At 46.0% G+C, this 128,959-nt stretch overlaps 2 protein-coding genes across 4 annotated transcripts in view; both read left to right on the top strand.

Moving 5' to 3' along the window:
- Nucleotides 1-53,337: 53,337 nt before the first annotated feature.
- On the top strand, nucleotides 53,338-122,777 carry syt1a (synaptotagmin Ia). Of its 3 annotated transcripts, none has more exons than XM_030113965.1 (9): nucleotides 53,338-53,356; nucleotides 90,565-90,702; nucleotides 99,299-99,471; nucleotides 102,205-102,330; nucleotides 107,060-107,227; nucleotides 107,824-107,991; nucleotides 109,975-110,092; nucleotides 117,840-117,973; nucleotides 121,395-122,777. In XM_030113965.1, exons 2-9 carry the CDS (start codon nucleotides 90,594-90,596, stop codon nucleotides 121,599-121,601), a joined length of 1,203 nt encoding a protein of 400 aa, XP_029969825.1. In that variant the 5' UTR covers nucleotides 53,338-53,356; nucleotides 90,565-90,593; the 3' UTR covers nucleotides 121,602-122,777. The 3 variants fall into 3 exon arrangements, with proteins under 3 accessions (XP_029969825.1, XP_029969824.1, XP_029969823.1); XM_030113964.1 differs by having other exon boundaries at nucleotides 53,339-53,356; nucleotides 90,565-90,768; nucleotides 102,214-102,330; XM_030113963.1 differs by having other exon boundaries at nucleotides 53,339-53,356; nucleotides 90,565-90,768.
- Nucleotides 122,778-128,918: 6,141 nt separating this feature from the next.
- The window catches only part of cyb5r3 (cytochrome b5 reductase 3), a 5,276-nt gene continuing 5,235 nt past the window's right edge, over nucleotides 128,919-128,959 (top strand). The window contains exon 1 of the mRNA XM_030113966.1: nucleotides 128,919-128,959. This exon is cut by the window's right edge and continues 100 nt beyond it. The gene's annotated coding sequence lies outside the window, so the exon portion shown is untranslated.

The following is a 128,959-nucleotide window of genomic DNA, read 5'->3' as shown; positions in this document are numbered from 1 at the left end:
ATCAAAATACCTTGGCAAGGTTTTATTCCTGAAATCAATTTCTGCTCAAATCTGTGACATAGGCTAAATCGACTGGTGTCTTCTTCTTCTTTTCTTCTTCTTTCTTCTACCAGCGTGGGGCAGTCGACAGTATTTACAGCGCGAGACGGCAGCTGTGTTTGGGTAGCTGAACATTTGTTCTGCCGAATCTTCTGCAGAGACAAACAGTCTCTCAACAACTCAACAAAAGCCTTCCTGAAACTCCCTTTCATAACGTTGCTTTTTGCCGCCCGGCATTTATATGCAAATGAGGTTTTAGATAAGTGTCACTCCTAAATGAGTTTTAAATAATCCTGCGCTCTCTAATCTTCTCTTCATCACATCTGTGACTACATTATATTGTGTATTGGGTTTTGATTCCCAACCTCGACATGAAAAGATGTTCTTAATCAAGAAAGAAATGAAAAGATTCCTTTTTCCCAACGTTCAAGCACAATTGCATATTTCAGTCTTCACCACTTTGCTAATTTCTCCAAATATATACTAAAATCTACAGGGGAAAACCTTGCTCGAGATAACCGTGCGGTGTCTTATCTAGGTCTTTTTTATCAGAAAAGATGAAAACACACTTCTTCTAGTTTTCGAGTCTGTTTGATGAGTGTTCTGCCAACATTAATGAACATCAAAGAGAGCCAAGCTTTCCTCTTTTCAACCCACTTTCTCTTTCTGGTGGTATTTTATTACACACACAGAAAAAAAACAGAAATTATGTAAATTCTGACGTTCAGATAGATGTGTGCATGAAATACGAGCGCCCCCTCATAGTCCTATTGATGTCGAACACAATTGATTTTCAAATCTAATTGACAAAAGCTGCCGGCGTTGGTTTGCCTGCTGCACTACGACTGGACCTCTTGACACATATTATAACAACATGATATAATATTCAGTAGGCGGCATGCTGTTGACAAACCCTTGGATAACCACACCATTAATATTTCAAAAGGGCACATGTTTGAATGCAAGCATAAGGCCAAGCTGGGGAGCACTGAGGTAATGGGCCAACATATGGTGTTTTCTCCACAGCTGACGGAGAAGCTGCAGAAAGAAAATGCGAACGGGTGATACCAATAACGCCAAAACTGTAGGTGTGATGGCAAGCACAGGTTAGGAAAAAAGTGAAAAATGAAGCGATGAGGTAGAAGTGAAGTGCATTTTCCAGTCATTATGGAGGCATTGGTAAAGTTAGGTCAGATCCAGTTGTAAACGTACCTACTTGTTCACTCAAATGAAGCGCTGTGCTGAATACATTCAGAATATTTCACTCGGGAACCTGTAGGGAGGGGGTGGAAATGACACAGATCTGCAGCCATTCCAGTTCACCACAGGCGAGAGCTTCCTCCACCCAACCCCCTGCCCTTCTGCTGGCTCCAGCAACCAGCAGTGAAAGGTCAAAGCTTCCTCCGTCGCCTACCATATTATTTGCCCTTTCTGCTCGCCGAGATGCCACGTTGACCTCGTGCCGGAGTCCCTCCCTCTTCGCCAAACCTGGTGCAGAAGAACTGAGCCGTACGTGCACGGTTCCCTATCCTCTGGAGCCACCGTGGTGATTTTTCTTCTGCTTGAAAAAGCCATTAAGCCCCTCTGGCTGCCATTGAGATTATAGACTGTGTTGGTGGACCAGAGAAAATAGATGAATTACCTCTGATGGAGCTCTCCCACTGTGTCCTGTTTTCATTAGCTGTGTCTCCTTGCTCTATTTACCCTCTTTCCCATTGCTCATGTTGTGTATTTTCAGGTAAAGGGTCTTGAATTGGTAGACTGAGCCCTGTCACACATAATCAAGTGTGTTTATAGAAGAAGGGACATCTATTCTTTGTTGTATTTACTATATCACAATCTAGACTTCACCAGTTAATGGGATTTTCAAGTAGCCAAAGCTTTACCCCTTCATGGATGTGGCCATCCTCTTCATGTGAGATAGAACTGATTGATTATACTGCCTTCATTTTCCACAGCTGCTCGGTTCAGTATCTGAAAATCAACAGAGGGATTTCATCTACATAAACACGCTTTCTTCAGCTCTTTGTAGATTCAAAAAAGGAAAAAAAAAAATCCTTATCTGCCAGTATCAACGTGCTGAAATCAGCTGATATGATCCAGTTTCCTCATCTGTCATGTCTCAGTGTGTGTGTTGGAATACTGTAGCCCCACCTGCTGTACAGGAGCGCACAGCGTCCAGGTCATGTGTCGGCTCCACGGGCGGGGGGGGGGGGGGCTTATTATTTTTATGCTGCACGCTTCTGCATGGCCGCTTTGTAATTATTCATGCAACTGGCACACGGCAAGTTATTTATACTGTGGAGTGTGTTGCCCAACTGCCACGCATCTCCTGATTGGTGCAACTGCTTTTCTAGGTCAGACAGTGGATCTCACACAGACCAAATTTCCCTCGCTCCCTCTTTCTCTCTCTCTCTCTCTCTCTCTCCTTCTCTCTCCCACGCAGCCAAATGCTTCCACCGGGGGAAGGTGATGTGTATTATTCGGCTGGTTGCTCCTCTTCCTTCCCAATCTAAATATAAACATGACTCACAGCAAGCGACGGCTCTTAAACCGACTCAAGATGGCGGCATACCTTCAGTGGTTCTCCGCCAAGTGTGACGGGTCGCCGTTACCTACCCTGGGCTTTGTGCTTGTCTGCTTTTCAATCCTCCTGTCTTGTCGTTCGTTTGCTGTCCCCCCTGACACACACACACACACACACTGAGCCTTGCTGTATTTCACCGCCTGTCGATGAGGGGTTGATAACTGCCGTTGTTTGGGAACAACCTATAGGCAATAAACGTGGCTCCGCCGGCTGCCGTGCGCTGCTCGCCGTCCCCCGGGGGTGGAGATCAGGTGGGTGCTCATCTGGCGGCTGGAAGGGCAGCAGGAGTCCCGGCTCTGCCCCGTTGCCTCCGTCTCTCTCTCTCTCTCTCTTCCATCGTTCGATCTCTTCCTCTCTGTGGATGTGATCTCTCGCTGCCCTCTGACAGAAGTTCGAGTAAAAGTAGCACAGAAAGAGTTTTTACTTCTCTCAACAAGTATTGGAGACTCGAATAAATCACTGCAGGAGGTTATGAATCAATCCTCTACCTCGGGTTTGGTAATTGATTCAGATCTACTTTAATATGTCTTTAAATTAAACACAGTCAGTTACACGGTCGGCTTCACACCCGGAATCCATCATGAAATCATGCCGTTGGAATCAATGGGCGACAGTTAGATGCCTTTCAGTGGAACTGTGGCAGCCGGAGGAAAGTTTCTTAGGTGGGGGTTCCTCATCATTCTTCATTTTTTCTGCCAATATCCTGAGTGTTAACTTAAATACAGTGAGTTTATTAAGCCATACGGCCATCAAGCCGTGCTGATTGGTTTAATTTTATGTCCTTCATTTAATATCTCTAATCAGTAATTGATGGAGTCGCTAATAAAATCCGCCTCTGCTCTTTTATTGCAGATTGTTTTTATTGCAGATATAATTCTCCGTCTAGAAATTAAACTAAAATTCAGTGGAAACAGGCACCACTGCTGAGCTCACAACAGAATATTTTAAAAGATCTCAGTTCAGTTTACAATAAATTCATTTCTTCATTCCAGTTTAATGTTTCTTTGCCCGTCCTTGCATCTGCTGTTTCTAATCATGCTGTTAAATTGATAAAATCTGAGATTCAGATTAGAAGCAGGAGCTGGAGGAATGCCACTCTTCCACCATGTCACCTCAAATCCTCTGGCATTTCGAAGGTGTCTCCAGCTTTCTTGCGTTTGTACTCATTTTTGATTTTCACCTGATTGGCGCGATTTGAAGCTCCTCTTGTTCAAAGCCCAGCCTGCCAGCTGCATCATGGTATCGAGCATCTCGGCTCCGCCAGCCAACGCCTTCAGCCTTCATCATTTTCTCACTCTCCATCTCCTCCGTCGCTCTTACACTCCAGTGCAACTCATCTCTGCTCAGGAAGTCAGCTGCTTCCTGGGAGTTTCCCTTCAGTTCGTCTGCTTTCAGGATGAACTGATTGTTCCTGATGATGATGACGGTACCTTTGTTGGGACTTTGAAGCTTGCTCGCTGGCTTTATCAAAGCAGCTCTTGGTTTCTTTGTGTTTTTCTCCGTGAGTGAAGCCTGATTGTTTAAAGTGCAGGCGGCCAGGACTCGGAGAGCCGGCCGCCCGAAGGAACAAAAACCTCTAAAGTGCTCTCTGTCACTTTATATTTCCAGCCTTGTATTAACGTCGCAGGCTCCAGAGCCAGGGACACAAGAGAACATTAGCCGCTGCTTGAAGAACACGGCCCTCGGGCTACAGCTCACTTCAAAATGTTGACCACTGACTTCACAACATGAAAAAGTTTGGCTAAACGGGGAGACTCGCCTGCACAGCGGTGTCACAAAAAAGGAGAAAAGGTGCATTCTGAGTGGAGTCTGCATGTTCTTCCTCTCCCATGGCTTCGCTCAGAACCGACAGCACTCATCCTGAATGTTTTCCTCGCTATACTACCACTTTCATGGATTTTACATTCAGTTAAACCCAGTGCTGCAGTTTCTGACCTGTGGTCTACATGTGGTACCAGATATCCAACCTTCTTCTACAATCTAGAGCAATCCAGCTTGGTCGTCGTTTTCATCGTTTGTGCCGTTTCCATGGAAACAGACATTGTTTTCAAAACATTGCTGTTATAAAGGAGAAACTTTTATGTTGGAGAAACGTTGAGGTGTTCAGTGTAATGACTTCTGCAAAGAGAACGGCCAAATAGATGAGCGGTTGGATGGATGGAAGTAAAATGTTTAAAGAGAATCAACTGGATTCCTTGTGCTTGGATCAGGCCTCTGCTTCATTTATTATTCCTTCACCTTATTTGCATGCTTCTGTATTGGTGGTTGATCCATAAATCCTTCAATTATCTGTAGATTTATCTGGATCAGCTCGGCCTGATTCAGACATGAGAAGAACCGGACGTCCTCTGGTCTGGGACGTGACGCGTCTTCCTGTCAAAGGCCAATTCTGTGCTTTTATTTCATTTTAATTGAAGTTTCTGGTCAAACTGTGAAAGCAGGACGATGCAAAAGAGTGAAGCCTTAAGATGGAAATGCTGCTGGATGTGACTCAGGCGACACCTCGACCACATTATAACAGGGCTGGTGCGTGTAGCTCTTTAAATCTTGCACATGCCACCACACCACATGTACATGACGTGCGCAGCACCAGCACTCTGTGGTTTGTGGCGTCCCACAATATGACTTAGTTTCCCGAAACATGGCGGTCCCTCACAGCTTCACCCAAACCCCCTCCGGCCCCGCGAAGCAATCTTCACATGCTAATGTCCTGGGAGGTGAGTGGGCAGCCGGCGTGGGGGGAATGAATCGCACTGACATGAGGAGGGGAAAAGGGGCTGAGCTGGAGCTGGAGACGGAGGAATAACAGATCAGAAGAGCAGCTTGATTGCTCTCCTCTCATGAATCTTCAACGCGCTCGCTGTTTTGTCCCCAGAGGAGTTTGTCTTTTGATGAGATCGTCCACTTGTTTGGGCTTGAATGGACTCTCATGAACCGTGGAAACAAATGTTAATGTTCGCTTAAAAAAAGAAAAAAGGTTTTGACTTAATTTGACGACCCTTTCTGAGACACTAAAGATCAAAAGGCAAATGTGGTTTAATGTATTGTTCCAAGGAGTGCAGCGATTAAAAAGGCATGTCAGCATATATTTAATAGTCCCACAGTGAGAAACTCGTTTCATTACAGGAGCAACATGCAGCCCAGTTTAAAGTCAAGTGGGACAGATCGATAAACTGAGAGCACATCTGACATTTAAATACCAACAACTGATTTTTTTTTTTCCTCTTTTAGTGTGAAGAAGGATTGAATTAGGAATCTTTTTCACAAAACCCAAACAAGCCTGAATGTTTTAAGTGAAATTTGGGAAAATACATCAAGGGGCTGAAACTGAGTCAAGATCAGGACTTTAGGGTCCAAGACAGAGACAAGACCAAAACCAGAGCACCTCCAGACCAAGACAAGACCAGCATTTGTGGTCTCGATGCTGGACTTCAGTACGACAACACTGATATGTGTTTATTGTTGTGTAACTCTTACATACTTACTTATTTCTTTGAAAATGCGTGTTGAATATAGATTATGTTATTGAATTTCTGCAGACGGTGAAACTTTAAGATGTGGAAAACGTGACTAATAGTTTCTGATTTTATTTAACAACAGAACTTTCCCGTGTAATCGAATACAATTAAAGAAGTCTCTGTGATGCTGAGAGTCACACTTTCAGCATTATTTTCACCTCTGGTGATTCCTAAACATTATCAAAGAGTATAGTTGAGTTGTAGTCTCAAATATAATGAAACTCTGGAGAGACTTTCTTGTTTGAGGCTTTTTTTTTAATGTTATAATTCAGACAGCTGACATGTGGATAGTGTGTGTGTGTGTGTGTTTGTCAAATCAGGAAAAGCTCACTGATATTTCCCGTATACACACAGTTCAGCTAATCAGCGTCCATTTAACTACGGCTTCCTGCAATTTCCATGATGCCGCGACGCGTCCTGGCGAGGAGCGGCGGTCCTGTCCGGCACGGACCGGATCACATGACGCTACAGGCCACCTTACGTAACACACCACAAACACACATCTCCGCTGGAAGTGGAGCAGAAAACCCGGCAGAGCCAATCACAGCGGCGTCCCCTCCAATTCCCTCCGAGTGCATCACCTCTTCAAAATACAGTTCTCTGCATGCATATGCAGGAAGCACAATCAGAGGAGTCGTCTGACTTCGCCAGCACTGCCTGGTTGCATTTTCATTAAGGACTAATTAGTAACCAATACATGATTTTCCTGGAGTGGGGCCTGTTATAGTGCTGGTAATTGCTTCTTATAATATGCTGAAATGCAAATGGAAACGGATCAGTCCTCAAGTTGTGGGCCGAGACTGAGCGCGGCAACAATGGCCGCCTTTGTTTACCGAGCGCCGATAATGAATGTAGTGTGGCGCTGGGAAATTACAGTCCTCATTCTGGTGTTTCCCGCGGACATTAAATTCCAATTAAAAGGGGAAATTGGGAATCCTGAGATGAAAGGATTGACTGACGTTGATTATATGCACGATATAATGCCAGCTTCAATATCCCACTTCCAAATTAGCCCCCGGCTATACGAGCGGCAACATTGAAAATTCAACAGTTGTTTCACGAAAGCTTCACTTAACTCACAGCAAAGTTGTGAAAAAAAACCCATCAGTATTAGTGATTAATTATTGTTAAATATTGGATATTGTAATCATGTCTACTGTGTTAATGCTGAGTCATGACAGGCTCAGTTTATGCAAACTGTTTTGGTTGTCAGGAGATTTTTTGCTCAAAATTCTGACATAAATATGCTTTCTCTCCATCTTACACTTAACTTTTATCTGTCAGACATCAAAGAGTATCTTAAAACTAACTGAAAACCTGCAATTGTGAGAAATCCCAACTTTCCCTTGATGAATTTTAATTCTAATTCTACTTTTCTTTTTCTGTTTAATTATTATTTTTGTTAAAAAAAAATTGTCAAATCAAATTTGTAGTTAAATTCTTAAGGTTTCAGTAAAGAAAGCATTCCTTATTCTTTAATGTCCCTTTGAATATAAAAAAAAATCCTTTAGAAAACGATTATAAAAACACTGTTCTTTAGGAATTCATGAAGAAGTAAAAGATCTTGCTGAAAAAGCAAAAACATTTTTCTAAGCATTATTACAACGGTGTTGTCTCATGACACTTCTGTCAAATTTGCATAAAAATGCCACAAAGTCTGACTCAACTTAAATATTTTGGAAATGTCATCTTTGGTTTCAACCAAGAAACTTCTTAAGTGTTGGTGCAGTGAGCCAAACCCCGGGTAATTTCACAAACAGCCTCTAAAGAATAAAGAGCGAATGAGTTTTTGGAGACAGTCACACTCCGTTCATCTGAACTGGACTCGGTCCAGAAGGATACCTCTGTGCTCGCCGGCCGTCCAGCAGGAGCCTCAAGCGCCAGCAAATTAAAAGATGCAGCAAATCGTGACTCAACAGCAAGAAAAGAAGACAAAAAGGAAGAATTTTATTATCTCCAAAGATGTGAAGACAAGAATCTGTGCAGGATTTCCCTGCCAACGTTCAGGCGAGCCAAGTTCATCCATGTTGCACCATTTGGAGGGTTCAAGGTGCCTTACGAGACAAAATATCAGAGGAACTTAAAAACAAAAACTTCAACCCAACGAGAAGTGTCTGTTAGATATTCCGGAAAACTGAAGGCTGCGTCGTTTCACTTAGTTTTCGTCTGATTTGTTTTTAACAGAATGAGTCTTGTTTTTTTTTGTCTTTTCAGACCGAAATCATTCACTTCTCGCTTTGTTTTCAAGATGGCTCATTTAATATTCTGAGTCCAGAACTCAACCAATATCTCTGACTTGTAGGTTTTATTGACATGGACTAAACGTATTTTCTGATTTTTTGTATTTGGTGTTGAAAGCCATATTTAGAAAAAAAAAATTCTAATTATTTGCAGTTGCTGGTCACCTGCATGGAGAATGTCAGCGATGTTATATTTTTTTAAAACTGATTGTGAGGCATCATATAGGTTTGGAACAATAGGGACCTAAGAACAGATCCCTGAGGAACTCCATTTGAGGGAATTCTGATTTTTGAGGGTTTGTGGTTTAAGAACAGCAAGCAAAAGATTTTATTGTTTTAAGTTTTCAGTGGTTGGTGTTTGTTCTTGGAGAGAATGAACTGTTCTAACACTCTCTCGCTTCCAGTCCGCAGTAAAATAATGGCACACTCCATCTGTGAATAGGCAGCTGATTGCAAAGCCACAGACTGTACTTAGCTAAGCTGGAGACTCTTTCTCATTTTAACCAGGTCCAATTAGCCGTAATAAAGTCTCGCTATGTTCCAAACCGAATTGGATTTGTGAGGTACTGTGATGATAATCTCCATAGGTCAGATTAGCATTTCAACTTTGCTAAACTGAAAAATAAACGCAGCACGGGGCTCATTAGTCACGGCTCTCCGTGCGAGTTTTGACGGCCGTCGTCTGTTTCCTGGACCGCCCGTGTAAATCCTTCTCTCCAGATCATGCAGGAGAAGCCGGGCTAATGCGACCCACACTTGTGTGTCGTCGCCGAGCCTCTCTGCCTCATCTGCAGCCCTCTGATCTGTTAATTATGGATAATGGACACGAGCTGGGGAGGTAGAGTCCCCTCTGCCAGAACAAAAACAACTGATTAGGCACAGCAATCTGCGTCACAAAGAGACAATGATGGTTCGGTCATCAATCAGTCTGACTGCACTTTTTTTTTCCCTCTTTCTGCTTTGCATCATTACTCCGGTGGATCGGATATCAGCGCTGAACCTTCCTCCGAGCCCGTCTCATCAGCCGCAGCCCCGAACTAACCTGTATGCATTATACAATATGCCGTTTCAATCAGTGCGAGTCGGCCCGGCGGCCCGCGGCTCCACTCCATTGGACTTCTCACACTTCAAAACACATTCACAGAGACTCCGCTAACTTTGATTGTGTCCCATTAACCTCTAACTGCCGCTTTATTATTTCTGCGCTCTATTCTTCTCTGACACAAGTTTCAAAAGCGGCGGGGCGGCCGGGCGCCTCGGCCATTTTTGTTCAGTTTGATGTGCCTGATGCCGTCTTCTGACTTTTTAATGAAACATTAAAGGCCATAAAAGGTCCAAATAGCTTGACTCGATGAATACTGAATATGCCGCAGTCGGATTTCACGAGCATCCTTCTTGGCGCGAGCCGCGCCCGCAAGTGTGTGTAGAGACAGGCGTTTAAAAAAAAATACTGTTGAATCTCTATTCTGATCAAGCAAATGGTGCAAAGAATTGCGACTGTAATTACACTATGACCATTTCTCTGCAAGTCCTTGAAAGCCGATTCATTTTCTGTCACTAATTAAAGTATCTATCATGTCAATACACTTCACATTTATAGAGATTAAAGAATACTGCTTGAAAATCAAAAAATTACGAAAATTGAGCTTGTGCACTCTCACGCTCTCCCCCAGCTTCATTATTGAAGTGTTACATGTTAAGTTATATCAGCTAGTTCAAGTGAAATGCTCTCTTTTGCTCTCTGATTCCAGTGGGAAGAAGCGGCAGCAGAAACAGCTGAGGCGTTTTGACGACGATGTTCGGAGAGACTGAAAACAGAACTTTTTGAAGAGTGACACGACTCCCCGTCCAGATTGTCCGTGTTCTCCCGTGTTTCAGTTCATACAGTTCTGAAGCTGGACAGCTCCCATCAAGCTCAGATTTATTCAGACAGCTGTTATGACTCAACCACAGTGGATACAGGTTAATGCTGGTGTTACTCCCAAAAAAGCCTCTTCTATTGTGAAATTTTAAAATTGCTATTGGAAACTCACTTTTTTTGCGCAGTATAATATTCATGAAGTATTTAAAGATGGATGAAAACTCATTTTCAGGCCCAAATGATCTGGAATGACTTCGATCAAGCCAGACCTCATGCATGTGAAGTCCATCTTCTCTTACAGGCTTTTTCCAGTGGTGAACCTGTTCCTTTTTCGTAAATCCTCATCTCATCCCGGTTGTGTTTTTCTGAATGCGAATCCTCGGCAATCGGCCGCTGCTCACCGCGAGGAACAAATCTCCGCAGAGCTCCTACTGTATTGTCTCCAGCAGGACTAATTCGATTCCTCCGTCCTCTGCTGCCAGCCGCATGTCCCAGTCGAACCGCGCTCTCGTCAAACAAACCTGATTAAAAGGGGGCTAATCTCTGCGGCCGCCGGACGACGCGCCCTGCGCGTGCACGTGGGTGTGTTTGTGTTCCGAACGTCCTGACGTAGAAGAGGACCTTTGTTTATCCATTTAAAAATACTGACAGCGGGCAGAGACGATGCATGTTGGACACAAACGGCTCTGTGATCTCTCAGCTGATTGGTCGGTTTAAGATTTAAGTTTAAGATTTAGAGATGTTTTCACTGTTGAATACTTAAGTTGGAAATAAATACCAAAGTTGGAGCCGTCCAGAGGAGTGAACCCTCCCAATGACGCACATCGTCTGGTGTGGAAACTAAATTTCACGGTCGGGCATTACAGACGTTTCCACCTCTGAGATTCTCAAACAGGACGAGCGCGAAATCGGACCCTCTCCTCGCCGCCCAAATCCGAGGCTAATGAAGTGCCGGTGGATCCGGAGCGTGTGTCTGGGATCGGGAACAAGGGCAAAACATATCTGTTAAGGAGTGATGGAAGGAGATGTCGGCCATTTGCAGTTATAAAGCCGCCTATTTCCATTTTGATATTCGGCCTTCCGCTGCCCCATAACGGCGTCTGACAGCAGAAAATGTTACGGCGGTCTCGCATGTCACTCCAGGTTTCCGGTGTCAAGTGAACAAAGGCTGAATTTTTTTTAATTTTTTTCTCCTCCAGAAAGCACATCGGCGCCTGTGGGAGCTTTACAGTGCAGTATGGATGTGACCAAACGGTTTATTTCTCTCGGAGGAAGTTTCCCTGAAGGGCATCATGAAAAATGTCAGTGTGATCGATGCATTAAAGATGTTTATATTTTCCTCAAAGCTTTCTGTCAGGTGACGGTTTATTCCAAAATTGCCTGTAAAGAGACGTAATTGCCGAACTTCAGGTCCGCTCTCTCTTCCCCGTCGCTGCACTAATGAGTGTTACCTAGCAACCGTTTGGAAAAAAAAAAAAAAAGAAAAGAAAAGAAAAACGGGCTGGTAAAGTCGGCGTTGGCAAAAAGATCGTCCTCTTTTCTCCTCAACTTGCTATTCATGTGCCATCTGCACGCTGCAACAATGCCCGTTTTCACATTAACATCAGAAAGGTTGTCCTCCTCTGCCAAGATTTAATTACGCCGCGTTCTTAATTAGCCCGCCATCTTGAAGCCCCCGACGCCGCGTCTTTAATGCAGTAACATGGATAATGGGGAGAAATCATGCTAGACATGAGGCTTATTATTTACATGTAATCTGCGGGTGGATTGATGAAAGCGTGGATCCGTCCTGCCTCGCCTCTCCGCTGTGGGGGGATTCTGAGCTCTGTGGCATCGGCACAGCGTCCCGAGACTTCATCGCTGACCTTGACCTTCGCCCTTTATGACCACCTGGTCCATTTTCTCAGGATCTCCTGACCAGTGTTGGGCAAGTTACCTTTAAAAAGTAATTATAGTGACTCGTTAGTTCTTAAAAAAAAAAAGTATTAGTAACTGAGTTACAATATTTTAAAAGTAACTAATTACTAGGCAAAGTAACTATTGTGTTACTTTAAAAAAAGTGTTAAAGTATGCGAAAGAATTTGGATCCCCTCTTCACTGAACTTTAGTATTCATGTTCAGTTATTTATTCTAAAGCGGAAAATGTGATAATTAAAATAAACGGACACTTGACAGAATAAGTTACAATCAGGAAATGCTACATTCATCTAAGTTATTCATATTTTGCTGTGTGATAATATGACACGACACCAATCGAATTTCATTTGTAACTGTAGATAGCATTTCAACATTTGTAAATGAATAATGAAACAATATATCTGTACTTCCATTTACAAGCTGCCTTTGAATGATCAGGGTTCTACGACTGTATCTCTGTCATGTGACTTAATCACTTTGCTCCAGTAAGTTCCTTCTTTCTGCATGACTCCTGAGGAGTTGCAACAATGTATCAGTGATTTGACCTAGATATGCAAATGAGCCGCTATGCAAACTAGATGCTGACATCATTCAGAACTCTCCTGGGTAAGGAATTGCAACAAATGTATCAGTTTTAAAGCAAGATTGTTTTTGTTTTCACAAAACACAAAGTGCATCATATTTGATTACCAAGCATTTAATGTAAATGTTATTTTACATTATGCACTTTCTTTAACATTGTTATATTGTCCTATGTAAAGCAAAAATCACTATTCAATTCAGTTCAGCTTTATTTATGTAGTGCCAAGTACAAGTTTGGGGGTGGGGGGGGCATGTGCATGCCGAGCGATGCCGAGAAGTGCGGTGCTCACACGGAGCGTCGGGGTGGCCCTTGTACGGCTACGGCCCCCCCCCCCCCCAGTACGTGGCGCCCCAGGCAGGAAACTGCTTCGCCTGTAGGACGGACCGGCCCTGGTTGGATGAACTGATAACTGTCCAGGTTGTCTTTCTGCTGGTTTTATGTTGTTCAAGCTCCAGCTATTTTTGACCAAATTGTGAAAAGAAAATGGTTTTAAAGGCCGTGAAATGGGTAGAAAATGTGTTTATATGGTATTTGGTCGAGTTTGATTTTGTGTAGTCAGTCTCCAACAACAAAAGAAATCCAGAAAGTTTTTCATGTTTTTTAAATTCTCTCATAGATTGAAATGAGTAATCCAAATCGGACAGTAGTGAAAAAAGAGTTGACTGTCAACGCCTGGATGCTGCAACACTGAAGTCTTTCATAGAGTTTATTATCAGCAAAATTACAACTAGTGACAGCAAAACTCCAGATCTGAAGGAAAACCTTTCCCTCATCGAATAATGACTTCCACTGAGGCCTGTCTGTGGCAATGAGCGAAATGCGACTCAAAGGGGGCAACGGTGTCAAATGATCTGCATCCGCTTTGCACCTGTGGAAGCCAAATAAGGCAATTTGAGTTATTATTACAAGAGCAGACTGAGAGTCGTGTCATTCTGCACGAGTGTTCCCCACTAGAGGATTGAGCCGATCAGCCGTAAGCAGAGAGCAGCAAAAGCTCAAATAGCATCTGATTCACTCTCCAGATTGGCTCATCTCCTGTTAACCTTTAAAACAGCTCCTCACTCTAGCTCGCTGTCTTCAAGCCCAGAAGGTTCCCTCTGTAAGTTGGCTGTAGCCCTGTGAAGACTCGGGGTTTCCATCAGAAGGGCTTCTGATCTGCGTTAGCCTGGAAGTGGGTCGCCACAGTGTGAACCGGGAACGCAGGTTAAACGCTTTTCTGTCAGGGACGGCGGCACGGCGATGCAGTGGTTCAGTCTTTCTTCAGATTCTGATGTCGGACTCCAGTTCCGTTCTGTTTCCAGTTTTAGGAACACTTTTTGAAACCGGAGTAACCTTCCCAATATTTTGCTGGACACTTTTTTCCTCAGCTCTCATATATATTTAGTTCTGTTTACAGTCGTAGCTTTTTTCAGAGAGTTTCAGACGCCAGCTCTCGAGCAAGGCAGTTCTTTTCCTGCCTAATTCTTCGGATGCCAAACAGAAAAGCCTGCGATGGAACCTGGACCAACTGCTTTATCATTCAAGGGCAAACACAGGAGAGGCCCGGCCTGTAAATGCTGCGTCACCATCATGCAGGGAGACCATCTGAATGCTATTAGCCCGTCTGATTTGAGTGCCAGCTTCAAGGGCGTTCCACTCTACCCGGACGGCTATTCAAGTCCTCTGAGGCTCCTAAGCAACCCCAAGCAGCATTTCCGTTATGCAGGAGAACAATATTTCCCTCGATTTATTCAGTTCTTAATGGTTTTGTGTTGTTTAGTCGATACTGAGCGCTCACAGTTGCTCCGTTTATCCGGGTTTGTACTGAAGCTCGTGATCGGATCAGACGCGGCGCCAAGGTAACGGCTATTCACCGGCTCCATCACAGGGGAGCGTTTAGCGTTGAGCGGTTGGTTTTTGCTAAAGCAAATCTTGACTGTTTTCGACCAATTCAAAGAAGATCAGATGTAAATGGAGGCGGCCTGCTTCCAGCTTTCTGAGTTTCCTTTAATGACTGTCCCCCCCCGCACCCACACTACACACACCACAGCCGAGGACTGGCGAAGCCTTGAAAGGTTGGCGGATGGTTTACTTATCTCCAGAATCAAAGAGACGCTGCTTATGTTCTCATTTTAAGTCGTCAGACTGAAGCCGACGAGCCGCCCAGGATACGCCTGTTTCCTCTATTCCTGTCACATATTTATTTTACATTTGCATACACTCGGCTTCTGATTGTTACTCGTGTACACTCGGCTAAGTAAATGGGCAAAAATGTAATTTATTGTTAAATGTCATGCAATTTAGTGTGGTGACAAAGAGACATCTCAGGCAGTGTAATTAGTAGGCACCAGGCTCTCTCTCTCCCTCTCTCTCTCTCTCACTTCCTCTCTCTCTCCAGCATCTGTAGCTGCATGATTATCAAATGTTTTGATGTCAAGAGAGAGAAATGTTGACTGACAGGCTGGTCCAGACCGGAGCAGCAGATCATACAGCAGCTGACAGCAGAGACCCATCTCTTCTCCTTTTGCATAAAAAAGAAAGCCAACAAAACATTTAATTATTCTCCTGGCCTCGACTGACGGCGAAGAGCAGAATTGACGTGTGAGAATGAGTTTGGCTCACACAGGCTCATTGTTAATGCTCAAAGGACGTGAAACTCCAACACTAATACATCACAGTATAAAGGACATTCATAATAATGGCCAGATTCACCATCGGTCTGCTAATTTAATGAGCGCGTACTGCAACAAATGGTTATTTAACCAATAAGAATGTCAGCTTTAAACACACAATCAGCAGCAGCAGGATCAGAGGCTGTGTTAACAGTTGTGATGCAGCAATAAAACAAAAGATTGCAGTTTACTCAGATTTCTTCTGCTCTATACTAAGGATGAACCGATATCGATGCCGATGCAACAGGATGAGGGTTAAGTGACGTCGTCCAGCACCAATATCACCTGTAGGTACGTAAACGAGGACACGTGACGATGGCGGTTTGGAGATTCTTTGATATGAATGAGAATAATTCAAGTAAAGAGCAGTGTAGTGTAGATGCAGTTGGAATGTTTGTTCTCTTGCTTCTCAGCACTCGAAATTCACTAACGATCCACCTTACCCAAATCAGAATCTTTGGACTAGTAACCAGGAAATGTTACCAGTCTAAAGTGAACTCCGCTAATTAAAATGTGTGTTTTTATTTTTCCTGCACTCGTCCAGATATATTACTTTGGGCACTTTTAGCTCATCCAGGTGACATTTTACTGTGATGACTGTGAGCTTTTACCCGTCTCCACCCCTAAAACTCCATCAATACACACAAAACATCCCATCCTGGTCTGCGTGATCATTCAGAGAGGAGAGGTGTAAACTAGATGTGACTTGCAGTGCAAAACAAGTCGTCTGTATGTAAACGGCGAGGAACATGGGTGTCGCTGACAGCCTCATTACATCCCGCAAAAATAAAAGTGCCCTTGTGCAAAGGTTTGGCAGGCTGGAGGTGCATTCATCTTCTGGCTGTTTTCTAACAGCCTCATTGCCGTCGCTCTGCCAAATTCTTCCAGCCAGATTCAAGTGGGGCTCAGATCTGGCCGCCGTCGAGGCCGCCCGTCTGGTGGGAAGGAAGCAAGCCGCTTGGGGGAGAAGTGTAACGACGGCGCTCCATCCAGCCTTCAGACCGCATGAAAGCTGGACGGAGCTGGACGAGGAGGATGATGAAAGCTCTCGCTCCTCCGGAGTAATATCGCCATACAGGATATTGGCTTTGTGTCCCCGCCGCCACACAAAGAAGGAGCCATTGTTCCCTAAACGCCGCTCTGTCCCCGGCTCCCTATGAGATGGGCGCCGCGATCTGAAGGCAAATACGAGGCGAAGCTCAATATTACATGTTTGTGCTTTTCATGAGGCTGCCCTTCGTATTGCCTCACTCTCCTCCGCTGCCCTTAATATTATCTAATGTGTTGTGGACGGAGGGCTGTGAAGAATGGACAGCTGGGCGGTCACTTGTTCTTTTCATCTGCAGTTACATGAATCTGAGGCTTTGATCCACCGTCTGAAACAAATCAGATAAATACTCCAAAATATCCATTTCAGTTAAATCTTAACTAAATAAGTAGACAAATAAACTGCATCCTGTTGATATGATTTTTAATATCTTAATGAATAAATACCTGGGAAGTTTAATTTTCTTTGTATAGCACAAAAAACACTTCATGTGAAGAAGACTTTTACAGAGAAAACCAGACAGTTCTACATGAGATGGTGAATAAGACAAACCACCATTTAGATGAAAGAAACCTGCAGACCCAGACTCGGAACAGCTTTCAATTCAATTCACCTTTATTCATATTGCGCCAATCACAACATAGTCATTTCTAGACACTTTGAGTAGAAAACCCAAGAGATCCACGTGAGCAATCAGAAGCGACTTTTAAAAGGAAGAAACCTGCAGAATCGGACTCGGAGGTGGCGGCTTTCTGCCAGTCTGCTTGGTGTGAGGGGTTAGAAAGAGAGAGAGGATAGTACAGACGGATACATTTCCTGTGTCAGACTTTCTGCAGCACCAGAATCACAGGCGTAAAGATTTTGTGCATTGGGGCCTGAATAATTCAGATTTTTAATGTAATTACAGCCGAGTGTGTCCGTCCAAGTGATTCCAGATCAAAATACAAACTAAACTTGTGTCTTCACTTAGCAAATGTTTGATATTGAAGTTACTGTGAACTACACTCCAGTGTTTTACTGGTAAAGTCGATCTACTCCACCATTGTTGGCTTCCCACCCACACCAAGGATTGAGAAAGAACAGTATTTTGTTCTCTTGCCAGGTGAAATAAACTGAAAACTTTGGCAGCTGAAATCATTTCAGAAGGACTCCGAGTGTCTAAATTTACTGCGTGAGGGACAGAGAACATTGTCGGAACATTGGCGGTGAGACGTTTCTTCGTCTGCGTCGGATTCCTCGGCCTCAAAATGCCAGTGGCGGTCAGCAGCTCGTGCTCCCGCTCGCTGCATGTGACAGCCACATAAACAATCATCAAACATACATGCTTCGTCTCCAGGCTCGTGCGTTCTACTTATTGCGGCATGCAACCACAACCCGAGCCGGCTAACTCCCCGGCTCGTCTGCGGACCGCAGGCATCAAGAAAAAGCAATGAAACGGCCGAGATAATGACGCCTGAGCTCACCTCCAGCGCGGCTCCAGGATGAATGTTTGCCGTGGATATTAAGCGTGTGGAGGCAGCCGGGCAGAACGTGGCTCCTTTGAAAGGGGGAGTGCAGGATGAGAGACGGGCTTTAGGTTGAGATGCTGCAAAACCTGGGAGAACGTTGAAATGCGGTGAATACACAGACGAGAAGATGGGCGAGTCCATCATGGGAGATTAGCTTCACTCACTGATCACTCACCGAAATTTGTGTGTCTTTGAGATTAGTGGATTAGATTCTAACACGATCGTCAGTAGGAGTCAGTGTGACCACCACTGCAAAGCAGGGCTGTCAAACATAAGGCCTGAGGGACAAAACCAGCCTGCAAGAGGCTCCAACACAGACACCAAACTGTGGAAACTGGTGAAAACTCCAAAGAAAACACTGTTTTGTTTAGTTTTTTTTTTTTTTTTTTTTTCAAACCACAACACCGAGACCCTCGCTGACGTATTGGTGATGCTGCCATGAAGACGAGCCGATGTCAAGCTAGCCTCAAAGCCATGCTGCCAGGAGCAGTTTGGGAAAACCTGCAGAACGAAACGGCCAGAAGAGAAGATTATTTGGACATTTCACTGTATTTTGCACCAAAAGTTTTCATTGAAATTGGCTTCGTGTTGCGACTGAAGTCAATTTCTGCGGTAGTTGTTTGATTTTCTGAAAATATCGACATCTTCATCTTGTGTGCTGCACCACAACAAAGAGAGGTTTAAATTTAAAGGTTATTGTCACACGATTTCGCTGCTCCTATCACGTTGCACACCCCTGCTGTGAGGCTTCCATAAACTGCTACACACGTTTTTATTATATTTCCCTGCAGTCTAGTCATTTCTGTGGTCGTCGTTTCCACAGCAAAAACTACGTGCGTTTACGTGAAAACGGCAGAAACGCTGAAAACAATGTGTTTATTTTATTTGTTTTTTTTTTTTTTTTTTTTTTACATTGAGCCTCTGGAGAGTGTTGGTTTTAGTAATGTAACCACATCGTTAGGGTTCTAGATCCTTCAATAATCTTTCAAAATGTTTCAGCGTCTTCATCTTCAATCAGGCTTTTTGTTTCACTCATGTTGAAACATCAGAAGAACCAGATTGTCAGAGTCCACATTTGGTTGATTGGACGGTGTTTTCCTGCATGGCGGTTGTGTGTTCTAACATGTGAGCATGTGTGTGTGTGTGTGTGTGTTAACATTTACCTGCAGGACCCTCGCTCAGCGTCCCTCAGTGTGAAGGCTTTATTCCCGACCCCGCCGCTCTAAGAATAGCCGTGTCCTTTGGTCCTGCTCTCTCAGGTTATTGGGTACTAATGGCCGCCGATGAGTCCCGGTGTCCCTGGGCATTCAGGCCTGTTTTAGCTCGCCGTCTCCCAGCGGGCCCACATGACTGTTACACACTCAGAAAACACCTTTTCCCAACCCTTCTGCTGCCTCCTGGTAAATATCAGCTGTTAATTCGTGGCTCTTTTTATCTTTATAAAACAGAATTGCGTGTTGGAAGAGATTCGTCCAATCTGCTTTCAGCTTTTACACTTCAGTCTCCATCCTCTCCTCCACTTTTCTCCATCTGTGTGTTTATTTTGAGAAAAGAAGAATTGATCATTTGGAAAGTCCTTGAAAATTAAATAAACTACCTTCTCTGAAGTTGAATGCGACTGACATTCTTCTCTCGGAGTAAAATAAAAATGATTTAAAATGAAAAAAAGGTTAGAATCAGATATGAAATGACGGTGAAAGTGTAGTAGCACCGAGCATCTCCGCTGAAGTAAACAGTTCTGTTCTCATCATTGTGCAGTAGACGGACAATAAGAACAGTGTTTTCCTCCAGAGTGTCATGACTCCCCGTCCAGAAACACTGAAGCTGAAGCTGCGTCCTCTCAGCTGAAACGTCGCGTAAACAGGATCTTAATTGCACGAAGGACTGAGTGGAGCCAACGTGAGCTCTGTCCGCGGATGAAACCTCCTCCTCGGCGTTGTGTCTGGGTTAAACGCAGGCAGCTGCTGTGCAGATGCGCTCCTGCCAGCTAATTTCATGGCGGCCTGAAACGTCCGCGGCTCCGGCGGGGAGCGGGCGGCGTGCTCGGCCTCTCGCTCGTCAGGCCCTCAGGGAGAGGTGCAGTACGTCGCCGTCTCCTCCTCCTGATTCATATTGCTGGTTTGTCCTTTGAACTCATTAAACGGTCCCGGCGTATGTTGTTTGTGCACTTCGTGGTGCGCCATCTGCTTCCTGCAAATGAGACCACCGACGTCTGTTTCCAATTATTGTGAGACGTATGAGATTCTCAATTGGAAGTTTTAGGTTGGATTTGAAAAAATACAAGTGCATGAAATCGAATAGTGCAAGTTTAATTATGAACTATTAGAGTTATTGATGGCTTTAAAATGTGCATTTATGATCGATGTGGGAGAAGCAGTTCATGCATGCAGGATGAGTCTGGAAGGTTGTAGTTTGAATGCAGTGAATCGCCTCCTATAATCCCAGATTAAATCATCTCCTGATTTATTTAGTTCCATTGTATGTATTAATCAGCGGATCTTTCCCATTAAAGCTTCTGCCTCCAGGCACTGAGATTTTAGTTAATATCATGTCGCAACTGCTGGACATCTTAGTTAAAGGTGATCCATTAAATGAAGTGTCTTTTCGTTTGAATCGTTTCATTATGAAACATGACAGAAAATACAGTTTTAATCACTTTTACATTTCATTGTATTTCATCTGATTATCTGTGCTTTCTTTATATTTCTTATTTTGCTTTACTGTTGAGTTTTATCTAATCCGTCAAAGGCTCTGAAGGTTCTTGGCTGTGATCGGGGAGGCGGCCTTGATATGGAATAATGCTTTGTTTTCTGCTTTGTTAATGCGTGTTGCAGGTGTAACTCCTCATGTTCACGTTTAATAACAGGGTTCTTTCTTCCTTCTCTTCTCCAGTGGACTCCCATTTGGAAGAAAAAGACCCGGAAAAGCTCAACCGACCAGCAGATACTGTAAGTGTCTCATATCCGTGCCATGTGTTTCCCACATGAAACGCAACCTAAATCTCCAATTTTACACCAATTGTGTAGATCTTAAATCCAGCCTAATCATATTTGGAGAGAACAGCAGGTCCCGCCAGTCGACGCATTACACACAGTATCAATCGGATCAGTGGATCCAGCGGGGGAGTCAGGATGCGCCGTGGCCTCTGGTCTCATTTCACATGCAGACGTTGTCCTGTTGCTTCCTTTAATGAGATCTGGAGGCGTGCAATCTAATATTCACCAGTGAGGCTCCAACATGGCCCCCGAGCCTGCAGCATGAGAGAGCCGTGTGTTAATTCAATGGAGTCGAGTCGGCTGCGATCAGAGGGGCTGGAGTGGCCCTTCGCCCCGAGAGGCGCTGCGTTTCCACGGCGGCCTGGTTTGGCTTCATTCTCACTTTTAATTCAGCGCCGACGCACCGGGACACACCTTTACAGAGTCTTGTGGCCGGAGTTGCTTTTCCCTCTCAGTGTTTGTTTCCCGCTCAGGTAAAAGGCTCACGTTCTGGTTTACCAACATCTTTGGGGACTTCGCCGGGGTCGGGGGTCAGACGGGACCGCCTGTGTAAACGTGCAGCTCAGCTGAGCTCAAAGCATTAACCTCAGTGTTTGCAGAGAATTCCCTCTTCAGTGTGTGTGTGAGAGAGCTGCAGGGGAAGACGGTTTGGATTATCTGTTCTTTCGGTGGCGTCCCGCAGGAGCTGCTGATGACCAGAACGGTCTCAATCTGAAGTCTGTCTTGTCTGCTACTTTTAAGAATTTCTTTTAAGAAAAACAACATAGTTTTCTTAGAAAATCTCCCTAGATTGAAGCCTCTTGTAGTTTTCAGCCATCGTGCCTTATCTTTGAAAGCCCCACTTTAAATTGGATTTAAAAAAAAAAAAAAGACCTCGTATTTGCATCATGATTTCTCAGGAAGTTGAAGACATTATTCCATATCAGATATTATAAAAACTATATATTCTCCGATCTGCTTGCTCTTTATGACTGCTCATGCATTCCTGCTGCTAGTAACAGATCCCCCGTGACTTTTTTCTAGGGGTGTCCTCAGATAGTCGACGATTTGTTCGAAGGGGCCTGATTCGACTGCCAATCACGCAGTCGAAGCATCGAAAAAATGTGGTTATTAAACGAGGACCATTCCATTACAGCTGTATGGGGGTGCTGAATGACTGATTTTACATAGAATTGCTTGTTTTGTTGTTTTTTTACAAATAAACATGATATAAAGCCTATTTGATATACATGTTAGCCTATCAAATACACTGTGGATAAATTTACTTAACTTGTAGTTTTATTCAATATTCTATCTATTTAGTGTTTGTGAATGAACCATGGTGAGTGGCACAGTCCGAGCTCCGTCACAGAGCAGCATCTCGGTGGTGATTTGGCTTCACTTTAAAAGGCTCACAATGTCGAAAAAAAACAGAACTTCAGACCAAGTCAAAGATGATCCAAAAAAAGTCAAATGCAAGTTGTGTCCTTTCATATCACTTCACAACAACATGGCTTTCCACATTAAACGGGTAAGTAGCCAGATAATTGGGCTATTAAAAGACAGTTCTGTTACTCATTTCTCGTTTTTAATGCTGAATTTTATTTCGTTTAATTGTAATATTTTAGGTTATTATATTATATTTATTATTATTATTTCTATTTATCTAAAAGGCTTATTCTATTTAATTTAGTGTTTGTATGGATGTTGCGCTGCGAAACGGACCGACACAGTGCAATTAAGCCTATTTCATTTAATTTGAGCAGATAATGTGAGAAATTGTTTAGCGAAAAAATGTGAGCTTATCTGCAGAGATTATAGATATAAATAAATGACATGCTTTAGCCCGTCTGTTAGAAGAGGGTTTGGTTCTGGTCATTTGAACTATACTTCATTTGTTTGATGTTTAGAGTTACCAACACTTTGTTCCAGTCTGTGTTTCAGTGTGTAGGAAAAAAATAAGTGTTGTTTTACCTGCCTGCGCTGTTTTTTTTAATTTTAATTTTTATTTTTTATTGTTGTTAGTGCAATCAGGGCCGGCTGTAGGCATAGGCCCCCGACGCTCCGTGTGCTGTGTGAGCACCGCTCTGCACTGTGCTGCGCTGCTCCGACGCCCCCCCCCCCCCCCCCACCAAACAAGATGATAGATCGACTATCAGTCGACTATTGGCAGGATCGGACGAATCAGATTCGACTATGGAAATTCTTAGTCGGGGACACCTCTACTTTTTTCACTCAATTTCAGTGCCATTCTGAAGAAAAGGGGGGAATTTCTATAATATTAAAACCTTTTGTGATCTAGAAGTCGAGCCTGGAGGAATCGGTAACGTTTAACTCTGCAGGTCATTTTCCACTGAAACCATATTAACAGTTCTTTGGTATCATAAAGGCAGAGCTGCATATAAGCCTTGTTTCCTGGTAAGAGACATAAATTAGCACCTTTTCCTAATCAGCCCTGTGATTTAATGTAGCGCGGCGCCCACTCCTCAGCCCAGGAAGAGGAGGATGATAATGGCGGCGGCGGCCCCGGCGTCTGTCCGACCTGTCACCACTGATTGATGGACTGAGTTCTTCCCACCTCCACTGGAAAGTGTTGACTGCTGGTTTTTTTTTTTTTTTTTTTTATGTCGTACTTCATCTCCCCCTCCATCAGTAAGCCGATTAATCACCCGTCATGCTCCGTGACTGGGTTAAAATCCAAATAGCTGCTCGTTATTTGTGGAGCGAAGTAAATAAAAACGTTCCCCTTGCTTCCATTTCCCTGTGAAACTGGATCGTTAGCTTAGCCTGGTCGTAGCATCAGGAAGGGGTCTGCAGACCTGAAAGGATGTTTCCTGGTGTCACGACTCAGATGGGTGATGAAAAAAAGACAAAAAAAAAAAAAAAAACCTTCTTTACAAACTAAAGCTCAGTAAATGAGGTAACAGGTTAGCGCAGCGTCTGGATCCAGTGGCCTCGTTCAGGGTTTGCTGGTTTCTTTGTTCCAGTTTAAAGAGAATCCGAGGACAGACTCCGGACTCGCTGGTCTACGGTGTTTTTCCCCTCATTTCAGATCACATAAGGTGAAAGCTGTTTGCTTCTTGGAACATTTTTACCTTGTTTTTTTTTCTTTATGTAGTTTACAATAGAAACAGAAAGCTTTGACCAATTTATCCACGGGTGAGAAAAAAAATAAGCCATTTAGTTTCTTTGCAGAGGTTATTCAGTTCTTTTACATGTAGTAAACATCATTATGAGATTTTTTTTTGAAAACCTGTTTTCCATTTAGTTCATTTGAAAGTGCCACAAGCTTTTTTTTTTTTCTTTGCCTGCTAATTTGCGAGAGTTTCAACGAGTTTGACCCGTACGGCTCCGTCACCTCGTGGCATTTCCAGCGGAGAAGAGGCAGCTCAATCATTTTTGAAACCCGCATTAACTTGAAAGAACCTGAGCGAGGCTGCCGGAGCGCTCACCTGTCCTCGTTTCACTGCCGACAGCGGCGGGAGCTCATGCCGGAGGAGCCGGAGTCCTGTGCAGCGTCGCGCTGCTCGTTTTAACGGCTGCCGCGGCATTTTCAGGAAGGTGCGTTTTCTTTGCAGCGTTGTCGTGTAAACAAACACCTAAAAGTCTAAAACAGGTTTACATTTTCACTTGAAAATATCATGTAAATGTGTCCCTATATAGGAAAACAAAGGAGAATAGCAGAATAATCCCAATAAGTTGATTAGATTAGATGAAATTAGACTTTTACTGTTATTGTGCCTTGTCCAATGAAAATCTGTACAGCAGTTTTTGATATAAAACATGAAAAATTTCACGGCAAGTCAAAGGAAGTTGCAAATAAGTGAGGAAAATAAGGATATAATGAGATTCAAAAGGAAATGCAGGAGAAGTGAGGTTTTCAAACGTCTCACCTCCATCAGTCACTTTCTCATTCGCCGTGGGAGCACGGCTCAAAATGAAACCGCTCCCGCCGCCGCCGCCGCTCGCTGTCAGGCTTCGCTTTCAGCCATGTTTCCTTTTCAGGAGGGACAGACAGCGGCGCTTGTTCCCCGCTTCAATCTCTCCGTCCTGTCGTTTCATTTCCTGCCTCGTTCAGTGGATCAAACCCGAGCCTGCGTCCTCGTGACGCCGAGCGGGAACCCGATCGTTCGCACTCCCCGACGCGACACACACTGGGGCTCTTTCATCGACGCTATCTGTGGTGAAATCCACAATCACCAACGCATGTCGGAAGTGATTTGTGAATCCGCCGCTGAACCATGTTTCAGGTCTTCATGCTCCAGAAACATAATCTCTTCAATTCAGACGTTTGAGTTTTAATCACAACAAAGAGTTTAAACCCTTCTCCAGCAGATTTCAACCAATATTAATGTAATTATCATAGTTTTTTTTATGACTATGCGCCTCATGTGTGGCTGCGTTTGGAAGTTTTAGTGCTAATTCCTGCTCTCTGCAGCCAGAAGTTAATCTCCCCTGCTTTTCCAGTGAATTAAAATCTCAGCACATCGCAAATGAAACGAGCAAAGTTTTGTAATGTGATCGAAACTTCACAAACCGAGTGGTGCGTTGCTAATGTCTCCCGGAGTTTTCACTGCAGCTTCCTTCATTAGATGTATAAACACTGCTACTTTGACGTTAATTAACCCGGCTGATTTGGACTGTTTGTTCAACATTTCACTGGATTTTACACTGCAGATGTCATTAAAATTGGCTTTCTGTCGAGATAGTAGTCACTGTCGTTCGTAAATTAGTAGTAAATTATCCCCCACCCAACATTAGCCCCAGTCCAAGTGTGTAAAGATGAACTAACATCCAGAATATATGGTCGCCCTGTGAAACGCGGCTCTGCTCTGTCCTCCTATTTGCTCGTCTTCACTCCGCTGTTCCTCCTGCTGCAGTGTATAGCGGCCACACAAAGGCTCTGTGTTTAAAATAGGTCACCAACAGAACGTACATCTCCTGCAGCTGTGCGGTCTTTATGTTCTTTAGTGGCTCCGACGTTGGCTTCAGGCTGCGGCAGGATGTGTAGGAACTGTCAGATGGGGTGGCTCGTCTCTGGTCAGCCTCCCTCACACACACACACGCGCGCACACACACACACACCCTGGAGAGAAGACGACACATCAGGGAAGATGGTCTGGTTTGTTCAAAATGGCCACAGGGAAGCCATTTCCCCGCAGTGCCGCGATGCGGCCGTCTCCGGGCCGCCCGGCCGTCCTTTGTGAGCCGGAGCGCCGGAGACGCGCGGCGGTCACCACGGGCTGCAGGAGATATGACCGGCACAAAAGGAGCGGCCCCGTTCTGCCGAGCTCCCCCAGGACCAGACCTGACGTGCGGCTCCTTGATACCGGAGGAGCGCCGCGGTGGACGACGCTTCCTGTCAGCTTCATGACTTAATCCTTCACAAACACAAAGCGGCGCCGCGCTCTAATAAGAGTCTTCTCCGTCCCCGCAGTGCAGCTATTAGTGAAACTCCACAAGGTGTGATGAATCAGTAACAAGTAGACTAATGTTCTCAAGTGAAAACGTGAATCCTTGTGGTTATTCTGACTTGGAGACGCGGACTGGCGTCTCCTGGATTAGTTAATTTTCTGCTGGTGTGAGAGCGTCAGTGTGGAAGGACGCCACCTGCTCCAAGTGCTTCAGAGACACAGACTCTTGTTTCTGCACTCTGGATTTATTCACAGCTGTTAAATCACCGACAGGCAGTAAAAAAACCAAAAGGGTTTAATAAAACATATCAAGACGTTAATGTCGCATGAGTCAGACAGGAAGTATGAATCCAAACAGCCTCATTATCTGTCAAGTGTTTGGATTTTTGGGTTCCATCATAAAGAGACTTATGTAAGAGGGTTTTTTTTTCTCATTGTTTTGTTTCCTTTGAAGCTCGTCGGAGAGTCAGGCAGTCTGCCAAACAGCCAGTGATTAGATGCTGGTATGGATCCAGATTTTTGGAGATAAAAACGCTTTTTTTCCCCGGTTTTCTGATAAATGAATGTCTCAAACGTTCCTGAAATGTTCACATATGGTTTTTATTTTCGACATTCAGATGAAGTTTCTCTCTGTTTTTAAGCAGGACCCTACAGGTTTGAACTTTGGCCTTTTTCCTTTCCCAGTAAGGGCCATTTTACACCAAACTTGTTACGAATATGAACTCAAAGGGACATGAAAAGCTCAGCCATACTCAGCAGTGAGCCTCTCTCTGTTGTAAGTGGTCTCCGTAACAGGAAGTTAGTGCCAGCATGTCGACTTCTGGGAATCCATTAAACTGTTGCCTTTGGAGCCGAGGGTACAGTTGCTTAGTTGATCGCTACATAAAGCCTCACTTTGATCCCAGTTTTCTTAAATACAGTATCAACCTCATGTGTTCAGTGAAGAATTTAATGATGAAAAATATCAAATGATTAAGAAAAACTGCCGGGATGGCGGGATCGCTTCAGATTACAGTAATATTAAAAGCGTGAAGGGAAGACACTTCCTGGTGGGTCTTTTCTTTTCAAAGCACAAAAACTGTCCAAAAATGCAATAAGTTTTGCAAATCAAAGCAGATTTTCATCCCAGACTCGACTCTCGTAGCTCATACTGTATCGAGGAATGCATTCAGAAGTGAAGTGAGCCCGTCCTCGTGGTCGTCCACGATACTGTCTGTTCTTTCAACCGGGCTGCCAGAGTAACAACCACCGCAGCAGTGAGACGACAGGAGAAAACCACCCAGCGCTCCCTCCAGTGTGACGTTATCACTGAGAGGCAGAACTCCAGGGAGCAGGTCTGGAGGAGCCGGAAGGATCCACATCCCGGCCCCGCCCACTCCGGCAGGGAGACGGAAACCGGCTCATGTACCAAAAGACGGACGCCGTCGTATTAACGTGATCAAAGCTGCTGCGTGTTAATCTCTGTGTGTGTGTGTGTGTGTGTGTGTGTGTGTGTGGCAGGCCGGCTCCTCCAGCTGCTCTCAGATCACTTTGCGTCGCCGCTGTCTGACTTCTCACCGCGGGGAGTCCAAACGTCTCCGTTCGGTCGAATCTGAAGCAGGTTTGAGGGACGAGTGGAGGCGTGCGTTTAATCCCTCCTTCCAAACCCTCCCGGGGGATTGTGGGTGGTGAGTTGAGTTTTCTTTTTCATTGAAGGGATTATCTTTCTTCTTGGTAAATATTCAGAGCGGTGGAAGGCTACTCTGACCGCCTGAAGAGCAAACTGACCCCGCTCCTTTAGAGTGGATCAGCGCTTCACTGCTATCCAGTCGCCACAGTCCTGTTTTGTTTTAAAGAAAAAAAAAAAAAAAAAAAAAAACCACCCAGAGGAAGCTTCAGCATTTTCGAGGGCTGAAATACCAAATTCCACAGAAATGTCGGAAGCGTTCTCCAGGAGTTCATTCAGACTAGGAAAAACAATCTCAGCCTCTGTTCACACGGCAGTGTTTTCAATTGAAAACAGGAATATTTTGCTGCGTTTTAGGCGTCGGTTTACACGATAGCAGCACTCACGGTCACTGAAAACGCAGCTTTTTGAAAACACTCCCAAGTTATTGTAAAATTTGAGAAGATGCAGAAACAATAAAACAAGAATGAATGGAATCAAACACATTTTCAGAGCAGAGAGAAGAGGCGTTTTCAAGGATTCATACTGATTTTTAGACCCACAGAATGTTGTGTTCTGAGTATTTAAACTGCAGGGGGAAAAAAAAAATTGTTTCTGCCTTTCTCCGTTCTTTAGTTTCAACAGGTTGGTTTCACCAAAACTCCTGTCTGACCACAAAAACAAAGAAAACAAGCCTTTTTTTTGTTTTGTTTTTTTTTGTTGCTATTTTTTCATTTTTTTTATTTTTGGAACCTCAAACATTGTTTTGTTTTTTTGTTTTTTTTGTTTACAGTTGTGTATGCCGTCGAAGCATGTGTGTGTAAGACATGATGTCGACAGACAGCAGTTGAGTTTAGGACTCGCATCCAGTTCATACCTGCTGCAGGTGAATGAAACGATGAAAACTCTTCCTGTTCCGGCGTGGGGCGACTCTCCCCGCTCCTCCTCCGGGTTTTGGCGTCCGGCAGGTATTTCTGCCCTCAGGCTGCTTCCAGTCGGCGTCTCTTCTCACCGTTCCCGCCGCTCGCCGTAATGACACACCTCCACGCTCGCCTAATTGCGCTGAATTGTGTATTTAGCAAACTTAATCTGGCGGGGAAATATTTAGCCAGAGCAGGGAGGTGAAGTCAATCAGGGTGGTGATGGCTGCTCAGCTCCTCGCTTTACCTTTCAGTCTGATTTTGAACCACAGCTTTACGTAATTCCAGCAGTATTTCCTATTTTTTGATGTTGCACAGTTCTTAAAAACCAATCGAACAACCAGTCTTGGTGTGAACAGCTCCTGATGTTTTCTTCTGCTCTACGCTGAACGACGTGTCCTCAGACGTGAGGATGAGCCTCGCCAGGTTTCCTCCACCGTGGCCGCCGGAGCCAAAACGCCCAGATGCTTGTTTAATGCCGCTCTGGCTCGCCGTCGCTGCTCAAATGAACACGGGAGCGTAATTCGGCGTGTCTGCTGGCGGTGTTGGAACAGCGGCGAACCGTCTGCCGGCGTGGCTTCATCGGAGCCTCCACGCCGCTCAGAGGAGAGCCGAGTCCTCGCCGCCGTGCTGGAAAGGCTGTGTTCAGCTAACGGCACGTTAAAGATGGAGCGAGGGTTCTTTGATTCGCGGCTCCCTGAAGGAGCTCATGACACCACCGTACGTTTCATTGAGAAGTTCTTCCTCTTCTTCCTGGATCCTGTCATAAGCGAGGATGCCAGTTTCAAAACTGCTGCACGTCTTTTGAAGCTAGTTTCAGAAACACAGCAGAGATCGATTTCTCGCCAACACTTTGTCTCAGCCATGTTTTTTCTGTTTTTGAACCTTTCATGTAAAAATACCGGTAAAACCTGGATCCTGTGAAGCAGAATTATGTGAAAAAACACAGTTTTTCTCAGAACAGGTTGGGCTTTCTGAATAAATCTGCTGCAGAAGTGTCACTTTAATGTTTAAACCGTAATGCCACCTTGAAGAGAAAGAGACTTTATTCCATAAACATCCAGCAGAGTTTGGAATAAGACGTTTCATATTTCACATGGTCTGTCTATAAAAAGGCATCTGCTCAATGTCCTCAGCTGAACTAACTGAAGTAGAACTGGACAGTGTTTGTGTGAACATGTGACGTTTAATGGAAATGTAATTTGTTTTTCTTTGAACATTTGAAGAGATTATGAACAGGCAGCACAGATTTCGCCTGTTTTTCACCTCGTCTTTGAGTGAAGAAGGCTGAGTTCATACCAGCAGTCAGAACCGTCATATGAGTCATTATACATCTGGATCATTTTCTAGTGTTTAGTCTGGAGCCGTGCTTTAAACATGCACCAATGGAATGCAGTGTCAAACCCCTTCCTCACAGCTGCCTTTTCACAATCCCAGAGTTTCAGAAAAAAACTTCACCCGCTTTGGACCAAATAAACACTTCGTATTTTTCACGTGTAAATTCATCATCAGCATCAAAAGTCAGGTTTGCAGTCGGGTTGCCTGGCAACAGAAACGCCGGCTGTTATTTCTGAAAACCACGTCAGGTTTCTCACACCTCCCGGAATAAAACACCGTGTGAATAAAGCGCACAAGCTGCTTCGCGAGACTAATAAGACCAGGAATGTTGACAGAACGCTTCAGATCAGCATTTGTTATGACTTTAGAGGAATCAAAGATCCTCGTCTGCATGCCGACAGCAAGAATCACACGATGGAAAAATGAAGTTCTACTTAGAAAAATCAAGGAAATCAATTAAAATTTGTCTTTTTCCTTGATGGCAGGTCTGAAATCTGCATTTCCAGCATGTCTTCTTGCACGTGACCAATGCAGTATAGTTAAATGCTGTTTTAAAAAGCTGTGCACTGTAAATCGACCAATCGGGGGGGGGGGTGTTCAACCTGTGGCTCTGGAGCTACACATCAGAGTCATTTTCAAAAGGGACAGTAATAAAAATGGGAAAAAAAGGAGTTTAAAAAATGGGAAAGAATGTTGAGAAAACAAGCTAAAAACTTGTGAAGTCCGGGAGAAAAAATACTGAAACAGCATTAAAAAAGCAATTAAAAAAAACTAAAGAAAAGCTGCTTGAAAAAAGAGCCGAAAATGGTTAAAAAGCGAAAATACAGATAAAGATGGAAAGAGAGAAAGATGTGGAGCTGTTCTTTTCTTTGGACGACAGACAGATTACATAACAGCCTGACGGACGTTCACACTGCGTTCTCACGTAACGCGGAGCGCAGGTTGAAGTGAACGTCTTTTATGTCCACAGGCGCCGTTTCCACCGCGGGGGTCAACTTGACATGTCGGCGTTTCCCTTTCAGCCGCCGCACACTCCTCCATTCCCGCTCTTCTTTTCAGATATTTGTTTGTTTTTTTTTGTTTTTTTTTTTCGGCCGTGATTTCAGAGCTCGCCTTGGCTTTCTCCGCTCTGGCGTTTTCCCACCGAGGGCGTCGGCTCCCGGTAATGGTGGCGAGGCGGCGGCGGCGGCAGGGGGGAGTAAATGAAAGCGCGGCCGGGCCCTCAAAGGAACGGTAGAAGAGCGAGGTGCGCGCGACGCCTCGGCCGCCGGAGTCAAGCTTTTTGCAGGCTCCGGCGAGCTTTGATCATCCGCTGCAGAGATGCATTAGAGCCGCCGCCGCCGCCGCAATCTTCCCCCGATGCTAATGCATCCCGCCATGATTACATGAGTACCATTCCATCTGCCGAACGCCGACATCTCCTCCAAATTGGCCGGCTGCAGACAAGATGAAATATGAACTTTGAGATATTGAGGAGATGAAACGCGGCGTGACCTTTTGGCTTTTTTTCTAAAATAGTGTGGACGTTGCTCCCGAGACTGAAGGAGGTCATTCCAGCTGCTGGCCAGAGGTTAGATTGCAATAATAAAGCACCTCAGACGGAGAGAGGCTGTCTGCAGCCGTTCTGTTTGGAAGGTTTGGAAGATTTTTACACCCGAGTAGAAAATAGTGTGAAACCGCAGAGACGCTCCGTTTGCAGGTTTTCAAGTGAAAACACCAAAGTTTTATATTAGTTTGGGGTTCGTTTACATGAAAACAGTGTTCAAAGCCACTAAACTGCACTGTTTTCAGCTTTTCTGCTGTTTCCATGGAAACTGACATCGTCGTTAAACTGTTGTCGTGTAAAAGTGGAACTTTCCTGAAACGGTGCGTTTTGACTTGACATATCGCCGAGTTGTCTCCGCTTTGCACTTCCCTCCGACTGCTCTCATCATGAACACACCCTTCCTCCACCCTGCAGAGAGCAGACACACACACACACACACACACACACACACACTCACACACACCTGCGCGCACACCGGGGGATTTACAGTGAGCTGAGACAAACGAGGGGAGGAGGGAAAATGTTGTCGTGGCGACATCGGAGCCGCCGTGACACAGGAAACATTAATCTCCGAACAAGGTCATTGAGATTTTATGGAGGGTGAAGATCCGGCAGTTTATGGCACATTAAATACAATCCCACCCTATGATACATGCATTAAGGCAGTAAACACAGCATCCAGATACTTTACTGTCATGGAAATGTGGACAGGTTGTAAATCATGTGTTCGAGAATGCAGCAATCCCTAATGCTAGATTTTCTTTGATTTGGGCAAGAGTGACATACAGTTATGATTGTTTGCAGCTTTTTATTAGCTTCAGTTGGAAAACTAAGGCTCAGTTTTTTTCTCTTTGTGCCATAAAAAAAAACTGATGATTCGGGATGAACTGAGGCCAAAACCAGCCTGAAACTGCAGGTTCCTGATCAGGTTCCTGAAGCTTTGTAGCTTTTAATAAATCAGCAGTCAACTGAAGGTTAGTGCTTGTGTTTGAATCACTGATTAAAATCAAAAATCCATGCATTCACATTGTCACTCTTTGTAGGTTTCAGGGAAATGAGTGAAGAATAAAACGGCAAATGGTTTTTATGCTCCATGTATCCCAAAAACCTCAGAAGGTCCAGTATTTAATGTGGGTATTGCAGCAGTGTGGAGGGTTCTTTATGCTGTATGGTCTGAATCGGAGAGTTCCTGATAGGAATCTGTGTGTAGAATGTTCCTGCAGTGGACGGTTTCCTGCTCTCTGCTTCTCCTCATCGATCAGTCCGGGTCTCTTCTCGTTTCTTCACGTTTCCTGTGAATCCGGCGAATATCTCCGTGTCGCCTCCCCGCCGTCCAGTCGGTGTGATCTATCTTCCCGTGCTCTCCGTGCGGACCCCCCGCCCCCCGGCAGCGCGTGGCACCTCGGGCACGTGTTCAGACGAGCGGCGGTCATCTTGGCCGAGCCGGCTGTAAGAGCAGCGCCTCCAGTCGACGGATAAGCCATTGTGGGAAATGACAGAGGGCCAGATAGGAATCAGTCATCCTTAGTCAAGATGGAGCCCACTCTCAAATGGCGGTCTGCCAACCAAGTCCCTCGCTCTCCCTCCCTCCCTCTCTCTCTCTCTCTCTCACAGCACACCAGACACATGTCGACATCTATCACCATCATACGTGACCTAAACTGATCCATGAACTGTTTGTATGGAGTGAGCAGAGCAGCTGTGGCGAGGCGGTCAGCGCCGCTCCATCGGCCGTGTGCAGCGGCGCGGCGAGGGAATATTCACCGTTCTGAGAGGGAATCCAGGAGGAGACGCACGCCAAACACTTGTTCGGTCTTTTTAACCCGTCGGCGCGATTTTAACGCGCAGCGTCGTCAAACGCCGCGTTTTTGCGTTTCTGCTTCCGGGAAGTCAGCGCGCCAGGTCACGAGTCGGCCCCAGCCCTCTACTGAGCATGTGCAGAACAACTGTTGACCGCGGCCGTGGTGTGTAGAACCAGCAGCAGCGTTTTCCCCCGTTTCCATGGAGACGGATTCACAGCCATTTTCGAAAAGTTCCACCTGTCTGAGTCCACAGCACACACTTCTTATTTTTACTTTTTAGGCATTTGTTGAACAAGAATTCCAGGAGGAGTTTATTTTGTCGTCATTTTCAAAAGATTTATCAGAACAAACAAACCGCAGAGGAGCGGCGATTTCATCAGCTATTATCACATTCGGCTCGTCTCCCGATGCGCCGGTCCTCTGAAGACCCGTCCCCACTGAGCTGAGGCTGCTTTGATTGACACCACTGATGAAGAAACATCAGGAAACTTTAGTCGCCAGTCTCCTTATTCATATTAAACACCAGTCCACTTTGACAACTGCTGTAATTACAACAGGAAGTAGGGTTTCTCACCCATTTATACAACAAAACAAAAGCTTTACAGCCTAATTACAAAGGTTTTCTTATCCCCACTGCTCGACCTTTACCTCCTCCTTCAAATTATTCCTCCATAAATAGTTTATTTTCTCAAAAAAAAAGGTCATAATTCTGAAGTTTTTATACAAACATTGCAAAATTAAGCTATTTGTGTTTGAAATGTGTAGCCCAGCTTGATTTGGATGTTATTGCTGAAAGTCGTTTAAGGTCAGAGCTGTCGGGGTAATAATAAACACGGATCCGATAGCAGAAGTGAAACACCCAGCAGAATGTGAGAAGAGGGACTCGTTTTACACGATCGTCTTTATTTTAGTCTGAATTGGAAAAAGACAGCTGGGAGCAAAGTTTGCGCCGCGGGCTGACAGTGAGTCACCCCCAAACTACCTTGGCAGAAGAAGTAAACAAGCCTGCCTGTGTTCATCAAGCTAATCTTGTTTGCTCAGAGGACGGAATCGGAGCAGGACAGCGCCGAGCCACGGGGATAAAGGCCACGCTGGAGATGCGGTGATCCCTGTTTCCTCGCCTCTCAGCTGGGGCGCCGTACAGACGTGTCTGCAGAGGCCAAAGATAAAGAACAGTTTATCACACTTATTCCATTTTTCTTTATTTTTGCAAGAACTTTAATTTTTTGTAATGTTCTTCCAATGTAAATATTTTGTGTTTTTAAATGAATCTAATGTGATAGTATTACAGATTTCCACCACTGCTAAATTGCATGGATTAGTTACTTCGTCGAAAAGTTGTGTCATCTTTGCCGATCGGTAAAAATCAAGAGTAACTCATTACATTGAAATCTAGCCTTTGGTTTCCTTTGTGATTCACAAATATGCAGCTGAGGTTACGAGGAAGATGCTCTATAATCTAGCATGCTAAAGGTGCAATATGCTATAAGCTAACAGAAAATAGAGCTAATGCTAAGCTAACAGTAGACAGCAGCTCTCCAGCCGTTCACCACAGTAGATTATCTGCAGGATTATCTCGGTTTTCTTCCCCTGAATCGTTTCCCTCTCTACGTTCTGTCACATCTGAGGTTCCCTGTGATTTGATGTTTCCAGCAAAACCGAGCAGTGTGGGCTGAAATGTTACGACAACAGTCAGAAAACAAACAGCGGGACGCTTTCCAGAGCCGAAACAGTGTCAGCAGATCAAAATCCTGCCGTTCGCTTTGTTTCTGTTTCTGTAAAAACAAAAGAAGCAAAGAACATCTTAACTCTGACACTGCTCTGACTCACGCTGTGCATCGACTGCGACATTTCGGCTTTAAATATCTTCGCCGCTTGACCAGTGGGAGCAGATGGCGAGCCTGGTGGAGACCTGTGCACGGAGAGCGCCGCCGTATGTACAGGAGCTGCGCTTTTGGACCGGCGTTGTTGGGAAGGCATGCTGGGAAAAAAAAAAAGAAAAAAGTTGCCAAGCATTTCAGAGGAAGAGCAGAGACAGATGGAGGAGTCGCTAAAGCACCGACGAACGAGCGTCACCTCAACCCGTTCAGACAGAGAGAGAGAGAGAGAGAGAACGCAACCAGGAAACAGAGTGAGGGATGGAAACAAAGACTTGATGGATTCTGGGAAATTCAAAACGCTGCAATGCCCCATTTTCCACAAAACTGCCAACTAACAAACTAGCAGCTACCTCAGATAAAGGCAGTTCACCTGTAGATATTTAACTGTACAGAAGATTAGATAAAATACACAGAGTCACAATAGATGACAGATTAATATATGAATGGATAATATAGCGAAGATAACACAAACATGAAAATCGCTTGATAATATGTCTCATTTAAACGTTCGTAATGGTTCACTGTTTATATTATTGATGAGATCCCGTTTAGTCCCTGTCTACATGGCGACGTTTCAAGTGAAAATTCCTCAGTTTTGTGTTTTCTTTTCAGATAGTTTCACGTTGTCACGGCGACGGTTTGAATCCGAAACACTGAAAACAACGCAGTTTTCATTTTGGTTGTTGTTTGGTCACAGTATGTCCCCACACTGGCTCGGGTAGAACATGCAGACTGCCTCAGGTCTGTGCTGGTTCTTTTCTTTTTTCTTTTTTTCTTTTTTTTTAAACTAAAAACCAATCATCCGAGTTTCTTTCAGGAGACCGGCTGACACTGTGTGTTTTTTCCGTCTGGGTGGCCGTGTGTTTTTTCGTGTGTGTTTGCTGTCGGGGCTCTCTGACGCGGCGCTGGCGCCGTCCACCGGGACCGTGTCCCCCTCCTCTCCGTCCTCCCCCGGGAGTCCCGAGTCCTCACGATGCAGCCGGCGGACCGCCGTGTGGGGCGCAGATGTGTCGTGTTCGGAGTGGGGGTGGGGGAGTTAGAGCGTCTGTCGGAGGACGGCTGCTCTGCTCGCCCCACTGCTCTCGTTTTAGTTTTCTGCTCCTTTTGATAAAAATCGTCCCTGTTCTGATGGATGCCCTGCTCACATATCAACAGATATTTCTGCGTGTTGTTGATAAAGCTTCGCTTCTCTTTAGAGGAAGTCTGATTCTGTCGCACCTTTTACAGTCAATTCTTATTTTATCGATAGATTTTCTGCAAATGTAATAAATCTGACAAATACGAGCAGTTTTTACGGGCCAGGGAAGATAAATGTTTAGTGTTTTTGTGCTACTTTAGCTACGGTGTAGCAATAAATTTGAGCTGCAAAATGGAGATTTTAATGAAATAATTCCTTTTCATGATCAGTCTCCATGGAAACGGAGTGAACACAACCCTCTGGAAGGCTGCTGTTGCACGCGCACGCCGCGGCTGTGGCGAATCGCGTTTTAAGTGGTTTTGACATCTCTGTATGTAAAACATATCAAATTGTCGCCGGCTCGCGCACGTGAAAAGGTGCACGTGTTCGCCACATCTGGGCCCAGCTGACAGATCTGGGGCTTTGCTTTCTGCCTCGCTGCCCGTCGGCCCGGAGAAACACTCCTTTGATTGGCAGGTTAAACTCTTCAAGGTCAGCCTGCTCTCCAGCTCACCCTCTCAGATTACTGCGGTAATATCTCTCCTGTCGAGAGCCCCCACCCTCCACCCTCCACCCCCACCCCGTGTCCTCGCCTCCTCATCGCCGTGGCGTCACATGAGCGGCTGCACCGGTTGTTGAGCATGGAGATTGGACTGTATGTTAGCGTTGTCACATATAGATATACGCCGGGAAACGAAATGAAAGTCATTTCTGCGAGTCGTGCTGTGAAATGTGCGAGACGGCGCCCGGCTGCTCGACTGCAGCCGTAAGAACCAGTCAGCAGCTGGCTGCCCGTGTTTTTATCAGGTACTTTAGTTAACCCTTCATCTGGCAGTAGACCACTCATTACAGCTTTATTAATTTAATGCACTGACCGTTGCAGATATGTTTTCATTTATTCAAGGTATTTTCTACTTGAGTTTAATTCCTCATGGAACACAAATAGAGCTCTCATTGATCATATTTCCAATTGTAAGCCATAATCTGTTATCTGGTAATCACTAGCTTCTACATTTTGTCCCAAAATTGTAATGGTAATCATAAATAGAAACTGTAAAATTAACTTTTCACCTTTCATTTCATGATTTTTTTCCAGGATTTTGGTTTTGTCTTACAGCCTTAACATAATAACAGCATTGCATAAAGTGTTAATTATTCACGAGGCTCTTTTTACAAGAATTAAACTACTTTGATTCCTTCAGAAAAGCTGAATCAACTGTTTTGTTTTTTTTTCCTAATCTCTCAGTTTTAATTCCGTTATTTGGCCAATAACCATGTTAGATATCTTCCACTTTTTAATCTGCTGATTCAAAATGATTGATTTTTATTGTTGAATCACAAAATCTGTGATTAAATAGTTTCGGTAAACCTTGAAATAGATTTTTAAAATCATTTGAAGCTCAGAACTCCTGTTATAACCAAGAAATAATGTTCCAAACTCCATTTTTTTGGATTAATGTCACATTAAAGAGACCTTCTTTGTGGATTTCTAGTTGATTGATGTATGGATGTGATATGTGGATGATGGAGAACTATTCAGAAGAAATGTTGATCTTTGCAGTATAAAGTCTAAAAAGTGAGGAGCAGAAGGATCGGAGGAGAAAAATGTGAAAACGCAGCGGGGACCGGGAGCCGTGCTCCACCAAGCCTCACAAAAGGACTTGTGCTGCAGATGGCCGCCGAGACCACAAAGAGCCAGCGTCGCTCCCATATCCTGTTCTCATCCCGCGACTTGTTCTCCTGCATATTTAGCAGCGCATTTCAAATGATGACGCACCACCGAGGATTGTGAAGGTTAGTGTTTGTCACCACAGCCTGCAAATTTCAATGTGAGGACAGCTGGAAAGTCTGCGCAGCCCCAACAGCCAGGACGCAAAAAATTACAAAACTGCATGCAATTTAAAAGTAATTCATATTAATACTACGGTGACCATCTCAGATCATCAGAATGGAAGTATTTAGTGCTCTTTCTACTTTAAGACACATGTAAACGTTCAAATGTTGCTGTGGTTTATTATTGACGGTTGACCGTCATTCATAGCATTGACGATCAGAACTTAATGCATTCTGATGACAGTTTAATTTAAAAGCTCTGCACGTCATTGCGTGCTGGAAATGTCGGCCACACTTAAAATAAAGTGCAATTTATTTACCTTTTCACCCTCCGTCATTGTGTCATATTCTAATCGGGTGCACTGAAATGTGAATGACATTTTAAAGTTTTTATTTATTCCGATTATTTCAGTGTTTGCCGGAGAGAGGTAATGGATTTTAATCAGCGTCACAGTTACCAGTAAATACACATTCCACAGTACGAAAAGGCACTCGTCTGTAGTCTGCTGCGGTACAAACCGACGCTGAAATGCATCACATTTCACACCCATGTGGTGTTAGTCTGGAAGTCCATTTGGAGGTGGAAACTGTTTAAAAAGAGATTTTTGAATTTAAAATTTCTCAGTTGAATGAGATTTCTCATGTGAGCGCAAATCTGTTGATTCTGAGTAAAATCCGTGGTTTTCCGTTGAAACTGTTGCAGTCAGGCTGAATATTTCCTTTCTGCGTGATGAAGAAGGTCGCATGACAGCTGAATGTGCTCCAGATTCAACCTCCTCTGAAAGATGAGGTAAAATCAATAAGACATCCAACCTGAATGTACTTCACCTTTGAATAATCCGTGGTCACGGTGTGAGGACGTTCGGATGGCTACGCTTACCGGGAACAATGTGCATAAGTGACGGATCAATGATCTTTTTTTTTTTCCATACGCTGCATCTAAACGGTGGCTTCATACATAAATTGGTCTTTGAAGCAGCAGAATGTTCTCAAAGGTCACAGCAGAGCTGCTCATTTCTATTCATATATTCACGTCGTGTCCGTTTGAGTGCACAGCAGACAAGACACCAGCCTAACATGAAACCCAGCACATCCAGGAAGTCCTTCAAAATGAAAACGTGAAAACATGCCGTTGCTTCTTAATCCAAGTGGACTGTCTATGAAAAGTCAGAATCTGTCATTACACCCTCCGTTTCTCTTGTCGTTGTCTTGAGAAAATCGTTTTAGGATCTTGGTCTTGACTTGGTCTCAGATCCTGAAAGTCTTGTTTTTGGTTTTGCTATGTCCTTGGTCTTGTCTTGGTCTAGTGATGCTCTGGTCTTGGTCTTGAGTTGCTTTCAGATGAGTTGGTCTTTGCTGCAGAATAATGTACAAGTGAAGAGACAGAAAATCACATCATGCAAACAGTTTAGAGTCTTTGGACCGTTGGAGGAAGCCAGAAAACCTGCGCATGCTCAGGGAGACCATGCAAACTCTGAAGTCAAACCTGGACTCTCGCTGTGTGTGCCAACCTGGACAGCCCTGAGCATCTGTCATACCACCTCCAACAGCTACATAAGTTAATAATGTAAAATGAGCAGAGATAATGAATCTGATGGATTATTTCTATTATTATCATGACATTATTTTTGGTTGCACGATCTTCTAGGTTTACTTGTCTTTACTGTGTTCACTAACTGAGCAAACAGTCATTAACCTGCAATGTGGCCAATTCAGTAAAATGAATGCCCACCTCTGATGCAGGCGCTGACAGAACGGGGCTACAGTGAGAGTAGACGATGGGGAGGAGGTTGTGAAAGCTGCCATGAAGAAAACAATGGTTTTCTGTTGAGGCTAAGACACAAAATGGTTCATTAAGTCCATTTAATTATATGCAGCTCATGAACGACACGATCTTCTCTTACCCAGAGCAACAACACAACAGCAAAATAGTTTTAAATGAATCGTAAATGATCTCCGTAGGGGGAGCGCTGGGGGTTCGAGCTGAGAAAACGAACAAAACATGAAAAGAAAATGATAAAAATGAATCCCAACATCACAGAACAGGCTCGCAAAAACAAAATTGAACCATTAACTGTATAGATAGCAGTCCTGACATGTTGAAGATAGAAGAAAATAAAGCGTGAAGTGACAAAGCAACCCACTTTTCTATCATAATCCTGCAATTTATGAGAAAAATGGAAAGGTCTGTATTGTGATGAGTAAAAAGAAGAAGCTGCTGTTGTTGCGTCTCCATAAATATTTCCTCCCGTACTCAGATCATGATTGGAAAACGATAATCCACGCTGTTAATGAAACACTTCCAACACGCGTCTGACAGTATTTCACATCCAAGTGCACACGTCAGAAAGCAGGACTGTGTGAAAGCTCCGATCGATGGCCGTCTGTATTGATTCCCGCGTCTCATGGTGGCTGCACACCCCCCGATGACGAGCCGTTAAGATGTGTTTGATCACGACTTCAAATCTGTGTTCTTGTGTAGCACAGTGGTCCAAGTCATGTTGGCGCCGCCTCTCAGAAATTCCAAGATGGCCGACTCTCGGCACCGCGCATTTAGCAAATGACATCCGACCAGAGGCCGTTGTGTTACCCGGCGACTCCTGCTTGAACGCTGAAGCCTGTGTTTGAGCGCCGGCGCTGGTTCAGGCAGGGTTCAGCGGCTGTTTACCGAGGCATCCTGAGTGATTGTGGCCTTGTTAAATCCCATTTTGCGTGGAGCCCGGCCTCCTCCGGGCCCGTGAAGGGCGGAGGACGGTGCCGGCTCGCCGGCTGCCGGCCCGCGCAGCAGTCCAATTTTTCATCCTTATTGGCTTTGACGTATCCAAAGTGGCAGAGTGCCGTCCGCGGTGAGACAATGGGACGGATCCAGAGGGAGGAGGGATGCCGAGATCGACTGGGAGCTCGGCACTTCCCCAATTTCCTTTCCCTTAAACAATGCAATTCACCGGCATCCACTGGGAGACGAGGTTAAAGTCAAAGTCTCAGGGTCGCTGCCTCTCCAGGCTTTCAGTTTCAGCGTCGAGTGGAAGCTCAGCAGAGAGTAAAGAGGAAATTCACTCTTTATTTTCTCTGTCGCGTCTTGTAATTTGTCATATTTATTGGACCCATCCGTCAATTAAATCACATGTGAATCACTTGTCTGCCCAGTTTATGTAATTGAATATATTTTATTACAATTCATCTCACTGTGTTTATGAAAGCCAATCTGCGTCTCAGCCTCAGCAGATCATCTTCCCCTGATTATTTCTCTTTCTCTTGTGATTAATGTTTGAATTCAGTTAACAGACTTCTTCATTTGTAACAATGTTTGTTTTTAACCACAAACCCGATTATGGGCTCCTCAGAGAGGAGGTTTTATTTCAGACTTCTTTAATTTGACCCTTTAAAGACATTTGTCTGTGATTTTGCTTCCTTTTTCTTTAAAAATGTACAGAACTGGTTTCAAGTGAAAACTTCTGTTGCATTTTGTGGATCTGTTTACATGCCAGCAGTGCTATATTTTTTCTTTTACATCTGCTAATGTGCTCTTTGCTGCCTCAGACGGAGCCTGAAGGCCCTCTGATTGCCCACAGTCCTCTGCGGGGTCCTGGACTGCAGTCCAGGCTCAGATCCTCTGCTCTGATAAGTTAGGCGACAGCCGCAGCTGGCAGTGACTGAACCGAACAAAGCCCTGTCAGATCCACGCGGCGTGGAGAAGCCAGTAAAGGTCAGTGTGAAGGTGACTTGAGGGGCGGGGGGGATCGGAGGTGGGCGGTGTGTGACTTCACACGCTCCCGCCCCCCCCCCTCCACCGCCGCCACCAGCGCCTGATCACACACTTTTCTTTGGCTTTCAAGATTAAGATCTGCTGTTGTAATTATTGCTTTGTGCGGCGGCCTAATTCTGCCGTGTCGATAGCATCGCGCCCATCAGGTGCTGCAGAGGGTTTCTGCCGCCAGCTGTTCGCGTCCTTTGCATGTTCCGGCGGGCTGCGGTGGAGGGTAATGGCACGGTTATGTGAGACATGTCTGTCCATCGACTGGCTTCTGGACGGCTGCCAAAGCCGCCGCGCCTCCCCGGAACTGCAGGAAGTATGAAACCAGGGAAATAAATAAATAAGAGCTATCAGGAAAGCCCCTGGGTGTCTGGGAGTTTCAACACCTGATGTACAACGAGAGCATCAATCATCTCGCAGTCCCGAGGAGCACATGGCTGACTGCCTCCCCCCAAACACACACAGTCGGTTCTGCTTAATGAGCGATTGCTATGCCATGCACTGCACGATCTGCTGTGCACAGCAAGGCGTGGACCCGTCCCGTCCGCCCTCATCAGCCAGCAGACGACTCCTGCCGGTGCAGCATTAGATAGCGCCCAGCCGGACGAGGAGGGCGGAGCGATTACGGCAAACCGCGCCAGCCCGTTCGAACCTTTCCAATACTTTAGACCTCTGAATGCAGTCAGGGGTGTTTTCCGACCAATTACAAACATTGTTTCTTCAGAGTTTCTTCAGAGTCAGAACTTCCTGCCTGCTTACATTATTTCCATCTCTAAACATCGTCTTCACATTAATAACCTGCCGCAGTGTGTTAAAGGGCCTCTGCTGTTAGTAAGAGGATGATTATCACAAGGGGAACTGACTTTTTCTGGAGAATGTTGTTAAGATGTTAAGTGTGTTTGGTTATTGATGGAACTTTGGACTTTTTTTTTATGATGTTTTATAGTTGACACCCAATCATCCATTTGTACACACACAAACACACACGGGCAGACTGTGGAAGGTTTTGAGTCAACAATTCAAAATGATTAGCTCTCAAAGTGACACGATTCTCGGTCTTTCCGTAGGTTTTCTGTAAGTTTTCTTCAGGTACTCCAAATAATTTATGATACCTAATGTCATGTAATATAATATATCTGTTCTGATATCTCCTCAATAATGATAACAAACTAGAAATAAATTGAATTTCTACCAAAGAAAGGGGAAAAATGAATTTAACATGATTGCAAGTGTGTACATATTGATTTAAAAGCATTCTCTGTATTACTTTTGCCATAAAATGGCTTCGAAGGGCCTCGATTATGATTGTTTTCAGTCTGAACTTTTAAAGAATCCCACCTGAGACTCTCGGACCACATCAACACTTCAGATAGCAGCAGGTCCACAGAGCAGGCTGGAATCAGACTTCAGAAAGCTTCCAAGGTGTTCCATCAAATCAAAAAGCCAATCCACAGGCTCTAGTGGAAAGAAGCTAAAATTAGTGTGATTTCATGTTTTCTATTAGTACCAGTACAAAACTTAATTATGTATTAATTAGAAGTGTAGTTACTTTTTGGTAACCCTACTCCTTCTGGAGTGACCTTCATCAGGCTCCGATTAACTCTGTTTTCTCACCGTATGTGGTGTATTATTTCTCCCTGATCAAAAACTGGGACCATAACTTAAATAAAATGTTTAAAGATTTACTAATGTGACGGTGTGTGGGCAGCAAAAGATAAGCTTTGCTTCATGATACGGCTGGAAGTGGCACGAGGGAGCTGTTACCGTGTGTGATGTGAATTTAAAGCAATGAAAATGAACTGTTCCTGTAACTGGAGGGAAAAACGGGTTGTGATGCCTTCCTTGTAGTGTTTGTTTCGTACCTTCCTTTGAGTCTTTGTACATGTCTGAGTGTGATTTGGATGAGTGTAGATATGTTAACTACATGTGCCAGTTTGGTGCATGCATGTTTGTACAGTGTGGAGGTTCGGGGTTTTATCGCACCGCTGCAGCTTTTACTGCTGCAGAAATCATAAAGGAACTGCTTAAGACTGGATGACCCACTGAGCAAACGGAGAAATAATCCACCAATTTAGAATAACAGTGTGAATACGAGCCAGACACTCCACTGGCACCGCGATGAACTGACTGCCCGGCCATTGATTACTCTTCATATAGTTAATGTTACAGACGTGAAAGCCTCCGTATGCACAGTGGAAGGCAGGCTGCTCGCCTCAGATGGAGCTGAAGAGCGGCTCAGTGGTGGATCGTGACTCCGCTGCCCGTGTGGGAGATGCAGCTACTCCCACGCATCCTTCTCCGTCTCTTTTGTCTCTCTCCAAATCCACTCGTCTTTAACCTCAGCTCATTTCTCACTTAACCACACCATCAACCCGATGTCACAGCTCATCCGCTAAAGTTACCCGTACGGTTGTTTCCTGATGTTTCCGTATCGGAAAAGCTCATTTCCCCGGTGCGATGGAGCGTACATCACACGGCTCGACAGCTGCAGAGCAGTCAGTGGGTTCTGTGTGAGATAGTTACCGTATTCATCGTATTCATGCAAGCAACACGCTGCGACATAATGTATGCACTTACATTTGTCACACATTTCAAAATGCATCATGTTTCATGCTCATTCAGTATAAACATACAGTGCAACAGACTAGTGGAGGGCTCAGATTCCCTCTGAGAAAGGATGTGAAAACCTGCTGTGATCTCTGATTTACCCAGACATTACAGCTAAACGCAGGAAAACAGGAACTTTCAAAACAAATTGTTGCAAAAAATCAACACTATGTTGCATCTGTACATATCAGCATGCATGGACTTATTGGAAATTGATCCAGTGGTTGATTGGTTTCTGGTTGGTGAGTTTCTTTATTGGTTGGTAGTTGATTGTTTGGCATGTTTGTTGGACGGCGAATATGTTGATTGGTGAGTTTGTCGGTTGGTTGGTTGGTGAGTTTCTTGATTAATTGGTTGGTTGGCAAGTTTGTTGTTTTATGACTTGATAGGTTAGCGAGTTGATTGGTCAGTTTGTTGGGTGGCAAATTTGTTGATTGGTGTCATTGGTTGGTGACTTGGTTGGTTGATTGATTGAATTGTTTTCCTGTTGATCCATTGGTTGGTTGCATGGTCAGTCCGTTAAATGATGCCGTGATTGATTCTTTGGTGTGCTCATGAGTTGTTTGCGTGTTTGATAGTAAGTCTGTAAGAGCGTAGCGGCAATAAACAATAACAAGTGACGACAACTGTTGCACATGCCTCGATCAAAGGTTGGTAACCACTAATGCTATCGATTCCATTTCCGTTTTCAAACATTTCAAATAGCTCAGTCGACGGTGTTTTTCTGATGACGCTGCAGAAAAAATTTATCATATCCTGAAATTTCCCTCCCACTGACCTTGGACGCTCTCCGTAGCTGGGCAGTAACGGGGTTGCTAAGGTAATTTAATTACCAAACCCTCCATGGGCAAGGGTAATTACTGCTGTCTAAATCCCCACTAATCCCCCTTCTGAGTCCCCTTTCAGCGCCTCGGCCCGGGGCGCTCGAACAGGCAGCGCTGACTCCTCAGTCCTGCCCCAGACAAGGAATTCAGCCGGCTCCAAATCTCCCCGCCTGCACTCAGATGCTTCTGGATAAAAACCTCATTCATGCAACCTGCGCACTGTCCTCACCGTCTTCATGCCATCCAAACTTCTGCCGTCGAATTCCTCACACGTTGCTCTCTCGTCCTCCTCATGAGGGCGAGTCGAGGGGACTCTCGGGTCAAAGCAGCCACTCATCTCTCCATAAGAATGTAGTAATTATCACTGCTGGAATGAAGCGGATGTGACCTCGGTGGGCGACGGCGTCCGGCTGACCGGAGCTAGAAAGACAGGGAGAGGAGACGACGGCTGCTGAATGTGGCCAATGAAAGTATGAAGGGAAAGAGCAGATAATTAAGGTCGTCTGGGAGGAAGTCCAGGAATCCCACTGTTGTACAGTTTTGGCATAATCATACAGATACATGTCTGTGCAGATTTCCTCAGCTCATCGGTTCAGATTGGTGTCTGTGGCCTTTATGTCTGGAGCATGCATGGGTTTTCTCTGGCTTCCCAAAGACTTGCTGAAATATTTTTTTCTAAATACGCGTGGCATGTGTTAATATGTTTGTCCTGTAATGAGCTGGCAACAGTGGTATCATTATGTTGTAGCCAACGAAAGCTGGATTATTTTCCCATCTAGGATGTTAAATGAGTTTAAAGAAGACGGGTTGACAAATGGATGGACTGTAACAAAACAACCTGCAACCACATCTCTTGACTCAGTATTGCAATAACAATGAACCAATCAACACATCAACTAAAACACCAAATAATCAATTTATCATTTAACTGGCTGACCAGCCAGCCAACCAACTAACCAACCAACTCAACCAACTAATCAACCGACCAACCAAAAAATAACAACCAACTAATAAACCCAACCCAACAATTAATCACCTATCAACCAACCAAACAAAAAAACAATCTAATAAACTAATCAACTAACCAAACAACAACCAAGCCCCTCCAGAAAACAACCAACTAATCAACTAACCCACCAAAAAAAATCTAACCAGCTAATCAACCAACCAACCAACCAGCCAGCCAACCTTCATCCAGAAAGCTGCAGCGCAAAGTGCCTTCCATGTTCCAAACAGAGGATACCGCTGGTGCCCAATAGGTGGCGCTGTTGATCCCTCCAGGTAAATAAGTTCAACACGGTGCTTGTATGAAAGGCCGATGAAGACTGAGTGAAAAAACTCCTCACATCATCAGAACTTGAGTTAGAAACTCTTTTAGCCGTGGGGTTAAACTGCAGCAACTTTGAACTTTTCTGCAGATGTTATTTACCTCTTCTTTAAAGAAATGTCTGCATTTAAATTGTCTTTTTTTTTTTAATCTGTTTTGGCTCGTTTGTGCCGAGTCGAGATGGATTTTGTGATAGCACGATGCAGTGATTTGCGACAGCCAGGATAATTTAACTTGACAACATAATGATAATAAATCGTTCGAACATTGGAAAATCAAACAAAAGCGCTCACATTTTGCCGCTGAGACACTCAGAGCCCCCGTTAGTGGCACACGGCGATGTAATCTGCAGCTGATTGGTTAAAACACTGGTGATTTGTCTGCTCTAATTAACAGCAGTGAAGTTGTAAGCGGTTTTAAATTGGTAAATGTGGGGAAAACAACCGGCTCCTCGGCCTTTCTGCGCGCCCCTCCTGTAACCTCAGATGCCAGCTGAACATCTGTGTGACACCGGCAGGCGTTGGCAGGCGCCGCTGACCCGAGCAGGTGTTGGCGGTGTGGCCGTGCGCACGCTGGTGTGTGCGTGTCGGCGAGCGGCGGGGTCCGGGCGGCGGCGGCGCTGAAAAGGAGCACCTGTCTGCACTGAAAAGAGTTCTCTGAATAGCTCCGTATTTGAGCAGCCACTTATCCGCCGATAAAGCTGTAAGTGATTCGTGTCAGCTTCCTGCCTGCGGTGGAGAGACGGAGGAGACGGGAGGGAGGGAATCAGGGAACACATCGTGAGATTAAAGGAGAGCAGGAGTGAAAATTAGGGACATTTTCCACTATTTGGTAACTGGAACATGTTACTCATCCAGTTACATCCATCAGCTTTATCTGATCAGAACCTTTCCCACTTTAAAAAAACAGAAAATTCCATCTGGAACCACTAGGTGTCACTGTATGACAACAGAAAGACGCTACCACAGAAAAACCGTCATTACTACTGTATTTCACTGACAGCACAAAAATAAAGAAAGAAAACGAGCTGCATTGCTAAATTACAACAATAAAATGGAGTTCAGGGTGTGTGACAGTCTCTACTATGCCTTTAAAATAAAAGAATACAAAAAAGAAACAAGATATAATTGATATGTTTCCACTAGCATTTTCTATGTCATTTATATTTATATTATCTCTTTTAAGGAACATGCATTAGTGGAATGAGCAACTGAGCTGAGTGACTACAAAGATTGATGAATTTTCTGTGGCAGTGCCAAGCAGCTTTAATATTGGCCTAAAGGAGTAAAACAGAAAACAAATGGAGCAGAGCTAAGACAGAAGTGAGACCTATATAGAATAGGGTTGGATAATGTCATAAAAAATAGGGTTTTAAAAGTCAGTTTTAGGTGTTAAAATATCAATATCATCAGCTGGTCTCAGGTCTATTCGTGGACTTTGGAGCATAGTGAATGAAAACAATATCTTAAGATGTTTTCCTTCTCTTAGGAAAACCTAAAAGTGAGGAATCAGAGGATCTGGTGGTCCATCCATATCTTAGGCTTACAAAACATTCAGTCAGGTTGTCTTGTACCAAAAATATTTAAGACTCTGGACTGTTGTGTTGCCAGGTCTGAGAGACAAAATCAGCCAAATAGCCACTAAAATTCACCTTAAAGCCTCAACTGCAGCCCGGCTGCTGCTGCTGCTGCTGGTGTGGATTTCAGTGTTTGTTTTCCCAGGTGAGGATTCTCGGTGGAGATTGGTGGTCAGCGAGTATTTCTCTGACTGATGAAGCCTGACACACCTTTCCACCCGGCAGGGAAACAGGATCAGATCCGAGGGACTCTTTTATCAGCCCGTATCAGGAGATGCTCCTATCTTCTGGCCACAAATCTTTTTGGGCTGCACCTCGACAGCACACGCCAGCACCCACTTATCCCCGGCCCGTATTTAAGGCGAGAAAAAGCACTTTGTGTCGCCTTTTGGATGTTTGGCTCTCGGCTGTTAGAATCCCTGAAAACATCTTGCGCTTCTTTCTGACACGCTCAATTTCAACCATTTCAGCTCACAGGAAGCTGCCGCCATTTGATGTGTGTGATATACTCTCCATGATACCTGTGTAATGTATATAATGATCACAAATTACACGTATTACAGAGCAGGGCAGGTTGTCTCCACGTCACTCTCCACGCTTTTATCGCTTCTCGTTTGGATCATTCACTGATAATCCGCCAGGCTTCATTTTGTTTTTACCTTTGGGAGCAGGTACACACACAGCAAGTCGATGCTCGAGGAAAATTTGGGAATAGTGCGCTTAGACTTGGGATTTTGATGAAAAACACCCAGAAAATCGTCCTTCTTTAAACCCAATGAGGCTTCATCATCCTTTCACCTGAGACGTCATTTGTTACTGGTACTTTACTGGTATTCTATTGATACTTTTTAACTATTACTGATATTGTATTGATACTTTGAATTATTACTATTATTGATATTTTTCCACTTTAATTGGTATTTTATTGATACGTTTTAACCATTACTTATATTTTTTCATACTTTTTAAACTAATCCTATTATTCTATTGATACTTTTTTCATACTTTCCAAACTAATACTGTTGTTTTATTGATACTTTTTTTTTTAAACTTTTACTGCTGTATTTTGAGAATTTTAAATCGTTATTCTGTTGACACTTTTCCACTATATTTGGTACTTTATTGATGTGTTTTAACTTTTACTGATGTTTTATATTTTGCAGTTTGTTGATGTTTTTTTTCATGTTAGCTGTTACTTTATTGATATTTGAACTATTAGCAACCAACACTGGTATGGGCCGCCAACATGTGGAAGGAAGCTGCGTATTTAAGGCTGCTAATGCGTCACAGCTACGTACCCTGCATACTGTCATAACGCTAATACTATCTTTGGACACACCTAAATGTTCACGCCCTGTGCTATCAGTGGCACTGAGGTTGGCATAAAGATGAGATTAATTCAATATAAATCTCAGGAGAGGCCTTTTAAAGCCACCTCGCAGTCCTGTGAGTTCATTATTGCCCCTTTTAAAGCAATGGCCGGTTAAGATGAGTTATAACAGAACGCCGGTGTGTGTGTTGCTGGGCCGATGAAATTAAAATGGAACGCAGAGGAGAGATTACAAGGTGCAGATGAAAACTGGTGGGGGAAACGCATCGTGTAATGCCCTGGATTCGAAGCCCGTGATGGAAGACGGCAGATAGAGAGACGTAAGATTCGTTTCCAAGGGCAGATGATGATGAAGACGACGTCGCCTTCAAATTAAATTCATGCTTGCAGGCATATTTTAAGGCTGGCGGTCACCTTGTGTTTTTATTCACAGAGTTCTTATCAGAGAAGCGTCCTTCTGCCTCCTGCCTGCAGGAAGATGCACTGATGAGCCAGAACATTATGACCCCCAGTTTAGAACCGTGAGGGACTGATGGAGACTGGTGGGGGTCTTGAAGCATCTTTCGCCATCTTTCACTGTCCAACGCGACGCTTTTCCTTTATGACCATCCGGAGACGAGCGAGTGGCGAAAGGCTTTCACAGACGAGTCACAAAGCGACTCCTGCCTCTAACTCTCCGTCTTCCTCTGTGGCTGAATGAGACCAGTAATTTGCAGTGTCCAAAGGTGGCCATTCAAATGCTCCTGACATTTAGGAAATTGTCCTTTCTGTTCTCCCATCTCCTTTTATTCCGCCGCCTTTTTTCTTCTAAAGGCCATTTCGGCCATTTCTCTCCTCTTTCACTCTGCAGGTCTCCCTCCTTCTGTTTTCCTTTCCCGTCTGATCCTGGTTGGACGGTGACGGACTGTTGCTTTCTCCTGACTCCGTGTCCATGCCATGAACCCACTCTGACTTCAAACCTCTCCTTTACTTTTGAATCAGGGCATTTTAATTTGTTCCTGCAGGAAACATAAACCATATAAAACACGTCCTTTTCTCAGCATGCAGAGAAATGAGGAACGTCGCGTCTGTAATCTGCACCCCGAGACTCGGTTCAGCCGCTAATCTCAGAATAACTCCTACAATATCTGGACTTTCCACAGTGTTTACTCACTTCCTCAGAGGAATCGCTGAGCTGAAACTATTATCGTCCAGCCAGTTTATGTTTGCAGTGGGAGATAAGCTCAGAGGTGTCGGGGAGGTGGGGGGGTGTTCTCCTTAGAGGAAGACCATGGATGTGCTCCTTCCTCTGCTCATTAGGGCCAAACCGAACCGCGTCACTCTGTCCAGCGATCGATTTCCAAACAGCCTCACGGCGCCGGACACACACCGACCCGGCGGAGCGGAGCTGATGTCCGAGGAGGAGCGAGCTGTGGACGGCCCAGGCGGGCTGCTAATCATTAACACACTCCTGTGTTTACTCGGCCTTCGTCCTGGCTGCACGTCCGTTCGCCATGTGTCTCATTGTGCTCTTTATTTACACACTCCACGTACAGATGTGTGTGTGTGTGTGTGTGCGTGCGCCACGCTTTTAACATCTGCTCTCGACAGCAGTTGCAAGCCGGAGTTACGGTTCGCCGCCGACTGGCAGACGTGCCGCCGAGGAGAAAATAGACGGCGTTCACGTGGATCCTAATTAATCCGCAGACAAAACAAACAGACGTCGACGGGAAGTTCAAGGATTGCATGGGGGGGGGGGGGGGGGGCTGATTTGATGAGATGACCCATCAAGAAGAGGGGCGGCAGACAGGGAGGGCAGATGTACAAGAAAGAGGCTGATTTTATTACCGTTTCATCATTCATCACGCTCCAGGCAGAGCAGTGTTTTTCTTTTACGCTTTCTTGAGTTCAGAGTTTCACTTCAGCCTTGACGTGGCTCATTTCTCTATTTTATTGAGGTTTTTAATCTCTTACACAGCGTAGACTCGGGGCGAGCAGGTAAAATAGAGGCATGATAACCTTTAAATTTAAACTTTAACGTTCTTCTCTGAGTCGAGTGTATGTGATGAAAATTTCCATATTTTCACAAAAACAAACATTTTCTACTGAAAAGGACTCTAATCTCAACATAAAGCCAATTTTAATGAAACCTTCTGCACTAAATCCAGTGAAATGTCCTTGAATCTTCTGCTGCAGCTGTTTCATTCTGCACGTTTTAACAACCCCCTCCCCCCGACCGCGTGGCTTTGAGGCCAGTCTGACAGCAGCCAGGTAGCTTTCATAGCATCATGATATCTCAGCTCGACTCTCAGGCTCCTGTTGTGTCAGGACTCTGAAGAAATTCGTTTTCAAATCAATCAAATGCATTCTTTGAAATTTGCACCCTGTTCTTGGTGCATTGGAGCCTCTCGTGTTCCGGTTTTGGTGGTTTTGAAACGGACCCTTAAACCCAAATCAAGGTTTTTACTCATTTTTTACTTCAAACTTTGAAATTTCGCCTCAATCTGATGAGATTTAAACATAAACCTTCTGCCTCCATGTTGACCTCGCTGTGTCCACTGGAGTGGTAGATTGTTTTGTTTTTTGTTTTGTTTTTTTCTTTTGCATCTGCTGCCCCCTCCCTGGGAGAGCCCGGAGCCACATCTGCCCCGGGCTGAGTGTCGACGGTGGGGGGGTTGTTGTGGGGGGGGTCGTGAGGCAGCTCCTCCAGGCGCAGCATTAGCATACACTTACTCTGGGAATGCCCTTGACTAGCAGGACGTGAGCAGCATGGGTCCCGAGGACAGTCAGGAAAAAGACCGAGTGAGACGAGAGGAAGACTAATCAAATACAGCCCGAATGCCTCATTAGCATTATTCATTCATCACGCAGTCCGACGGCACGGGGCTTTCAACAAAAGGCTCGGTGGACACATTTTGTCACGTGTGTGTGTGTGAGGAATAAGACAAAGTGGGAAGAAGTTTGGAGCCGCGCTGTGGAAATGCACATCTGACAGAGCCACCGAGCGATATTTGTTTTCATGGAGCAGAAGGTGCGAGTGGGTGGGGGACATGTCAGGAAATAGAGAGCCGGGAGATGGAGGGGATGTGTGCGTTTGGTCTGACAGGAGACGAGCGAGCTGGAGACGGATGGAGAGAGAGGGAGAGGGGGAGGGGGCCGGAGTAGGTGGGCGGGAAGAGAGAGAGAGAGAGAGAACAGAGAGGGAACAGAAAGCGCCTGGCTTACCGGAGCTGCTCGCCGCGTTCGAGTGTGTGATCGTGAGGGCTTCTTGAGCCGTCGTGTGAGAAGAAGAGAAAACGCGGAGGGTAAATATTTGCAGCCACTGATTTTTTTTTTTTTTTAATTTTTCCTTTTTTTCTTTTTTTTTTTTTGTGCTCCAAAAGTGCCACATCGGGCTGTGTGTGTGAAGGAGAAGAAGTTGTCTGCGCCCCTTCCTGGGATCGTGAAGAGGACTCGGGGACGACAGTGTGCTGCCAGGTAGGAGACCCCCCCCCCCTCCACACACTAAAAATGAAATATAAAAAAAAAAAAAAAAAAAAAAAAGAGGATGCAACGAGGAGATGGAAGCCTTCATCTGTGCTGCTGCTTTGAAACCAAACGCCTGCGTTTGATGTGTGTTTGTGTGTGTGTGTGTGTGTGTGTGTGTGTGTGTGTGTGTGTGTGTGTGTGTGTGTGTGTGTGTGTGTGTGAGAGCATCTTCCAGGACACTGTACTGTAATTGTGATGGGAAGAGTCAGGTCGTGTATCGGAGGAGAAGGGAGACGAGCGGGAGGAGGAGGAGGTGCAGCTTCCTCCTCACAGCAGCTGATCCTGGCTGACACATGTCAGAGGATGTTAGATTTACAGTGACAGCCATTCGTTTAACGTGAAGTCCCCCCCCCTCTTAAAAAATCCCCCCCAAAAAAACAGAGAAGACGTGGAAGAATTGGGGAGAGGAAACCCTCCTCAGGTGCTTTTTCTCGTCTCCTTTGGTTCTTTTTCTCCAGTTTCTGGAGCCAGAGAACCGAGGCGTGTTAAATACTCCCACCAGAGTTGACATTTCTTCTCATTTTCCTCGTGCGGCTCTGAAAATATTGGCTGGCAGACAGTGGGATTTCTGCGAGCCGGCGCTGGCTGCATGTGGCTCTGCAGCTGTTGCGGTGATCCGTGGCATCGGTGGCGGGCGGACTCCCGCCGAGGGTTCGGCGCCGGGCTCCTGAGGTACAGTCGGGGGAGGAGGAAGGAGAGCGGAGCTTGTATCTGGTGTTTCCAGCCCTGGGCGCGCTCTCTTTGTCATTTAATGAGAAGTTACACTGTAATCAAATGAGTGCGCTGCCTGTGCTGCTGTTTGTCATGTCCCTTTGTCGTCCCTTATCTCTTCCTCTGTCTCCCTCTCCGGCCTCATTATCCGGGATTCAGCTGAAATGAACTAGTCCATCTCTCTTCCCTCCCGTCCCTCCATCCATGCCTGCGCCGAGGTACAGTACACCATTAAACCTCACTGGAAGGCCGGAGGCTGAACAAAGCTTCCCACGGCTTTGCAACACGTGCGCTTTCATTTCTTTTCTCATTTGGAGACATGAGAAGAAAAGGTTGGTAGATTGTTGGACTTCAAATCGCCTCGCAGAGGAACAAGCCAACTTAGCACGTCCGCTCTTTTCAGACGCACAAAACCAATTCAGCTCCTTCCGTTTGACTCCATTTTCCCACCACCTTCCCTCCAAGCCTTTCTTCTCCTGCAGGCTCCAGTAAATCCCATTCACAGCCAGCGTGCCTTTGTGGGCTCATTGGAAAATGGATTTGAGCCAGAAAAATCTGCAACCCTCTTATATTCATCCCATTGTTGGTGTTAGGTTAACGTGTAAATCACCAGTAATTTATGGAAGCTGTTTAAAATGATTAATTCTCTTTGAGGACAATTTAATCTCCTTTTTTTCTTTCGGTTGGTGGGGGGTTAGTGAGATTCTACTGCTGTGTGTGTATGTGTGTGTGTGTGTGTGAGAGAGAGAGATGCATCTCCAGCTGGGAGATCTCCCTTCGCATCAATAGTTAATGAACGTCTCATTCAAAGAAGCCATTCACACCGTGTGGTTTTTGTTCAGTCTTAAGTGACGTGTTCTGTACTGTAACACTATGAAGCCTGACGACTGGGTGGTGGGGTGGGGTGGGGGGGGGCCACGCTGACCTTCACACAACCTTGCAGCGCCACAGTGGGTGTTCCATGAGTTATGGAGGGGTGGCAACGCTTGAGAGTAACGGCTTGTCTCATAAATCACGCGAAAGAGAGCGCAGAGGGCGTAAAAGTCAGGAAAAGGTGAGGAGATCCGTGCTGTTTCGGTGGTGAGGATGGTTGAACGTGTCATGAAATGGACTATCTGTGTGTGTGTGTGTGTGTGTGTGTGTGCGTGTGTAGTGTAGTGTGTGTCACTCCATGGATGCTGCTCCAGCTTTGCTGCCCAGAGCGGCGTGCAGTCCAGTGGTCACAGCCCGCCTCGTCCTCTCTGAATGGCCTTTGTCTCCGGGGTGGGATGGCGAGGATCCGGCCCTCCTTTTCACAAAGCGAATGTAGAAATGAGCGGAAGTGCTTGTGATTGTCATCTCTCACACTCGCTCGGACGAGCAAACGAAGACTTGTTCCAGTCTCACTATCGAGCTGAGCCCCCACCGCCCCCGTCTCTTTGCAGACGACGCTGTCGCATGTGACAGCTCTGAAGCTAACAGGGCGTGGAGCTTCCTGTCCCGCTGAGACTTTTCAGACAGTCCCGGCTGAGACGAGGTCCGAGCCGCTCCGCCCAGACGGCCAGCTCAACAAATCCTATTTCCCTCCCTGTGGGAAGAGCCTGGACGCTGAGGCCATGCGGCGGTACATCAGCACCACGGACAGCGACCTGTGTGGAGGGAGCCTGTGAAAATTCAGCACCGCCCTCTGTGAACAGCGCCCTCGGTCCACACAGCCGGAGTGAAAAGAATAATGAGGCAGTCTGCGAGCCGGCAGCGAGACTCTGCTGTTTGTACAGATTCTTCGTGTGGTGATCAGACGCTGTACCGTGGGGAATTTTACATTCGGGTTTCGGAACGAGCAGCCTGCGAGGCGGCGACATGGCGGCGTCTGAATATTTACCAGCTTTAATCTATTTGTGTTTACGAACCAACACTGGCTGTCAGCAGAGTCCACGGGCGGCGGCACGCAGAGCTTAACCAGGTGGCCTGGCTAAATAATTACAACACTCATCACACAGGCAACGCTAACAAACATGGTTTGTGCTTCTTCGCCACAGCGCACACAGCCACGAAGAAACCACGAATACTGTATTGTTTTGTTTGTTCTGTAGCTTTACGGCCTCTCAGTATGCTGGAAACTGACATGAACAAAGGCAGGAGCGGGAATTCATTTGACCAAACATAAAATGTTACACAGAGAACCACACTCGGCTACAGAGAGGTGGTTTAGCTGAGCAGCTCAGGATTCTCAGCTTAGCTGGGTTTGGTTTAGTTCGACTTGCGCTGTCTTGTCTTAGTTTGATATGTTCTGACTTGAGTTAGTTTTGCTTAACTTGGTTTAATTTAGTTTGGTTTGGTTTGAGTTACTTGATATGGGTTGATTTAGCTCAGCTTGATTCAGTTTGGTTTACCGTTGCAGCTTTTCTGAGATTGGTTTGATTTGACTTGATTGACAGCTCGCAGACATGGGAATTTATCTCAGCTTGGCTGGATTTGCTTTGGTTTTGCTTGGACTCATTTTGCTGAGCTTTTCTTCAGTTGGTTTGGCTCATTTAGACTTTGAATGGCTCAGTTTAGCTTGATTTAATTTGGTTTGGTTTGTCTTTGTTTTGGTTTAAAAATGACTCCAGGAACATGAAATATGTTTGATTTGCATTTCTGGAGTTGAGGTTGGTTTAGTTTGACTTGGTTTGGTTGTGTCTGGATTAACTTAGCCTGAACTGACCCAGTTTGGCTGGAATTAGTCTAGTTTAGTTCTGTTTATTTTGGATTAGACTGGTTTTATCTGGTTTGGTTCTGTTTGATATTTTTTTGTTAATTTGAAATTGTGCGTTGTAATGACTTCAACGGTAAAATATCGACAGATGTTATCTGTATTTGAGGTTTATCTCCTGGTCTCTCCAGTCCTAACTCTTCAATCAGTTCCTCAATCATTTTGCACATTGATTTATTGGTAATTCCTCCCGTCTTATTGCTGCAGCTCCCCGTCCAGACACCTTTTCATTCTGATCTTTGCTTATTTCTCTGTTGGTGCGTCATTCCCACTCCAAGATGCTTCATTTCACTCTGCAAACCATTTGTGATTAATCAGTGTTGGCTGTAATAAATGTAATGGTCTTTATTGATTTTCATGCACAGCTCTTCTCTGCACATCGTCGCTCTTCCAGTTAGATTTATGGAGAAATCTGAGGTTGATTACATTCTTCATACAGAAACAGTTTTAAATGCAACCAGGCTTTCGTCTTCTGTGGCGCCTTGCAAATCATCCCGTTTCATGAATTAATTAGATGTATATTTACATCTTGTGTGTGATAACAGCGAGCACATTGAGCGGGTGTGAAATCACACATGAAAAGGAGTGATTTTTCTGAGGGGCCCTGCTGGATGAAGACCCGCCGTCGTCTTCGGTCTAATCTCTGGCGGAGGAGTCCGGCCAATCCGCCCAAAGCCCGGCGGCCACGCCGGGGACGCCGGGGAAGGCAAATGGATGAGAGCCACTTCTGTTCCTGCACGCGTGAGCCCGGCGTGGCATTGATTACACAGCCCGGCAACACGTGCTCCAAGAACAGAGGATCGGCGGCGGCCCCCTTCCCACGCCCGCGGGCCGGCGTTATCACCAGCGGACAGCTGAAAGCTGCCCGTCTCCCTTCCCTCATACACATGTCTCCTAATTGAGGGAGCTAATAACTAGCCGGGGTCGTTTGTATATGTGCTCATTAGCATAATTGAATAGGCATGAGTTAAGCGTCTTCCTCTGGCGTGTTAATGACGGTCCGGAAACGTGTCGGGCGCGCGGACGGGTCGTCTGTGATTTTCTGTTTAGTCTTTTCCAATTTGCTTTTTTTTCCTTTGCTGGTTTCCCCCCTCCTCCTCTCAGACGTCCTTGTCTCGGTGGGCCGTGCCTTTGACAGATCTAATAAACTGGGAGAGTGAAAACAGGCAGGAGGGCTTATTACCGCGCCGGTTGCTCGTCGGACTGTACTCGGACTGGCGGCCGCCGCCAGTTAATTTTCATGTGTCACACAGATTGGACTTGTCAGGGTTCACACGTGCGGCTTTAGCTCCTGACCTCGCCGCGGAGACGGGCCCATGCCTCCCGAGCTTCACGTCCGCCGATAAAACCCGTCTGAAGTGGAGGAAAAGAAGCCCCGAGGGCAGGAGGGCCAATCGAGCCCAGAGCCGAGCTCCACTGGACGGAAAGTGAAAACGCTTCACTTAATTATACATTTATAACAGTTTCTAATCGCTTTACTCTCCAGACGATTCTTATTTATGTTTACAGAAAAATTTAAAGGATATACAAGTAAGGTTCCAATATGTATTGATTTATATGTAGAAAAAGTTCAGAAATGCAGATTTAACCTTAATCATCTAAAGTATAACATCGATAAGGTACATATAGGAAATTGATTATTGTAAAAGATTGTCATTTTAAATATTTATGAATAGATGTATATTGAGTTTGTGTGTGTGTGTGTGTATGTGTTTATGCAGATGATTTCTTCTGAGTAGTGTAGTTTCCGTCTCTGTCATGATGCTGGAAAAGAGAAGCTACTTTTCAGTCACTCCATCTCCTACTCCTCTGAACTCTGCGTCTATTTAAGTGGAGGAGGCTGCCAGCAGCGCTAAGAAAATGTTTTTTTCCCAGGTTAGTGAAAGGTAAAAGGAAACCGGAGAGCGGCACACCTCCAACATATTTAATTGTTGCATAGCAACAACCCACTGGTTTCCAGTAGTTGAAGCGCGGCGCGATGGCTTGTTTTGTGTTTGACAGAATGTGGATAAAAGGGTAAAAAGGAAAGCTGAAGATGAGACGGTGAAGATCTCTTTTTAACATCATCACTCTTTTTTTTTTTTTTGATTCTCAGATAAAAACAACATACTGTTGATGCACTTTCTCTTCCGCACTTCGAGATTTACTTATTTGATGTCATGATGCTTTTTGGAAGTAGATTTTAAAATCCTGTTTCTACCTTTTTTAAACATTGCTGCAAGAAACTGTGGGATTCAATACCTCTGCTGCTGATACCATAAGTGCATGGCCCTTTTAATTGTGGCATTTAATGTCACAATATGTATCTCACTTTTCTTTGCATTTTTTTTTTTTTTTTTTTTAGCATTTTTTATTGGTTTGACCGGATTGGAACCTCCTGCAGGCTCATTTTGGCCCATGAGCCTCATGTTTGACACCCGTAGTCCCAGATGTTGCAGAATCTTTTGTTTGTGTTTTGTTAATTGTTTTGCATGTCAAGAAAGTCAAACCCCCAAAACCTGAAGCATCTTTTGATCTAACATTATCGCGCTATGACAGTAAAATACACAGTCATCCACATAGAATCACTTCAAAACTCACATGCAGGTCTTCACCCAGGAAGAACATGCACCCCTTTAATCCAGTCCTCACAGGAAACCCCAAACTCGGACTCAAACCTTCTTTATGTGAAGTACTTACCACTCCACCACTGCATTGTCCATTTAGTTTCTGCACTGATTTTCAAAGTGTGATATTTCCTATCAAAGCTGACTTCCAAGCCTGGACTTGAACTGGAGAGGAGTTGCTATGAGGCGCTGGTGCTAACCACTACGCCACAGCGCCATCCTCAAATATGTGTACAGCAGCCTTCTTACCAGCTGTTCAATCATTTCCCTCTGTAGTACAAGGCACCATCGTCACAGAAGGTAAAAAAATCAAGATATTTGCTGCCGATGGTTTAAATTTGCATTAATAATGTCAACGTCTGACTCGTTCACTCTCACATCACATCCAGAGACACAGATCCTGTAAAACATCTGATTTTGTTGAATCCAACACTGATTTTTTTGGATAAATAGCACAATAATTGTGTTTGTTTGTTATTTCTGCGATTGTAAAAGTCTCAAGTGAAAAATAGCTTTAGCATTACCTCTCAATGTATTTCAGTCCATGTCTCACAAGAGGGTAAAGGGAATTATTTCTACGTTACAATCCAGTTGGCAAATGATTCTAATTATTTCAGCTGTAAATCGGCCTTTTCTGTCCGTGTTGCGGTTCGTGGCATCGCCATCCATCTGTAGCCTCTCTGTTTCCTGCCGTTAGAGGATCAATCATGCTAAAAGGCCGTCAGAGAAAGGAAGAAAGCAGCAGGTTATCTCCAGATCAGGCACCTCCCCACCACCCCCCCAAACGCCGTCCTGTAAGACACCGGCGGGAGCGGCCGCAGACTGGAAGAGTGATATCGGCGTCGCCATCGAGGAGGAACTGATCCTTTCAGAGGTGCAGGCCTCGCTTACAGTAGACTGTAATCACCTGTTAAACTGTTCCGTGTGTGGATTTGATTGCGAGTCGGAGGGAAAGCAGCATGCAGGTGGATTTCAAAGCTGTTTTTTGGTGAAAAGCAGTACGTAGAGAGAGAAGTGTGAGAGAAGCGAAAACTCTCTTTTCTTTTGGTGAAGACTGACTCACAAAGCAGGTGAAATGTAATCAGAGGCCATTTTTCCTCAGAGCACCATCCTTTAAAACACACACACGTCTCTCACGGTGCTAAATATCCTGAAAGGAATGAATTTTGACAAGAGTTAGTGGAACTACAGCCCCATTGACAGCCTTTCCGGAAACTGCTTTTTCCCAGTTTACACAGCAGAGTCAGACTTTCTAAAAAGTTTCACTTTGGGGGGCGTTTTCTTCAAGTTTTATGAGTCTAAATTTGGGATTGGCCTGGCCAATAATCGGCACCAGTATTCAGCATTATGATGCATATTGGCATAAGAGGTCAATATAGAACAGAACTATTTTTACACTCAGAACGGGGGCCGCTAACAGCCAATCAGCACAGTGCCTGCAGAGCCTTAGATTTATGTGCAAAGAAGAGAGGATAGAAGAAGCTTCATCAGTAAAACAAAGCTCTGGAAAGAAGAAATTTGTCTCCTGACTGGCAGATTAATCATGTAAATGTCCTGAATTGTGCTTTCCACACGTACGTGATGTCGTAAAACACGGTAAGTCACAACATGCATTATGAAAAAAAGTCCTGCTAGCTTAATGCTAACTTGAATGGGAAAACCTATTGACATGCTAACAGTTAGCACAATAGTCGCGGAACGAAACACAAACGGAGTAGCTACGGAAGCCTGAGAGGCTTTGCACAATTCAAAATTTTGACAGCAATATTTTTCATTTTACTGCAAATGATTATCAGCTGTAAATATCGGTTATCGGCCTCCTCGACTAACGATAATCTGTATCGGTATCGGCTCACAATAAAACCTTATCAGTCTAATTCTAGTCTAAATGCTGAAGGAAGTTTGGCGACGTTTCAGTCCCTCTCCAGGAGATCACGTGACGTTCACCAATGAGCCGAATCTTTTAAATGGCTCCGTCAAAGAGCCATGAGTCCCGTCTGTAGTCTGCATGTTCTACAGTCTGTTGCTGTGAGAACAGTGACTGTTTGGCTCTTCCTGTTGGGTTTGAGATGCGCTGGCGCTTCAGAGAAGAGCCGTGACAACGTGTGGGATTACCTGCAGCACACTGAGCTCATGCATCATTCATCCCGCGTCACTTTCACCCGCTGCCAGAAGTCGTGACTGACTCCAGCGTCGTGTCGCTCCTGCAGATTCTTTACCCACACCAACAAAAATGTGGGTCGCTACCAGAATCCACCTGTGTGTGAACGATAAACAGGCTCCTCGTCGCCCGTCTGCCAACGCCATTTCTTTTCTCGAGGACTTGTGGAAGGAAAACTTTAGTTTGGAGGAGATTCTCCTGCAGACAGTGGAAATGGTGTCGTTGTCGTGCCGTCGGAGTCGGCCCTCGCTTCCCGCGTCTCCTCGTGCCACAACTGTCAGAATGCATCAGCTCTCAGGCTGCTGATATGATGAAACCCCCAGAGGAGCAAATTACCCAGAATGCACAGTGAGAGCGTGGTTCACGCTGGATCGCGGCAGCTCCAGTTTGACATTCGCTGAGTTCCCGGCGCTGATTTCCCGTTTCCACCGATCGTGGCTGCGTGGTCGGAGTTCAGCCGCAGGACTGAGGATAACCTGATTTAACGCTCTCAGAGAGGAAATCTCTGATGAGTCGGTTATTGGAGATTAAAATGTTGCATCTCCAGGATGTTTGAGACAGAAAGATAAACAAGATATGCAAGATAGACGGTTATTAGATGTCTGGAATCTTTATCAAGGAGGTTCTATTGCATTTTTCTGAGACTTTAAGGAAGTTTCATTAAATCGTGCTCGCTGTCATTTTTAATTAAATCACTTTGTTTGGTTGTAATTTTTAATCATTTGTTCACTGGAGAGTTTTGAGCTTCCGTTAAAGGAGAAAAGGCCACGGTGGTCTGGCTCTCCAGCCTCACAGCAGATCCTGTGGAGTTTGCATGTTCTACCTGTGCTTCTTTGGGAGTTTTGAGAATGAAGACGAATGAAAGACGAGCTTGTGAATGTTTGTTAACATGAGGAGAAATACTGCTTCCTGTTTTCTTGGTCTGAATGAAACGAGAGAGAGAGAAAGAGAGAGAGAGGATAGGAATGCGAAAAGGCAGAAGAGGAGAGAAATAGGAAAAATGAGAAACTATAGAAGTGATTAGACAGAACAAAGGCGAGGCTGACGGAGACATAGGGATAGAAAGAGAGAGACAGAAAGGAGATTAAAAGAAATGCAGGAGAGATGGAAAGCGAGGAAGACAATGACTGGAGGATTGGAGAAATAAGACGGGGAGAGAAAGATTCAAGACAGAGAGACAGAACAAGAGTGAGGCTGAAGGAAACAAAGGAATAAAAGAGAGAAAGTCATAGAAAGACGAAGAGAAAAGCAAAAAGAGGAAATCAGAGAGAGAGGAAACAGAAAAAGGCAAAGACAGGAATGAGCTTCATGCTCAACTGAACGTTGAAACCTTTAAAGGTTGAATCGACATGAGAAAACTGTCCACAGCCAAACTTTGAATCGTACCGTCCTGGGCAGTTCTTGAGGCTGATGTTCACGTCTCTGTGGATTCCTCTGGAAGGTAAACAGTTAAAATGTTGCTTGTCTTTTGTCGCCACGCGACAAATTGATTTTGTGTCCAACGTGCAAAAGGTGCCAGTCCCGCAAATGAAAATTGTTGGAAGGTCCTTCATATTGATTACATGTAATTACTTCCCTCAAATTTGTTTTGCAAACAATCGGCGAACATGTGACGCTGCCAGAAACGAATCCAACGGCGACGAGAGAAGAGATGGAGGTCAGCGCGGGCGGAGCCCCTGTGATTGGAAACAAAGCGCCGCGCCAGCCGACCGGATGGGCGCCGGAAAAGTGGCGGAGCTGAAGGTTTAAGAGCTTTTAGAGAGCTGAATTACAGCCTGCGGGTTCCTGAACGCACCAGTCAGACGGCTGACAGCGTCTAACCTCGGATAGCGGGCTGCACGCGGCGTTTACCCCCCCCCCCCCTCCTCCGTCCATCAATCACTCCGGAGCGCGTCACGCTCTCGTAAGCTTGACTGGCACCGAGGAGGAGGGGGAGCGCTGCCTCCCCGGCGCAGTGTGTGGCGCTTCACAGATCATACGCATATATTCACACATTTTCTGTTTGGCTTTCATGTGTCACCGGCAGAAAGGCTGCTGCTCAAAATGGAAGCGAGCCGACGCTCTCCAGATGATCGTCCTCACTCTGCCGGTCAGGGATCGCTCTTTTTCTCAGTGCTTCCTCTGCCTGGGCTGGGGGGAGAGCAGAGGGTCAGGGGTCAACCCCGGGTCACCTTCCCTCAACATATGGCAACGTATCTGAAGAAAACGTACTCAGTGATGTGTTTCTAATCTTTCTTGGCCGTTGGACCTCTGAGGACGCAGCGTGGAACTCTACACCAGGTGATTTCCTAACTCGATTTGAATTCTCGGACCTGGAATGTCTTCAACAAGATGGTCATCCACATTTATAAACCGCTGAAAATGATCACTGTGACAGCCTCTAATTAAGTCTCAAGCCACACCGGATTAATATCACAGCGTTTTGTCATGGAAATGGAGAAAATCAAAGCCCGAAATAAAGACTGAAAAGATGCACGGCGGAGAGGTGGGAAACAAAGCTTTCACATTTCATCGGAGGTGGTAATAAGATGAGCCTCTTCTCCTTTTTTTTCTCATCTCTCACGAGCTCGCAGATGGCAGTCCTCTTCTCGTGTGTCCAAAACACTTCATTTATCTTTTCCTCCCAGCGTTTTTTTCCCCCCGTCTTTGTGGAGGACTCTCCATCCACCTGCGCTCGCCCTCCTCCCACGTCCTCACCTGGCTCGTCGAGGATAATGACAAAATCCCAGCGACTTCCCGGTTATCTGCCTAAACTGCTGATTGAGTGATGGCAGAACGCCTGTTGAAAAGTCCTGAAGGTTGAAAGTTTGTAGCCCCCCCCCCCCCCCCCCCCCCCCCCCTTTAAGGGGAAATGACCCGTCTTCCCCTGCCCTTCGTTCCATTCGGAACCACCAGTTTCTCCACTTCTGGGAGAAATTTAACCGTGGCCGTGCACAACTGTGTTATTTTACGTCCATGCTGTGTTTGCAGCTGTCCGTATTTCCTCCAATTTAGCCCAAATCTGTTCATTAGCAGCATATTTTCTCCTTCCGTTTGGGTGTATTCAGTCGCACGCGGCTCGAATTAAAGACGAGCTCGGAAAAGGTGCTCCAACGTCAATCTGTTTGGAAATCTGTCCAGCAGGACGTCCACATCTGCTTATTTCCCAAATGTTGCAGAGAGAAAGTAATAGATTAGGCAGAAAGGAGCTCTTAATTTTTCTTTTTACCAGCCTGAAAGAAAGAAGTATCTAACTGTGATTACAATCAGGAGGTTCAGGACCAATTTGCAGTAAAACTCTCTGCCTTCAGAATTGATGGTAATCAGGATGTTTCAGAAAGTAGCTTCTTGATTTTGGGATATTTGATTTTTTTAAATTTATTTATTTATTTTTTTAATTTGTTTGCATAATTGATGACAAAATATGTGCTGAAAACATGAGGAAAATAAAGCGCAGTTTGTGTTTCTTACCACACACGCAGCCTCCAACAGCAAAATCTGGAGCTTGTTGCTGGAGAGCGCACTCAATAAGCGAGCAGGAATTTGTCACGTCTTTATTTTAAGGTGGGGGGGGGGGGTGGGGGGGGGGGCTGAATTTTCACACCGTTTCTCAACATTCCCCGGATGTGTGCAAGGGACCGGCTTAACACCATGCACCATGCTCGGTTTCCATGGCGACCGTGATCCCTGTATGATAATCGGATTCCCACTATAGCTGTGAAAACACTCGTTCCTGCCCGAGCAAATTATAACATCAAAAAGAAGAAGAAGAAGCGAAAAAAAAAAAAAAAAAAAACAAGCTTGTTGAGGAATCTGACAGTGTGACTGAATAAAAGACAGACGGAAAAAAACAAGGAACGATCTGAGGCGGCCTGCAGGGTCAGGCCTCCGCGTCGCGGCGGAACACAGCAGTGATGGAGGAGGTTTTAGCAGCACTCCGGGGAAACGCTTCCCGACCCGGAGTGCTGCCGGACACCAGAGATCACAGCGGCTTCCTGACACTCTCAGGTTGTGAAAAATAGATTTTTGCATGACAAAGGAAAGCAATACTCCACAGCATTTTAGAGAAAGTGGCTTTTTTTGTGTGTGTAGACAAAGGTGACAGATGTTTCACAGAGTAATACCACTGATGACCTGTGGGGGCAGCAGAGCTCATGTTTAACAAGAGAAATAAATGATTTCCTTTAGAAAGGCTGTGTGTGTGTGGATACGTGGAAATCTACGACATGTCCCAGGCGTCAGAGATGCTTCAGACGGTTTGTGTGAAAAATGTTTAAAATATTTCACAAACCAAAAACAAAAGCCAGAGCAAATTTAAATTCAGTTTAGGACACAGATACAAATAATAGCAGTTTTGATCCTGTTTCATGGATGTTTCGATTACGCTGTCTTAAATGAAACCAGAACTGCTCTCTGGTGGATGTATTGATTAACAACCACGCCGCGGGACGGGAAGCATGATGTTTGAAACGAGCGTATCAATTTCCATGAATTAATGAAGCACATATGGACCTTCAGAGCGCCCGGGTACCGGACGCACATTAATCTGTTTTTCCCTAACCGCTTCAGTAAAAGCTAACTTCTAACTTGGAACCACATTCCGAGTGTCTTTGCCCAAAGACAGCGTGAAAATGGGGCATCGAACCACCGACTTGAAGACGACTGAGCCACGGCCTGACTGCATAAATCCTCCTCTCCGGCTCAGTCTCAGCCCTTCACATTTATCTCCAGCTCGGCGTATGACAGCTATGGATCCTCTCTGCTTTGCACAAGACAAATGACCTTATTACCGCAGAGGACCATTCAAAACAGGATCATGTCAGGCATGGCAACAGCGCTCCGGAGGAAATACAGGCCCGCTGCCGCCGCCGCCGCCGCCGCCAGCGCTTCTTCACACAGCAAACGAGGTTCGGGGCGCTTCGGGGAACTTTAAAGCACATCAGGAGCCTCGTTGGAAAGGAAGCCGCCTGTTTCTGTCCCGTCACGTCCGAGGACACATTTCTCCGAGTGAGGTTTGACGGAGATGCAGCTGGAAGGTAGCGCCCCTCTTCTGTCGCTGGGCGTGTGTTTGTGTGCACAGCGAGGTCAGGAGAGCGAGGCCCGGCACACGATGTTCCCCCTCCTGGGAAATCAGCGTCGGCGTGCATTATCACCGGACGGGGTCGGACGCTCGGGATTCATTTCCCCGGCCGCTGTACATAAAGGCCCGAAGCTCTCCACATTATCTGCAGATCGCTATCGCTCGTCTTATTCAATAATTCATGCTTGCAGCTGCGTGTTTGAAGCCAGAGGATCCGAACTGTTTGATAACAGGTGAAGCCACCTTGTTCTATTAACAACGGATTTCCAGTGATTGAAGGACGTTGACCTCTTTTCCCCGAAGGTCACGGTTCTTCCAGTCTTTTTTTTTTTTTTTTTGAGGAGGCGATGGATCTGGACAGATCTGCCGAGGACAGTGATGAATAATGAACCCAGCATGCATAAACGTCCAATCGTGACCCATCCAGGCTGATTGATAATGGCAGACCTTAATGGCGTGACTGATAGACCAATCGCGTTCGTGTCAGTCACAGTGAAATGGGCTTTCTCTTTACAGTGGGTTCAATTGATCGGCCGAATATTGAAAACCAGAATCCTTCTCTTCAGACTTAATCACATCGACGTCTTCTGTTGGGTAAATGATGAAATGCCTCAAGCACTGGAAACCTTTCCACACTGAATCCCCTTCAGATGGAGGAAACGCTTTAGAACATTAGAACTAGCAGCATTTGTGGCTCAGATTTATGGAGAACCTCATTCAAACACTGAGAAATACATTTCCCAGACAGCGTTCCCCACCGCAGCTTTAGCCCGACTGAACTTGCTCTCATGTGACTGACTCGTCCGATCATCCGTCCTGACTTTCAGCCCCCCAGGTGAGCCGCACGGCCTCTCTCGATGTTCATGCAGGTTGTCAACGTCTGACAGCAGACGGAATAGGGCCGGCAGTCGGCTTCCCTCCTGGCCTGATGGGTCTGGACCGTTGGCCCACAGCTGAAGGTCGGGATAAGGGCAGACACGTACGCTCGCGCCGCCCTCACACCCACATGAATAATCAGGCCAATTTAGAGGGAGATTTATAGAGGAAGCTGCTGGATAGACATCTGCTGGAGCTGGAGGATGCAGAGAAGCTCAGTTCCACAGACAGGAGAAAGTGTAGCTGCAGAAAGGAACGTTGCTGACAGAAATTCTGATTTGTGCTATTAAAATTGTTATTTTCAAAGAATTTTTTAGCATAAAATATTAAAAATCCGGCAGTTTTGATATTGACTCAGGAGTCTGGAGCCTGTCACAGCTCATTCAGTTCAATTTTAATTTATTTCTATTGTGCCAAAAACAAAGCAGTCACCTGGAAGTACTTTTATGAGCAAGTCGAAGAGATGGTGGAAAGGAAAAAAAAACTTCTTTTGAACAGAAAGAAATCTGTAGAAATCTGTATTCTTAATGAATCCTGTCCAAACCGCTCAGTGCTGCTGCAGAGTCGGATACTCTGTTCACAGGTTGACACGAAAAACTCACATAATAATCCCATTTATGGGCAGTTTTCCAACTTTAAGCACGTTTTGGATTTCTGATACAAAGTCAGCACTGACAGGCCTGGAATCGAACCGGGGATCTTCTCTCTTTATTAGACACGTCTCCTGAGATTTTCACTGTTCGGCGACACAGTTTGAGTTCCTCCGCTACATGTCATCATCAGTGAACCCTCGCCGTCTGCGGTATTATCTCCTGTTCCGGCGTCACTCCGCTGAACCCGGAGTCGCCGTGTTCTGTTTCCAACAAGCTCACAAATTTCCGCCCTGACAAGAGGCGCACTCGAGTGCCACCCGACAAGATTTCCCTTTGTGCTTCCAGAGCTGCGGCGAATTGTCCTCGGCGTCTCGGCTAAGCTGTTTAACAGAGACAAAGCGGTTGTCATTTTTCCCTAACACCACCTAATTCCCTTAAATGTCACAGGGATACATTCAGCTGCTGAATGGGAGCAAGCAGCTTTCCTCCTCTTCTCCGTGCGATGCCATCGGAGGGAGTCTAACTTTAGACTCGTTTTGCTTTGGGTCGCAGCGCCGTCGCCTTTCCGGCCGCTTCCAGAAACCGGGACGCCGCCGTTTGGTCGCCTCCGCACAGGAAAAGTCATTTCTAAACGCGTGCGGACATTTCTCCGCCGTCCCTCGTGGGAGAGCTAACAGCTTGTTCAGTCAAGGGTTATCGGCCGCAGATGGCTGGAGACAATAAACACGATCAAACATGGCGGCGGGTGTTTTTAAGGCAGGCTCGCCCTGAGCCGGGTCGCCTCTTCTTCTCCCGACCTTCCCCATCGAGCCTCCCTGTGATTGAACGCGCCGCTCGGTTACAGTGAAGGCGCGGCTTCGTTAGCGGCCGCAAACAATCTAAGTTGTGTAATGAGATGTGTGGGCCGCTCCTCGCTATTAATGGCTCCTATAAATCATGCATTTATCTGCGAGGAGCCGAGCGGCTGAATAGTGCTGAGCCACCTTCAAGCTAACCAGTCCAGTAATCTTGATTAATTCTGTTTACCTCCGAGCGGCCGCTGAACGGCCTCCACAATTTTAGCAGGCGACTTCTCGGAGTCTCAGACTTGCCCTCGATCTTGCTCGTTTTTTTTTTTTTTTTTAAATCTCAAGGTTATATATAGCCTTTGAGTAAGAGACGGTTTTAGCCATCCTCGGTGGTGTGTTTCATCAAGCTGGAAAAGTCACTTGTTTTTGTGTATTTTCTTCTTTACACGATCACGTTTACTCCTGTGCAACAGTTAATCATACAAATTCTTTGTATGATGCTAATTACAACATTTTCTCATGAAGCTTTCACAGAGAAAAGAAACAATGTGAGCAGGAAGTGAAAAGGAAACGCTCCCTTCGACTGGAGCTGGTGCTTTTCTGCTGATCAAGTTGACTTTTGTTGAACGAAGACGGGAAGCTAACCAGCTGAAGGTTGATCCCATCGCTTTACGCAACGCTTTCAAGTGAGAACGGGAAACCTATTGGGTGGTTTTGTTGTCGGTTTACACGACTACAGTGTTATAAGAGTTGACAAATAACAATCCGGCCTGGTGTCCTGTCCATACGAATGTCTGCGTTCTGGCATTCTTAATGAATAACTTGTTTTTTTTATTTTTTCCCCCTGATAACCTGGAGAACTTTCTCTTCTGATTCTGATGCACGCTGTGGCTGGAGGTGGAGCTTTGCACAGAGCAGCACGTAGTAGCAACAGCGGAGGAGCGTGATGCTTTTCCTGTGAAATGAAGCAAAATTATTAGCGATAATGCAGCCGGCTCTCCAAGCCCCCGTCTCTATCTGACTAATGATCACGCAGGAGAGGATCCCACTCCAAGCACAATGCCGCCTGATTGTGCGGTCCTCGGCATCGCCGCGGATCTCTGCTGCCGGGCCCTGCGCGCTCCTCGTCAGCCGGGAATCTTTTGTTCACAGATAATGCCGTTAAAATATGCATTTGTTTGTGTGCCGCCGCTCGGTCGCATAAAAATAAACCAGCCCGCTTATGGGCCATTTTCCTCAATTACGCCAAAGTTGTTTTATGAGTCTGATGGGTCATTTACGACCGTTTTCCCGTCGCGGCTCGGCGACAGAATGGAAGTAAAGAAAATACTGGAGTGTCGTTGTCCTTTTATGGTGCAGCTGCGGAGCTCGCTGTGCGATAATAAATGCATTTCAGTTCAGTATAGGAGGCGATCAATCACTATAATCACCGTGAGCCGGAGCTGAACGTCACATCAGCAGCAGTTTCATACATCCAGTCTGAGATAATCACACCCACTGCATCTGTATTCACACTTAATCCGTCCAGTTGAATTGAGAATAAACTAATGAGTGATATTGACCTACTTAGTAGGACATGAAACCCTGTGTTCGCCTTTAAGGAGGTCTCTACAGCAGGTCTGATACTGTTTTTTTTTTTTTTTTTTTTTGTTTAAGTTTTTGCTTCAGTGGATTGCGTTTTTATTCCAATCCTGATTCCATGAAGTCGCAACTTGTTGCAGAAACTAAGTTGATCAACGTGTCTGGCTGGATTTTATGATGCAGGTTTGTCATTTATGTCAACTTTACCGCCACACATAGTTAAAGACAGTTGGTTAAAACAGATGCAACTCAAAGGAAACTCCTTTTTAAATGCAGGTGATGGTGAATGAAAGTGAAAAACTGCAAAACCGAAGTGCCTCCAGACCCCCAAACCGACCGAGACGGAGCGTAAAGGAACTCACCTTTACAGAGTCTAACAAAGTGAGTTTCAGTGATGGTGCAAACTGCTGCAGAAAACCAGGAGGAGGACAATCAGAGATAAAGAGTGACGATATAAAAGTCTCCGGACGTCAATACTGTGTCAAATCCACCGCCTCCAACTTGAAACTCCAACAGGCCGACACAATAGAGAGCCTGAGCCCCGGCGCCGGGCCCGGCCACTCCCTCCCTCACTGATCTCAAATGGAGCGCCCTAATAGACCAATTTCAGCTCTGCCCGGAGCGAGCCAGTCCCTTTATTCATGTGCTCTGCTCTCTTCCTCTTTGGCTGGATTGCTGGAGAGAGATCCTCCCCTCCCCTCCCCTCCCCTCCCCTCCCCTCCGCCTTCGCTTCCCTCTCAGGATAAAAATGACAGCAGATAGCGGAGCTGTCGGAGAAGACCACCTTACGGACAGTAATGGACTGTTTGCAGGCTCGACTCCCTCACGGCCGCGCACTGATCATTCTTCAAAACCAGCAGGAAGTCTTGAATTAATGTATCATGCTTTTATTTTGGCATTTTACTGGCTCTGCCAAGGTTAGTTCCACCTTGACCCCTGAGAGGGTTGAACCTGAAGGAACTGATCAAATAAACCCCGTAGCTGCGTTTGTCTATAAATAGTCTAATATCGACGTTAAACCTTCACTTTTCCTCAGGTGTCACTTAGCAACCAGCTACACTGTCATTATCTTCTACCAGCCATATCCCTCCGCTGCATAATTGTACTTTTTACTTCAATAATTGTTATGATTTCCTCATTATATAATCCCGTGGTGAAGCCGTAGCGTCGTTAGCGGAGTCAGGCTGTTAAAGCTCGGTAGAGTCCGGTAACGTTTCTGCTCCCGCATGCCTCCGTCTGTGACGCCTCGTCGCCGTTATTTATGTGGCACTGTGCGTCGCACGTCACGGGGTCAGGTTTTATGGAGCAGAAAGTCGCTCCTCATCGATTTCAGCCAAACACGGGCGCTTCAGCGTGGAGGACAATAAACTCCCTGAAGGGGTGTCGATATCAGAAAGCAGCAGAGAGCCGATCTGCTGTCAGAGATATGACGTACAGCGAGTACACAAAGGCGGGCGATGCCATCAACACGTGTAACCGAGACACTCAGGCAGGTGAGGCCGGGAAAATCAATTAGCGCAGACAGCGCAGGAGTGTTTGTGTGCAGGAAGCAGAAACCGTGCATGAGCATCTGCACTGAGCGGCAGTTTATTTGATTTAGCAGTTATACCGCCAGAAAAAGACAACGGAAGATGAATAACAGCCTTCACATTCTGGAAAGCCCTTTTACTTTAAACGTCCATTAGGGAGACGATGCCTGGTCCATCAGAGAACATAAATAGCGTTTCCCTAAAAATATAGCTTTAACCCAAATAATGGCATTAAACCATTTCTCTCCACTTAGAAAGTCCTTTTTAAAGAATTATCTGAATGCTTACACAGAAGAGGTGCATCTAAATGTAGACTGTGTGAGTAACAGTGTAAAAACTTAGTGGCGGAGACGTTTTCCAGTCCTTCAGTTGGTGGTTCCATCCTCCAGCTTTCTGTATTTATGTGTCGAATTGTCCCTGGACGGCATTTACAGTAATACGGTGTCAGTAAAGACTTCACTTGCATTATTTAGCACTTTGACCTTCAAGACGACCTCACTCTGACTCTGTGCCCTCTTTCGGTGTGGAGCTTGTATGTTTTGTATTCCGCCATCTTGTACCAGCGTTTGGCTCGTTACTGTCTCCTGTCCATAGTGCTCATGCGTTTCGTCCAGAGTTGGCTGGATTGTCTCCTGCAGCCCGGAGCTGGACGGTCCCTCCCCAGCAGCAGCTGTGTTCTCCAGCTGTCAGCTGGGAGGCGGCGTTGGGGATTTGGACAGCGCGCGTTTGTGTGCTTTGACCAGATCCGGGCTGCGGAGTTTGGCCGTGTGCGGCGGCGGTCCGCCGGCCTGCCCTCCGCTGTCTGATCCGATTGGGCCTCGTCTGAATGACACTACCGCCCGCCGATGCCCAGTGGAGGCCGCCTGGCATTCTGCTGGCGCCAAACTGGCTCTCCGCTGAGATGTCTCACTGGGAACGAGGCCCTCCAATCCAGCGCCACCTCCCAAATCTCCTGCTGCTTCACCTAAAATAAGAATCGGCGCAGCAGCCTGTCCTGCCTCATGTTGTTACTTCTCATTATTTAAATTACAGAATGACTGGTACTTAATTAAAAGGATAATTTAAATCTCTGGCTTCATTAGACAGATATTTTGTAAGATTTGAGTCAAAACAGGCAGATTTCTGTCGCTCTTAATGATATTTAGATGTATGTATGTTTAGAATTATGTTAAATTTAATAACGTGGTATTGTCACGGCTGAGCTCAAGACTTCAAGCTTTTAGAAGTGTTAAAATAATCAAACTGTAATAATTTTCTTTGTAATCACCAGCATCTGTTGAGTCGTTTGGGCCTGAAAGCAGCAGGATGGTGCTGCTGCCCGGGGGGGGGGGGGGGGGGGGGGGGGGGGGGGGGGGGGGGGGGGGGGGGTCAGAAGGCTCCAGACTGGAGCTGGCCGGTCCTGACATGCGAGCCGCGCAGGAGATGGGAGTAATTGGTCTCCTAATTGCTGTCAGTGGCGCGCTCCCTCCGACCGGGCCGCTTCCTCGGTACAAGTCCGGTGTCAGGCCGGGGTGATCCGACCTGAAGACCAGACAGACAGGAGATAAAGGGCAGCGCTTTCCTTCCTCCTTCCTGTTTTCATTACCGTGTCGGGCTCCACCCACAGCGCCGTTCGTCTCCCTCGGGGGGCGCTCTCTCCTCCACGACATCACGCTGCGTTTCCACAGCGTCGTCACTGGAGACACATTTCTGCTGCTTTTTGGAGCTTTCCTGTCCCTTTAAACCTCCTTTGACTCATAATTAGTAAGATTAATCGGACTTAGCTTTTCATTCCGTCTTCTAATTAGAGCTGAAATTCACTGAGACACGAATCAGTGCATCACTTCATCATTATATGATTATAATCTCTTTTTTTTGGCATAAAAATGCTTGAGTCATGTCTTTTTTTTTCAGTACTGAGATGCAAATACTTTAGATAACCAAGAAAAGGAACAGAAAATACAGATTGTAAGCCTGCACTGAAGAGCCGTAACATTATGACTACCTGGGTAAGACTGTGCAACTTTCCTTTTGGCTGCATGGATTCCACAAGGCCTCTGGAGGTGTACTTTAGTATCTCAATTCTGGTCGTGCTGTAAAAGCCTTGTGTGTGTGTGTGTGTGTGTGTGTGTGTGTCATCTTAAATCAACAGCAGGTTGACTTTTTTAATTTTTTTTTTTTTTCATCATGCGGCTGACAGTTTCCCCCGTAAACATGAAAAGGTAGACAAAAGGTTCGAGCGCTCGCAGCATCTGCCGGTTGCCTCACCGTCTTAGTCACAGTCATCTGCTGGAGCGTCTCCTCCGCACGTGAACCGGCGAACGTCACGTTTGAATCCACAAGGAATGGAGGGGAGGAGAAGGAGCGAGGTGCCGGCGGAGCGGCGTGAACGGGGATTGGGTGCAGTCGGTGAGTCGCGAGCGGCCGTGACAGAGGTTTATGGAGTGGAGGGGGAGATATCGGCGACCCACTCGGCATTAAGACGCGCGATGGAATTGGATGTGTACCGCGGGCGGCGGCGGCGGCGGCCCGGCGGCTGATCCGCTCCGACAGAGTGGCGTGTCAGTCCGCCGAAGGAGTCCACGGATTGGACTTTTTACTCACGCAGCCGCTCCGGAGGCCAAAGCTATCTGGAGTGTCGAGGAACTGAGCTGAAAGAGGCGAAGAAAATCGCAACTTGGAAGAGTTGCGGGATGGGGAAGAGGAAACTTGTTTGTTTGTAAAAGGCCAGTGTGGATGAGAGAAGGAATGTGGAAAGTTGTCTGTTTATGAGCCAATGGAGGTCAGTCTACAGGAAAATACAGTCTGAAGAAAGACCGTGTGTTTCTAGCTCAACGTGCAAAACACAATTCAGATCCAAACTTCTGTGTGTTCGTGGCTCAATCTTTCACTTTACTTTCCAAGTGTCATTTCTATGGAGCCTCTCTGGTCAGATGTTCAAGGCCCGCTCAGCTCTGACGATCAGGAATGCTGATCATCTGGCCATGTACGACCAATTAGGAGGAGGAGTCTACAAAAGCCTGCTGATTATTTGTAACCAAGGCGATGGAGCCCATAAAGAGGTTGTCTCCAACATTTGGTATGTTGATTAATGTTTGTCTGCATTACCATGTCTAAATGTTAGGAGGGATTTTTCTGTGTTGTAATTTGCTCTTGACATAAAATCATCCATTTTTTGTTCCAGTCATGTTGATTTACGTTAAAAATCATCATGCGTATCCACACGGTGGACTTCTGTCACCGGTTGTTTTCGTCACAAGGAGCAGATTTTTTTCACTCGTGTGTCTAAATCTTTTTTGTTTCTGAGCCTCGTCAACCCAGCAAACTGCTCCCAGTGACAGCAGGAGCCGCAGCTTACATGCATCGAGGCAAATTATAAGCAAATTAATAGCGGGCATGCTTGCCTTCAAATAACACCCCCCCCCCCATAGACCTAATTTATTTTAATCACAGGAGCATGCAGTACCCAGAATGCACTGGAGCGTTACTCGGACATGGCAGCGTGGATGGTGTGTTGCTGCTGGCTCGGTCGCAGCCAGCAGTGATAATTATCATGTGGGCTGTGGGAGGTTGTGGAAAGTGGAAATTGGAGGTGGCGGTGGGGGGGAGGGGGTTTTGCCTGGAGGAAGCATTATAACAGATGTTTTGGTTCAGAGTCTCGTCTGCCAGTACCGGTCCGATCAGGATTCTGACTGGACGAGTGGAGACCGGCAGGCCGGTCGCGGCGGAGCCGACAGCGGTTCCAGGTCGGCGGCTGGCTGTCGAGTGAAAGGACGCCGAGTTTCAGAAGGGAAATGATTAACCTTTTTTCCCTCTTTAATTTATCTTCCCTGGTTCCTCGGTTAGTCAGCGGACTGTCTCCCTTACGGCTGCAGATTGGTAAAAAGGGAACAAAGGAAGATGGAGGATGCAGAAGCTGAGTTTGCACTGAAAGAGATTAAGAGATTATGCAATTAATCAAGTCATTTGATCAGCAGCAGTTTGGCTTGTTGCTTAGTAATAGCTCTGGGTGAGTTATTTACCAGAATTAGAAACCTTCAAGCTGAGTTTGACTGTGTGTGGAGATGGAAGACAAGAAAGGGCAGATGGAAAACAAACGGAGACAAGAAGAAGACAGAAGAAGACAGAACAAGAGGAGTGGAAATAACAATCGAAGGAGGACAATGGAAGAGAGAGCATGATGACAGGAGCATACCAAGGAAGGAGAACAATCAGGACAAGAACAATCCGACAAAGGAGAAGACGAGAGAGAGCAGTCTCAGTTCTGTTCCTAAATCTTCTGATATTTTCTGAGCTGCGTAGCAGCAGAGCTCAGTGTGGATTGATAGAACTGAAACAGGAGTAAAGATTGTTGATGCAGTCAAAATCAAGGCGTCAATCACAAGTTCCTCCTTTGCGCGCCACATTTACATGACAGTGTCACGTGAAAACACTTCACCAAAGTTTTGCGTTCACACAGCTACGCTTTGAAAATGATGCGTTTCCTCGGAAACGGAAGAAACACCATGTTGGCAGAGCAGAAGTGGCGTGCATGCACAGTTGCGGCTTTTTCGTCCCCCGTTTCCACGGAGACAGAAGTTGCGTTCTCACTGCTTCCGCGCAGAGAGAGGGCGCCGTGTGGTTTAGATGCGGAGGTTAACTGCTGTAGATGCCTCTGTTTGCATGGAGACTGTGTGCACCGTATCCAATTTTCACCTTTCTGTATTTCTTCTGACATCAATCATTTTGCTCCATCTCTGGATCGCGCGCTCCTGGCCGGAGACAGTATTATTCAAGAGCAATTTCAACCCAATTTCATGCGCCCTGTTGATATCTTGCGCTCCGGATGCCAATCTGCAGCCGCGATGCTCACAGGAACAGGAATCTGTTTGATGGTATCCTGTCGCCATATGTAGGTTTCTGTCGCTAAAACCCAATCACACCTGTGCTTTAGTCACATCTGAGATATGAAGATGGGAAATATCAAAGTGTGTACGGCAGGCACATCTGCTTCCCCCATTCAATTTTTTTTTTTTTTTTTCCTTTCATTCCCTCCGCCAGTGGAGCATCCTCAACCTGAGGTCGCGGTGATAAGAGCCAGTTTGCGAATGAGGCTCCGTCCACACAGAGTGAAAACGCATCAAATCTGTGTTTTACGTTTGCGAAGCAACATTCTGATAACGCTGCATGATCGATGGAGCCGTGGGTGATTTCAGCGTCGCTCTCCGAGCCAATAGAAGCCTCAACGGTAACATTTCAGCCTTGCATTTTAAAGATTTCAGTCCTATTTATTTGACATTATTTACTTTGTGCTGTCTGGGGGAAAAGTGAGAGGAGCGAAATTATAATTTTGCCTCAATTACGTGCCGGTTGGACACTGGCAGGCATGCTGTTTTTCAAACAAAGTGCGTGGGCGGAAATGTTGTGAGAGGCTGTAGGCGTATGAAAGGATGCCCAGTGGGGGAAAAGGCTTTGTGACGGGCAGCGGAGGAGAAAGGGAATCGTGCATGGAAACCAACACCAGCGGGAGACACAGCGCAGTCAGAGAGAAGACAAGACTCTAGCATTGTGGGAGTGCGGCTTTGTGAAGTCTGCTCGCTAACATGATCCCCTCACATCTGCTCAAAATGGCTCATGCATGACACCTGGACTGTTATTTCTGAATTTTAAGCGTTCGTCACTTTCTGATCACACTCTCACGTTCCGCTACGACACCTTTATTAGATTAGAAACCTGCTCGTGTTCTGCGTCTGAGTGTTCGTGTCTCTATCTGGAAAGAAAAAAAAAACACGATGTACTGTGACTCAGACTCAGAAACCAGCGATCTCCTGAAAGGTTCAAGACGTTCTTATAAGAATGCTGCTGGAATATTCATATTGGTGACTCTCAAATCAAACCTTGAGGATAGGAACCCGGTTCGAACCCCCGTCACAGAAGGAAAAGTGGTCCAGTGGTCAACGGTTCGAGTTAAACCTTCGTTATTTTAAAGTTTCAAAATGACTGAAATGAGCCAGTTCTTTGGAAGGAGGAAGATGCTCTACAATATCGCTGTTAGTGCGTAGATCAATATGGAAACTGAGTCCATCCCAGGCGAACCTCCTTCCCCCGTCCGTCAAGCAGAGGCTGATGTTTGCTGATGCTGGATTCGTCACCTTCCTCCCCGAGATCTGACCATGTGCCGTTCAGCCCGCCGGCGGAGAGACTCCCACGCCCGACGCGTCAACACCAGACACTTGACTCTTATTTTCAGTCTCCTGCAAATGTCATTTGCGAGCAGAAAATTTTTGCGAAGCCATGACGCCTCCTCGTTCGGGCGGCAGCTCCTCGTTCCCCTCTCAGTCTCCGGGCGCTTAAGCGTTCCCTCTTTGAGCCGGTGCATCATCAGCGCACAGCGCACACTCCTCAGAGTCTGAACAGAATTAAAAGGTCAGCTGCCAAGTGTTTGGAAAGAGCACTTGAGGAGCCGTCTGCTCGAGGTCGGCTTCAGCGGCTCTGGGACGGCATCACCGTGCAAAGCCAAGCGCCAGGAGAACGAAGACGCACCTTTATGTGCAGAAGGTCTTAAGACTCTTGGAAGAAGCATTTTAACCCTTTATGCTGCATTCAATCGAATATCATATCCCATGACAGTGTTTCAAGACTTCAAAGTCAGTCTAAATCCATACTAAGTACAGACTTCTTTGCAATCAATCAATAGTTGGATAAAAACAGGATTAAATACAGGATGTCCTCAGTCGGGTTCCTTGCCGTCCGTTAGAAATCCATCCTCAAACCTTCAATTTGCTCCTCCAGATTTCTCTGCTCCTCCTCCTCCTCCTTCTTCTTCTTCTCGCCGTCTCTGTTCATTCACCCTCGCAGTGAATCACGAGCTCCGAGGCAATTTAGTTGTCACCGCCGCCTCGCAAGAGCAAGAAAAGCCGCCGTTTGCTGTGTGTGAGTGGCAGCTACAGATGTGAAATATCAAACCAATTCCAGCGAAAGACTAACAAGGACACTTTGTGGCTCCCATGTCTGTGGAGACGGAAAAAAAAACAAAAAACGTGTAAACGGGCGAAAACGTCACTTTGAGGAAATGAGGAAGTGCTGCTGCTGGTCAGACGGCCTCTCCCCGGACGGGGAGTCTCCTCTTCTTTCTGGATGTAATGAATCAGGTAAATGACTGTCGGGGGAGCCGCCTGCAGCGAGCGGGGAAGCCGAGATAAGAGGCGGCTGAGAAGCCCCCCTGGTCACTTCCCCTTGTCCTGCACGGCCTCTTTACTCACCTGGAGCCAATCTCATGGGGTAATGGAACTGGAAAAAGTTATTAACCCTGCTTTACGGCCGGGGCAGAACAGCTCTATTAAGCCAGCGCACAAAGATTCCCCCCATTTTCAATTACTGCCTCCGAAGCGCTGAGGAAAGTTCCAAGAAAAAAAAAAAGAAATCCTTGTTGCTCGTACGGAGACAGGAGGACTGGAGGGTCCCAGCAGCTGTTATCACCCCCCCTCCTCCGCTGGCTCTTCATGATACGCTCCTGCAGCCGCCGAAGGATACATTCAGCTCTATTTATACGACGAGAGGCCTAAATGATGGCCCGGGGGCCACGGAGAGCAGGTAGAACAGAGATAGCTCGCATTTCCAGTCCCATCCTGGACTCCAGTGTTTGAGATCAATACTCGCACGTAGAGAGGGCGAGAAAACTCACAAAAGAGCCGTCTGTGTGCCGGCCGGGCGGACGAACGGCGCCGCTTCGCAGCAGCTTCACCAGGAATAAAAGGCCGTCTTTATGAGAGCACCATATAATCTGAGATTTAAAGGCCTCATTAAATGAGGGATAAACGCGCTTATCGACCAGCGGCGGGCAAACGCCGTTACCCAGTGGCCAGGTGAAAAACCGGGATTGCTGCTGGGGGCAAAAACGTAAGTTGAATGGAATTCGGATCAATAAAAAATAAAATAGTATTACCAAGTGGATGGCATGCCTGGCGCAGTGCTTCATCCTCATCCGTCGAATCAGAAAATATCCGTCTTTCAACGTAGAGTTTACATTTTTCTCTTCTTTTTTTTTTGATCGAAATCGCAAAAAATATTTTTTTTCCCACTTGAAACGTTGTCAGAGTTCCATTAAATGACTAATTTCGCAGCCATGATGAGATGAGAGAGGACATACTGTCATTTGCACTTTCTTTTACATGCTCTCTTTCTCTAACCTTTGATTCCTGTCCACATTTCATGCCTCACAGCGATGGCGAAGGTCAGTTTTTCCCGGAACTGGTTTCTAACATTAAAAAGTGGATGATTACCAGGAAACATGACGAAAAGCATAACATTGTGTTTTCTTTTTTTTCCAACACTCGTTTTTGGAAAATACGATGCTTTTCCAAAGCTTGTTGTTTTTATTAAATGTTGTTGTGAAGAAATAAAACTGAAATGTGGAAGCTCCCTAATGGGGCGGCTGGCTCTGTAAAGGGTTAAAGGATGACTGGATCAATGCAGGTGATGTTCTGTTTGCCATGTGATGGACTGGTGGCTCATGCAGAGACCTGCTGGAGCCCCCCGTGAACCTCAGCTTGTTAAATCAGAGTGGAGGATTCATGGATGGTCGCCTCACAAGAAGAAAGACTTGGAAAAGGTTCTCGAAAAATGACTTTGACTCCCTTAAAAAGTCGCCCCCCCCCCCCGGGTGCCGTGATTATCTTTCGGTGGCTTCTGCCTTCACGTCTCCTCGCCCTCCTGATTATCTGCCTTGTTAAACCGTGGCAGTTGTTTTATCCGTGGCTGCGCCCGGTGGGTGGCGCCGGCTTCCAAACGGGAAGTGTGAAAGAGTGGAGAGACCAAGAAGAAGAGATTAAACCGGGGGGGTAACTAAATCAAGTCGGCGCTACGGGATATTTGTTCTCGGTCTTTCTTCCGCTGAGATGAAGCCCTTCGAGGCTAAACATTTGTATCTGTCTAATCACAGATCCGGAGATGCGAACGACAAGGGGAGCATGCGGGGAATGTGGAAACTGAGCAGGATAATCAGCGCTAATGTTAAATCTCGTTCACCTCGACATAATGTACTCTACCAAGCCCCCTGCGGAGTTTACGACTCGGCTCTTTCCAGGTTCAGTCGTGCTCCTTGACATCAGTAAATTCCTGCCCCTCCTCGCCTGTCACACGGCCTGCGGTTGCCGGGCAGATTTCCCCGTGGGCCGACCCCGGAGGGAGGCGGCAGCCTGAGCAAATAACCTCTCCATGTCGGCGTGACTCACCTAGCAGCGCTGGCACCGCGCCCCCTGGCCTCACCTCCTCCCACATCGCTCTGATTCCAACAGACACGAGTCCTCGGGCGCCGCTGAGCTGGCCCCGGCCCCCCTCCCCCATCCCCCTCCCCCCCCCCACCGGGGCTCAGGGTCGCCGAAGGTGGGAGGCTGTTCTCCATCGAACTGTCAGTGATTCAGAACCCGTGACGACCGGCGCTTTCTTCCTGTGAAACCAAACTCTGGTGGACATGAGCCGATCTGGATCCATGATGCCTCTGAAGTCCCGGATCCGAGTTTAGGAAGCCAGTCTTCATGTTCTACCTGTGAATTCGAGGGTTTTCTCCTCCCAGTTCTCTAAGAACTGCCTGTTGAGTTCACTGGTGTCTCTAAAGTGGCAGTGTGGGCGAGACTGTGGCTTACTTTGTTTATTTATTAAAGAGTAAACTTCTTTAGGCCACAACACTGTTAACTTGGAGATTTAATCCTGTTTGATTCAAAAGTTCAGTATGACATATTGAAAAAGCTTTTTGAAAAAAACACTGGGCTAAAAGAAAGTTTTTTTTTTTAATTTGTTGGCATCACCATTATCAGACTAATTAATTAAAAAACTCTGTTGTTTTTCATTAGTGATTTTGCTTTCATTTGACTGGTGGTTTTTAAAACTCATTTATCAGATGCAAACTAAGTTTGTCACCAAACTAAGAGTAATGGCTATTCCAACGTGAGATTTTAGCAGTTTTTCTAAACGGATTGTCTCTGTTACTTGAAACATAATGAGGAAAGAGATTCACGGCGTTCAGCTGTGAGCTCCGGGGCCGTGGAGACGACATCCACATGCTGCGTTTCTTCTTTTAACACTGAAGTCAACAGGAAAATCCAATATCTCTCAATCAGGAGTCGTAACTGTCGGTTAATTAAATGTAGCCCGCAAAGCCTGAAATAATTCAAAATTTGTAATTTATCTGTTGAATATGTCCTCATTCCAAGATAATGAGGTTAATTGTTTGATGCAGCACTTTATTATGCATGCAAACACCAGCTTTAATTTGCTTGGAGATGTTTCTTTTCTCTTTTTTTCCCCCTCTGTCATTTATTGTAATTACACAGTTAGTGCTCCCCTCAGATGAAAACAAGTGTCCTTGCTATGATTATTAGTTTATAAAGATCTGCAGAGCAATCACTAAGTGACTTCCTGAGAATTGCCTCGAACAGCAGGAACCCCCGTCTGCTCTGAACTGGGATCAGTTCAGCCGCTCTCCCAGCCTCCAACTGATAATGATGAGAAGCGACTTCATTAGCAGAAAAGGGAACGTTTAACGCCGTTTTCTTCTCAATCTCGTGTTTTCTTGTGTGTCTGACACAAGGGGAGAGTCTTTCTGGCCTGGCTTGTTTTAGTCGAAGCACTTCTTCATTGATCCAGTCCATCGATTTCCGCGCTCCGGAAACATCCATGTGTCTCTTTGTTGCTTTTAATTTGTCTTTGACAAAAACATTCATCACATTCACTGAAGTAGAGTCGTGGGCTGTTTTAATTCCATCTTTTCATTTATAAAACACGAACTCTGTTTCATCATTTTCGTTCTGATTAAATATGTGGAAAAAAAGTTACTGTTCGGTTTCTGTTCAACAAAGCTACTTTGAAAACATCTATCTTCTACTAACCTGCAGTAAAATAACTGTTATTTGTAGTTTATTTGGCGTACGGGTTGAGGGATTGGCTTCCAGTAAGAACAGAAGTGTTTTCCTCTGCATTCAGTTGGTTTAAATTATCGCGACATATAACAACTGCTGGAGCACTTTGTGATAATTAGCAGATAATTCTCGATAAGACGAGTTTAATTGGTGATTTACTGGATGATTACCTCGTGAAACCCGATGAAAGGAGGAATGGGAAGTGATATCGGCTAAAGGTCGCCCTGCTCTCCTCACTGTACCGTACAGGCGGTTCATCCAGTCCGACGGCAGAATTAGACCTGTTTGGATGATTTTTTTTTTTTTTTTTTTTTGGCCGCTTCATCACTTCCTCAAACAGCTTGAGCTGTAACACCCGGCTCACCGAGAGCGCCTGCCAAAAGTAGACCCAGCGGGAGCACGAGGGTCCGCATGATGCCGACACGCCGTCCGGACGCGAACCCAGAAAACAGGGAACAAAACGCCGCTTCGGTGGCCGCGCTGCTCCTCTCTTCTGGTATTCCTCCGCTCGCTCGGTTAAATGTGTTGTGACCCAGGCTTGGAAAGTCGATGCAGGGTATGAGAAAAAAAAAAAAAAAAAGATGAAAGGATGATGAAGGAGATAGGAGGAAGAGGAGGAGGCGAGAGCGAGGGAGCTGACCCAGTTAGAGGAGGAGAGGCAGAGCGAGGTGATAGGACGGAGTGTGTGCCGGCGTCACCGCCGTGGTCACGGACCTGCTGGGCCATCTGGCGGCCCTGTAATTGGGTTGGGGTTTTACACCTGAGCGGCACACCTCCACAGAGATGGCTGGAGCCGAAAAAGAAACGAGCGGCGCCCCGCTGTGCCGAGAAGGAGGGAGCGGCAGCGAGAGGAGACGACGGGTTAGATCAATTGATGCCCCACTGGCTCCGAAATCATCCTTTCTTTTTCTTTTCATATTTGCATTTTGTGTTTTCAGTTGGTGTCACTGCTCAGTTTTCAGTCTGGGGAACATTAACCCTCTGAAGGAAGACTCCCTCCAGCAAAGCTTCGACCTTGGACTGCTGTTGAAGGTCGTTTCAAGACCAAATATGGACTATCTTCTATCTATCTAAATCGCACAACTAATCCACTGCTCGCTTCTTTAAAAGCATTGACGTTACTTCACTTGTTACCTGATGTTAGAGGAGGAAGATGCTCTAAAGTCTAACAGGCGTTTCTCTAATACACCAGTGTGTCTTTCATCCTCGCAGAGTTCAGTAATCCTACAGGCGCTGCATCTTTCTCAATGTTTCCTCTCGCTATTGAAATCATGTGACGGCCGTCAGTGGTTCATCTGGACGTGAAGCTCGGACTCGTGCAGCCGATCGCTGGATGAAGGTCTAACGCGACGCCGCGCGTCCTGCTAAACCACACCGTTACTTAAGGCTTTGTTGGAGTGGGTTGCCATGGAGACGCGGTGGATAATAACTGTGTGACAGCGGATGCAGCGTGTGATTACATTGTGATGACAGCTCTGTGACGGGGGGGAACAGGTCAGCACTCTCAGGCTTTCCATTAAGACAAATAAACCCCGATCCGGGCGTGAAGTGGACAGCTCGCACACAATCAAGACAACACGGAAGGCTGTCTTACGCTTGAATGGCCAAGTAGTCATTAAGACCCAAACACACACTGAATTAAACTTCTTGTTTTTCCGTAGGGTGCTGTGAGAGGCATAACACACACTCCGGGTGGCCGTACACACACCACTGCTCTTTTCATGTGATGTTTTCTACCGGGGAGTGTGTGATGGTAATGCAAAGCTTCATTGGGATGCGCTCCTCGCTCGGCATCTCTGAAAGGTCGCTGATTCACTTAGACGGTGTAATTTACATAAAAAACGGTAAAGACTCTACTGAATTCATTAGTGTAATTATTGTCTTTTTTGAGAACCCGCTGCAGAAGTGTGTGTTGAGACTTGGTGTTTGCGCTCCTGCCGCCTCTCCCTCGGGACATAATGATCGATTCTTTCTCAATAGAAGAAGCCTCCCACATGCACTCTGCACAGCCCCATTGTGCTCCCTTAAAAGTCCTCACCTGTGCTGAAGTATCCCTGTCGCTGCCAGGCGGGCCGCTCAATGGATCGGCCCCCACACTAACCTCGCAGCGTTTCAAGGGCCTCAAACACTGAGCCCGAGCGTGGACGTGCGTGGGCGTTTTCGTGCAACTGAAGCACCCAGATGCAGAAGGCCAGAGTAAGAAACGCTTATTTATTTATTTATTTTTTTAATCAAAGAGCATTTTCCAATTTTTTTACCTTGAGTCTGAGTTTAAGGTCATATTTCTGGGATCCGTGCTGCTTTTTTTTTTTTTTTGTTTTCACCCAGCGACTCGGCTGTGGATGATAGACACGACGCTGCTGTTAAAGAGGTGTTATCTAAGTGTTGAAATCACAGCTGGAGAACGCGCCGATATCATGCTTTCACAGTCTGTTGGACGGCGGCAGCTGCGGAATACGCATGAGCCCGTGTGTTTGAAGAGATTCTTTTCAGATACAGTTGAGTGAGTAAAGCAGAAGAATCGGGTTCGCTTGGTTGGTGAGCGATATTATGTTGGAAAATCTCCAATCAGCCTTCTGCGATATCGATACATTAGCGTTGGCCTGCATCCACGGTTTTCATGAGCTTATAAATCCATTTCTGGTCAAGAAGCTCCATCCTCATAGAAAATCCGACAGAATCTTTTTCCCTTTGATTCCAGCTCCATCGCCGTTGATTACATGGCTCCCTTTAGAGCCGCCTCCCTCCATTGACTCGCTGTGATTTTCGCCGGCAGCACACGGGAGCTGCCACTCTGCTAACTCTGTTTGTGTGTGTGTGTGTGTGTGTGTGTGTGTGTGTGTGTGTGTGTGTGTGTGTGTGTGTGTGTGTGTTTTCGGTGCCAGGATATCACAACACACTTTGGTGATGTGACACTAAAGTTTCTGGGGGAACACAAACTAACTGTCGAAGGCGGCGGCGGGCCGGCGAGCCTCCCCCCGGCGTGCGCTGCCAGGTGAAATCACTGCTTTTTTGTCAGTAGGGTGTTGTGGCGTCGAGAAGAGAAGAGAGCAAAGTGAGCGCCGTGACAGGACAGGGCTGTCTGACGTGAAGCCAGAGAATAAATAAAGAGATATATACGAAGGTGGAGTTGAGTCGTGTTGTGGCTGCAGCAGGAAGGACGCGTCTCCTCTTCAAACCATCTGAACTGCTCCTTTAACACTTCATTTCCTGACTGGTACAAAATAAGAAAAAAAGATTAGCATTAGTTATTGAGACAGGTGTTATGTTTAGGGGATGTCTTCCAGTGTTCGGGCTGACGTCTTTGTTCCCAGTTAGTGATTGATGCATTTATCTGAAAAATGGGAGGAAACCAGTGTCGAACATCACAACTGTGCACAGAAAACTACCACGACATGCAAACGGGCATCCAATCAGTCTAGCAAGTAATATTTAGTTTTTGTTTTAAATGAGACATTGCATCATTTTAATTATCTAATTATTAATCATCTTGTATTTATTGGAAAACCTGAGTTAATTATGTTTTAAAGTATAATACTGGAGATGCAGTCTGAGAGAACGACTCCTCGTCGGTGATCCTAAGTTTATTTTTACTGTGATAAATCTCACTACAGTTGCCAGCAGGTAACTTTCTGCTCATTTTCTATCTTCAAAAACCTGCTGAGACACACACACACACACACACACACACACACACACACACACACACACACACACACACACACACACACACACACACACACACACACACCTCTGCTCGACCTGGTTTCTTGCTACCAATCTCAAGTTAAATGCGTCATTTCCCCATTTTATGTCGTGTCCACGTGCAATGCTTTGATTCATTTATCTCATGATGTGTATGCTGAATAATTGTCAAAACAACAAAGTACTTCCTTCTCCACCAACTCTAAAGTCACTGGTGTGTTTTTGTTTTCTTCTTTTTAGCGTTTTTATCCATGAGCACATTCAGTGTGCTTGGGTTTTTCTTCTTGTGCTCTAATTTCCTGCTACAGTCCAGAAACATGAATCCAAGATGATTTTCTGACCTTGCAAATTAACGCCAGTGTGTTTGTCCTGCAGTGGACTCAGGACTGTCAAGCAGTTGGGATTTTGTTGACTGTGCTTATCAACTAGCTGCAGACTTTTTATCGTTCATCAGCTTCTTCTTGTTCCGAATGTTTTTGGGTAAAGGTGTTTGAGGTGCTTTGATTGTGGAGAGATAAAGAAATTTGTTTTGACTCCGGAGCTCAAGCCAGAAGAGAACACCTGTTTTTACGGCTTCATCTCTCTCGATGCGACTCATATGATCGCTCGGGCGTTTTGCACGCCGTCAGGACCGACTTGGGGCCTCGGCGTCTCCCCAAAGGACACGGACAAACGAATGGCTGATCGAAACTCATTTTCTCTGTCAGTAATCACACAGTGGATCAGCCAACTTTTGCAAACTCATATTGATGTGTATGAAGGAAAGGAGCGGGTGCAGTGAGCGCAGCCTCTGAGAGCGAGCGCTTCCAGGTGGTGGGAACGTTTTGGGCTCGAGATGATCAGTTTGGCTAATCTGGTGCCGAGGCTGGTCAGGAGTGAGGCTTTACTACGTGTGCTCAGGGATTATTCCTCCTTCCCCTCCAGCTGTTGTTTTGGATTTGTGTCGGAATGTTCGCATTATTTCTCACATTTCTGTCCATCTTCACAGTCAGAGTGAGAGGAAGTCCCGTCACACGAGTCGTGATGTTCTGACGTGTCGTCTGACGTTTGTCTGTGGCGTCAGCTCTGTTGACAAAGGGCTTTGTTCACTTTAGATAACATCCATGTTACGGGAGCTATAACTGGCACTTAAACCATGATTTTCTATTGATAATTAGTTGGTTTTATAGCACTAAAGTCAACCAACCCACATACCAACCCATTCAACAACCAACCTACCAACCAACCAGCTCACTGACCAGTGAACCCACCAACCAACAAGCTCATTGATGAAGCAACCAAGCAACCAACCAGCCAACCTGCCAACCAACCAACATATCAAGCCATTCACCAACCAAGCAACCCAACTCACCAACCAACCAGCTCGCTGACCAAGCAACACATCGGCAGACCAACCAACCAACTAACTCACTGACCAAACAGCCCACCAGTTGACTAACCCATTTCGTAAAGAAACCAAGCAACACACTCGTCAACCAAGCAACCCATCGATGGACAGATCGAACCAGCCAACTAAGTAAGCAAGCAAGCAACCAATCAACCAGCTCTCTGAGCAAACAACCCACCAATCGACCAACTAACCAAGCAACCCTCAAGTTGACCAACCCAACTCACCAAACAACCAAGCAACCCATCAATAGGCAGAGTGACCCAACCAACCAACAAAGCAACTCACTGACCAGTGAACCCACCAACTGACCGACCCAACCAATCAAGCAGTCCAACTCACCAACCAACCGGCTCACTGGTGAAGCAACCCACCAACCAAGCAACAGATGAACCAACAGACCAACTAACCAACCAACTCACTGACCAAACAACCCACCAATCAACCAACCAACCAATCAATCCTCCAGTTCACCAACCCAACTCACCAAGCCACCAACCAACCAACTCACTGACCAGTGCACCCATCAATGAACTGGACCAGGCAACCATCCTTAGCTTAAATTGCAGCACTCCTAACTTTTATTTCAAGGGCATCAGCCACATTACAACCCTGGAATTTAAGGAAAGATAAACAGAGGTAATCTGAAAAAGTCTATCACTGTCTCTTAAGTTAAGAAGGAATCTGATCCGTGTTGTTTTTAATAAACTCAAAGGACCGAATAGATTTCACGTCTTTCTCTTGGGAAAAAAAAAAAAAAAAAGTCCTTTTGAAACGGGTAAAGAAAAAAAAACAGTTAACTTTGTCAGAAAAAGCTTAAATCTGGAGAAAGACTCTCTTGTACCTCAGATGTAATGCTGTCCAAATTGCCTCGCAGCCTTTGCAAACCTAATTTTACACATTTGTCGAACACTAAATTGCAGCCTGGCTCTCTGAAGCCTGTTTCCCTTCATGTTTTTAAAGATTGTATTAGGATGAATTGCCGGAGCGTTGCTTTCGCAGCTCTTTGACGTTTGTGAAGGAGTTTTATTGGAGGCCGTTTGGAAGGTTAGATCGCTGGTGGAAACTCGTCGCGGGTTCTCTGCTGCACTTTTTATACGGAGTAACAATACCGATGTGAAAATATGGCTTTAATGAGCATCGACTGCGAAGGAAAATTAGGCTATCAATCCTGGCCTTGTCCTGGTGTACTTTAGAGCGCCATTATCCTCTCGGATTGCTATGGTGACAGAGCCAAATTACAACCTGCACAGCGAGAGGAGACGATAAATAGTTCCTGTGTGTTCGCGCTCGTGTGTGTGTGTGGGTGTCATGACAGAGTTGTGCAACTCGGAGAAATTGACAGTTGTCCATTTTGACTTATGTCTTGAGGCTACCCGCGATGAAAAATGAGATGTTGGGGTTTCCAGTCCGTGATTTAGAATCATGGAGTCAGGACACACAGTAAACGCCTCTCATGTTGAAATGAGGCAACAGTGGGGAACCATGGGAACGTCACGTGGAGCCGACCTCCCACAGGTAATGACTAACGTGCTCAGAGATGAGGACTTCACAAAGCGCGCACGCACACACACACACACACACACACACACACACACACACACACACACACACACACACAGATAAAGGGTTCCCATATGCGATACATTGTTTTCCTTTGCACACGACATGTGCTCGCAAAGTAAACACACCTGCTGAGTGTGAGTGTGTGTGTGTGTGTGTGTGTTCTCGCTGATATAAATCCACTTTTAATCTTCTTTGCTTGGCAACATTCTGTACGCAGTGTAAAGTATCTTACTAGTTACTGGTTACAGTTATGAAATCCAGAAAAAAAAGAAACTGTCTGAAATACGAACAGAGCAGCACAGCTTCTCTTTCTTTACTGTCTTTGTGCTGCTTCAGCCATTAGCATTAGCATTAGCCGAAAAGATTGTCTCATCAGTGGGAAATGACTTTTGTAAAGTAATATATTTGTTCATAAGGTGCAGGGAATCAGGCCACCCCTACCAAGTGTCACACATCAAAGCAAGTTTTTGAATTTACAAGCTGTATGTTATTATCACACAATAATGTAATTTATACATAATAATGAATTAATTCACAATAATTAAAGTAATAATTTTAATGATCACTATTGTGATCATATTTACAATAAATGCAACACCTGTTTTGGAAGTACAGTCAGTTATTGACTTTGTTTTTTGTCATTTTCGTGCTTCTACATTCTGCTTTGTGGCCACCATCGTACAAAACAAATATTTTTTGTGAATTAATTACGATTAATAGTGTTTTTTTCTTTCAAATTCTATACTACAATAGTTTGAATTCACAGAACATGAATGCTCAGTGCATGGACAATTGATTTACCAGTTTTTTGACAGATTGAATCACCGCTGACACGACGAAGCCTTCACGTGAAAACAGACGTGACTTTTGTGAAACTCTGCTGATGCTGCTCAGTAGGCGGCCGATCAGAACCGTGTTTTCCTCCAGAGTCCTAACTCTAGCCTCCTCCTCTAACTCTGCCCGTCTCCTCTCCCTCCACCTCCACAGCGTCCGCCTGGCTGCCCGGCATCGCCACCATGAGTGACAGTCGAAGGGAAGCCCTGGTGGCGGCGGCCCCCGCCCCCACCGTCGCCTCCTCCTCCACGGCCGGCTCCAACACCACCAACATGGCCGGCCCCGGCACGGGTGAGAAGGACGAAGCCTTTTCCAAACTGAAGAACAAGTTTATGAACGAGCTAAACAAAATCCCATGTGAGTGTCTCTCTCTTCCCCCACAGTTGATTTTACAGCTGAAGGAATGAGGAGAAGATTGACGAGCATCCATTAACACCAATCTCTTTGTTTACATTCAGGTTTTACACTTTAAATCTGGAAAATAAATAGAATTTCTCACGTTCTTGTAAAAATGTTGAGTAAAACTGCACTCTGGAGCCAAAGTACAGTAACAGGGATTCGTTTTGACTTACAGTTTGCTGCACTTTGGGTTTCTGCAGTAGAATATATCAGTTCAATCCGAGCAGATATGCAGCATTTCAGTATTGTGCTTTTTCTGCATTAGGTGGAAGTAAAGAGTCCAGTTCTCTGTATTTAGGAGAACAGACTAGATTCTTCAGAGCAGACAGGCTGGAGCTCACTGGCATTTCATCTACTGTGAGAAAATTAACTATAAAGAGGAAAAGAAATCGCAAAGTTCACTCCAAACTGAGGATGTTTTACTGTTTCTGTTATCCTACAGAAACATCTAATGGCCACAGATTGGATGCATATTGTATTTGAAATTACCACCCACACGTATCTGTGCTGCAAAACAATTCATGCGCAAAATGTTTTTATATTCAGTCTATTGATTTCAGGTTGCTTCAGCTGTTTCTCATTTCTTCAGATGTCTATATGTGGTGCAGTTTGATTTTTTTTTTCACTTCCTACTGTAATATTGAGCACAGTTCTTTTCCCCGCCACGTCTTCCAGGGCAGGTACCAGCATGTCTGCACAGCAGCTGCAGCTCGGGAGCGCATAACGTCAATTCAAATGTGAAAATAGAAGACAAAACCCCGGGTCTGCTGTCCTCCTGCTCCAAAGCCAGAACATGTTTTTGGTTTTCTGTGTGCGTTCAGCTCGTACCTCCACATGACTAGCTTTAGCAATAATCACCCGTGACACAGAGGTTCAGCTCACCGTTGCTAATTGAGCATCAGACGTATGTGAGATCTGGATTTCATGATTTTTTCCGACTTGACTTTCTCTGGTTCAGTTTTATTTGATTGAATTTCAGAAGTCATCAATCGAAGGAGGACAACGCTCTTAAAAACCACCGATCAGAAACCAAAACATTTGATGGATTTCATGTTATCTTGGAGCAGCCCTCGCTCCCAACACTTATATTTCAAGCTTCTGAGTCAAAGCGTTTCAGGCTTCAGAAGGAATTTGTCTCAGCGAATCTCCTGTTTGAGAAGAATTCATTGATTCTGAAGTGAACAAAACTTGTGTATCAACAACAGTCCGACGGTTCCACATCGCAAGTCGCGTGATTACGAGGAGCAGCTTTTGCTATTTTCTACCTGCGTGTGGATTCCACCGCTGCTGGTCATTTTATCATCAAAGCTCCGCCTTCCAGCCGCGGCGCCTCTTTCTCTCGGAGGGATTCAGCAGAATTAACACACAACACACTTGTCATGGTGTCACATGTGATAAAGCACTGCTTGGAAAAAAACAATGTAAATGTAAATACGCTTACAGCCACAGGCTGGTGTGGAAGAAACAGAGAACGACACCAGAACCATCGATTCCCCTGTTGATAGAGATTTCATGGTAAATATATACATTCAGCGGCAAAACCCCTTCTGTTTCAGCAACATGCAGCAATAATTCAAATTCAATGTGACATTTCTGGAAAGGATTTTTTTGTTGTTAGTGATGAATGCTGCGAAACTGCTTTGCTTCCATCCAAATGTCTCTCACCAAAACAATTAGCAGCTGCAGACGGGTTGCGACGTTTCACCTGTGAAATTACATTAGAGCTCGCCTCTGGCTGAGGAAAAAAAAAAGTTGAGAAAAATTCCCCGGCGGTGCGACTTGTTGTTTTTCTCTCACCTCATCCCCTCCATCAGAAGCAGAGGCTCTGCTCTCTGCCGCGGCCGCCCGGCCCCATGATGAATCCCCCGAAGACTTGTTTACTCTGTGGAATATCGATACCGTCTGGAGGAAGTCGGGCGGCGAGGCTAACGAGGGAGGAGGAAGCTGCGCGCTCAGCACAGCCGCCTCGCCGCGGCAGATCTCCTCCCTGGATTAGAAGCGGCTTTAAGCCCCGTGCAGGCTTTGAGGGTGGTCACAGGAATTCTGTCAATTCTCACTTTTCTGAGCCGCGGATTTTGCTTCCGTCCACCCATCTGTTGGCTGAAGGCTTTAGCCTGCAAAAAACCAACAAATGCTGTGAATATTTGTTGCAGTCTTTCCACCTTCACTAAGATTTTTTTCTTTTTTTTTTTTACCCTGAAGTGGCGAAAAAGTTGGGTAACTTTTTGAAACGTTCGAGTTTTCTGCCTATAAAATGTGACCAGATGTGCATCCAAGAGTCAACTGTGGACAATCTCTGTGTGCTCGGCTCAAACATCGCCATGGCTGCCGGGTAAAGTCAGCAAAGTCTGGATTTAGAGGCCCAAACTTTTTTTATTCAAGCTGCCGATGCACAGAATCCACTTTGTTTTCAGACATATCTTTTTTCGCTGAAGTTTTTCCTACTTTAATGTTTTATTTTACTACTGCTTGTCTTCATATTACTGATCTTATATGCAGCATTTTGAGATTTGCTCCTAAAGTATCATGTGTCCAAAGTACCTTATTTTCTGGACTATGCCTTTTTTTTTTTTCTTTTGTAGTTTAAGTGCTCGTGCCATTAAAAATATAGCAGTATATACCATCTGCTACCACTAGATGTCTCTATATGACAATAGAATGTTGCTACAGTATTGAAATAACCTTCATGCTTACTATATTTGACTCACAGGGCAAGAAAAAGAAGTTGCAAAGCAAAATTTGAAGCAAAAAATGTTAAAATGTGCGTCAGAAAAAGAGAAAGAGCAGCGGAAAGAGTTCAGAGTGTGACAGAAAGTAGTGTGGAACCAAAGAAAAGCCGAGAAACTGAAGAAAACTGAAGAAATCCAGTAAATTTCAAACGTCTTGGTCGTAGAAAGACTGCTTTACATCTTCAGAAACTTCCTGAAAACTTAGTTAAGTTAGTTAAAGCTGTTTATTTGATTGATCTCCTTGAACGTTTACCTTCTCATTCAGCATCTCTTTGAAGATTTAATGACTGTGTTCAATTAGCTGAGGAACGGACCTCGTTTCATGAGACGACTGTGCCGAAACTACAGAATTTCAAAGAGTTAAAACATTTCTCGCCACTTCAGATATTTGGAAGCTTAAAATTCAAGTTTTTTTTCATATTCTTTGAATCATATTGGACATGCTGTGGGACAAATAATTAGTTTTTTAATTGATTTAGCAGCCGAAATGAGCTGTCTGATCAGTTTGTGAGTGATCAAAACCCTCGAGTGCTCACTCCAGGAAACACACACCAAGCAATCGCACCAAACCATACTGTGACTTTTTCACTTAACGGAGCGGCCGCCTCCGAGGGAACCGGCGGATTGAATTCCTCACTCAGTTTTCTAAACACCCAAGGCTTTACTCCCCGATAACAATTAACCTCTGCACACAGAGGCTGTTTGATCCATGACTGCTGGCTCCACCAGCCATTACTCCAAATAACACACAGAACAGATTGACATTTTAGGAAAATAAATAAGGCCCTGTCTTTTTTTTTTTTTTTTTTTTACTCCACTCTTCTTTTTGTTGTGTGGGGTTTCAAGCAGCCGACGGCGCTCAGTAACATTTACACCGACTGCAGTACTGACACTTTTTTTTACACTTAACAACACGAGCTCAAACTGGGGAAGATTTCAACCACTTTTTATTTATTCACCATCTGATGAATTGGTGAATGGAGCTTTTGCAGCTTGAGCACTTTCAAGGCACTTAACATGATCCATTACATTCACACACACGCCACTGGTGAAGGCGTCCATGTAAAGAGCTCACACACCACTGGGTCCGATTTGGGGTTCAGCGTTTGCTCAAGGACTCTGAATTCCAAATCGCTCCCAGTGGATGGATTGAAGACGCTGCCTTCAGCGGTGTGTGAATGGGTGAATGTGACCGTCGGTGTGACGCTCTTCCGGGACTCCTGAAGCAAGAAGCAAGCCATAAGTCCATTTCATGTCTCATGACCAGGGCCACTGCTGCGGGTCGCCCTTTCCCCCCATTAGAGAGCTGTGTGACCTTCATTGGCATTTCTCACGGGCATTGAGGCGTCAGCAAAGTGAATACGGCATTGTGTTTGGCTGCTGGTTTATGCTTTTTGCAGATGATGGTGTCCTTTCTGCACCACTGCAAAACAGACGCCAGCCTCTCTCCAGGTAGACAGGAAGCTCTATCGCAGGTGATGGACTTTCAGGCGTGTGTTACGGACTGTTTGCATGACCTAGGAGCTGTTTAGTGGTTTAGTCCACATCCCAGACCTCATCTGTGGTCTTTCACTAGACCAGAAACCAGAAGTGGGTCCACAGATCTCAGCCGATAGGTGAAATCTAGCTTTCAGCACCAAGCTGTGTTGGCAGATTTGGTAAACCATGCTAAAGAGTTTTTTGAATCTCACCATATTTCACACCAAGAGGCTTAATTGTGACATTTTATTTAACATTTTAACTATTTAGAGGTTTTAAAAAAGATATTTGAAAAAGAAAGATATTTATAATGCCATCTTTGTACTAAAACAAAAGGAAGGATTTATAGATGTCAAGAGGTTTCATTCAAATGTTATTTTTAAATTTTACTGGTACAGCCATCTCTAGTTCAAATTGGACTGTATGTAGCTTCTGTTATGCTAAACCTCTTATAAAGAGTGACGTTACACAGTGATGCTTTGAGCAAAATAACCAAAACTGAGGTGAATAATGAAGACAGATAAGAAGCCTGAGGCTGAAAACACTGTTTTAAAATCAGTGATGTTTCTGAGAAGTGGAAAAAAGCTGATCGCTGAGCAGTGCTAAGGCTGTTTTACCTTCATCTCCTGATTGGAATCTGTTCATGTCCATGGATTACCAGGAAGCAGGACTCACTGCTAGTCAAATCCTGTTTGGGATGAAGAGAAGGGACCGGTCGGAGCGCGGCGCTCATTAGCATCGGCTGGCAGCCGTTGTAAATCAGCCCATGATCGCGGATGCGTCCACGCTCGCTGCGGTCATATTGTTCTGCTTAAACGAGCCACGGCGGGGAAAGGTCATGTGCAGAGCGCCGTCGAAGCGGGCACAACAAGACATTACGTCAAGGTTAATTGACCAACAGGGTCCCGTCGCATCGGATTAGCGCTCGCAGCGAGGGGAAGCAACCCAGATGCTTTATAACACGCCGGCGTAGAAGTCCTCTGATTTTGAACACACACATTAAACGACTGCGTTTACTTAGACCAGACCAATCCCCCTAACCACCAGATGTTCCGAGAACTGGAGTGTACATGACAAAAACTGCAAAATCCAGGTTGTATTGCACGAGTCAAACGGAAAACCCGAAGAGTCAGTTCGCCGTGTTTCTTGAGGAACTCCGTCCTGCACGTTTCTCTAAATCTCACCAATCTGCCGTCAAACAGGTGTGCAGAGCGATCAGCTGCCACCTGGTACAGTCCTGCCTCCTGGAGCAGAATAAACATGAACACATGGAGGAGCGTGGCTCTGCAGCACCAGGAAGTGCTCATTTCTCTGAACTCGTGACATTTTTACAGTAAACTGACACACATCTGCATATTCCTTCACTTATGAGTTTTTAATGGCGTTGCTGTGTGTGGCGGCGCGCCTCACGCTGTTTGAGTGACTCACAGAGCCTCTTTATTCCGCATGTCGTTCCAGGAGAACACCTGCGGTACGTTAAAAGAACTCAAAATGTCAGAGCGAAGCTTGACTTTTGGCTTCATGACTCATTTTCTTTGTTTTTGTAGCTCAAAAAGGAAAAAAGAAAACGCGTCTAATAAGGAAAGACCTGTGGTGCATCATAGAACTTCATTCTGCGGCGGCATAATAAGCTGCAGATCTGCCATTCACAGGCCTTTGATGGTATTAATTCAGTGGAAATAATTTTTTTCCACTGCCGTCCTGGGAAGAACAAATATTTAATATCCTGAGAAGAAATATGAAAGTGAAGGATTATCTTTTGCTCCTGGGTATTTAGTGTAAAAGTTAACAGCTTTGTCAAGTCGCCCGAAAACTTCCTTTAAGATTCGTATAATGTTTAAAAAAAAAAAAAGAGAGAGAATTTGTGTGGCTCGTCCATTAGCTGGATCACTCTGAAGGCGTCTGCTTGTTTCTCCCCTCGCCGCCGTGCCATTTTGATTACGGCGCTGAAAAGGGATTTCAGCCCTGAGAAAACGGCAAACGCGGATTTCATCATGCGCGACCCGCCCATTAGAAGAGCTCCATTTTCCCGCGGCGTCACGCAGCAGAACCGGAGATAGGTGCTCGGAGCTGAAGTGCGGCGTGCGTGGCGGCCATTCTCCCGCTCGCGCTTCCCTTCGCTCTCTCGCTCTATTTCTCTCCCGAGAACAGACACTCGCACAATGCAGTTAATTAGGGGATGCTTTTATTGCTTTCTGGGACTCAGGTTCCTTTAATTAAGGAACACAGAAGTGCCTTTCGCTGAAAGACGCGTGCTTGATGGCTCAGATAAGGGCCGGCCGCTGCATTGATTTCCACTGTAAAGGTCTAAATGGCATTTCATCATACACTTCCAGCCTCGATGAAACGCCGGCGCCGCTGCAGACTGACATGAGCGTTTGGGATTACCAAAGAGAGATTTTACAGTACATCTGTTTTGATTTCTGCTAATCAGAGTTTCCATTTGGGAGGGATAAAATCACCACGCCGCAGTTTGGTTAGAGGCGATTGCCTCCTCTCTGCAGGTTTGAAATGCAGGCCTGTCACGTCTGACACTTCCTGTAAAGCACGACCTCCTTAACTCACCCTGTCTGCGCGTGTCTCTCTGAATCCTCACTGCGATGAGACACCGGCGAGTATCGTCACCAGCGATAGGTACGGCACGGAGTCTGAACACATGGCGATGCCGAGCTTTAGCAATGGGAAACGCGTCGCTTCAGCAATTTTGTTTTTCAGCAAAGTCTTGAAAACGTTTGATGAAACTTCAACAAAAAACAACAACAAAATGGATGTAACTCAGTGTGTAAATAAAACGTGGTAAGGAGTCCTCCTTGTAAAATTCTCTGCATTATTGATCTAATCTGATTCATGAAGCATTTCATCTTTTTAATTATTGAATTTCAGTTTGTCTGAATTTTCATTAACACGTTTGAAACAATTAAAAAGAGTATTAAACTCCTGTCGTAGTTCTCTTGGGGTGTTTCTGCTCTGGAGCTGCTCCAGCTGTTTCAGAGCTTCGCTCTCTGCTTCTCAGCGCTCATTGATTTTGTCAACAGAGAATCGATTTTCCCTCCTCTCGTTTTCTTTTTTTTTTCTCCCTCTTTCCCTGGGCCTCTGCAAACGACCCACAGCTGAATAGTAGTGAGCGAAAACAGCCCGGCGTGACCAGCGAAAACACACTTCTCTGATTTGACGAGTCTTTTTCTGAGTTTCTCAGATAAACTCTTCATGCCTGGCTTTTGTTTTGCTTCTCCTCGATGGCTTTGCGGACGGCGTTCTCTAACGACGCCCCTTAAAAGCAGACTCGTCTCCATTAAAATAAAGGTTGTGCCGCCAGGTGTTCGGTGACGACCGTGTGCAAAGCCGAGGCGCGGCGATGATGAGCGCTGACGGGAGAAGGCTGTCGCCTGCTCTCTCATTATTTTCAGCCCATCTGGACTTTGCTCGCCGTCTCCTCGGTATTTAAAACGGAGCCCGTTCGCTCGGCGCCGGCTGACTGCGGTGGAGACGAGGCGTCGCCGCGCCTGCAGCTGGCCGTCACTTCGCCGTGGAGCCGAGCGTCCTGACAGCGGGCAGGTGACACAGTCGACGGCTGCTTGTCCAATCTCTTCAGTCGGAGAGGTTTCAACGTGGAAGGAAGCGACATGCGGCAGGAGCGACGCCGCCCACTTCCTGATCTCGTTTTCATTAGAAATACAACAGTTTTCTGGAAATATAAGCAGAGATGCGCCGATACCAGCATCAGGTTCGATACCGACGCCAAGTAACGCCAATAAGACAGACTGTATGTTCTGACAGAATGTCAAGAGGAGAAAGAGAGTCCATACAGCAACAGAAACTTTACTTTGCATTTCCACTCTCGCTCCGTTAATGCCTCTGAAGCCAGGCCTGTGGAACAAACACATCTCTCATTCGCGGCGTCTCCTGCTCCGGCGGCGATTTCGGCGGAGGTGTCAGCCGTCCGAGAAGCTTTTGTTTAGATGGCAGGTGGAAAATGCCAACATCTGTTACTTCCACTAAATTGGCCGGGGCCGTTCAATGGGCTGGTGTCCTGCGATCGTTCAGTCTGCCGCTTCCTGACGGACCCGGGCGAACGGCCGAGGCGCCGATCCGGCGGCCGCACTCCGCACTCCGCACTCGTCTCCCTGCTTTTATCTCACCTGCCAGTCGGCGTAATCACTGCTTTCAGGAACTTTGGTCCTAATGCCGGAGGCTGAAATGTTGTTTACTTCTCCGCTGGGCTTTCTTCTCCTCCCGGCGGACGTCTGACACAACCTCTTTCCCGTTTGTTCCTCCCGCAGTGCCATCATGGGCCATCGTCTCGATTGCCTTCGTGGCCATCATCCTGGTGCTGGCCTGCTGCTTCTGCGTCTGCAAAAAGTGGATATTCAAGAAGAAAAACAAAAAGAAGGGCAAAGACAAGGGCAAAAATGCCATCAACATGAAGGACGTCATGGACGGAGCCAAAACCGAGGTAAACGCTGCGGCTGCCGACGGTTTCTCACTCTGCACGCTCAGTTAAGAACACACACTTTCCTTTACGCTGCTTTCTGTTTGCATGCTTATATGATAGCACTTAAAACCACTGACACAGAAAACTGCCTTGAACTTAAGCAATGATGTTGAGTTTCTTTATTTTTCTTGATTCTTTTGTTTCACGATTTGATAATTTGATCACTTTGAAAGTAACTCTTTCATTGACAGTATGAAAACAGTCTCACTGCAAAAAAGTCTCCATGCAGTGGCTGCTGCTATACTGTATGTATGCTCTGTGTATTTACTGCCTCCAAAGAGATACATACAGTATTAATATGATTAACAATGAGAATAGAAGTCATTTAGATGACTTCAGATGTGAGAGAGAGAGTGTCTGCGGCTCTCCCTCGTTCTCCTGCTTATCCTCCCCGTGACTGTTGCTTTCTGTCATATGAGGAGCTGCTGACTTGTTGAAGAGTGTGAGTAAGGTTTGCTGTGCAATGAAGTGGTATCCACCCAGAGAAATGACAGGAAATTAGAAACCATCCCAAACCCCGCCGGTCCGCAGCGTTTACACGAACCTGAGGAGGAAATCATATTCCCACTGTTTTCCATAGAATCACATCCTAAAAGGTGTTTGATTTACTGCTATCAGAGGCGGAACTGAGCGTTTTCGAACCTCACTTGACTTATTTATCATCCAGAACCTGCATAATTCTGAGTAATTCTTCTCGTGCAATAGCAAACAGCAGACTTACAAGGGCAGTCTAATTGCTCAAGTGCGAGTAATCCATCACCTTGGTTAGATTCCGCATTAATCTGAAACACCCTGACGTCCTGCACTCCACCCAATTCCTTTACCTCCAAGTCGCCATCGATCAGAGTTATTGGTCGGCCCCGTCGCTAATCTCTGAGACTGGCGAATCTGCCACTCCAGAGGCGAGCGGTCATTTCTCCTGGTGTGCCCAGACTCTGGTGTGTTAACTCCTGTGTGTGGTTGTTTTAATTTGTGTTTCTTCCTTCTATGTCCTCCTTATCTGTGTTGTGTCTGATGACTGTTCGGGATGGTCACTGGCGGTAGGTTCCCAATTGCTGTTGGATCTTCTTAAGCCTGCTGCTCTGACGTTTTCTTTATAGCCTCTTGACAACAACTACTACTCCCATAGAGCCAAATATATGTAACTATGCACACAGTACATGTATATCCACTGTATATATGTGTGTACGACCTGCATATGCACATATATATATATGAATGAATGAAAGAGAAAACACTGGGTGCGCATTGACGAGGCTGAACCACGCTGATTTTTGTGCCAAGCTTAAGGTCTCGTGCCTTTTGAGTCCTCCATTTGCATTTCAAACGAGTGGCGGAGAGCAAATGTGGAATGATTGAGAGGCTCTACAGTTAAATGCTCTTTTGAAGCTGACGATTGAAAAAAAAAAAAAAAAGCAAGCTTTTATTCAGCTCATAAAACAGATCGCACAGTTTGGATTAAACTTGATCAAATTGAAGCGAATTGATTTTTTTTTTTTTTTTTAAGAGGGAAGTTTAACTTTCTCAATCATTTTACCTGCTCCACTTTACTTCTTTTGGGTGTTTTCAAAACCTAAAAAAAAAAAAAATCACTTACAGATTGGCTTTACTTGCAAAAGGTGGAGATGAAATGGCTCTTTTTTTTTTTTCTTTTTTTTTTTTTCAACACTTCATCAGTGTTGTTCAGCCTTTCGCTTTCACATGAGCAACTTGACAAACCTGATAGGAGCAGGCCCCTCCCCCTCCCCGACCCCCGATATACATCACGACCCCCTTCTGCCAACACCCCTCCACCCACCGCTGGCATGACGCTTCTAGCTACCATCGGCGTAGAGGGGGGGGCCACATTGGCGCTTTGAGGTCATGTTGACGATGCGAGCGTGAAGCGCAGACTCGGGAATGGGAATCACACCGGAGCACCGTTTTGTCACCACAGAGAATGCTCTGCATGCTGAACCAAAGAGACATCTTGGAAAAGGCAACCTGTTGACGCTGAATGACTGACCTTGAGGTCGAGCCCTTGCCTCTTCAATCGCATGTTGTTCTGATAACGGACTCCTTCACCGCCCCACCTCCCCCTTGCTCCCTCCCTCCCTCCCTCCCCCCCTCCTCCCTCCCCCCACCAGCGCCACCACCTGCTACCCTCACCTCAGTGCCAGGCTAGCGAAAGGGCAACTTCACTCCTCACTCTCTGCCACCTCAGACACTTCCCAGTTGATATGTGTTTTTTGCCAGAGACTTGATCTGCCTGAAATAACATCAAGGGAATTGTCTTACTGTGATCTCTTCCGGAAGCTTCTCTCTCTCTCTCTCTCTCTCTCTCTCTCTCTTTCTCTCTCTCCCTCCCCTCCTCTCTCCCTCTAATGCTTGCCCATTGCTCTCATTTCTGGCGCCATCGTTTGATCTTTCCTCCCTTTAGACAGATGCACCCAGAGATTGGTATAGAGCGCTGTCTGGGGACCAGGCCCGGGGCTTTAGTGCATCACAGAGCATGTCCTGGTGTTAACTGCTATGGTGTTTTAGTGCTTGCTTCCCCCCCCCCCCCGTTTCCCTCCTCTTCTTTACACCGTAAAACAAGCGGGAGCCTTTTGCAGGAGTAGGTCCGCTGGCGGGACCTGGGCGGGGAACGGCTGGCCGGGTGCTAGCGCCGGCGGCAAACGGGCGACACTGACTCTTGGTGGGTGTCTCCTTCAGGCCTTGAAGGATGAGGAGGATGCGGAGACAGGGCTGACTGAAACGGAGAAAGAGGCCGAGCCCAAGGAGGACCAGAAACTGGGCAAATTACAATACTCCCTGGATTACAATTTCACAGAGAATACGGTAAGGATCAGTTCTCCAGATCTCCCTGTGTGTGTCGTTGTTGCTAAAGATCCTCCGTCGTAAGTATGGCCAGGCCCAAACCCCCCGCGGTCCCACGTCTCGCCTCTCCAGAGATGAAACAGCACCGCAGCTTGGGTTTTGCACAACATTCTCCGTTTGCGTTGCAGCCGTAAACACTGGCTGGTTTCGGAGGCATCGCGGCGGTCGGGTTTGTGTTTTCTCTGCTGAGCTCGGTAACAGATACAGTAAACTGCTGGGATTTAGCTCGTCTCTGTACTTGTTTCTTTCTTTCTCCTCCATTGAATTCAGCCCCTGCAGATATCCATCTGCTTTATTTTTTATTTTTTGTTTTTTTTTTTCCCCGGCGACTGCGTTTCAGAAAAGCAGAAACGGGGACGCACATCAGCTTCCCGGCGCCAGATGTTGTGTGACAGATAATAGACGCGGTGCGTGAGCACACTGTCCCTCACCGAGCTCGCTAACTCCCCGTCATAAACAGAAGTGACATCCCAGATTACACTAACACTCACTGCTCCCACACACCCCGGCAGAGGTGAAGGCAAGCTGCCGCTTCCCGGTAGAAGCAGAAGAAGAAGCAGAAGGTCCGGCGTTTCACACCGTGGGGGGGGGGGGATGGATGCACCTCCGAACGGCAGATCAAAGATCAAGACGGCGCTTTCCTGAAGTTGCGTTTTGGAGTTGTCTAAAAGTTCAGTTTCCAGTGAATTGGAACAAATGCAAATGTGATGATATAATGTGGAAAATTGCTTCCAAAATATTCGTCTGTTCTTCAAAAGCATATCAATCACGTTGCTAATGAAATCACAAGGTGCCGTTTCCATTAGTGTTCAGTCAAGCGGGCCCCTTTATGCCGCGGTGAACAGCAGTCATTTCATGGGAACAGGATATTATATGGACAGTGTTACATTTCACAGAGTCCATCTGTCATGCAGTGGGAGGTGGTGACGGCGCTCCCTGATTACAAAGGTAATAAGCTCCACAGCGGAGTCCGGACTGAAGTGAATGGATGACAGGCTCCCACATCCGCTCGCCGGCTGAAGCCAGAGAGGACGAAAAACCTGAAAACGGCCTCAGACGCGCAGCAGACGGTGGAAATTTAGCTTATTTGGTTCAATGCCTCAGCTCGGCAATCAATGTCGGCAGCGCTCAGCGGCTCCAGTATTGACCGTTTTCTTTATTACTGAAATAATAAACGGCCCCACTCCAAGGAGAGAAGAGTTTGGTGCAGTTTGAGGCCACTTTCAGGCATAAAGATTGCAGTATTTACTTACTTTTTCCAAGCATTAAAGTTCAGCCGATCGATGAATGGAGAACTCGTCCAAAAATCCCCTTCAGTCGCTTTCAGAGCAGAACCCAGACTGCTGGTACCGGACACGCCTCCGTCAGGCGCAGAGAGGTGAACGTCCTCGAAATAGCGGCGGCGGCGGCGGCTCACAGTTTCACCGCGTCTCTCCTTGAGAGCTTTTGTGTCGCGGCTCTCATGTGAGAAGAAGCACGAGTTGCTTTGTGAAGAGCGAAAAGAAAGAAAGTGAAGGTGTTAGAAGTTTAAAACACTTCTCTCGACTTCACAAACTCTCAAACGCTATTTTCTAACAGTTTACCTCCTTTCTGACTTTATTTTAAAGCAGTGGAGCTTTTTCTTCCCCATCTGGAGAAAATAAAGATATAATTGGACTGGCTTGTCGATGGTGGACGTCTTCGCCCATCGCAGGTGAAAATTGAGCTGTCATCTTGTTTTACTCTCAGCATCAACTGTCAGTCTGGCAATAAACCTCTGGACGACTCTTGATCGGAGTTATCATCCCAGACGGCCTCTGAGGCTGTTTGCACGAAGAGGTTTTAAAGCGAAAGCAAAATTTTTTTAAAATGCTCCGACTCCGTCTCCATGGAAACGGGGGGAAAAAAACAACTTTCCTGATCACTGAAGTGGTTTTTCATCATGAGTCATGAGATTCCGTCTCGTTTAGGAGCTCCACACCTCTGAAATCATAAAAATCCACGACTCACTTTTATTCCTGCAGTGTATTGTTGATAGAATATCCATTTCATAACTGTTTAACATCATACGTTGACCCTTAGCGTTGTCTTAAAGCGGTTGTGTGTTGAAGAATAGAGCTGTTAATTCATCCTAGGCAGGAAAACACCCTGGCGACTCGAAGCCCCGGCTCTGCCTCTGTCTGTTAACCAGCATCCGACGTCTTCAGGCGCTAATGAGACCGAAAGGTTTTGTAAAAGATCCTAATCGCTGGGGGGGGCGGCGGCGTGGCGGCCAAATCAGGAAAAACACACACACAGCAAATGAAGCACGAAGAGCCGTGTGAGCGCAGCGGGACGAGAATCAGCACGCCAGTCCTGCTTTGGCCGTCATTAGCATATTCATGGCTCCTCTGGCAGGTCAGGAATGAAATTCAAAGCCGACGCCTCGCTTTCACCACTCACTCCTGAACGCCCGAAGCCTCGTCTTCAGACGTTCGACGGCTTGAGAACCCGGCGAGGCGTGGCTGTTACGGAGGTCGGCTCGCCGCTCGCCGGACTGAACGCAGGCAAAGCCGGCGCTCTGCTTGTGTGACGGCCCCGGTTAAACAGAACAACACACACAGATGTGCAAACACAGCTCGCCGCTTAGACAGGTGTTTTCCATCGAGTGATGATTAAAAGTCGCCAACATGAAGGAGACAGAAAGAGCTCAGGTTGAAAGCTGCGGGATCCCGGTTCGATTCTCCACCTCGGCGAAAGTTAAAGAAGTCGACCGGAGGGTGTGTGCCAATTATCGAGGTGTCAAACTTCTCAGGCTCTCCAGGAAACTCCGGGCGTCGGTACTGGAAGGAAGAGTCAGAGCGGTTAAACAACCTGTGATCTAAAAGCAACAAGAACAAATCAACGACCTGCAGCCTCCAAACAGAGTCTGACGCGTTTCTGCTTCAGCTGGCAGCAGAAGAAGTGGACAAAACAGAAGACTTTTTATCATCATATTGTCAGGAGTGAAAGCAAACTATATTGGAGTGAAAGCTTTTGGGTTTCTTCCAGTTTCCCTTTTTGTTTTTGTTGGAGGAAGTCAGATGTGGGCACAGGGAGAACATGCAGTCTCCACTCTAAATCCAGATTAACACCTGAGAACAGCGTAAACCACATTACTGACCAACAAGATTCCAGGTTCAAACATAAATATGAACCAGAGTCTGAGTGTTTTTTTCCTCTCAGAGCCTTTTGTCTGAGCTCCACTTCAGAGTGTTTTGCTCACAATCAGACAAGAAAATGACCCGAAGCCACAAACTGCAAATCAACATTTCCAGCCACGTTTCTCCTCCAGCTGAAGGCGGCTCGCCGCGCCGCGCCGCGCCGCGCTGACGGACGGCTGGAACTCGGCGGGACGGCCGACCGCCGCCACTCGTCACACTTACAACCCAGAGAGCTGCTTGGCGGTGGGGGGCGGCGGCGCGCAGCACGGTCCCATTTAGGTTAAGGTAAATGACAGGCGGGATAATTGCGCGTCTTTTAACGCGCCTCGTGCGCCGTGTCGCCGGGAAATTACATTCATGCCCCAGCAGTCCAACGGCGTCTCCAGTAATGCAATGAAAATGTTGTGCACAACCTATTAGGCAGTTAATTTATCAAAAACAATCCATGATTCATGGGTTTGTCTTGTGCTGTCACGTGTGGTGTTTATCAATGAGTGTGAGCGTGTGTGTGTGTGTGTGTGTGTGTGTGTGTGTGTGTTCATCGTTCGATTTGTGACTGGAATCTGCTGTCATGTCACCAACATCCGTTTGAGGTTTAGAGCTCCTTCAGTGGTAGAATTAATCTCCTTCGGTGGAGTTAAAGGTCAGTTTGTAGAGTCAAGCTGATCATCCCGGTTATGTTAAATTCACACATGGCGGCAACTTTTCTTCAGCTCTAGATTCAGACCGAACAGGTTTTATTTGACTCTCTGTGATAAGTACATGCATGTTAGGAACTGATTATCGCCAACTCACCACAATCAGACATAATCAAGAGTAATCAGTGTTCAGTTGATTCCTAATAACTCTTCTGCTTTTTCCTCAGTGTTCAAATCTGGACTTCTTGAGATTTGAGTCCTTAAAAGAGACCCTGCTGAAAACAAGTAACAAAAAAAAAAAAAAAAAAAAAAAAAATCTTTTCTGGAGATATCTGTATTTAGCTACATCTAATCAGTCAGAATCTTATCGGACTGCTTTGCGGGGGTTCGGTTTCCCACATGTTGGTCGTCTGCAGCTGCCGACAGCTGTGCAGCGCCGCGGCCCGGCGGCCAGCGGCTGCTCGGCCTCCAGATTGCCGCTTGACGGCTGCCTGATAGGAAGTTGATTGACCGAGCGGAGCGGCTGGACCTCCTGAGAGGCCTGAGAGTGGAGGCTCTGACTGGCAGGTCAATCAGCCCCCCCCCCCCCCCCCCCCCCCCCCCCCGCCTCCCTCCCGCCCGCCGCGCTTATCAATTATCGGCCTTATGTGGAGAAAAACAGTCGCCTTGCTCCCGCTCTGACACACACTGACCTTTACCAAGCCTTTCAGCCGCTCTCCTGCTCGGCACAAACGTAGCCTTCTGATATCGGAGGGAGAAGTGACAGGAGGGATCGACTGAATCTGATCTGGAGGAATCAGAGCCGCGGTTGAGGATGTTTGTGGGATGACAGTAGGAGTCTGATGAGTCTGCGGATCCGCCTCGGCTCATCGTTCCTCCCTCCGTCCTCAGCTCATAGTGGGGATCATCCAGGCCGCCGAGCTGCCGGCCATGGACATGGGCGGCACGTCCGACCCCTACGTCAAGGTCTACCTGCTGCCCGACAAGAAGAAGAAGTTTGAGACCAAAGTCCACAGGAAGACGCTCAACCCGGTCTTCAACGAGCAGTTCACCTTCAAGGTACCGCGCGGCGCCGCCCGCCTCCTCCCGATCGGCCGACAGTCTGATTTGCATGCAGCTTTGAATGCTGGGAAGGTGTGGAGACAGCAAGCAGCTGGCACATTAACAAGCTCCTGACAGAATGTCTCTCACACACACTCACACACACACACAGACTTTAGTTTTTCGCAGCGCAGGTCTCCAGCTTAATGCGATGTGATATCCAACGCCAGCTTTATTCTGGGTGTGTCTTTTCGTTCCGGGACGACGGCGGTGACGCCGCCAAACAGGAAGGAGATGTTTTTGAGAGATAACGTCAAGGACGAACCCCGGCGTCTTATCGCCGCTGCACTCGATAGCAAGCCGCATCAATTTCCTGACGTCCCAGAATTGATGCGTCCGTCGCGTTCAGGGTTCGCTGATTCGGGAAAAGGCCAATAAAACAAATATTACGGAGTTTACTCAGTGAGTTTGACCAGTCAGTCGTTTTTAAAACCTTTATAGTGGAATATTTGTCGTTGGAATGATTGGAACTTGGATTAATTTTGGAGAAAGACCCTGATTTCCCCAAACTGCTTCAGTTTCCCAGCGTGACTCACGCCTCGTTTCCCCGCCAGGTCCCGTACGTGGAGCTGGGCGGAAAGACGCTGGTGATGACGGTGTACGACTTCGACCGCTTCTCCAAGCACGACGCCATCGGCGACATCAAGGTGCCCATGAACAAGGTGGACTTCAGCCACATAACGGAGGAGTGGCGGGACCTGCAGAGCGCCGAGAAGGAGGAGGTGAGCGCGTCCATGCGGAACCGGCCGCCCGCCTCGGCTCCAAACGGCGGCGCGGCGCGGCGGCGGACGTAATCCATCTCTCCTGGAAATGTCACTTAATCACATGTCCACACTTCCCCTTCAATTAATACGAGTGCGACTTTCCAGGCTGCAGTTCAGGAGATTCAATTTTCATGGTAAATGTCACGGCGCGCGGCACGTGTTCCCCGCCTTATTTTTAGCATTACGGCGAGTTGATTTAAAGGTTAATTATAACGGCGCCCATTGGCTGGTGGTGTTGTTGGAGTTTGAAGGGCGGCGTCGTACCTCCTCGGCGTCTGGCGAGATCGTCCAGATGAGGGTCGAACCAGCAAAGACTTTATTACCTCAAACCACGCCGGGTTTTTTAATTAACCGTCGCTGTTTTGTCTCTTTCCTTTCATGGTGATGAAACCTGGTCAGAGTTGAGACTCTTTTAGTCTTTCCTTTTTGCGAGTCAAAACGTGAGAAATGGCGGCGGTGAAAAGCAGCAGCGGGAAACAGAGCCTGATTGGGCCTCGATGAGAGACGCCTGGTGGAGGGGTCAGTGCGGCGACCTGTGATTTATAGCCCCGCCTCCGAGCGGCCGCGCTGACTCCAGGTGTGACCCGCCGGCCGCTGTCTGTGTGTGTGTGTGTGTGTGTGTGTGTGTGTGTGTGTGGATACGCGACATGGGGAGAATATAAACGGCGCCCTCTCCAGTGGCTCTTAACGAGGCGGCGTGGCGACGGTGATTTGCGCGAGCCGCTGGAGTGATTGCGACGCTGGAGGACTGGAAACACGGGACTCCTCCTGCAGTTGATTAGTGGTGATTTTCAAGCCGTGACTCCGACGTGGAGTTAACCAGCCGCTCTTTAACCTTTTTACCACTCATTTCTCCCTCTCGCTTTTAAATTCATCCTATTTTACAAGTCAGCAATAAAGAAGCAGTTATTAAACGAGCTGACAGAACATTCACTCTGTCTGCTTTTGGTTTCATTTGCTGAGAACTGGGATGATTCCCATTTAGGAAGGTCCCATTTCCTGTTTTATAGCCTGTACATGACAACAACAACAAACAAACATGGCCGCCTCCTGCTGTGTGCCTGCATTTCCGCCGTAGGGAGAAGAGAAAGTTCTTCATCAAGAATGTGGGACGAAACGAAGCTCAAGAGGCTGTTTTGTTCTCACACTGCACTGCTGCAACAGCCACTGTGACATTTTCAAGGTTCTAAATGTATTTTAGGAATCAACAAACACATTCAACGTGCTGAGCTAACTGTTCAAAACAACAAAAAGTATTGTTTTTTTATTGTTAGCAATTCTGTTTTTGCAAAACCTTTAACTTTAGAAATAGGTCGATAAAAAAATGTGTTTGTTGTAACATTATTGTGTCTGTTGGACTTGCTTTCAGCTCTATCTGAAGCCGAACTCTGTTTTCAATGTGCAAAAGATGCAGGTTTGTCCGTAAATCACTTCCATCCATGTAGGAACGTTTGGAGGAGCCGGTGTGTATCGGAGACATTGATTTTAATTAATGCGTGCTGTACACTGTAATACCAGGCACTTAAAAACGTCTCTGCCGACGCAAAACTCTGCCGTTTTACAGTAATTATGGAAGCCCGCGTGGCGATCTTTGCGGGCCCATTCTGCAGCAGGAAGCACTATGCATGCAAATATCTGCACTTAAAGCAATTACAGTGGAGTATTTGTCTCCCCGTGCTGATCTGCATCCTCGCTCACCGTGGAAACTGTAATTACAGTAAACAGCTTTATGACCCGGCGTCCCCGTCCTCTACATTAACCCCTAATCCCTCAGAGTTTTTCATGCTAATGCATCAGATTCCTGCCGCATCCTTTTCCCCTTTCAGCATAAACACACCTGCAGGGTCAGGGGCTAAAGGTTTTCCTCCACCTGCGGTGAGGAGGTGCCGCTCACAGGCTGTTCTCACCTCCTCATCCTCGTCTTCCTCTTCACCCCGACAGCAAGAGAAGCTGGGCGATATCTGCTTCTCCCTGCGGTACGTTCCCACCGCCGGCAAGCTGACCGTGGTCATCCTGGAGGCCAAGAACCTGAAGAAGATGGACGTGGGAGGCTTGTCAGGTGAGGAGGAGTGAGGGCGTGTGCGTGCGTCCGTGCACGTTCACCGTGCCGCCAGTCACATCTCAGACAGCCCGAGCCAAAATGCAAACAAAGCAGGAAATGTGCATACAGTGGCAATAACAGCAACAATGACACAAAAACAATGACTGGACACAAAGCAAAACACCAGCCGCATCAGAGAAATGTTCATAATAGCAACAGTGACAAAGAATGTTAACGGCGCTCAAACATAAAACCCAAGGTTAAAGTAAATTCTCTATAGAATTGTTCCAAAACGAGACGAATCCACTCAAACCTTCTGTTTGCACAGATTCCTGCTGTATATGTGTTGGCCTTTTCAGAGAGGCGTGGAGAAAATGTTGAGAAAAAGGAGAAAGGGGAACGAGTCCCCGCTGTGTCGTAGCTCCGAGGCTACGCTCATGTAGCACCAGGATCAATACCTGGCATTTAGCACAATCCAGTGGAGTCTGAACGGTGGATCTGGTGTCATGGTAACTGAATGAGAGCAGTCCCACACACACACACACTCACACACACACACACACACACACACACACACACACACACACACGGCTCATTGTGTCTATTTCCATCAGCCGACGGAGGACAGATGTTTTATTTTGTGCCGGATCAATAACGGGGCTCGGACTCCGTCCCGGGACGGTGCTGAGATCCAGCGTGTCCTCGGACGGAAAACAAAACGTCTCACTTCGTTGAAGGCATGTTTTAAATCGAGCGCTTTTAAACCGGGCCAAACCCGGTCAGAGAGAGGCTCCAATCCGGCCAAACCACCAAGAAAATGGTAAAAGAGAAAGCAAATTCAAATTTAAAGAGAACCTTGATTTTCTGACAGATTTTTGAAGAGTCGCCTGAGAGCCGAGCTGAAGATGAGACCCTGCTAGATACCTGGTTAGCCTCAAGGCCACACTGTCAGGGGGTTTAGAAAAACACCCAGAATGCAACAGGAGAAGCTTTTTTGAACTTTCCTTTGTAAAAGTGGCTTCATGTAGAGATTGTAGGAATTTTAATTAGTAACTTTGCTTTTTTTGCCAAAATACACATTTTTTTTTCATCACATATACTCCGCACCACAGCAGAAAAAGCTTTTAAAGTTTAACTTTCAGGGTTACTTTAGCATTATTTTACCACTCAAGATGTGTAGCTGCTGAACTAAACTGTTTGACGACCTTGGTCTGAAGCAATTTTCTTAGATTTTGTTGCTCAAAATTGTTAATCTTAAAAATTATATAGTGAAGAATTCACATGAGAATTTCCATTAGTATTCGTTCAGTGCCAAAACTTTGTAATTTCCTTGGTAGGTTTTTTTTCTTTCATCGTCATGTTTTATCTAAAGTACGCTTCTTTTTGCAAGTCTGCGGTCTTTCCTCTACAATGAGGTTTTAGACCCCAACAGAAAACAAACTGATAGAACAGGTAACACAGAGAACTAAAACACTAAGTCCCTGTTAAAATGGCTTTAACAACGAGTTTAGTGGGAGAGTTTCACACTTTGTACCTTTCGGTTTTGTTGCAGAAAATTACAAATGGTCAATGTTAAAATACACATTGAGTTAACAGGCACTCAAAAGTAGGAACACAAGCAGAACATATTGTAATGGCTGTTTCTGACTGTTTGAAATACAGCATTATAATCAGGATTTAAGGTTTCTATTTGCCCCTCAGAGAAAAACTGAACAAATTCAAGCTGGTAAATGTACTTTTACTTCTGTCGTGCATTCCTTTGTTTTCATCCTAATCAGTTCATACACCAGTCCACACATCCACCAATGCACACACACACCAGTGCATTCATACACAAATGCATGCTTTCGCCATTGCACTTGCAAAACAGAATGCATGCATACACCAATCCACGCTCACGCAATGAAAGTAGGCATCAGTGCACGCCAGTGCGCGCCTGTCTCACGGCGCCATGCGTTACGCACGCCATCGAGAGCACTTTGCCACATGCCAGACGGGGATGGAACCTCTTCTTTTTAATTTGAAGGACAACATGCTCCCTCTTCTGAGGCTCCTCTGGATTCAGCTCTTAATGCAAAGCAAGGAACACAAATGCAAACCGGGAGCACTAACCCGAACCCCTTCCCCTCCCGCCGTTTGACTTTCTTTCATTTGAGATTCCCCGGAGTGCGCATCCCTCCCGCCTCAACTCTTTCAGCTGCAATTACCATACACCTGGGTCCACTCTCTCTGCGCCCGGCAGTCTCTCCCCGTAATCCTGAACAAGCGGCGGTTCAGCAGCACGGCGCACATTAAAAGCTCACAGCTCTCTTTCATCTACCAGGCCGGGCCGAGCGGCCATTAAACTGGGAAAATAAAACCGCACACACACACAGACACCTCCTCCGCTCTTCCATTTTCTGATGCTGGCATCAGCTCTCACCTGTGCCCATTTGCATTGTGGGACTGTCAGCGTTTTGAGCAGCAGACATCAGTCGGTGATAGAAAATCTGTGAATCTGTCGGCTCTGAAGTCCAGGTTTCCGCCTTGGAGGGAGAGCCAGGCAGCTTGACACCACACACCCGTATGTCACGTTTAATTGGAGGACGTTTCCGTGCGCTCTCATCTGTGAGTGTCTGGATGAATTATTAGCACAGCCGCAGCAATGGCACGGTGCACGTTTCTAATTGCGCGCAGGCAGAATGTGCTCCGAACCGCAGTCCAAGTTTTGATTTTTGTCCTTTTCCTGCTCTGAGACGGCGATTTTAAAAAAGTGCAGCAGATGGATGAAATAATGGGCAGGTCTCTAATAACAATAATCAGCCTCCATCCACAGGGCGGCTCAGGCAGAGCTTAAGGAGGAGGACAAGTAATTGATGGCCTGGGATCAGCCTTCTTCTCTATTGTCATCCTGTTTACCATGCCTAATTATGGCTCGCAGAGGAAGATGTGGGAATTATCATTAACCAATGTGTAATCAGAAATAATTCTTTTGATTTGCTCCTCGAGCAGCGCTCCTCGATGTGCCTCCATGCTGCATTTCCTTCCCGATAGCCTGGAAAGTGGCGTGGAGTCTGGACTCGTCCCCGGATTGCTGCAGTGATGCACCGAGCTCCCTGCTCTTTAAGCTGTCGTCTCAAAATAATCCCGGCCCCATTAACAGACAAGTCACTCCTCTCTCCTTCTCCAGCCGCCTGAACAATGTATATTTACAATAGGTGTTCATTATGTGGAGCGTCAGGCAGTCGGAAGAGGAGCCGCAGCGGGAGGTGTGGTTCAGAGCGGGAGCTGCACGGCGTCGGCCGGGACAGCGGCTTCTGAGACGAGGTGTTCTGACGAGTAACTCCGCCGCCGACTCAAACTGACAGGCATTGATCCAAAGAAGTGATTACTTCAGACTTTTCTTCTAACACAGCCTTCACGCTGCATTTTTGAATGAAAATATTGCTGAATCGGCTTTCCCCACGGCACTGCTTCAGCCAACGTTTTCAAGAGAAAATGCAAAACTTGCGTTGCGTTTTGAGCGTCCGTTCACACGACAACAGTGAAACTGAAAACACAGCTTCCTGAGAATGGCTCCCAAGGAAAACACAGCCGATTTCACAGACTTGAGGAGGAAGTTTCCCTCCGGAAGGAGCCGAAACTCAACGTCTTCCTCCCGAACGCAAAGGCCAAGCGTGTGTTGGCGACACACCGGCTTCTGAAGGCGTCCCAGAGGGCTGCGAGGCGCCACACAGCCAGGGAATGGCCGAGGGAGGGGGGGGGGTTATCATCACAGCGCAGTGGCGCCGGGCCGGCGGTAATGAAGCCGCACGGCCGCGACCCGGCGCTCCCTCGCTCCGGCTCGCCATCAGACTGCCCTGCTGGAGGGTTTATTTGTTTTCCTCCCCTGGCCGGTCAGGCTGAGAGGTTTCCTCAGAGTCGGTAAAGCACCAGGCGTGAAGCGTCGTTAGCGTGATGTAGCGGCGTTCAGAGGGAGGAGAAAACCATAAAACCATCGGGAAGTGATTTTTTTCCCTTTTTTTTTTTTTTTCTTCAGTTCTGCCGCTTTTAGCTTCAATTACTCAAACCTTTAAACAGCAATTCCCAAAAGCCTCGACCGCCAATCGTCTCGGTTCTGCAGGTGTGTGTGTGTGTGTGTGTAACCCACCGGATGTTTCCAAACCAGATCAAAGTTCTCACTGCGGCACGACTTCAGCAAAGCTCCTGTCAGATTCCAGGGGGGGCGGTTTCGGTGGGTCTGCACCTCGGAGGGGACGCTTCCCGCCGCAGACGCTCGCGTTTGCGTGCGGCGCCGGTGATTCACCGCTGATCCGGGAGTGTAAAACCGAACCGACAGTCACCCCTGGGTGCACCCACCATGGCAAATCCAAAATGATGTGAGGAAAGCTAAGATGACAGCCGGGCTATATTTAACCCTGTTTTGTATCGGTGTTCATTTGGCAAACCCTCTGCCAGCAGCCCTCAGCAGTCACACTCCACCGGCGCCGCAGAGTCTGTGGAACAGGACGATTTTCTCTCTTTTTTGGGGGCGTTTTTTTCGTTCTATTTCTTCAGCTTTAACCGACGCTGTCCTCGGACACAGCCGCTCACACCTGCGTCCGAGCCGTCGGGTGGGGGAGGGGGAGCGTGGAGCCGCTGATACCACATCGCCTCATAAACCCGCCGCCGCCGCCATCCGGGGCTCGGACGAGCGGCCTTCAGGACCGGCCTCTGTAGCTGAACACGCGTGCGAGAGGAAGCCCTCTCGCGCGGCGAGCGCAGCCATTCATCCAGAAAATGGGAGAGATTACATCCGTCTGGGATGAGACGGTAAAATGGGCCGGATATGAGGTACGGCGAGCCGCCCACAACTCAATAACGCCAAGCTCTCATCTGCCGGCGGGGAAGATAAGGGCATCTGGATCGCACTGATGTGGCGCCACAGGTGCCTTCTTTCCCTTTTTTCTGGCGCGAGGTTCGGGTTATCTTGCATAATCCCATTCAGCTGTTGTCGCATTGTGTTTTCTCAGGCACAGTTACCAATAAAGGCGCCGCAGCCATCAGAGCCATGTGCAATAACAACCCACTGACTGTTAATCCCCGGCCCCTCCCTCTGCGGCCAGTGTTTCAGTCTGCGTTTATTAAAAGCTGCATCCTGTGGTTTTTAATTCGCACCTCTCCTGAGGTGAAAGCACCAGCGCTTTAAAATAGAAAGATTAGCAGCCGATCAGGGGCGTCAAAGTCAGTTTAGTTCCCGGAACAAGTGTATGTGAAGGAAATATTTTTGTAGTAGCAAGCAATGAAGATGACTCCAATCACAACATAAAGCCCGTTTAAATGATGCAAAATGTCCAATAAACTGTTGCATTATGGGTGTTTTTTTCAATATCCCTCTGACAGCGTGACTTTGAGGCTAACGCTGGTTAGCTAGCGTTCATGGTAACATCACTGATCGCTCAGCTGCTCTGAAGAATCTTGCTGAAAAGTCAGTATTTTCTTTCAAATCTCTTCCATTTGCTTGGTGGTTTGGCCAGTTTGGAGCCTCTTGTTGGCCGGTTTTGGCCCGCGGGCCTTATGTTTTGACACCCCTGCAGTAGTGAAAGGGTTATTATTTAGTATTTTTGCTTCAGCGAGGACACTTCTGGCTTCACCTGAGCATAAGGAGCCTCCTGGGATTGTTCAAGTGATCATTTAAACTGCATAAACTGATATCATTGATCAAATCCCGCCCGTTTATCGGATTGAGTTTATTCTTTTACATCTTCACATGTACTGAAAAAAAGGTAATTAAGGTTAAAAGCCTCAGCTGTGAAGTTTTGTAGTGTCACTATTGAGCATGTTCTGCTCCTGGAGGAGCTTCTGGTTGAGGGAATAATGGGCCGCCACTCCATTAGGAGCCCTCCACCTCTCCACTCGTCTGTTCATCCCTCCCTTTCTCCACTCTGCATTCATCTGAGCGGGATGCGGTCGCCAGTCGGGTCCTCATCCACCCCTCAATTGGATAAAAGCTTAAAAGGCTAAGCTTGTTCAGTGTTTCCTCCATGTTTCATGGGTTTTTTTTTCGGTCTTCACAGCTACTGTCACGTCTCAGAAAGCCTCATAAAGACCTTGTGTGTGTGTTTGGGACCCAGAGATGGATCCAAATGATCAGAGCAGCAGCTAATTACGAGGCGGAGGCGGGGCTGTTGGAGGAGATGTTGTGATCCTCGGACCGCCTCATTAGCATCTCTCAGAGTCTTAAATGATAAATGAAGTGTGTTTTCCCTCATTTATTCCCTTCAGACAGCAGAATATAAAGCAGCAGCGTTACAGTCGTCACCTGGATCACAGTTTATTTTTCACGTTTTCAGATTTGATCGAAATCATTGTTCAAATCAACAGAATGTATATTTCTTACATTTTATTAACAGCTAATCATATTTAAACTTCTCATATTTTCATTCTAGTGCAAAGAAGTCAAATGCTTTTCATAAAAATATGTTTTTTTCCCCCCACTTTTGGTGACAAATACCTTTTTTTTCTTTCAATTTAGAGATTTTACATTATTTACTAGACATCGCCTTTTTATACTAATCAATTTTAAGGAGGTTTATCGTTTGTTCCCAAAACATTGTTTTTCAGCCTAATATATTGTATAAAATGAAGAGAAACAATGAAAAAGAGGCTTTTCTTTGAACCACTGTGGCCACAGCTTCACATGCTGGAGGTGTTTAAATCCCTCAGCTGCTTGTGGATCATCAGGATCTGTTCAAGTGTAAATAAACAGCTTCCTCTGTTCCCCGTCGATACGTCGGAGTTAAAGATGAATTCCAGCATTTCTTATTGTTTTTCTCCCCCTCGAACCCAAATCAAGAAGTAACTCACTTATCCTCCGATTTGATTACAATTTGGAGAAGGTAAACAAATCAGGACGAGTGGCGCCGGGCGCTCAATGAAAGGGCCGGGCGGCTTGAAGTCTTCAGATGTGCTCTCCACCTGATTGCCGAGGAGTGAGTGGTGACGCACGCCACTCGGAGGCCTCTCCACCGCCTGTCCGGACGGACGACGACGAGGCTCTCGAGTGCAGGCGGCGAACCCGGCGTCGCACAGCAGCTGCTCCGGAGCCTGGTCCAGTGTTTTTCCATCCATGAATGAAGAGTGAAGTCTGGGAATGATCTACGACGCCTTGCTGGCGTGAAAACGGCGTCCGGATGTGGAAGCTGATCGACGTGTGTTGAAAACATGAGGAGAATCAGATCAGTTCAGCCTTCACATGACCGTGTTTGTTGGTTGGTGGTCGAGCATGCTAACCACACCGTTTTCACTGTTTCTGCTGTTTCCGTGGAAACGCACGTTGTTTTCATGACATTGTTGTGTTGGCACGGAACTTTCCTGAAGCGAAAACAGAAAAACGGCGTTTTCGCTCGAGGCGCCGTCGTGTAAACGGCTCCTGACAGTGAGAGTCGTTTCCTCAGCTGGCCCACCGGGACTTTTGTTTGATGGGTTTTTTTTTTTGTTTTTGTTTTTTTCACCTTCACAGGGAAGTCGGTTTGTGAAATGTACCTTTGACATGTTTCCAAAGCGTTCTTCCGTCTGGTTCAGAAACTTATCACTTTCAGTCTTAATACTACTTTCCGTCTTTAAAGGTTGGTTGTATATATACTGTATTTGTTTCTGTGTTTGTCTTTGTGCATCCTCACTGCCTCTTGGTCATCATTACGAATAAGAACTGGTTCTGCACTGACCCACCTGGTAAAATAAATTCAAGACGTTCCTTTTTTTTTTTGCAGGAACCTTTAAAAACCAAGCCTGTCTTTGTTACCAGATCCGTACGTGAAGATCCACCTGATGCAAAACGGCAAGAGGCTGAAGAAGAAGAAGACGACAATCAAGAAGAACACCCTCAACCCTTACTACAACGAGTCCTTTAGCTTTGAAGTCCCCTTTGAGCAAATCCAGGTACGCTTTAATCCCTTCACAAAGCTTTTCCCTCAGCTCGTGTCGTCGCCCCCCCCCCCCCAGCCAGGCGCTTCATTGTCGGGAGAGATTGTACCATAAAAACCCAGCGGCGAACGTTCGGTTGCATATAAGCAATTGATAAGTGGGAGCTCATTTCCCAAATAATCAGTTTAGAGGCTTTTCATCGTAACAGTATAATCAAAGGCACTTCAGTTTAAATCAGCCTTGGTTTTGCAATTTGACAAGGCAATTGCTGGCTGGATGTGATTCTCTGCACTTTGTTATTGCCTGCAGAATGTCCCTCGGTGTTATTTAGAGCATGTCTGACAATCATTACCATGCAGATCATCGCTCAGCACTGTTTACAGGAAGCGCTGCGGGCCGTTTTATCTCTCTGTCAAAGTCACGGAATCGCAATGTTTTTATGGGGAAAACGCGTCGAGCCAGAAAGGAGGAGCCGCAAACCGGATTATCTCCTCAAGCGAGGCGGTAATTCACTTAAACTGATTAATCCCGACGTAGAGGTTCGGTACCTTAGAGCCAGTTAATCGGCGCTGATCTGAGACGACTAACAAGCAGAAGTGGAGCCATTTCTAAGAGCTAATAGACCAGGGTGTCAAACATGAGGCCCGTGGGCCAACACCGGCCCACAACAGGCTGGTCAAACCAGCCAGAAAATGGAGAGAATTCTTAATAAAACATAGTTTTTTTTTTTTTAATGATTTAAAAAAGACATTAATATTTAAAGAAATGCAAATTTCACAAATATAGAAGAAGTTTTGGACAGTTTACTGTATTTTGCACCAGATGTTCAATGTTCAATAAATTGGCTTTATATTGACATTGTTCTCTTGTTGAGGAGTAATTACTGGATTTTGCCAAAATATAGACATTTTCATCCCGTAAACTCTGCACCGCATCAAAAAAAAAAAAAAAAAAAAAAAAACCTTTTAGAGTTTGAATTCAGAGGTTATTATGGCTGAGTGCAGCTGCTGAACCAAAAATGTGTTTGACAATACTGAAATAGAAAAAAAAAAAACCTTTCTATCGGCATCTAAATTTGAGATAATCAAACTCCATTGTCACTTTTAAAATTAAGAGACCAAATTCTTCCATTTCAAACTGGTCAAAACCACCGAGGTGAAAAAAATCCCTTTTATCGAATGCTGTTTAATTTGGTTTAAAAAACTCTTTTATTCAGTATCAGTGGATCCTTGATCCGATTTGCTTTAGGTTTTGGGCAATGACGATTCTGTCCCGATCCGAAACTCCAATTTTATTGGTCTGTTTACCTGAAAAGCAGTTTTATGGTCTCTAAAATAACATGAACTTGTTCTTTTTAGCCGCTGTGTTGCTCGTGCTGTTTCAGAGGAATTAACTAACGTTTACAGACTATTGGCAGAACTGACTGACTCAATTTGACAACTGTCAATTGAAAAAAGTTACAATCCGCCCTAAATGAATCAAGGCATCCTTGTTGCTAACATTTATATGTCCTGTCTCAAGGCCAGGAACTGCTCTGATCATTACATAATTGATTGGTTCGTGAACTCGTGATCGATTTGGGTTTTTGATGACATTTGACGCCGATTTCACTGTCAGTCACCAGTTAGTTGTTTAATTAATGACCTTTTTGAATCTCTTTGTCTTATTAAACTTCTCCATGATTTCATCACACATTTTGTCCCCTGCTGCACTTTTCAGTTAATACAGTTTGATTCATTAATCGATTTGGCCGAAACCTCATTTTCTCCTCCGTTTAGCATCCGCCGCACGCGGCGCCGGCTGCTCCCAGAAAGCTCTGAACAGCCGAGGAGCCGGGTCGGAGCTGAATTTGACCTTCGGACCTTTTTTCTTTTACTCACGGAGAAGGTTTTAATTGTGTCGGGGATTGCGTGGGAATTACAAACTGTTTGTGTAATTGGTTCCATAAAGCATGAACACAATTAGCTGCGAGGCTCCTCCGGCGCCGCTGGCTTTAGTTTCCACTGACAGAGCTTCACCTCCAGTATCAGCCCGGCTTTTAGAGCTCATTTAACTCAAAGTAACTTCATCAACACATAATTCACATGACTGGAAAGATGCTTACATTTCCCAAACCGGAGGAGGAAAGAGGAATAAATACTGGTACTAGACTGTAAAAGAATTACACCTGTTGAAGTCTTTTTCCAGAGGAACGAACGCATTTGACCGCGGTGCAGCCGCTTTCTTTCAGGGATCGTCCGTAACACTGTCGCGGCGAGGACAAACAATGCCGCGGCTCAGGAGGGTCGGCTAATTAGCCTTCAGAGCGAGCCTCATTTCAATGAGCGACTTGAAGGTGAACTGTCCCTTTAAAAACCAACTAACCCCGACCGGCCACCTGGGAGCCGCATTCAGTATTTCATTACATGGCGTATTAGGCACGCTCTTTTACGACAGTGGCTCCCGGCTCAAGCAGGTGGCGGCGGATCGAAACTTAATCAGGCCGCTTTGTGCGCCGATTCATATTCTGTGCCAGAGGCTGACGGCCCGGTCGCTCCTCTCCGCATCCAAACCGTGGATAAACACACAGCCAGGTCGAGTCTCGCGCCTCTGAGTAATCACGCATTCGGAGACGAGGCGACGTCCGCTGTGCCTTCCCGTTCATCAGCGCCTCGATCCGCAGACAACCGTACCTGAAGACGCCTTTCATTCTGCATATAAAAGGCTTCCTCTGCACGCTCAGTCCAACCAGCACACTCAGTTGTCCTTCTTTCTTTAGTTTCCAGTAAAAAGACGTTCCCATTCAGAATCTGGTGAATTCTTCTCAGCTTCCTCCGCGCCAGGACATTTTATCCGCTTTCTTTCAAGTAAAAAGAAAAAAATTGATGCTGAAAATAAAATAAGAAAGCATCTGACAGATTCTTCCTGACTGTAATCTGGACACACGAGCAAAAGGATCCAGTTGTGTTTGCACATGTCAAAGAAAAGCAGAGTAACGCAGTTTTCAGACAGCTGCTGTGTCCAGCTGTGTTTGGCGTCACTGTGAAGGAGAAAGGTCATCAGTCACTGCCAGTGACGATCGATCAGATCAGTGAATAGGCTGAGAGGATCTTTTAAAGACTCGTCGGCCCTCCTGTACCGGGGACTTTGTGCACTTTTGGCAGAAGAAACACCAGCAGGTGTTCTCAATTCAAGCATCAGTTCTTGGTTTTTATCACACAGTCCTGTAATAATGAGCACTATGGAACTTAGCTTTAGAAGAACTCTCCTGTGTTTTATCATTCTTGACCTTGTCTGTTATTGGTGGTTAACAGGTGAAGACTTCATCAAATCTCAGAAGTCATTTCAAGTCGATAATACGATTTTTAAAACAGATGCTGAGCCATACGAACCGCCCGTATGCTGACGACGCCTTGATTTACCTCCGCGTTTCCCCGTTTCTCTCTGTCTTCCACAGAAAGTGCAGGTTGTTATAACTGTTCTGGACTATGACAAGATCGGCAAGAACGATGCGATCGGGAAGGTCTTTGTGGGCCTGAACAGCTCGGGAACGGAGCTGCGCCACTGGTCCGACATGCTGGCCAACCCGCGGAGACCCATCGCCCAGTGGCACGTGCTGAAGCCCGAGGAGGAGGTGGACGCTCAGCTCTCCACCAAGAAATAGGCAGGGCTCCTTTCAGTCCCTGCCTTGTAGTACTCTTTAGCCAGTATGTGTAAATACCTCAGTGATATATGGGTCCATCCATGTAACCCCCCTCCTCTCACCCCACCCCTACCCTTCAACTCTTCACCTCTCAGCTTTACCCTCCCTGAGTTCTCACACAGCCCCGATTGTTCAAGCGTCTCCAGACATCCTGCTTTTATTTTTTGGGTTGTTTTTCATTTTTCTTTTTCTATCAGGTTCTTGCTTTTCTTCTCTCTGTTCTCAGCAGTTGTTGGTTTCCGAGCCGAGCCCTTAAACCGCCCCGACCAAATGCCCCCTTCTTTTAAGCAATATGATCTGTATAGATAGCGCATGACTGAAAGAATTTATTGTACCACAGTTGTATATATAAGTATGCAGACAAAAATGATTTCTAGTTTATGTGTTTGTATGTTGTTACCCGTTTCCTAATCTGTGTATATCTCGATGTTTTTAATAAGATGTTCTATTTTAAATTATGTAAATGCAGATATAGAGGAAAGCCAATATTATATATCCCAGGATTTAAAAATTCTACCTTATTACCTTATTGCATTCCAGAAAAAGAAAAAAATAATAATTACAACCTGCAAGACAATAGAGAAAATATATTCACAGTGTAAAGGACGATGTCTGGCTTTAAGTTCAGCAAAGGACCGAATATATTCACACAAAAGACTCCAAAATACAAGGCCATTAACTACTATGGTTCTGTGGGAAAATTATGCTGCTGGAAATTCTACAAGCACATGATTTCTTACGACTTTTTCTACTTATTTGTCAAAGGGACAACCTATGCGTTTAGCTTGATGCACACAGTTTCTCAGATCAATCGATCACCGCGAAACCGAGTTCGCCTTTCATTTCTTCATATCTGGCAGATTCCTGTGAGTGAAAGAGGTCCTCGTAGTAAAAGGCTCACTTCTAGATACCAAAATGGAAAAGTTTAGCCTCCTATAGAAGAAAATTAAAAAGGAAAAAAAAAAAAAAAACCAGACCCCCACGTGATTAAAAAAGCACCAAGCTGTAGCCATCGTGTCCTTAAACTCGACGTTTTGTTAACTGCTTACTTTGAACAGCCTCGTCGTTGTTGGGAGTTTGTCGCATTCAGGCCAGGGTCCGATCCTTCAGAGGGAGTTTTAAACGAAAAAAAAAACTGCAAAAAAAGAAAAATACGACTAAATAAATAAGAGTTGCGGCTCTGGTTTTAAGAGGACTATTTTTTAGAGCAATTCAACGTCTTGACTATTTTTAGTAAACTGCATGATTTTTTTTACAATCTTTACGGGGCAGGGCGGGAGGTCTACTGATACCGGGGGACGCTCTTCTGGCACCATCCCCTTGCCTTCAATCAGAGGAGAGGAAGAAAAGGAGGAGTCTAAACTCTGGGCCGACGTGGCGTCGGCGGGAGGTGAAAGGAGCTTCTAAACACTGCCATTTCCAGGGAGGCGACTCTCTGCAGAGCCCCTCTCCTCATGCACACTCCCACTTGCTAGTGGTTGTAGCTTTGGTTTATCGGGAACAATGTCTCTGGCTGCAGTGGTGCCCTGAATCGCAGTCTTTGCTTTGCGTTGCCTTCTCACAGTGACAATAGAGCTAGCCATGTTTTACTGCCAATTTTAAACCCTTTCTGTGGCTGCTGTTTTTGCACTGGATGTCTTTGAACTAGCTCGTTGACTTCTTTAGAAACCATTGGTTCTGTTTTTGTTCTTTAACGATGATTGTTGGCTGGCTTTTTTATCAGGACACCTGGAGGAGGAGGAGGAGGAGGAGGAGGAAGGGGAGGAGGAGCTTGACATCCTCAAGGCTCATTCATGCTTCACGTTAAAAAGTCCTCCAGTCTGCGGTCGTTTCATGCTTCTGTGTCAATAACATGACGAAAAGTTGCATATTTACGTGGTCATGTTTTGAAAATGATGTAGTCACCATGTCAGACCACTAGTGGCCGCTGTTGGCTGTTTTCAGAGAGACGTGTTTCTCAGTGACTCTGAGCACCGTCGGTCCCGAAGGGCAGGACCTCCGTCTGAAGGCTCCGCTCGACGTGGAGCATAAATGAGCCTCAGTTCAAGAAAGCAATGATGACAAATCACTTTTCAGCCAGCAGCAGTTTACATGGGTTTTGTTTTCTCGTTGGCACAGGACGACACCGGGAGAGCACCAGACAACCGTAAAAGTTAATGGTCTGCGTAGGCGATCAGTCCATCATGTCCTTTACTACGGGTCCAATTAGGAATCCATGAAAACCATGAAGTCTCTTATCTCGGAGGAACCTCTAGCATATACTCGACGCTAGCTTCAGGAGGAGTTTCTAAATGTTTTCAATGTTATTGTGTAGTTGATATTATGAGAAAAGCTTCTTGTCATTCCATAGGAGTCTCCTGAGGACTGCTTTGTGTATCACTGTGACTGCCGTGTGTGCTTAGAGACGTAGATTATCAGTAGGTAGCGAAACCAGTTTGTTCTGTAGTGACGTCGTAGCGTTTAATGCCATTTTCCCTTCTACACGCAGAGAGAGAGAGAGAGAGAGAGAGAGAGAGAGAGAGGGTGGCGTCGACATGAGGAAAAACAGAAGGTGGAGTCCGGAGCGTGAGCGGGTCGCTTCACAGCATTTCGTTGAGCACTGTGCAATACTTGTATGTTCATCCCATAGTGTTACCGTGGGCGGTGTTGCCTGAGGGACAGGAGAAGAAGAAGAAGAAGAAGCGGGAGACGTTTCGCCTTTCCAGTGAAATGGTTAGGACACAGCACACGTAGATTCAGCTTATATAGAGTTGGAGCTTTGACACCTGTTGACCTCTGTTGACCCTTTTCGCAGGTTCCTTTTACTCTTCTTGCACACAGCATCAGAAGTTTCAGGGAGTCTTTGTTCAAAAAAAAAAAAACCAAACAAGATTCTTCTACAGATAACCCCCCCCTACACACACACACACATGTATATATACTATATTTACACAATCATGTCAGAAAATGTATATCTAGAATAACTATCAAGTGATATGAGGAGAGTTTCTTCAGCTTCTGTCATGAATCATCCTCAGATTTCCTTTATTTCTCACCCGCCCCCCTTTTCTAATCCAGATGAAAACTCTGAATGTACAGTACGGACTGTGTCGGTGTAGATTACTTTAACCGTGAGATTAGATGTACTTTGCACTTTTTGTTGTAAAAACAAACAAACAAAATGGTAGATATATACAGTAATTTTCTTAATATTTTTTCTTATGACTTCCTTTTGGTCTGATGAGCGTCCCCGGCCCCTCCACCGCAGATCAGGGGTCTTTTCTGTTCTTTTCTTTTCTTTTATCGTGTAGATCCATGAATTCGAGTACAGCTTCAGATTTATATGAAAAATAAAATACAAAGCAACATTTGATCTGAGCAGAAAGTACTTAAAGAAATATCCAATCATAGAGCTGAGGAAAAATCAAACAAACAAACAAACGGGAGGTCCGGTAAGGGGACGCATTGTGGAGCTCACTGGATTTTGCAGAAACGTCCAAAGTTAAAGCCATTACCTGCAGCGCAGCACAACGCTCCTCTTACCGCCGGCCTCCCGGCGCACGACCGATCCCCAAACCAATCAGAGCTCTCCGTGTGACGACAAAACTCCAGATTCTCTCCGAGGAAAAGCCTTTCCAAAACCAAGCTGTGTACAAGTATTAGAATCTGATGCTGTAGAAAGATCCTAGTTGCCTTTGTGTATATCAAACTGCCTGCTTGAGTATTTTGTGTGTGCGTGTGTGTGTGTGCGTGTGTGTGTGTGTGTGTATTCTCGTAGAACTGTTGGGATGTACTTTTTCCTGCCATAAGCCGCTCGCGGGTGCCGGCGAGCCGCCGACGCCTCTCTTTGCTGTGTATACCTTCATTTTCGATGAGGTGTTTTACAGTTTCGTTTCACTTTGTGTAGTGATTCACTCTGTGGAGTTTTCTGACTGTTGTTATATAACTTCATATACACAAATGATCAATAAAAAAATGTTTTATTTCCTGTTGATACAGACGCCTGGCATGTGGTGTTTTCATTCAGTAGGAGCTCAGTGAGGAAGCTGCTGAAACGTCAGTCTGAAGTAAGTCTTAAAGGAGTTTCTCAGTTCAGTTTTCATTTCAAATGGAATCGTTAAATATATAAGCTTTTTTTGTAGCATTTCAAACATCACTGAATCATAAAATATGTTGAATTTTCAATAACTGCAGCCAATAATGCGATTATACATAAATAATAAAGCATTTCTGCTGTTTTTGATGAAAAATACATATGGTGTCAAACATAAGGCCAGTGGGCCAAAACTGGACAGTAAGAAGCTCCAATCTGGCCAAACCAAACAACAAGATAATAATTTCAAAGAAACCAATCTTTTTTTTCTTTTAATCAATTTCTTAAGAGTAGCAGACACAACACTGAGATCAATGAGGCTGACATAGAAGCTAGCTAACTAGCATTAGCCTCAACGCCCTGCTGTCAGAGAGCGTTCAGAGAAGTAACTTCAATCCAGCAGGTTGTCAGTCATTTGCATAAGAATACTAGTTAAAGCTGTTCGAGAGGAGTGTTCACTTTTTCATAAATCAGTTCGTGGAGGAAGATGCTCTATAATCTGGTAGAGAGACGAGTTAAAAACAGTAAGCCTCAAAAACATTTTTATTTAAAATACTTTTTTTAAAAAAAAGGCTCTAGAGATGATTTAGAGGATTTGCTGTCAGCCTTTGCTCTGGCTGTGACTCTGCTGTCGCTCAGACGTTGAATCCTGCAGAGCAGATCAGAAATGTGTTTCCAGGCGGATTCATTCATCCCTCCGGTTTGTGGGCGAGAGCTGAGCGCTCGTAGTGACTGACTCACTGCAAACTGACTTCACTCCACACAGAAGAGAGTCTGCATGCCTGACCTCTGATGATGTTTGCTGCTCCACACATCAGATCGCCTGCCTCCTTCTGCACTTGGCGGCAGGTCACTACTGCCCCCTACAGGACGGGAAGCAGCACCGCAGCACAGACTGAAGAATCCAGCAGGTTTGAAGCTGCAACGGGAGGATTATAGGATATTTTATACAAATATATTGGAGAAAATATATCGTTCTATTAATATTTTTTATCATATCTTATTGATATGATGAAATCTATAAATCATGAAGTACATAATTGATCATCTGAAATTATTTGGGCCTTTTTTTCTTTCATTTGTCAAAAAAAAAAACAAGCACACCTGTAAAGATACTGCTAATCAAATCAAAATATATATTTGAAAAAAAGGTTATTTATGTTCCTCCACGGAGGAAGCAGAGGCTGAGGTCTCAGAGGTGGACTCGTCCATCACCCAAGCTGAAGTCACTGAGGTGGTTGGCAAGCTCCTCGGTGGCAAGACACCGGGGGTGGACGAGATTCGGCCTGAGTACCTTAAGTCTCTGGATGTGCAGGGACTGTCTTGGTTGACACGTCTCTGCAACATCGCGTGGCTGTCGGGGACGGTGCCTCTGGATTGGCAGACCGGGGTGGTGGTCCCCCTGTTTAAAAAGGGGGACCGGAGGGTGTGCTCCAACTATAGGGGGATTACACTCCTCAGCCTCCCCGGGAAAGTCTATTCCAGGGTACTGGAGAGGAGGATCCGACCGATGGTCGAACCTCGGATTCAGGAGGAACAATGCGGTTTTCGTCCTGGTCGTGGAACAGTGGACCAGCTCTGCTCGAGGGTTCGTGGGAGTTTGCCCAACCAGTCCACATGTGTTTTGTGGATTTGGAGAAGGCATTCGACCGCGTCCCTCGTGGTGTCCTGTGGGGGGTGCTCCGGGAATACGGAGTCCGGGGCCCCTTGTTAAGGGCCGTCCGGTCTTTGTATGACCGGAGTAGGAGTCTGGTCCGCATTGCCGGCAGTAAGTCGGACCTGTTCCCGGTGCATGTTGGACTCCGGCAGGGCTGCACTTTGTCACCGGTTCTGTTCATAATCTTCATGGACAGAATTTCTAGGTGCAGCCAGGGGCCGGAGGGGGTCCGGTTCAAGAACCACAGGATTTCATCTCTGCTTTTTGCAGATGATGTTGTCCTGTTGGCTTCATCGAACCCGGACCTACAGCATGCACTGGAGCGGTTCACAGCCCAGTGTGAAGCGGCAGGGATGAGGATCAGCACCTCCAAATCCGAGGCCATGGTCCTCGACCGGAGGAAGGTGGCTTGCCCCCTCCAGGTTGGTGGAGAGACCCTAGCCCAAGTGGAGGAGTTCAAGTATCTTGGGGTCTTGTTCACGAGTGGGGGACGGATGGAGCGTGAGATTGACAGGCGGATCGGTGCAGCGGCTGCAGTGATGCGGTCGTTGTATCGGTCCGTCGTGGTGAAGAAGGAGCTGAGCCGAAAGGCGAAGCTCTCGATTTACCGGTCAATCTACGTTCCCACCCTCACCTATGGTCATGAGCTTTGGGTCATGACCGAAAGGACAAGATCCCGGATACAAGCGGCCGAAATGAGCTTCCTCCGTAGGGTGGCTGGGCGCTCCCTTAGAGATAGGGTGAGGAGCTCAGTCACCAGGGAGGAGCTCGGAGTAGAGCTGCTTCTCCTCCACATCGAGAGGAACCAGCTGAGGTGGCTCGGACATCTGTTTAGGATGCCTCCTGGACGCCTCCCTTGGGAGGTGTTCCGGGCATGTCCCACTGGGAGGAGACCCCGGGGAAGACCCAGGACACGCTGGAGAGACTATGTCTCTCGGCTGGCCTGGGAACGCCTTGGGATCCTCCCAGAGGAGCTGGAGGAAGTGTCTGGGGACAGGGAAGTCTGGGCATCCCTGCTGGGACTGCTGCCCCCGCGACCCGGCCCCGGATAAGCGGTAGAAAATGGATGGATGGATGGATGGATGGTTATTTATGTTTTGACAATTGACGGTTTTGACATTTTATTTATCAAATCTTAGGACATTTTGGAAATCTTAAAATAATATAAACAGATTGACCTTCCCTTAAGTGGACTTTTTAGAATTATTGTCGTTTTTAAAAACTTAAAATATTTATTGTGAAAGTTAATGAAGCCACCGGAAGTAACTATCCTCTGCTGGGTTTGCATTAGCTTCCAGTTTAATCAAGTTAGCATTAAGCAAGTTAGCCAACCGGAAGTTGTTTAAAATGCCGCTCATTCAAAGTTTTATGCCAAAAACGAGTTTGTAAACTCTTCACATATATTTTAAAACATACAGTACGCTATATTTTTGTTTATATATTGTTCTGTTTTATTTCAGAAATAACTTAGTTGAGGCGATTTAAAGAACGTGGATATGCTGTTTGTCGCTTTACTTTGAAGTTACAGTACGTCACTTCCGCTCGAGCTCGACAGCTTCATGACAGCTCGCAGCGTCCTCCTCCTCCTCC

This window comes from Salarias fasciatus, chromosome 17 (genome assembly GCF_902148845.1).
Source record: "Salarias fasciatus chromosome 17, fSalaFa1.1, whole genome shotgun sequence".
In the NCBI taxonomy this organism is placed as follows: Eukaryota; Metazoa; Chordata; class Actinopteri; order Blenniiformes; family Blenniidae; genus Salarias; species Salarias fasciatus.
The sequence above is the reverse complement of the archived record's forward strand: the minus strand, read 5'-3'. Positions and strand labels throughout refer to the sequence as shown.

Excerpts from the sequence above, each read along its gene's own strand:
- syt1a (XM_030113963.1), top strand. The coding sequence starts at position 90,594 with ATGAGTGACAGTCGAAGGGAAGCCCTGGTGGCGGCGGCCCCCGCCCCC. Across the intron at positions 90,769-99,298 it reads CGAGCTAAACAAAATCCCAT|TGCCATCATGGGCCATCGTC; the intron begins GTGAGTGTCTCT and ends TTCCTCCCGCAG. Across the intron at positions 117,974-121,394 it reads TCCCCTTTGAGCAAATCCAG|AAAGTGCAGGTTGTTATAAC; the intron begins GTACGCTTTAAT and ends TGTCTTCCACAG.